The sequence below is a fragment of the Coccinella septempunctata genome, chromosome 3, assembly GCF_907165205.1.
Source record: "Coccinella septempunctata chromosome 3, icCocSept1.1, whole genome shotgun sequence".
NCBI lineage: Eukaryota > Metazoa > Arthropoda > Insecta > Coleoptera > Coccinellidae > Coccinella > Coccinella septempunctata.
In genome coordinates, this window is record NC_058191.1 from 15,945,385 (window position 1) to 16,089,563 (window position 144,179).

At 40.6% G+C, this 144,179-nt stretch overlaps 1 protein-coding gene and 2 long non-coding RNA genes across 4 annotated transcripts; 1 reads left to right on the plus strand and 2 right to left on the minus strand.

Annotated features, from left to right (window-relative positions):
* Positions 1-61,525: 61,525 nt before the first annotated feature.
* Positions 61,526-62,331, minus strand: LOC123309418. The gene is made up of 3 exons (XR_006537261.1): positions 62,214-62,331; positions 61,932-62,159; positions 61,526-61,694 (listed from the first exon to the last, which is right to left on the minus strand). It is a non-coding gene; the product is annotated as an uncharacterized LOC123309418 (long non-coding RNA).
* On the plus strand, positions 62,220-63,342 carry LOC123309417 (serine/threonine-protein kinase fused-like). Its single transcript, XM_044892532.1, has 2 exons — positions 62,220-63,090; positions 63,207-63,342. Exon 1 carries the CDS (start codon positions 62,220-62,222, stop codon positions 63,084-63,086), a length of 867 nt encoding a protein of 288 aa, XP_044748467.1. The 3' UTR covers positions 63,087-63,090; positions 63,207-63,342.
* On the minus strand, positions 62,964-64,608 carry LOC123309419. Of its 2 annotated transcripts, none has more exons than XR_006537262.1 (4): positions 64,572-64,608; positions 64,386-64,513; positions 63,197-63,481; positions 62,964-63,105 (listed from the first exon to the last, which is right to left on the minus strand). It is a non-coding gene; the product is annotated as an uncharacterized LOC123309419 (long non-coding RNA). The 2 variants fall into 2 exon arrangements; XR_006537263.1 differs by having other exon boundaries at positions 63,197-63,945.
* Between the last annotated feature and the right edge of the window lie 79,571 nt (positions 64,609-144,179).

Below are 144,179 nucleotides of genomic sequence, written 5' to 3' on the forward strand. Positions count from 1 at the left end.
CAGTTCGATAGTTCAGATAGGAATCGAGATTTCGGTGGTCTTTTCGGCAAAGTGTGATATCAATTCCTCAAAAACTGTTGGTTCAATTCGAACCAAATCTTGAAATTTCACACAGTTTTCGAATTGAGATGCACATGTTGAAATTCAGTTCGATAGTTCAGATAGGAATTGAGATTTCAGTGGTCAATTCGACAAAATATCATTTCAATTCCCAAGGAACTATTGGATCAATTCGACCCAAATCCCGAAACTGTACTCAGTTTTTGAATTGAGATGAACATGTTGAATTTCAGTTCGATAGTTCAGATAGGAATTGAGATTTCAGTGGTCAATTCGGCAAAGTGTGATATCAATTCCTAAAAACTGTTGGATCAATTCGAACCAAATCTTGAAACTGCACATAGCTTTCGAATTGAGATGCACATGTTGAATTTCAGTTCGATAGTTCTGATAGGAATTGAGATTTCAGAGGTCGATTCGACATATTTTCATTTCAATTCCTAAGGAACTATTGGATCAATTCGACCAAAATCTCGAAACTGTACACAGTTTTCGAAATGAGATGCACATGTTGAATTTCAGTTCGATAGTTCAGATAGGAATCGAGATTTCGGTGGTCTTTTCGGCAAAGTGTGATATCAATTCCTCAAAAACTGTTGGATCAATTCGAACCAAATCTCGAAACAGCACATGGTTTCCGAATTGAGATGCACATGTTGAATTTCAGTTCGATAGTTCTGATAGGAATTGAGATTTCAGTGGTCGACTCGACAAAATATCATTTCAATTCCCAAGGAACTATTGAATCAATTCGACCCAAATCCCGAAACTGTACTCAGTTTTCGAATTGAGATGCACATGTTGAATTTCAGTTCGATAGTTCAGATAGGAATTGAGATTTCAGTGGTCAATTCGGCAAAGTGTGATATCAATTCCTAAAAACTGTTGGATCAATTCGAACCAAATCTTGAAACTGCACATAGCTTTCGAATTGAGATGCACATGTTGAATTTCAGTTCGAAAGTTCTGATAGGAATTGAGATTTCAGTGGTCGATTCGACATATTATCATTTCAATTCCTAAGGAACTATTGGATCAATTCGACCAAAATCTCGAAACTGTACTCAGTTTTCGAATTGAGATGCACATGTTGAATTTCAGTTCGATAGTTCAGATAGGAATTGAGATTTCAGTGGTCAATTCGGCAAATTCAACATGTGCATCTCAATTCGAAAACTGAGTACAGTTTCGGGATTTGGGTCGAATTGATTCAATAGATCCTTGGGAATTGAAATGATATTTTGTCGACTCGACCACTGAAATCTCAATTCCTATCAGAACTATCGAACTGAAATTCAACATGTACATCTCAATTCGAAAACTATGTGCTGTTTCGAGATTTGGTTCGAATTGATCCAACAGTTTTTGAGGAATTGATATCACACTTTGCCGGAAAGGCAACTGAAATCTCAATTCCTATCAGAACTATCGAACTGAAATTCAACATGTGCATCTCATTTCGAAAACTGTGTACAGGTTCGAGATTTTGGTCGAATTGATCCAATAGTTCCTTAGGAATTGAAATGATAATATGTCGAATCGACATCTGAAATCTCAATTCCTATCAGAACTATCGAACTGAAATTCAACATGTGCATCTCAATTCGAAAACTATGTGCAGTTTCAAGATTTGGTTCGAATTAATCCAACAGTTTTTAGGAATTGATATCACACTTTGCCGAATTGACCACTGAAATCTCAATTCCTATCTGAACTATCGAACTGAAATTCAACATGTGCATCTCAATTCGAAAACCGAGTAAAGTTTCGGGATTTGGGTCGAATTGATCCAACAGTTCCTTGGGAATTGAAATGATATTTTGTCGAATCGATCACTGAAACCTCAATTCCTATCAGAACTATCGAACTGAAATTCAACATGTGCATCTCAATCTCTCAAACCATGTGCTGTTTCGAGATTTGGTTCGAATTGATCCAACAGTTTTTGTGGAATTGATATCACACTTTGCAGAAAAGACCACCGAAATCTCGATTCCTATCTGAACTATCGAACTGAAATTCAACATGTGCATCTCAATTCGAAAACTATCTGCAGTTTCAAGATTTGGGTCGAAATGGTCCAACAGTTTTTAGGAATTGATATCACACTTTGCCGAATTGAACACTGAAATCTCAATTCCTATCTGAACTATCGAACTGAAATTCAACATGTGCATCTCAATTCGAAAACTGAGTACAGTTTCGGGATTTGGGTCGAATTGATTCAATAGATCCTTGGGAATTGAAATGATATTTTGTCGAATCGACCACTGAAATCTCAATTCCTATCAGAACTATCGAACTGAAATTCAACATGTGCATCTCAATTCGAAAACCATGTGCTGTTTCGAGATTTGGTTCGAATTGATCCAACAGTTTTTGAGGAATTGATATCACACTTTGCCGGAAAGGCAACTGAAATCTCAATTCCTATCAGAACTATCGAACTGAAATTCAACATGTGCATCTCATTTCGAAACCTGTGTACAGGTTCGAGATTTTGGTCGAATTGATCCAATAGTTCCTTAGGAATTGAAATGATAATATGTCGAATCGACCACTGAAATCTCAATTCCTATCAGAACTATCGAACTGAAATTCAACATGTGCATCTCAATTCGAAAACTATGTGCAGTTTCAAGATTTGGTTCGAATTAATCCAACAGTAATATAATATTTTGATCGAATATCCAGCACTTCTCATCTTAAATATTAATCCTTCATGCCATACTCTGTCGAGAGCTCTGGTGACGTCAAGTAAAACAAGACCTGTGGCTTGTTTATTTTGGAATCCCTCTGTAATGTACTCTGTGAGCCTTAATAATCGTTGCTCTGTTGAATGCTCTCTTCTGAATCCGAACAGTTCTGGCGGTATCAGTTTCAGATTTTCGGTTTCCTTATTTAGCCTCGTGGCGATAATCCTTTCTACTACTTTTCCTAACGCCGACAGTAGACTTATCGGTCTGTAGATTTGTGGGAACTTCTTCTCATTAAATGGTTTATTGAATACTTTGACTTCCGCTGTTTTCCATTTTTCTGGGTAGTGTTCTGTCCTCATGATTCCATTCGTGATATTTGTTAGAGCGGCTATACATTTTCTAGGTAATTCCTTTAACATAACATTCGTTGTTTTATCGCTTCCGGGAGCTTTCCTCTTCTTCCAACTTCTAATTATCTCCCTGATTTCATTTGGCGATCTTGGCTTGTCTATTTCAGCAGCCGCTGGTAATTCATCATTTTCTTCCAAATCTTCATTATCGTCGTCTATCCTGTAATTTATTCTCGATTCTCTTTCGATCGAGTCCGCCAATGCATCTGCCTTATCAGTATTAGTCTTCTTCTAACCCTCCTGGGTTTATCGGTGTAGGAGTATTTGCGGTGGCAGCCTGTGAACAAACCAAAGTTGCGGGTTTATTGAACTCGGAATTATTTTCTGGTATTGTGATCTATTTGACGGTACTTTGACGGTGGAAACATTGAAATTCCGGTTAGCGCATCCACCATTTAGGTTGGTGCAATAAAAGATATTTTTCGGAACGGTATCATTTTATTAATCGGTAATTTTTTTTCGGTAATTCTAATCCATTTTCACCTTCTTCACGGTGTGGGCGGCGACGGTTCTGACGGTGTTAGCGGTACGGCGGGCCTCAGTCGGAGGTCCGGCAGTATGGCCTCTGTCCTGCTCCCTGGAGTTGCGGTCGGCCCTGAGGCAGTTCTGGCGGTCCCTGGTCCCCTATCTCTAACGCAACACACCCTGGAAAGGACCTCCACACGGCCGCACCTGGAACAGAACTTCGTCCTTGCCCCTCGGTAGTCCTTCCTGCGGTGGCCTTCATTGCCACACCGCCAGCAACTGTGGGGGCCTAACCCCAGGTAGACATGAAGTCCACAGGTTCCCACGGTCCTGGTGGCTGGCGGTTCCGTGTTGGTCCCGGCCTCTCTCCTTCTATCTGGCACCTCCCAGTCTGCCGACAGACTGAGAGTCGACCCAATATTCCTGCGGGAGAAGGCGGTCCGGACGGTAGGGTCGGCTCTCTGAACCCTGACGGTCGGCCCATTGAATAACGTTTCATCCTTAAAATGTCACACGTTGATCAAACAGTAAACAACGGTTTGTTAGTACCCTGTTAAATATTCATTCATATCATACTTTGCCGAATTGACCACTGAAATCTCAATTCCTATCTCAACTATCGAACTGAAATTCAACACTGCTGTATCCCGTTACCGGGAATAAATCTACAAAAAGAAGAAGACAAAAAAAAAGAAAAAAAAAATTCGAACAGACTTGTTACTTCTTAGTGCTAGTTGCGACTGTGTGCCCTCCTATGACTAAAGAGACCCAACCGTGACCTGCAGATCCTTCCACACTCAGGGCATGGATAGTCTCCAACCAGATCTGACCGCCGCTGTATCCTTCTCGATTCTCCATTATAACTGTGGACCAAAGACCTCCACTGTGACCTGTCTAACGCTAGTTGTTCCCAGTTATGATTAGCATTAACTGATTTTAGGGATTGATGTAGTGTATCCTTAAACCGCTTATACTGGCCTCCTGGTTTCCGAGCTCCCTCAGTGAGTTCGCCGTATAGAGCTATTTTGGGGAGTCTTGTGTCTTGCATCCTCAGAATGTGGCCGCTCCATCTGAGTCGGGCCCTCGTTACTTGAGTCTCAATTTTAGTACAACTCGCGCGCTGCAAGACTTCTGCATTCGAAACTTTGTGGAACCATCTGATGTGCATTATCTGTCTTAGATGACGTTGCTGCGTCTGTTCAAGCTGTTTAATATGTCGCCTGTAGGGAGTCCAGCTTTCGCTTCCGTAAAGAAGCGTTGGGAGGACCACAGCTCTGTAAACAGCTGTCTTGGTCTTCAGATTGAGGTCCTGATTTTGGAACACTCTGTCCTTCAGCTTCCAGAATGCCCGTGATGCCGAATTGATACGGTTGTGTATTTCCGTGTCAAGGTTAGCCCTAGTATTTATGAAGCTTCCCAAGTATTTGAACTGCTCGACCTGTTCTAGAGTTTCATTGTCCAGGCTGATAACCCGCAACTTTGGTTTGTTCACAGGCTGCCACCGCAAATAATCCTACACCGATAAACCCAGGAGGGTTAGAAGAATTTTTTTTTGTGTAGCAGGGGGAAAATCTGCAAATCAGACGAACCACCCTCTCCTGAGGGGGAACAAGTGTGGGGTTTCTCACTCTCCTGAACTTGTGACGCACTAAAAACCCTTAACTGCTTCTTGAATTTTGTTCCCGGGCATTTGCCTATAAACCGTTCATCTCTTAGTCGGTTTTCTTGTCGCACACTATCGTGCTGGGATTTATGTGTATATCCTCTATTGGATTAACACTTTATTGAATTTTTCAATAAGTTTCTGTTGTTATTTTAATCTCTTATTAATTGATCTCTTGGTCTCCTCGTATTTTCCTCTTGTCATCCTCTGGGTCGTAGTCCACTAGTCTCCTGAGTTCTTGATTCGGATGGTGTTTCGCTGTTTCGAATAATTTCTCTGCTTTTCTGTTCATCAATTCCGTTATGGTTTCCCATTTCAGGTCCCTATATATCTGTCCATTCCTGACAAACCAAGGTGCATCTATTGCACATCGTAGCAGCTTGTTTTCAGTATCCTGAATTCTTTTGATGTGTCTCTTTGCCGCGAAGCCCCAGGCAGCTGATCCATAAGTCAGTTGAGGCCTAGCAACAGCTTTGATTATCTTCAATTTTGTCTCTTTCGACATGTGGCTCTTCTTCCTATTAAAGGGTTTAGTCTATACATCGCTGCTTTCGTTTTTTCGATTGCTTGTTTGATATGACTTTTCCAAGTAAGTCCTTTGTCGAGCGTTAGTCCTAAATATTTGGCTTCATTTTTCCAGTCGATTTCTTCGCCGTCAACTTCTAGATTCGTTGTGGGTCGCAGTCTCCTCTTCTGTAATAATATTGCTTGGCTCTTTTGTCCATTGAGCTTGATTTCCCACTTTATGCACCAGTCATTTGTTTCGTCAATCGTTTCTTGTAGAACTCGTTCTATTATTTCTGGGTTTCGGTGTCGAGTCGCTATGCCTGTGTCGTCAGCATATAACGTTAGCATGGTTCTTGGATTCTTCGGAATATCGTGAATGTATATGTTGTACAGAAGTGGCCCAAGCACTGACCCTCGGGGTACTCCAGCCTCTAAAGCCGGGTCCAGACTATGTAACAAAACATTTTGTCAACAAAGTTATACAACAAATTTGTTATACAACTTTGTTAAATAACTTGTTATAAAATAGCAGAGACATCCAGACTTTGTAACAGAATAAAACTAAACAAAAGTGCTCATCTGGAAGCAGTGGCATCTGTAGCATTGAAAATGTCCTCAAACGTAGAGGATGTCATTTTGGCAGCAGCAGCTTGCGTGATTTTATGTAGACGAGTGAAATCTCATCGTTGAGAGCTAGAGGAACATTATAGTTTAACAACTCTTTTGAAGTATCTAGCAATGGATGACAAAGACCCATTGACAGGGGACATTAAATGTGATGGTAGTTTTAAATATTTCCTAAGTATGACAAGTTCTGATTTCGAATACGAATAAATCAAATCGGCCATAAAATAAGCAAAAAAAGCACGACATTTCGAGATGCAATACCAGTAAAAGAAAGATTGGCGCTGCAGTAAATGTTTAATAACACAAGTGTGGACAAGTTGCGGCGTGTTTTATAACAAAGTTATATTACTTTTTTGATCTTTACCGACACCCAACGGATAACATAAAATTTGCTATATAGCAAGAAAAATGTTGTATAACATTGTGTTATATAACTTTTTCACTTGAATTTCTCTAAAAAGTTATATAACTTTGCTATATATCCTGTTTTGTTACATAGTCTGGACCCGGCTTGAATCTCTTGTTGTGGAGCATTCTCCTTCCACTTTCACGTAAAATCTTCTATTTTGGGGATAATTCCGGATCAACTTGCATATTTTGATCGAATATCCAGCACTTCTCATCTTAAATATTAATCCTTCATGCCATACTCTGTCGAGAGCTCTGGCGACGTCAAGTAAAACAAGACCTGTGGCTTGTTTATTTTGGAATCCCTCTGTAATGTACTCTGTGAGCCTTAATAATTGTTGCTCTGTTGAATGCTCTCTTCTGAATCCGAACAGTTCTGGCGGTATCAGTTTCAGATTTTCGGTTTCCTCATTTAGCCTCGTGGCGATAATCCTTTCTACTACTTTTCCTAACGCCGACAGTAGACTTATCGGTCTGTAGATTTGTGGGAACTTCTTCTCATTAAATGGTTTATTGAATACTTTGACTTCCGCTGTTTTCCATTTTTCTGGGTAGTGTGCTGTCCTCATGATTCCATTCGTGATATTTGTTAGAGCGGCTATACATTTTCTAGGTAATTCCTTTAACATAACATTCATTGTTTTATCGCTTCCGGGAGCTTTCCTCTTCTTCAAACTACTAATTATCTCCCTGTTAACCCTGTTAAATATTCATTCATATCATACTTTGCCGAATGTTCGTCCATTTCGGATATCTCTTCTTAGTATAGTTTTGATAAGTTGTCGTACTCATTTTAATCTCTCCTCAATTGATCTCTCGGTCTCCTTTTGTAAAGGAAGAACATGAAAACCCTAGCAGGACAATGTGCAAGAAGAAATCAACCGATTAAGGGATAAATGGTTTATAGGCAAATGCTCGGAACCAACAAAAAGCAGGTTAGGTTTAGTGGGTCGCGAACTCAGGAGAGTGAGTAACCCCACAGTGTTCCCTAGAAATGGGTTCCTCTGGGCGAGAGATAGAGCCCCGTGTTTTCACGGTCGCAGATTCCCCCTGCTATAAAAAAAAAAAAAAAAAAAAAAAAAAATTGCCGAATTGACCACTGAAATCTCAATTCCTATCTCAACTATCGAAAAAATATCATTTCAATTCCTAAGGAACTATTGGATCCATTCGACCCAAATCCCGAAACTGTACACAGTTTTCGAATTGAGATGCACATGTTGAATTTCAGTTCGATGTTCGATAGTTCTGATAGGAATTGAGATTTCAGTGGTCAATTCGGCAAAGTGTGATATCAATTCCTCGAAAACTGTTGGTTCAATTCGAACCAAATCTTGAAATTTGACACAGTTTTCGAATTGAGATGCACATGTTGAATTTCAGTTCTATAGTTCAGATAGAAATTGAGATTCCAATGGTCAATTCGGCAAAGTGTGATATCAATTCCTCGAAAACTGTTGGTTCAATTCGAACCAAATCTTGAAATTTCACACAGTTTTCGAATTGAGATGCACATGTTGAATTTCAGTTCGATAGTTCAGATAGGAATTGAGATTTCAGTGGTCAATTCGGCAAAGTGTGATATCCATTGCTCGAAATCTGTTGGATCAATTCGAACCAAATCTTGAAACTGCACGTAGTTTTCGGATCAAGATGCACATGTTGAATTTCAGTTCGATAGTTCTGATAGGAATTGAGATTTCAGTGGTCAATTCGGCAAAGTGTGATATCAATTCCTCGAAAACTGTTGGTTCAATTCGAACCAAATCTTGTAATTTCACACAGTTTTCGAATTGAGATGCACATGTTGATTTTCAGTTCGACAGTTCAGATAGGAATTGAGATTTCAGTGGTCAATTCGGCTAAGTGTGATATCAATTCCTCGAAATCTGTTGGATCAATTCGAACCAAATTTTGAAACTGCACGTAGTTTTCGGATTAAGATGCACATGTTGAATTTCAGTTCGATAGTTCAGATAGGAATCGAGATTCCAGTGGTTTTTTCGGCAAAGTGTGAAATCAATTCCTCAAAAACTGTTGGTTCAATTCGGACAAAATCTTGAAATTTCACACAGTTTTCGAATTGAGATGCACATGTTGAATTTCAGTTCAATAGTTCAGATAGTAATTGAGATTTCAGTGGTCAATTCGGCAAAGTGTGATATCAATTCCTCGAAAACTGTTGGATCAATTCCAAACAAATCTTGAAACAGCACATAGTTTTCGAATTGAGATGCACATGTTGAATTTCAGTTCGATAGTTCTGATAGGAAGTAATTCTAATCCATTTTCACCTTCTACTTCGGTAGGGGCGGCAAAGATGTGGGCGGCGACGGTTCTGACGGTGTTGGCGGTACGGCGGGCCTCAGTCGGAGGTCCGGCCTCTGTCCTGCTCCCTGGAGTTGCGGTCGGTCCCTGGTCCCCTATCTCTAACGCAACACACCCTGGAAAGGACCCCCACACGGCCGCACCTGGAACAGAACTTCGTCCTTTCCCCTCGGCAGTCCTCCCTCTGGTGGCCTTCATTGCCACACCGCCAGCAACTGTGGGGGCCTAACCCCAGGTAGAACTGAAGTCCACAGGTCCCCACGGTCCTTTCGAACTGAAATTCAACATGTGCATCTCAATTCGAGAACTGTGTACATACACCAGTGGCGGGCGTGGTTGCCTGTCGCACTTGAGACTCGGAGGCTGAAAATGACATTGTTTGACCTTTTTTTTTTTTTTTTTTTTTTTTTTTGTGTAGCAGGGGGAAAATCTGCAAACAGACGAACACACCCTCTCCTGAGGGGGAACAGTGTGGGAATTCTCACTCTCCGAGCTCGAGACCCACTAAAAACCCTTAACTGCTTCTTCATAGGTTCCGGGCATTATGCCTATTAACCAGTTGACTCTTATGGTTTCTGGACTCTCACACGATCATAGTCGTGTTGATATTTGTATGCTGCCTATAGCTTTTATAGGTTAAGCTCTTCTTTGGTTACATTTAAATCCTTAACTGATCTCTGGGCCTTCGGTGGTAGGTTCTTGACCTTCTAGCTTCTTCTGTTGGATCGTAGTCGACTAATCTTCGTAGTTCCTCATTTGGATGTTGTTTGGCTTTGTCGAATATCCTTTCCGCCTTTCTCTTCATAAATTCGGTAACTGGTTCCCATTCCAAGTCCTTGTAGATTTGTTTGTTCCTAACAAACCAGGGTACGTCCATCGCCATTCTAAGGAGTTTATTCTCAGTGGCCTGTATTTTCTTGATGTGGGTCTTGGCTGCGAAGCCCCATGCCGCCGAACCATATGTGAGTTGTGGTCGCGCAATTGTTTTAATCATCGTCAACTTGATGTTCTTATTCATATGACTTCTTCTGCCTATGAGTGGATAAAGTTTACTCATTGCGGCTTTTGTTTTATCAACAGCACATTTGATGTGGTTTTTCCATGTAAGTCCTCTGTCAAGCGTCACTCCTAGGTATGTTGCTTCATTTTTCCATTCAACCTCTTGTCCATCAACTTCAAGGTTTTCTTCCATCCTCAATCTTCTCTTTTGCAGTAATATTGCTTGAGTCTTTCTTCCATTGATTTGGATTTTCCATTTGATGCACCATTTGAGTAATTCATCTATGGCTTCCTGCAGTCTCCGGTGTATGATCTCTGGGCGTCGATGTCTGAACGCTATTCCTGTGTCATCTACGTACAAGGTGAGCATATTCCTAGCATTCTTCGGGATATCATAAACGTATATTACGTAAAGCAGAGGTCCAAGTACCGATCCTTGAGGCACTCCCGCTTCCAATTGTCTGGTTTGAGAGGTTGCTCCATCTATCTTCACATAAAAGTTTCTATTCCTCAGATAATTCCTTATAATCTTGCATAGCTTGGTCGAATATCCTGCTCTTTTCATCTTGTAGATTAGGCCTTCGTGCCATACTCTATCAAAAGCTCTCTCGATATCCATCAGAACTAATCCTGTGGCCTGTTTGGTCTGCATTCCTTCGGTGACGTATTCTATGAGCCGTAGTAATTGGAGTTCAGTCGAGTGTTCTCGTCGAAATCCAAATTGTTCGGGTGGGATTATCTTCAACATTTCTGTTTCCTCATTCAGCCTTTTGGCGATAACCCTCTCGACGACTTTTCCTAGTGCTGATAGTAGGCTGATTGGTCTATAATTTTGAGGAAATTTCCGTTCCTTTCCAGGCTTGTTGAAAACTATCATTTCTGCAGTTTTCCATCTCTTTGGGTAGTATTCGGTCCTCATCACTCCGTTTGTTATATTCGTCAAGGCTGCTATTCCTTTTCTAGGCAATTTCTTCAACATATAATTCGTTATCCTATCTTCTCCCGGTGCTTTCCGGTTTTTCAGTTTCATTATGATCTCTTTGATTTCTGTTGGTGAAGCCGGTTTTGGAATGATTTCGGTTTCCGGTGGTTCCATCATCAGTTCTTCGTTTGCCTCCACTTCTTCTTCTAGATCTTCATTGTCATCATCATTTCTGTAATTTATTCTGGCTTCTCTCTCAATTGTGTCGGCAAGTGCTTCGGCTTTTTCAAGTCTCGTATATACCATTCCGTTTGCTCCATGCAGTGGAGGTATAACTGTCTGTTCTCGTCGTAAGCGTTTTTGCATTTTCCAAGCCGAGTGATCTATTGTATTCAGTTCCCTTAATCTCTGGTGCCATCTGTTATTACGCAGTTCTGTTAAAGCATTTTTCAATATCTGACTATGCTTATTCAGTTTCTTCTTGTCTTCTTCTCTTTTTGTTGTTCTGTAGATTTTCCTGAGTCTTCTGTTCTTTTTTATAAGTTCCTTTATATCCCTTGGCGTATCTCCATGTGAATGTTTCGGAATTGGTTTCCTTATTCTCTTGGTGCTTTCTTCATAGCCTTCTTTTATATGATTTTCCAATTTTTCAACTGCTTCATCTAATTCATCCGGTGTGTTTATTTGGGGAATTTCCCTGATTTTCTCCTGAAGTAAATTCTTATATTTCTCCCAGTCTGTGCGTTCCTTGGTTTGTGTCTCTTCTTCGTTTCTTGGGCCATGTCCCACTATGAATTCTATGGGATTGTGGTCTGAAGTTCCGTCTTCTATTGTATCAATGCTGATTTCTTCAGTGATGTCTTTCATTACGACAATGTCCAGTACATCGGGTAGTCCATTTACTCTTGGTATGTAGGTCGGTATATCAGGTCCTATCACAACTGCATTAAGTTTTTCAGCATAAATCTTCAGTCTTCTCCCGTTTGTATTTTCCACCCTACTGTTCCATTCCTGCGATTTGCAGTTAAGATCACCAATTATGATTTTCGGGTGTCTTCCTTCTAGTAGCATTTTTAGATCCTCTTCCAGCATGTCCTTATCCGGTGATTTATAAGTTGAAATAATCTTCACTTGCCCTCGATTAGTATTCACAATAATCGATATTGCTTCTACTTCTTGTCCATTGAATATTTGGTCGAAATGGTGATCCATATTCCTTCTAGCCAGTATAGCAACGCCACCTGTGCTGTTAGGTCTATCATTTCTGTAAATATCGTAATTGGGAAATGCTATCCGAACGTTGGGGTTAAGTCTCGTTTCTTGAAGAGCTATGACATCCGGTCTCTTCTCTTCAATAAGTTCTTCGAATTCTGATCTGCGGGCTCTCAATCCTTCGACGTTCCAAGAGACGATTATGAGATTGTTCTTTATCGTCGTGTCAGCCATTAAATATTCTTAATAATTTGCTGCATCTTCTTCTCAATCTCTTTCTCCAGATTCTGCATCATCGTGCTGATGAGGTTTTTCGTGAACTTATCCAGTTCCTCAGTGATTCCAGAAATTCCTTTTCTGGTTTCGGCTTTTTTGACGGTTTTTGCCTTTTCCGTCTTTTTCTCTGGTTTCTTCGTCTCTTTGACTGCTTCGGTTGCAGTTTCCTGGGGTTTCTTCACTTCCGAAGAGTTTGGGGATGGCCTCGGTGTATTTTGTGTTGGCCTCGAGCTGGTCTGGTTCGATCTTGGCGATCTCTTGGTCTTTTTAGTGACCAATTTCCATTCGCTACATCCCTTGTAGCTGGCTGGATGTCCTTGCTCTCCACAGAGAACACAAGAGGCATTTCGCTCCTCGTTCTCCCTGGTGAGCGTACACTCCTTGGAGCTGTGATTACCGGAGCATTTCACGCACCTCCATGGAAAAGTGCACTTACTTTGGGCATGTCCATATCGCTGACAGCGGTAACATTGTCCAGGCCCGGTCGTCCTTCTCTTAGGTTCAACAACACAGTTCATGTTGTAGAGCCTTCTCACCTCGAAGATACCCTTATTCTGGGTTTTAACCAGCAATAAGGGCATCGGCCTCTTAGTTATATTTGAGGTCATTCTTATGACCTCAGCATCGACGATCCCTTGATCCTTGAGGTCGTCAAGGATCGTCGGGATATCTGCATCCAGCGGTAGATATCTCACTACCGCATAGATTTTCTTTTCTTCCTCCCGTTGAAGAGTGTAAAACTCCCTATTTATTTTATGAAGGAAGTCCGTCATTCTTCTGTGGTCTTCCGCGGTTTGTGGAACGACCCTAATTCCGTCCTTCACAGTAGTCGCTCTGCTGTAATTTATTCCGTTTCGCATTAACGCGTTGGAAATTGACGTCCATTCGGACGTACCCCTCAGGGTAACTGGGGGGATTTTTTCTTTTCTCTCCACTGGAGTGGTTTTCTCTTGGGCTGGGGTTTCCAAGACTCTTTTCTTGTTTGCCTCTTCATTTGACGAGGAGCTATCCTTTCTCACTCTTTTGGCGGGTGGGGAAATTTTGGTTTGAGGGGTTTTGACCACCTCCATCTTCTGTTTTTGAACCGGTAAGTTCACTTCTTGGACATTTTTCAAAATAATGTTCTTCTTGAGTGCTTTGGAGTAAGGACTTTCCTTATTTCCCTCCTGCAACTCGAGCCTCTCCCTGAGATTTTTAATCTCAGCAACTAAGCTAGATACGCATCTATCTAACTCATTCACCCTCGCTTTCAAACTTGCGTTCTCCTCTCTCAACATATCGTGTTCGGACACGACATTAGCGATTTCTGGCGCGTCTTCTTCCATTACGGACTCGCAGTCCGAATGGTCAGACATTTTAGAATCTAATTAATAATTACTTCGCTACTCGAAGAAATTGGAAATAAAATTTTTCAAGACAAAAGAAAAATGTATCTCATGCATAAAAACAAAACGGCTCATCAAAAATTCTCTACGCTATGAGAAAAATCAGAAAGAAAGATACGAAAAATAAGCTCACCTGATGTTTTCTGCAGTACCAACGAGAAAATTCTCTGGACACTTAGGATGAACACCAACTTTGAAAATTTTAACGAATTAAAATTCCGATAACAAATATAGAACCTACACAACTTCACAGACGGAATCAAATATTCCGTAGCTTGGTTAGTGGGCACTTTCACCTCCGCTTTCACTTTTACGGCACTGTGACTTTCTCGTCCGCTTTCTCTTTTATAGCACTAGGAGCACTGTAGCACGTCTTCTCCTGTCAAGCGATTGACTCGGAATTGTTTGACCTTAACACTTTGGATTTCTTCAAATAGTGGGACCAATATTAGCCAAGTTGACGGAAATTTTACGGGCGAATGGTTGGTATATTGAGATGCATGCGAAAACTATGTGCAGTTTCAAGATTTGGTTCGAATTGATCCAATAGTTCCTTAGGAATTGAAATGATATTTTGACGAATCGACTACTACTCCGGTTAGCGCATCCACCATTTCGGTTGGTGCAATAAAAGATATTTTTCGGAACGGTATCATTTTAATAATCGGTAATTTTTTTTTTTTTCGCTAATTCTAATCCATTTTCACCTTCTACTTCGGTAGGGGCGGCAACGATGTGGGCGGCGACGGTTCTGACGGTGTTGGCGGTACGGCGGGCCTCAGTCGGAGGTCCGGCAGTATGGCTTCTGTCCTGCTCCCTGGAGTTGCGGTCGGTCCTGAGGCAGTTCTGGCGGTCATTGGTCCCCTATCTCTAACGCAACACACCCTGGAAAGGACCCCCACACGGCCGCACCTGGAACAGAACTTCGTCCTTTCCCCTCGGCAGTCCTCCCTGTGGTGGCCTTCATTGCCACACCGCCAGCAACTGACGGGGCCTAACCCCAGGTAGAACTGAAGTCCACAGGTCCCCACGGTCCTTTCGAACTGAAATTCAACATGTGCATCTCAATTCGAAAACTGTGTACTGTAACGGGTTTGGTCGGGAAAAGGATTTAATCTCGAGCGCCAGCTATTCTTTTAATAGGGAGAAATAGCAAACCCACCCAGGTACCTACTAGTCGGAGACAGGGTTGGGTTTATCTAAGGTGGTAGCGATAACAAGTACTTTAAAACCGAATTTATTACAACAATCTAAGTTACAGTGAACTATACAGTTATTTCCAAGTCAAGAAATATATTCAGCTGATGACCAAGTTCAAAAATAAGGAAAACAGAAATGTAATAACTTGTCACGGTGATCAGAAAGTGAAATCAATGAATCAAAGAATATTCAAATCAATTATATTCAGTCAAACTATCAGGTATTAAAGAAAGCAAATAATTAATAGCAGTTACTTTGATTCCTTCTGAGACAATAACGGATGTACGGGGTTTATACAAAATTTACAGCAACCGGGTGTCTCAGAAAGATCCAAGTCTCTGTAATCGGTTAATTTAGCAATGGGTTTGATCCCGAGCACTTCCAGTGATTTTCAGTGTACAGGCCAATCAGAATTTGAAACTATTCAATTAACGGGACGGGGTTGATACAGGTGAAACACAATGCAACAATTTACAGGATAACGGGGTAGTTTATCGTGGTCTCTCCGTGGCAACCTTGGGTGTACACGCCAAGCATTACCAGTAGAAAAACTTCGAGACTTCTGCCGATTGGTTTCTGTCACAAGATAGCCAGGCGAGAGAAGTCTGCGGTAAACGGGAAATCTACACGGAACACAACAGGGGTAGTACGGTATAAGTTACTGTGGTCTTTCTGTGGCAACCTTGGGTGTCACACGCCAAGCATTACCAGTAGAAAACTTCGAGACTTCTGCCGATTGGTTTCTGTCACCAGATAGCCAGGCGAGAGAAGTCTGCGTTAAACAGGAAGTCTAAACGGAACACAAATGGGGTAGGACGGGATAGGTTACTGTGGTCTTTCTGTGGCAACCTTGGGTGTCACACGCCAAGCATTACCAGTAGAAAAACTTCGAGACTTCCGTCGACTGGTCTTGGTTCACCAGAGAACCAGGCGACAGAAGTCTGCGTTAAACAGGAGGATTAACAACAAGGATTAACACAATTTAACAAATAAAAGAATGCAACTTTGAATCACGAAGTATGCGGTATCAAGAAAAGACTTACAGTTTGTTCCGGTACGGTCACACCACCACTTAGCAGAAAAAAATAAAGAAAAGCAAAGGAAAACTCTAATACGAAGACAGACTTAATTAAAGCGGAAAAATTAAAGAATCACGAAGGAATCAAGAAAAGAATCACTACCGAATCAAGACTAGAATACAGAATCGCAGAATGACTATCGAATGAATACGAATGAATTAATAACGAATGACTACCGAATGAATAATAATGAATTAATTCTCGTCTGGTGGTGCGGTCCTATTTATTAACTCTCCAACATGTGGACGGTCACGTGATCAAAATTGCACTCAAAATTCGGAATTCTCGAATATTCTCCCCAGAAGAAATATTCTCGGTGGCGGTTATCTCTTTATCGGTAAAAGAAACTGTCGTTATCTGCAATCCACGTTGTTTTATACTGAATTCGGTGTGTTTTTGTGGACGGAAAAACAACGCCGAATGCAGAAAGACACTTTTTCTTTATTTTGGATTCTTACGGCGGATTAAGGATGGAAATTTCAATTATACGGAATTTGAATTTATTAATCAGGATTCTGAAAAATATTTCCACAATGAAACGGAATAACTATATTGAAACTGAAATCTCCATCAGACGGTGTTGCATTGTTTCAACTGGAAAATACAGGGAAACGGATATATAAAACGAGGCTTGATTTTTATTAAAAACAATCAAGTATCGTTACATCCCCCTCCCCTGGGAAAAATTGAAGTTGCGTTGAAGACACAAGTTCAATTTAATAAGGGGTAACTGGCCCATCAAAAAAAAAAAAAAAAAATTAATCGGAAATTCAAATCGGCTAAGTGCTCGCTATCTCACCCTTACAGAGTTCTCATCCTAATCTAAACAGTACAATAGAAGTGATATCCGGATCTGCTCACAGGTGTAGTTCAGTAATCGTCCGGTAGGCGCTCCTTCCATGTATAGTGGTTCTCTCCGATCCATGATCCATGATCCATACTCTGCGCTCTGCGTTACGCTCCGTGATCGGTGTCGTCCCTAGCTATGGACCGAAGTGCGTGTGATCTTTGATCCGATTGTCGGTAGACGTTTGACATAACCTTTTTCGTGGCACTCTATGACTGTCGTTGGTTCTGTGGTATCTGTCAGAAACAACGTGCTTTTAGTGAAATGAAATTACTCCAGAATTGGGAAATGAAATCGATGGCAACATATAACGGTAAGTACTCCATATCGATTGTTCCATTTCCTATTAACGGTTGGATCTTAGGGAACTATCATTCACGATGAAATGGGCTGATGAGGCATCTTTGACGTTGACCACTTGTTGGCACTGTTTCCTTCTTGGATGTTGGTTCGGTGCATCATTTGACTACGAAGATGGGTCAGGCAGGTGAGTTTCGAATATCCCCTTCATCAAACCAAAGTCCTTTCGATTAGTACTTCAAGTGGGAAGAACCATTCACTAACTTGTGTTCTCGTTGTAGGTGGAAATGTACCCAAGCTTGAAATCACTCGTTGTTGGAGGTGAATTGGACCCTCTCACAACACTGGAGGTGGATGTGGACATTCACTGTGTGCCAGAATATTGTTCGGAGTTGGAACGTAATCCTTGACGGAGGAATGGTGGAGGCTCTCTGATCCGACAGTCCCCGCTAGGTAGGTTAACAGCTGAACTTTCAGTTAAATCTTCTTGGAGTAATTGATATCCTAGAACAGACTTAATTGCCACATAGGTTATGTTTTAACAGTAGAACCTTGACAGTATACAGAGCTTTTTCCAGTTTTCTTGGGTAGAATTAAATTGAACAGATCACGGATATGCACTTTCACCTGTATCGGTGTTACAATTTCATAGAAAAAGTTACACAGGAGAACAGTAGTAGAGAACTAGATACAATTCAGACTATCTATCCAGTTTTAGATGTAGTACGGTTAGTATTTGTTAATCGTTATTCATCTTAACTACTCTGAATACAATATTTAAAGCAACGGTTTGTCTCGGAACCTTGTGAATTCACAGAACAATTAATGTAACGGATTTCAAGCTGTGCTTTGCTCTTTCTACAGGATGTACCTTTCAGAAACACAGACAGTTGACAATTTTTATCGTTTTGACATGTCGGTGTTGCTGAACAGATTGGCTATATCCAAATGAATTCGACCATTTGATAATGTTTTCCAATTGTAATTGCAAAGCTTGAACGGTATCATGAATCCATTCAATCCACTGAACAAAATTTCATGGTAGATTCTGATTTGTTCGGTGAACTGAATAGGATATGAAATCTTATTCGGTAATGGTTGCTGGTTGCTGTCAGGATATTGACAAAGGGTTTGTCAAATCACCGGTGTGATGGTTAACGGAACGGTAATAAAACGAAATTCACATGACTGGGGATCATGTTTAATTAACGGGTGAACAGTAAAAATATCTCTATCCTGAGTGAAACGGTTTTAAATCTTTAATATGGATGTTGGTAACCTTCTTACCCTTTTCATCTTTCAGATCATACACTACAGGAGAGACTACCTTAATAACGGTATACGGTCCGGCGAATTTTGCAGCCAGTTTAGCTGCGAAACTGTCGACAGCGGATGATAACGGATTTGTGCGACGGAGAACTTTGTCACCTACATGGAAGCGAACTTCTCTACGGCGTAGGTTGTAATGATGAGCCTGCTGTTCAAAAGCCCTGTACAAGCGAGCTTGCACAAACTCATGTGCTTCCTGTAGGTGCCGGATTTGCTCTGTACGGTGAGTCATGTCTCTATTTACTTCGGTTGGGTTACTGTTTTCCTCATTTTGGGGTTTTGTCGAATAAATCGCCCTAGGGACATTTAGTTCCCTACCAAAATTCAGAAAAGCCGGAGTAAACCCGGTAGACTCTTGTTTAGCGGTGTTAATAGCAAAAACTAATTCCCCTAACTTTTCATCCCAGTTTCTCTGATCGGTTTCGCAAAATTGTGCAATCATTGTTTTTAGTGTTCGATTCGCTCTTTCTACCGGATTACACTGTGGCGAGTACGGTGGGGTAAATCTGTGAGCTATATTCAGTTCCTGAAGGCTGTTTTTAAATAACTTACTATCATACTGTACTCCATTATCGGAGATAACAACGGCCGGACATCCATATTTAAGGATGATTTGTTCGTATAACGCAGAATAAACGGTTTTGGCTGTAGCTTTTCGCAACGGGCGGCACTCGATCCACTTCGTGAAGCGATCTTGCATGACCACAATGTAAGAATTACCTTTTTTACTTCGGGGTAACGGTCCGACGATATCTGTAGATACTTCCCTGAATGGTGCATCTGCCATCCTGTGTGGTTGCATCTTCCCAGCAGTTTTCTGTTGCGAAACTTTGTAGCGTTGGCACGAAGTGCAGTTTCTAACATATTTCGCAATGTCTCGGAACATACCAGGCCAGTAGTAATTCCGGGCAATCCTGGAACTTGTCTTGGCGATCCCCATATGTCCGGCTAGTTCCGAATCATGATTCTCCTTCAGTACTTCGGAACGCTGTTCGGTGGGTACGCATAATTTCCAGGGTTGTCCAGTTCCAATTTCTTTGAAGTCTGATGCATCCCAAAAATGTCGGAACAGTTTCCCATCGATTATGGCATAATCTGGGAAATTTCCTGGGTCCTTCTGAACCTCCTGTAGTTTTCTGTTGTACCATCGGCAGTGAATTTCCACTTCGGCCAGGTATACGGAACCTACGGACGGTAAGGGATTCCGGGACAGACTGTCAGCAGGTGTATTCAGGGATTTTCTCCGGCCTTGTACCTCAACAGCTTTTCCAATTTCCGGTGTTGGTTTGGCAATCAGTCGACCTTCCAGGTAACAGTCGGCGGTACTGAGGTTAATGGAGAAATTGAACCTTCCTAGTACGTCCATTCCTAGTATGAGGTCTACTGGTAAATCAGGCACCAACAAAAATTTAATGTCGGTCAAGGAATAATCAGCCAGGTGGACGGCGGTAGTGTAGAGTTTGGGTGTTGTCGTGGGTTGACCATTTGCGACCACCACGAAACCATTCTCAACATGTTGTCCGGTGATTCCCTTGCTTTCACATTGTTTTGCCACTTTCCGACTTACGAAACTCTTCGTGGCTCCAGTGTCAACTAATGCTTTGTAGTGCTCTCCGGCTATCTTAACTTCGACAAGCGGTCGGTTATCATTCCAGGCAGTCGATGTCATGGGAGTCAGTGTGTTGGGAGATATGGTCGACTCCTTCTCCATACCTCCGTCTAGTTTTCCGGACGGCAGAGACAATCTCGTGAGAGAATGTTTTTCCTCTGGCAACGAGAACAGAACAACCTCGGTCGTCCTCGACATTCCCGTCGCATGTGGCCGTATTCACCACATCGGAAGCACTGTGTTTGGAAAGATACTTTCCTCGTCGGTGGATCAGTCCGGTTTCCCTGTGTTTCCTGTCGGTCTCCTTGTTGGTTTGATCGTCGTGTTGGTATAGGTGATGAAGCTCGGTTGGGTGAACCTGTATTTTGCTTGTCGACTCGTGCCGTTGGTCGATCCGGTCTTGGCTGGGTGTTTCTAGGCGGTGACGGCGGTATTTGTGGTCTGTTGTGACCTACTGGTACTGGTGGTTCTGAGTTTCCTGATATATTTTCGGTGTCCAAGGAGAAACTGGCCTGTTGCCGGTTTTGTTGGGACGGACGATACGTCAGGTGGGGCTCGTCAAGAAGACCTGGTTTCGACGGTGGCCTGGTGTACTGGCTCATCTGCCACTGTACTAACTCGAAAACCTTTCCTTTTCGCAGGAGCTCATCGTAGGTGTTAGTCTCCTGGAATGCTAAGGCCTGTTGTAGGGTCGGTAATAGCCTCTGCCTGATGATTCGGATTTGTTCCGTTTCGGTTGGTCTACTGTATGTTAACTTCTGGAACAAATTCTGCATTCGAGTGACGTACATCAGCAGCTTTTCATCAGGACCCTGCGTTCTCCTTTTTATTTCTTCCAACAGGTTCTCCTCATAGTTCACCGGTAAAAATGCTTCCTTAAGTTGCTCCTTGAAATCCTGCCAGTTCCTGAATGTACCCCTCCTGGGGATGAACCAATCCCTGGCATCCTTCCGCAGTAGTTCATAAACTGACTCGAATACTTGTTCTAGGGGCACCTTACGAGATTCGGCCAATCTCTCCACCTCCTCTATGAAGCTGCTCACACTACCTGTGCCACCAAATGAAATATTCCATTTGTGGACAGGAATGGTTGGCACCGGTGACGGTCGAGGTTCCGGCTCTAATGGTACTCTCTCTCTGGTCATGGTCCTGCCAGAGCTCACACAAGATGCAGGTAAGTGTGGAAAAGATACTCTACGGGTAGAATTAATCCATCTTCTTGGTGTCGGACCTTCAGGTGATGCTGTCCCACAGTCCTGTGACTGGGTGACAGGTAATGCCGGTATCTGCCGCAGTAATGCTGTACATGTCCGCCTTGTCTCGTTCATGACATGTTCTAATGTTTTATTCCTTACAGGTGTACCAGTATGTGAGACATCAGCAGCTGTCGGAAGATTGACCCCATCTCCTAGATCAATCAGGGATGTTTCAGCTCTTTCCGGTTGGATGGGGGACATCCCAGGTGAATTGGGAACCTCCATATCCAAGAGGGACCGTTCCTGCTGACTGGATGGCTGTCCACAGGTGTTGCTACTACTCAGTTGCTCCAGCGTCTCCAAGGCCTTAGTTGTAGTCGCCTTCAGTTGTTCGATCAGTTGTAACTGTGTTTCATCGGAAGTGATAATAAAATTCAGTCTTCCCTGAATGTGTGTTAATCTTGTGAATATTCGCGAAAATTCGTTAGTCGCATTAGCGTGATTGAAATTCTGAAGTGCCTCCACTAGATCGGTGAGTTTATTTTGGCAAATGTCGATGTCCAGTGTGGGGTTCATTGATGTGCAAGGCTGTAGCGGTATGTCTGACTGTAACACTTGTCGTAGTAGACTCCGCTTTGTCATCACAGTGCTTGGTATTGACTGTCCTCTCAGTTCTAGTTCATAAGTCAATTCATCACTGAGCAGCCTGTTCACATCCATGTTCGATGACATGTTCAACTATCTTGCCACCCGACTCACGATCCAGTAACTCACACTCAACAAGTTCGATGCCCGGTATGAAATAATGTAAAGTTAAAGTTCAAAGCTAACACACGGAATAATTCAACACTGGTTATAATGTTTCAGTATCACTAAGTCCGATTAAATATCACTGTCACTAAAGCCCGGATGAACAACTAACTCAATAAAATTCACTGAAGCTCGGATGAATAATCAATTCAAAAAAAAATTTACTAAAGTCCGGATGGATAATTAATTCAACAAAATTCACCAAGGCCTGGATGAACAATTAACTCAATAAAATTCACTGAAGTCCGGAAGAATAATCAATTCAAAAATTTACTGAAGTCCGGATGGATAATTAATTCAATAAAATTCACCAAGGCCTGGATGAACAATTAACTCAATAAAATTCACTGAAGTCCGGATGAATAATCAATTCAAAAATTTACTGAAGTCCGGATGAATAATCAATTCAAAAATTTACTGAAGTCCGGATGTATACTAAAGTCGGGATGGATAATTAATTCAATAAAATTCACTGAGGCCCGGATGAATGATTAAAAATTCACTGAAACCCGGATTAATAATCAATGTCCAATCGAGGAAGCACCTATTATTCTATCACTCACTATTTATCGGTCACTTGACAGCTCACTGTTAACCTAACACTTGTTCGAAGAAATAGGTTACCTGTCAACAAAATGTTTCAGACCAAGTCCACTATGGGTTTTAACAGCCAAGAAAATTATTTCGGTTCAAGTTCACTTACAGTTTTACCTTTCTGAAGTTATTTTCGGTTCAAGCTCACCTAATTCAGAGGGAATAATTCACCAACAGTGTATCAACGGTTTCAAATAAAATAAAGTAATCAGAGAAACAACAAGTCCAATGCGGTTATAATCACAATAAACTATCAGAGTTATAATGAACACTTGTCAACCAGCAAATAAATCAAATGGGGAAAGGGAAAAGAAAACACAGTCAGTTTTATTATTCAAGTGAAAATCATAAGCGGGTGAAAATCATAAGCGGTGAAAATCATACGTCAATTCCATATTGTGCGGTTATCAGAAATAGCTGGTTAACTGTTCGGTTCTGTTTAAGGTTACCAGTGATGTTCTATTATAACTCAAGATAGGTTAACTCAACGCAATCAGCAAACCGCTCACTCAACTGATCTAAATAAATTATATTTCAGAAATATAAGCCAGATAAAATATTTCCTGCAAGTCAACAGCTGAATAAATTGGTTTGTATGGTTCACCGTTCAAAACTATTCTCCTCGGTTAGATAAAAAAAAGAAGTTATTCCAAAACTGAACCCGGTTTTAAGAGTCCCAACGCTCGGGCGCCAATTTTGTAACGGGTTTGGTCGGGAAAAGGATTTAATCTCGAGCGCCAGTTATTCTTTTAATAGGGAGAAATAGCAAACCCACCCAGGTACCTACTAGTCGGAGACAGGGTTGGGTTTATCTAAGGTGGTAGCGATAACAAGTACTTTAAAACCGAATTTATTACAACAATCTAAGTTACAGTGAACTATACAGTTATTTCCAAGTCAAGAAATATATTCAGCTGATGACCAAGTTCAAAAATAAGGAAAACAGAAATGTAATAACTTGTCACGGTGATCAGAAAGTGAAATCAATGAATCAAAGAATATTCAAATCAATTATATTCAGTCAAACTATCAGGTATTAAAGAAAGCAAATAATTAATAGCAGTTACTTTGATTCCTTCTGAGACAATAACGGATGTACGGGGTTTATACAAAATTTACAGCAACCGGGTGTCTCAGAAAGATCCAAGTCTCTGTAATCGGTTAATTTAGCAATGGGTTTGATCCCGAGCACTTCCAGTGATTTTCAGTGTACAGGCCAATCAGAATTTGAAACTATTCAATTAACGGGACGGGGTTGATACAGGTGAAACACAATGCAACAATTTACAGGATAACGGGGTAGTTTATCGTGGTCTCTCCGTGGCAACCTTGGGTGTACACGCCAAGCATTACCAGTAGAAAAACTTCGAGACTTCTGCCGATTGGTTTCTGTCACAAGATAGCCAGGCGAGAGAAGTCTGCGGTAAACGGGAAATCTACACGGAACACAACAGGGGTAGTACGGTATAAGTTACTGTGGTCTTTCTGTGGCAACCTTGGGTGTCACACGCCAAGCATTACCAGTAGAAAACTTCGAGACTTCTGCCGATTGGTTTCTGTCACCAGATAGCCAGGCGAGAGAAGTCTGCGTTAAACAGGAAGTCTAAACGGAACACAAATGGGGTAGGACGGGATAGGTTACTGTGGTCTTTCTGTGGCAACCTTGGGTGTCACACGCCAAGCATTACCAGTAGAAAAACTTCGAGATTTCCGTCGACTGGTCTTGGTTCACCAGAGAACCAGGCGACAGAAGTCTGCGTTAAACAGGAAGATTAACAACAAGGATTAACACAATTTAACAAATAAAAGAATGCAACTTTGAATCACGAAGTATGCGGTATCAAGAAAAGACTTACAGTTTGTTCCGGTACGGTCACACCACCACTTAGCAGAAAAAAATAAAGAAAAGCAAAGGAAAACTCTAATACGAAGACAGACTTAATTAAAGCGGAAAAATTAAAGAATCACGAAGGAATCAAGAAAAGAATCACTACCGAATCAAGACTAGAATACAGAATCGCAGAATGACTATCGAATGAATACGAATGAATTAATAACGAATGACTACCGAATGAATAATAATGAATTAATTCTCGTCTGGTGGTGCGGTCCTATTTATTAACTCTCCAACATGTGGACGGTCACGTGATCAAAATTGCACTCAAAATTCGGAATTCTCGAATATTCTCCCCAGAAGAAATATTCTCGGTGGCGGTTATCTCTTTATCGGTAAAAGAAACTGTCGTTATCTGCAATCCACGTTGTTTTATACTGAATTCGGTGTGTTTTTGTGGACGGAAAAACAACGCCGAATGCAGAAAGACACTTTTTCTTTATTTTGGATTCTTACGGCGGATTAAGGATGGAAATTTCAATTATACGGAATTTGAATTTATTAATCAGGATTCTGAAAAATATTTCCACAATGAAACGGAATAACTATATTGAAACTGAAATCTCCATCAGACGGTGTTGCATTGTTTCAACTGGAAAATACAGGGAAACGGATATATAAAACGAGGCTTGATTTTTATTAAAAACAATCAAGTATCGTTACAGTACATACACCAGTGGCGGGCGTGGTTGCCTGTCGCATTTGAGACTCGGAGGCTGAAAATGACATTGTTTGACCTTAACACTTTGGATTTCTTCAAATAGTGGGACCGACATTAGCCAAGTTGACAGAAATTTTACGGGCGAATGGTTGGTAAATTATTGCTAAGGATTTGAAATTGAAAGTTTCCTGCGCAATCTCGAGTATTTTAAAGTTTTTTATTTGTACTAATTATTGGGTTCATCATTGCATCGTATTTCGGACGAATGCGATATGGAAAATAGGCCGATATGTCATTTTTGACGGACCGAAACGATTCTTCCCAGACTTGCCGAAGTCGCTCTTGTCAAGGTTCATGGATATTCTTGTCATAAGTTATTATTCCGAAAGTTGAGTCTCCTTGATCGAACAATTCATGATAAATAGAACTTAATCTTTTATTCAATGACCATCAAAATTCGATCCAAATCTCGAAACTCTACACAATTTTTGAACTGAGATATACGTATTGAGTTTCATTCAGTTCGATAATTCAGATAGGAATTAAGATTTCTGTGGTCAATTCGGCAAAGTGTGATATGAATTTCTCAAAAACCGTTTGATCATTTCGACCCAAATCTTGAAACTTCACATAGTTTTCGAATTGAGATGCACATGTTGAATTTCATATCGATAGTTCTGATAGGAATTGAGATTTCCTAGGTCAATTCGGCAAAGGGTGATATCAATTTCCCATAAACTGTTGGATCAATTCGAGCCAAATTTTGAAACTATACATAGTTTTCGAATTGAGTTGCATATTGAGATGCATGCGAAAACTATGTGCAGTTTCAAGATTTGGTTCGAATTGATCCAATAGTTCCTAAGGAATTGAAATGATATTTTGACGAATCGACTACTACTCCGCTTAGCGCATCCACCATTTCGGTTGGTGCAATAAAAGATATTTTTCGGAACGGTATCATTTTAATAATCGGTAATTTTTTTTTCGGTAATTCTAATCCATTTTCACCTTCTACTTCGGTAGGGGCGGCAACGATGTGGGCGGCGACGGTTCTGACGGTGTTGGCGGTACGGCGGGCCTCAGGCGGAGGTCCGGCAGTATGGCCTCTGTCCTGCTCCCTGGAGTTGCGGTCGGTCCTGAGGCAGTTCTGGCGGTCCCTGGTCCTCTATCTCTAACGCAACACACCCTGGAAAGGACCCCCACACGGCCGCACCTGGAACAGAACTTCGTCCTTTCCCCTCGGCAGTCCTCCCTGTGGTGGCCTTCATTGCCACACCGCCAGCAACTGTGGGGGCCTAACCCTAGGTAGAACTGAAGTCCACAGGTCCCCACGGTCCTTTCGAACTGAAATTCAACATGTGCATCTCAATTCGAAAACTGTCTACATACACCAGTGGCGGGCGTGGTTGCCTGTCGCACTTGAGACTCGGAGGCTGAAAATGACATTGTTTGACCTTTTTTTTTTTTTTGGTGTAGCAGGGGGAAAATCTGCAAACAGACACACCCTCTGCTGAGGGGGCACAGTATGGAAATTCTCACTCTCTGAGCTCGAGACCCACTAAAAACCCTTAACTGCTTCTTCATAGGTTCCGGGCATTTTGCCTATTAACCAGTTGACTCTTATGGTTTCTGGACTCTCACAAGATCATAGTCGTGTTGGTAGTTGTATGCTGCCTAAAGCTTTTATAGGTTAAGCTCTTCTTTGGTTACATTTAAATCCTTAACTGATCTCTAGGTCTTCGGTGGTAGGTTCTTGACCTTCTAGCTTCTTCCGTTGGATCGTAGTCGACTAATCTTCGTAGTTCCTCATTTGGATGTTGTTTGGCTTTGTCGAATATTCTTTCCGCCTTTCTCTTCATAAATTCTGTAACTGGTTCCCATTCCAAGTCCTTGTAGATTTGTTTGTTCCTAACAAACCAGGGTACGTCCATCGCCATTCTAAGGAGTTTATTCTCAGTGGCCTGTATTCTCTTGATGTGGGTCTTGGCTGCGAAGCCCCATGCCGCCGATCCATATGTGAGTTGTGGTTGCACAATAGTTTTAATCATCGTCAACTTGATGTTCTTGATGACTTCTTCTGCCTATGAGTGGATAAAGTTTACTCATTGCGGCTTTTGTTTTATCGACTGCACATTTGATGTGGTTTTTCCATGTAAGTCCTCTGTCAAGCGTCACTCCTAGGTATGTTGCTTCATTTTTCCATTCAACCTCTTCTCCATCAACTTCAAGGTTTCTTCCATCCTCAATCTTCTCTTTTGTAGTAATATTGCTTGAGTCTTTCTTCCATTGATTTGTATTTTCCATTTGATGCACCATTTGAGTAATTCATCTATGGCTTCCTGCAGTCTCCGGTGTATGATCTCTGGGCGTCGATGTCTGAACGCTATTCCTGTGTCATCTGCGTACAAGGTGAGCATATTTCTAGCATTCTTCGGGATATCATAGACGTATATTACGTAAAGCAGAGGTCCAAGTACCGATCCTTGAGGCACTCCCGCTTCCAATTGTCTGGTTTGAGAGGTTGCTCCATCTATTTTCACATAAAAGTTTCTATTCCTCAGATAGTTCCTTATAATCTTGCATAGCTTGGTCGAATATCCTGCTTTTTTCATCTTGTAGATTAGGCCTTCGTGCCATACTCTATCAAAAGCTCTCTCGATATCCATCAGAACCAATCCTGTGGCCTGTTTGGTCTGCATTCCTTCGGTGACGTATTCTATGAGCCGTAGTAATTGGAGTTCAGTCGAATGTTCTCGTCGAAATCCAAATTGTTCGGGTGGAATTATCTTCAACATTTCTGTTTCCTCATTCAGCCTTTCAGCGAAAACCCTCTCGACGATTTTTCCTAGTGCTGATAGTAGGCTGATTGGTCTATAATTTTGAGGAAATTTCTGTTCCTTTCCAGGCTTGTTGAAAACTATCATTTCTGCAGTTTTCCATCTCTTTGAGTAGTATTCGGTCCTCATCACTCCGTTTGTTATATTCGTCAAAGCTGCTATTTCTTTTCTAGGCAATTTCTTCAACATATAATTCGTTATCCTATCTTCTCCCGGAGCTTTCATGTTTTTCAATTTCATTATGATCTCTTTGATTTCTGTTGGTGAAGCCGGTTTTGGAATGATTTCGGTTTCCGGTGGTTCCATCATCAGTTCTTCGTTTGCCTCCACTTCTTCTTCTAGATCTTCATTGTCATCATCATTTCTGTAATTTATTCTGGCTTCTCTCTCAATTGAGTCGGCCAGTGCTTCGGCTTTCTCAAGTCTCGTATATACAATTCCGTTTGCTCCATGCAGTGGAGGTATAACCGTCTGTTCTCGTCGTAAGCGTTTTTGCATTTTCCAAGCCGAGTGATCTATTGTATTCAGTTCGCTTAATCTCTGGTGCCATCTGTTATTACGCAGTTCTGTTAAAGCATTTTTCAATATCTGGCTAAGCTTATTCAGTTTCTTCTTGTCTTCTTCTCTTTTTGTTGTTCTGTAGATTTTTCTGAGTCTTCTGTTCTTTTTTATAAGTTCCTTTATATCCCTTGGCGTATCTCCGTGTGAATGTTTCGGAATTGGTTTCCTTATTCTCTTGGTGCTTTCTTCATAGGCTTCTTTTATTTGATTTTCCAATTTTTCAACTGCTTCATCTAATTCATCCCGGGTGTTTATTTGGGGAATTTCCGTGATTTTCTCCTGAAGTAAATTCTTATATTTCTCCCAGTCTGTGCGATCCTTGGTTTGTGTCTCTTCTTCGTTTCTTGGGCCATGTCCCACTATGAATTCTATGGGATTGTGGTCTGAAGTTCCGTCTTCTATTGTATCAATGCTGATTTCTTCAGTGATGTCTTTCATCACGACAATGTCCAGTACATCGGGTAGTCCATTTACTCTTGGTATGTAGGTCGGTATATCAGGTCCTATTACAACTGCATTAAGTTTTTCAGCATAAATCTTCAGTCTTCTCCCGTTGGTATTTTCCACTCTACTATTCCATTCCTGCGATTTGCAGTTAAGATCACCAATTATGATTTTAGGGTGTCTTCCTTCTAGTAGCATTTTTAGATCCTCTTCCAGCATGTCCTTATCCGGTGAATTATAAGTTGAAATAATCTTCACCTGTCCTCGATTAGTATTCACAATAATCGATATTGCTTCTACTTCTTGTCCATTGAATATTTGGTCGAAATGGTGATCCATATTCCTTCTACCCAGTATAGCAACGCCACCTGTGCTGTTAGGTCTATCATTTCTGTAGATATCGTAATTGGGAAATGCTATTCGAACGTTGGGGTTAAGTCTCGTTTCTTGGAGAGCTATGACATCCGGTCTCTTCTCTTCAATCAGTTCTACGAATTCTGATCTGCGGGCTCTCAATCCTTCGACGTTCCAAGAGACGATTATGAGATTGTTCTTTATCGTCGTGTCAGCCATTAAATATTCTTAATAATTTGCTGCATCTTCTTCTCAATCTCTTTCTCCAGATTCTGCATCATCGTGCTGAGGAGGTTTTTCGTGAACTTATCCAGTTCCTCAGTGATTCCAGAAATTCCTTTTCTGGTTTCGGCTTTTTTGACGGTTTTTGCCTTTTCCGCCTTTTTCTCTGGTTTCTTCGTCTCTTTGACTGCTTTGGTTGCAGTTTCCTGGGGTTTCTTCACTTCCGAAGAGTTTTGGGATGGCCTCGGTGTATTTTGTGTTGGCCTCGAGCTGGTCTGGTTCGATCTTGGCGGTCTCTTGGTCTTTTTAGTGACCAATTTCCATTCGCTACATCCCTTGTAGCTGGCTGGATGTCCTTGCTCTCCACAGAGAACACAAGAGGCATTTCGCTCCTCGTTCTCCCTGGTAAGCGTACACTCCTTGGAGCTGTGATTACCAGAGCATTTCACGCACCTCCATGGAAAAGTGCACTTACTTTGGGCATGTCCATATCGCTGACAGCGGTAACATTGTCCAGGCCCAGTCGTCCTTCTCTTAGGTTCAACAACACAGTTCATGTTGTAGAGCCTTCTCACCTCGAAGATACCCTTATTCTGGGTTTTAACCAGCAAAAAGGGCATCCGCTTTTTTGTTTTATTTGAGGTCATCCTTATGACCTCAGCATCGACGATCCCTTGATCCTTGAGGTCGTCAAGGATCGTCGGGATATCTGCATCCAGCGGTAGGTATCTCACTACCGCGTAGATTTTCTTTTCTTCCTCCCGTTGAAGAGTGTAAAACTCCCTATTTATTTTATGAAGGAAGTCCGTCATCCTTCTATGATCATCGGCGGTTTGTGGGACGATTCTTATACCGTCCTTTACTGTCGTCTCTCTTTGGTATTTAATACCGTTTCGCATTAACGCGTTGGAAATTGACGTCCATTCGGACGTACCTCTCAGGGTGACAGGGGGGATTTTTTCTTTCCTCTCCTCCACTGGAGTGTTTTTCTGTTGAGCTGAGGCTGTACCCATCGTCGTGATGGGTGGAATTTTACCTTTTTTAGGTATCTCCGTTGCTTTTTTTGCGGTCTCTTCGTCTGAAGATGCACTTTCTTTACGCGCGCGTTTTGTGGGTGGCGCGTTCTGGGTTTTCGCAACTTGAGTTGCAAAATTTTTCTTCTTTTCCGGTTCTGGAGCTACTTCCTGTTTGGAGGAATTTTTGGGGACTGCTACCGGCTTTGCAATTTCTGCAAATGTGGGAGATTTCTGTGCCGAAATAAGTTTAGCAATTTCCGCAAAACTAGGGGATTGAGGCGCTTTATTCTTATTAATTTCCTCTCTCAAGAGGCGTATCTCCCCGACCAACTGAGCTACGGTTTCAGTTAATTTATTTATTTGAGCTTTCAATTGCTCATTCTCTTCTTTGAGCCTTACAAGCTCCTCTGCTTCTCTATCGCTGAATTCTTCGGTGTCCGTAGCTTCCATGTAGGAGCTCTCATTGTCTGAGACCTCCGACATGGCTTTTTGTCCGTATTGAACTATATAAGGTATTTCTGTGTAATAATGAATATTGGAAATACTCACTAATATGTTACTTCTAAGCTATGTGGCTAAGTTATATATTTTCTATGAGAAAAATGAATCGACTCACCAGTGATATCCGTGGAACCAGCGATCTTGAGGGTGATCTGGACTCGACACTGAACACACTGAATTTGAACGAATTTCCGCTCTATAACACACACACTTATAGAACTTACAAAAAACTTCGGAAGTTTCGTAGACGGAATCAAAAATTCCGTAGCTTCGCTAGTGTACACTTTCACTTCGACTTTCTCTTTTACAACACGAGAGATGACGTATCGCACTGCTTCGCTTGTGTACACTTTCACTTCGACTTTCTCTTTTACAACACGAGAGATGACGTATCGCACTGGTATCATTCAACACATCTACCTGCTTCAACGTCTCGAGGTGAACTGATCTTCATTATCGTCGTCTATCCTGTAATCTATTCTCGATTCTCGTTCGATCGAGTCCGCCAATGCATCTGCCTTATCAGTATTGGTATAAGCCATTCCCCTTTCACATGGACATGGTCACATGTCATGTTCATGAGTCATGTTCTCGAGATAGTTCAGATAGGAAATGGGATTTCAGTTAGGACTTGAAATTGAAAGTTTCCTGCGCAATCTCGAGGATTTTAAAGTTTTTTATTTGTACCAATTATTGGGTTCATCATTGCATCGTATTTCGGACGAATGCGATATGGAAAATAGGCCGATATGTCATTTTTGACGGACCGAAACGATTCTTCCCAGACTTGCCGAAGTCGCTCTTGTCAAGGTTCATGGATTTTCTTGTCATAAGTTATTATTCCGAAAGTTGAATCTCCTTGATCGAACAATTCATGATAAATAGAACTTATTCTTTTATTCATTGACCATCAAAATTCGATCCAAATCTCGAAACTCTACACAATTTTTGAACTGAGATATACGTATTGAGTTTCATTCAGTTCGATAATTCAGATAGGAATTAAGATTTCTGTGGTCAATTCTGCAAAGTGTGATATGAATTTCTCAAAAACCGTTTGATCATTTCGACCCAAATCTTGAAACTTCACATAGTTTTCGAATTGAGATGCACATGTTGAATTTCAGTTCGATAGTTCAGATAGGAAATGAGATTTCAGTGGTCGATTCGACAAAATATCATCTCAATTCCTAAGGAACTATTGGATCAATTCGACACAAATCCCGAAACTGTACACAGTTTTCAAATTGAGATGCACATGTTAAATTTCAGTTCGATAGTTCAGATAGGAATTGAGATTTCAGTGGTCAATTCGGCAAAGTGTGATATCAATTCCTCGAAAATTGTTGGATCAATTCGAACCAAATCTTGAAACTGCACATAGTTTTCGAATTGAGATGAACATGTTGAATTTCAGTTCGATAGTTCAGATAGGAATTGAGATTTCAGTGGTCAATTCGGCAAAGTGTAATATCAATTCCTAAAATCTGTTGGATCAATTCGAACCAAATCTTGAAACTGCACATAGTTTTAGAATTGAGATGCACATGTTGAATTTCAGTTCGATAGTTCTGATAGGAATTGAGATTTCAGTGGTCGATTCGACATTGTATCATTTCAATTCCTAAGGAAATATTGGATCAATTCGAACCAAATCACGAAACTGTACACAGTTTTCGAATTGAGATAAACATGTTGATTTTCAGTTGGATAGTTCATATAGGAATTGACATTTCAGTGGTCAATTCGGCAAAGTGTGATATCAATTCCTAGAAAACTGTTGGATCAATTCGAACCAAATCTTGAAACTGCACATACTTTTCAAATTGAGATACACATGTTGAATTTCAGTTCGATAGTTCTGATAGGAATTGAGATTTCAGTGGTCTATTCGTCAAAGTGTGAAATCAATTCCTCAAAAACTGTTGGATCAATTCGAACCAAATCTTGAAACTGCACATACTTTTCAAATTGAGATGCACATGTTGAAGTTCAGTTCGATATTTCACATAGGAATTGAGATTTCAGTGGTCAATTCGGCAAAGTGTGATATCAATTCCTAAGGAACTATTGGATCAATTCGAACCAAATCTTGAAACTGCACATAGTTTTCGAATTGAGATGCACATGTTGAATTTCAGTTCGATAGTTCTGATAGGAATTGAGATTTCAGTGGTCGATTCGACATATTATCATTTCAATTCCTAAGGAACTATTGGATCAATTCGACCAAAATCTCGAAACTGTACACAGTTTTCGAAATGAGATGCAAATGTTGAATTTCAGTTCGATAGTTCAGATAGGAATTGAGATTTCAGTGGTCAATTCGGCAAAGTGTGATATCAATTCCTAAAAACTGTTGGATCAATTCGAACCAAATCTTGAAACTGCACATAGTTTTCGAATTGAGATGCACATGTTGAATTTCAGTTCGATAGTTCTGATAGGAATTGAGATTTCAGTGGTCGATTCGACATATTATCATTTCAATTCCTAAGGAACTATTGGATCAATTCGACCAAAATCTCGAAACTGTACACAGTTTTCGAAATGAGATGCAAATGTTGAATTTCAGTTCGATAGTTCTGATAGGAATTGAGATTTCAGTGGTCTATTCGGCAAAGTGTGATATCAATTCCTCAAACACTGTTGGATCAATTCGACCCAAATCTTGAAACTGCACATCGTTTTCGGATTGAGATGCAACTGTTGAATTTCAGTTCGATAGTTCAGATAGGAATCGAGATTTCAGTGGCCTTTTCAACAAAGTGTGATATCAATTCCTCAAAAACTGTTGGATCAATTCGACCCAAATCCCGAAACTGTACTCAGTTTTCGAATTGAGATGCACATGTTGAATTTCAGTTCGTTAGTTCAGATAGGAATTGAGATTTCAGTGGTCGATTCGACATATTATCATTTCAATTCCTAAGGAACTATTGGATCAATTCGACCAAAATCTCGGAACTGTACACAGTTTTCGAAATGAGATGCACATGTTGAATTTCAGTTCGATAGTTCTGATAGGAATTGAGATTTCAGTGGTCGATTCGACAAAATATTATTTCAATTCCCAAGGAACTATTGGATCAATTCGACCAAAATCCCGAAACTGCACATAGTTTTCGGATTGAGATGCACCTGTTGAATTTCAGTTCGATAATTCAGATAGGAATTGAGATTTCAGTGGTCAATTCGGCAAAGTGTGATATCAATTCCTCGAAAACTGTTGGATCAATTCGAACCAAATCTCGAAACAGCACATGGTTTTCGAATTGAGATGCACATGTTGAATTTCAGTTCGATAGTTCTGATAGGAATTGAGATTTCAGTGGCCGATTCGACAAAATATCATTTCAATTCCCAAGGAACTATTGGATCAATTCGACCCAAATCCCGAAACTGTACTCAGTTTCTCCCTTTCTGTCAGAAGCAACGAACTGAAATTCAACATATGCATCTCAATTCTAAAACTATCTACAGTTACAGTTTCAAGATTTGGCTCGAATTGATCCAACAGTTTTTAGGAATTGATATCACACTTTGCCGAATTGACCACTGAAATCTCAATTCCTATCTGAACTATCGAACTGAAATTCAACATGTGCATCTTAATTCGAAAACTGTGTACAGTTTCGGGATTCGGTTCGAATTGATCCAATAGTTCCTTGGGAATTGAAATGATATTTTGTCGAATCGACCACTGAAATCTCAATAATTCCTATCAGAACTATCGATCTGAAATTCAACATGTGCATTTCTGAAATAGATTTAATAAAAAATGATCTAAAGGTCCAAGGAATCCATGACGCCGAGGTGTCCAGAATGACATCCAATAAAACCAAAAAGTTTATACCCTTATACCTGGTAAAAACTCAGAGAAAGGAGATTTTCGAAATAAGACGCCTCTACAATCTCTGCATTGTAGTGGAATCAAAAAGAAGGGCAGAAAATCCAAGCCAATGCTTCAGATGTCAGAGGTACGGACATGCCCAAAACAAGTGCTCTTTTCCATACAGATGCGTCAAATGTTTGGGCAATCATTGCACAAAAGATTGCGAACTTACCAGAAAAGGTGAGGAGAGAAATGCCACATGCGTTCTGTGCGGCGATGAAGGCCATCCAGCAAGCTACAAAGGATGTAGCGAATTCAAATTAGTTACAAGGAAGAGGGAAACAGGCCAGAAATCGGCTCAGCAGAGCACGATTCCTCTAAAAGTCCAGGAGAAAAAGAAGCCCACCCCCTCCAAAGTAGACGACAAGAAAAAAGAAGTACCCAAACCAGTACAGAAGAAGGAGACCTCGAAAATGCCCCAAGCTAAACCTACGATCAACAAAACAAAAGAAAACAGAAAAGTCTCTGAATCCGCCGACGATTTAGACACTTTTACTGAAAAAATTTTCAACAAAATCATGTTGAAAATTGAAAGAGAGATGGAGAAAAAACTCCAAGGAATGTTCAGTAAACTGAAATAATGGAACATACAACTAGGAAAAAATTCCCTTGAAATAGTCTCCTGGAACATAAACGGGGTCAGAACTCGAAAACCCGAGATAGAAGAAATAATATCAGAGAGAAAACCTGATATTATAGCCTTACAGGAAACAAGAATACAACCAAATACGCGATTGAATATCATGAATTATGAGATATATAGATGTGACAGAATCGCAAACACTGGGGGAGGTATTGCCTTACTGGTTAGACGAGATCTGAAACACTATTTTAAAGGAAGATCTGACGAGTCACAAATAGAAACAGTGACGATTGTAGCTGAAATAAATCGACAAAGAGTCGAAGTCACATCGGCATATAAAAGACCCCCAAATAACCTATTAGAAGAAGAAATCAACAACTTACTAGATGGAACAAACCCGAAAATCTGCATCGGAGATTTTAATTGCAAATCTCCAGAATGGAACAGCAGGATGGTAAACAGAAATGGCAGAAAACTGAAAGATCTCGCTGAAAAACATGAAGCTATCGTTATTGGACCTGAAGATCCAACGTACCTAGCATTCGGAAATGGATTACCAGATATAACTGATATCGCAATTATGAAAAATATCACTAGAGAATTCTCGATAGAGACCTTGTGGGACGGAACCTCTTACCACAACCCCATCGAATTAACAATAGGAGATGGGCCAAGAAGAGAACTAATGCAAACAAGAGAATACACCGATTGGACGAAATATAGCCATCTGATACAATCGGAGGTAACAGAAATACCGACAATCAACACACCGGAAGACCTAGAAAGAGCAGTTGATGAACTAGAAAAGAATATAATAGATGCCTACAAAAAGAGCACAAAGAAAATAACGAGACCAGCACCGATACATCCACACGGTGATACACCCAGAGAAATCAAAGATCTCATCAGGGAAAATCGGAGACTAAGAAAAACATACAGGCTCAACAAAACAGATATAAATAAGAGAAATCTAAACCGACACAGCCAAGTTCTAAAAAATGCCCTGAAGGACATGAGAACAAATAGATGGAACAAAAGAGTTCAAGAACTAAATACTATCGATCATTCTGCATGGAAAATGCAAAAATGTGTGAGAAGAGAAAAGACTAAAATACCACCTCTCCACGGAGAAAGAGGAATGGCATATACGAATATCGATAAAGCAGAAGCACTGGCGGACTCGATAGAAAGAGAATCGAGAATAAATTACAGACCTGATGACGATAATGACGAGCTGGAAGATCCTGTAGAGAACAACGAAGAAGAAATGGACGAACCACCAGTAGACGACAAAATAGAAAAACCAACTTCTCCATTTGAAATAAAAGAGATAATCAGAAGCTTGAAAAATAGAAAAGCTCCCGGAAGTGATAAAATAACGAATGCTATGTTGAAGAAATTACCTAGAAAAGGTATAGCTGCTCTCACAAATATTGCAAACGGTATAATGAGGACTGAACACTATCCGGAAAAGTGGAAAACTGCAGAAGTCATAGTGTTCAACAAACCAGGCAAAGATAAAAAATTCCCCCAAAACTACAGGCCGATAAGTTTATTGTCCGCCCTAGGAAAAGTAGTAGAAAGGGTAATCGCTAGGAGGCTTACAGAAGAAACTGAAAATCTGAATCTCATTCCAGCAGAGCAATTCGGATTCAGAAGAGACCACTCAACTGAACAGCAATTACTGAGACTCACAGAATACATAACAGAAGGATTCCAAAATAAACAAGCAACCGGTCTTGTACTACTAGATGTCGCCAGAGCATTCGACAGAGTATGGCATGAAGGATTGATTTACAAAATGAGATATGCTGGATATTCAATGAAACTGTGCAAGTTGATTAGGAATTATTTGAGGAACAGAAGATTCTACGTGAAAGTGGAAGGAGAAAACTCCACAACCAGATATATGGAAGCAGGGGTGCCTCAAGGGTCAGTACTTGGGCCATTACTGTATAACATATATATCCACGATATACCAAAATCTCCAAGGACTATGCTGACATTATATGCCGACGACACAGGAATCGCAATGCGACATCGCAAGCCAGAAATTATAGAAGGAATGTTACAAGAGGCTATAGATGAAATAAATGACTGGTGTATTAAATGGAAAATAAAACTCAATGGACAAAAGAGCCAAGCGATATTACTGCAGAAGAGGAGACTAAGAACTACAACAAATCTAGAGGTAGATGGAGAAGAAATCGAATGGAAAAACGAAGCAAAATATTTAGGTATCACCCTAGACAAAGGTCTAACATGGAGAAGCCATATCAAACAAGCCGTTGACAAAACCAAGGCAGCGATGAATATGCTCTAACCGCTGATAGGTAGAAAGAGCCACATGTCAAATGAGACAAAATTGAAAATAATCAAAGCCGTTGCTAGACCGCAACTGACTTATGGATCAGGTGCTTGGGGATTCGCGGCAAAGAGCCATATACAAAGAATTCAGGCAACAGAAAACAAGCTACTACGATGTGCCATAGATGCGCCTTGGTTTGTCAAGAACAAACAGATATATCGAGATTCGAAGTGGGAAACCATCACCGAATTTATGAAGAGGAAAGCTGAAAAGTTATTCGAAACAGCGAAGGAACATCCAAACGAAGAACTCAGGAGACTACTGGGCGAGAGATAGAGCCCCGTGTTTTCACGGTCGCAGATTCATCTGCTATAAAAAAAAAAAAAAAAAAAAAAAAGGTCAAACAATGTCATTTTCAGCCTCCGAGTGTCAAGTGCGACAGGCAACCACGCCCGCCACTGGTGTATGTACACAGTTTTCGAATTGAGATGCACATGTTGAATATCAGTTCGAAAGGACCGTGGGGACCTGTGGACTTCAGTTCTACCTGGGGTTAGGTCCCCACAGTTGCTGGCGGTGTGGCAATGAAGGCCACCAAAGGGAGGACTGCCGAGGGGAAAGGACGAAGTTCTGTTTCAGGTGCGGCCGTGTGGGGGTCCTTTCCAGGGTGTGTTGCGTTAGAGATAGGGGACCAGGGACCGCCAGAACTGCCTCAGGACCGACCGCAACTCCAGGGAGCAGGACAGAGGCCATACTGCCGGACCTCCGACTGAGGCCCGCCGTACCGTCAACACCGTCAGAACCGTCGCCGCCCACATCGTTGCCGCCCCCACCGAAGTAGAAGGTGAAAATGGATTAGAATTACCGAAACAAAAATTACCGATTATTAAAATGATACCGTTCCGAAAAATATCTTTTATTGCACCAACCGAAATGGTGGATGCGCTAACCGGAGTAGTAGTCGATTCGTCAAAATATCATTTCAATTCCTAAGGAACTATTGGATCAATTCGAACCAAATCTTGAAACTGCACATATGATGAATGAATGAATGAATGGTTTATTGGTGTATCTACAATTGTAAAAATTGTTTCCACAAGTCAGGTAAACATCAACATCGACACAGTTTTATATAAAATATACACACTTATTGTAAAAACGACAGGACGTGACAAATTGAAACTTAACAAATAAGATAAACAAAGTTTACAATCTCATGACTTCCAGAACGAATTGAACTCATCAATCGAATAAAAAACATTGTCCAACAATATTTCCTTAATTTGCTTTTTAAATTTGACATGTGAAAGGTTTCTCAGCTCAGCAGGCAGTCTATTATATAACGACGCTGCACAATACTCCGGGTTGCTTTGGGATTTTTTCAGTCTCAAGAAATTTTTTCTGATTAGGGATTTATTTCTTGTGTCATATTCGTGTACGTCGGATTGCAAAGGATAATGCTTGTCACTGCCGTGGATGTAAAGTAAGTTTTCTAGAATAAAGATTGATGGAAAAGTTAAAATTCTCAACTTTTCGAAAACTTGCTTGCAGTTCTCCCTATAACTCAATCCTCCCAAAATCCTTATCGCACGTCTCTGCAATCTGAAGACTGATTCGCGTCGAGCACAGTTGCCCCAAAGTATGACAGCATACCTCAGTTTACTCTCCACGAGAGCAAAGTAGACCAATCTAAGTGTTTTCTCGGACAGCGAACAGGAAAGAACCCTCAGGGCAAATATATTTCTACTCAGACTGGATGTCAGCTCATCAACATGGGTACTCCAGGTAAGTGAAGCGTCCAGATACACTCCCAGGAACCTAACCGTGCTGTCATTGTCTACATCACATCTCTTTCTCAAACTCAGGGTCAGAGATTGTGTCTTATCTTCATTCATACTGAGACCATTTGCTGTAAACCATTCCAGAGCTCCCGACAGAGCCACCCGCGCTTTCTCGGCCAAGTCTTCGAGGTCACGTGATCTAACCTCAAATGTTGTATCATCCACAAATTGGGTTGTCTTTACTTCAGGCACATATTCGGGCAGATCGTTAATGTATATTATGAAAAGTACAGGTCCCAAATTTGATCCCTGTGCCAGCCCAAGGGTCAAGTCTGTCGTATCCGAATACATGTTATCCACGTAAACCGCTTGCCTACGATCGCTCAAAAATGAATCGATCAAATTTAGGGCTGTGGAATTGAATCCGTATCTCTCCAGTTTAAAAAGCAGCTTATTCCGATCGACACAGTCGAAGGCTTTTGAGAAGTCAACGAATGATCCCAAGCAATGTTCACCTTGCTCAAAACAATCGACAGTAAAGTCAATGAAGTGAATAATAGCATCGACCGTACTTCTGCCTTTTCGGTATCCAAACTGATTTTCTGAGAACAAGTTATTCTGTTCAAAGTAGCTTACTATCTGGCCTGCGATTACTTTTTCAAGAATCTTGGAGAACACCGGTACAATTGAAATGGGACGATAGTTGTTTTTATCCTTACGATCTCCTTTTTTATGAACTGGGATCACTTTAGAGATTTTTAAGCAATTTGGGAATTTTCCTGTCAGTAGACATTTATTAATCAGTTTAGTTAACGGCATAATGATTGAGCTAATATTAGCTTTAATTATCTGCACCGAAAGGTCATAATAATCCGTGGATTTGCTATTCCTCAAGCTCTTCACTATTTCACGCACCTCAATGAATCCCACCTCGCGGAATACAAATTCTAAGTTGTGTGGAACCCTCTTCTTAAATGATTGACCGAACTCCATCTGCGATGAGGCAAGCCGTGTTCTAATTGTCTCCGGCACTGTGGAAAAATGTTTGTTGAATACGTCGGGAGCAATGTTTATAGGGGGTGATACTCTATTCTTTCCCAGATGGTCATTCACGAGTTGCCAGGTAGTTTTGCATTTATTGTTTGAAGACTCAATTTTTCCGTCATAATAAGAAACTTTAGCTTTCTTTATTGCCTTCCTGTATTTCCTGGTAAGGTCATTTCGCACTAAAAGCAGATTTTCGGTTTTATACTTAGAGTACAAATTTCGAACCAAAAGTAATGTCTCCCTCATTTCTCGAAGTTCTTCAGAGAACCATCCGCAATACCGTTGTATGAGTTTTGTCCTCTTCATCCTCCTGGGGAAAGATGATGAGAATATATCAACAAAAATGTTATGGAATTCTACAAAACATTCCGCACCATCCAGCCCAGCATTTATGAAGTCCCAACATGTATTCTCAAGTTTACAATGCATCTCGTTGAATCCTGCCTGTGTTAGTGGTCTAAATGCTCTGTGAACGTAATTCGAACTCTTATTCAAGGTTCCTACGCGAAGAAACTGTGCTTCGTGATCCGAGAACTCAGTGTCTATTATTCCAGCCAATTCCCCAGGTGCATCAAAGTTCGTGAATATATTATCTATACAATTCTGATTCCTGGTGGGCTCAAATATTTTTTGTTTGAAACCATAGGATTTCAAGAGATCGACTACCACTTTCGCCTCCCTGTCCGAAACAAAATCCACATCTTGGTTGACGCTAAATTTAACATTGAAGTCACCACATATCACAACCCTGTCCCTATTAATAGCGAGTTCATTGAGAATAAGCTCCAAGTTAGAAGTGAAAGCATCGAGATTTCTCGATGGTGATGAATAAATACATATGATGATTAAATTACTTTTGAGTAGTTTAATAGCTGACAATTCACAATGCACTTCCAAGGATTTACTTCGGATATTACTGATAACTGAACACTCTGAACAGTTCACTAGTTTTCGCATGCATCTCAATATGCAACTCAATTCGAAAACTATGTGAAGTTTCAAGATTTGGGTCGAAATGATCAAACGGTTTTTGAGAAATTCATATCACACTTTGCCGAATTGACCACAGAAATCTTAATTCCTATCTGAATTATCGAACTGAATGAAACTCAATACGTATATCTCAGTTCAAAAATTGTGTAGAGTTTCGAGATTTGGATCGAATTTTGATGGTCAATGAATAAAAGAATAAGTTCTATTTATCATGAATTGTTCGATCAAGGAGACTCAACTTTCGGAATAATAACTTATGACAAGAATATCCATGAACCTTGACAAGAGCGACTTCGGCAAGTCTGGGAAGAATCGTTTCGGTCCGTCAAAAATGACATATCGGCCTATTTTCCATATCGCATTCGTCCGAAATACGATGCAATGATGAACCCAATAATTGGTACAAATAAAAAACTTTAAAATCCTCGAGATTGCGCAGGAAACTTTAAATTTCAAGTCCGTAGCAATAATTTACCAACCATTCGCCCGTAAAATTTTCGTCAACTTGGCTAATATCGGTCCCACTATTTGAAGAAATCCAAAGTGTTAAGGTCGAACAATGTTATTTTCAGCCCCCGAGTCTCAATTGCGACAGGCAACCACGCCCGCCACTGGTGTATGTACACAGTTTGCGAATTGAGAAGCACATGTTGAATTTCAGTTCGAAAGGACCGTGGGGACCTGTGGACTTCAGTTCTACCTGGGGTTAGGCCCCCACAGTTGCTGGCGGTGTGGCAATGAAGGCCACCACAGGGTGGACTGCCGAGGGGAAAGGACGAAGTTCTGTTCCAGGTGCGGCCGTGTGGGGGTTCTTTCCAGGGTGTGTTGCGTTAGAGATAGGGGACCAGGGACCGCCAGAACTGCCTCAGGACCGACCGCAACTCCAGGGAGCAGGACAGAGGCCATACTGCCGGACCTCCGACTGAGGCCCGCCGTACCGCCAACACCGTCAGAACCGTCGCCGCCCACATCGTTGCCGCCCCTACCGAAGTAGAAGGTGAAAATGGATTAGAATTACCGAAAAAAAAATTACCAATTATTAAAATGATACCGTTCCGAAAAATATCTTTTATTGCACCAACCGAAATGGTGGATGCGCTAACCGGAGTAGTAGTCGATTCGTCAAAATCATTTCAATTCCTAAGGAACTATTGGATCAATTCTAACCAAATCTTGAAACTGCACATAGTTTTCGCATGCATCTCAATATGCAACTCAATTCGAAAACTATGTGAAGTTTCAAGATTTGGGTCGAAATGATCAAACGGTTTTTGAGAAATTCATATCACACTTTGCCGAATTGACCACAGAAATCTTAATTCCTATCTAAATTATCGAACTGAATGAAACTCAATACGTATATCTCAGTTCAAAAATTGTGTAGAGTTTCGAGATTTGGATCGAATTTTGATGGTCAATGAATAAAAGAATAAGTTCTATTTATCATGAATTGTTCGATCAAGGAGACTCAACTTTCGGAATACTAACTTATGACAAGAATATCCATGAACCTTGACAAGAGCGACTTCGGCAAGTCTGGGAAGAATCGTTTCGGTCCGTCAAAAATGACATATCGGCCTATTTTCCATATCGCATTCGTCCGAAATACGATGCAATGATGAACCCAATAATTGGTACAAATAAAAAACTTTAAAATCCTCGAGATTGCGCAGGAAACTTTAAATTTCAAGTCCGTAGCAATAATTTACCAACCATTCGCCCGTAAAATTTTCGTCAACTTGGCTAATATCGGTCCCACTATTTGAAGAAATCCAAAGTGTTAAGGTCGAACAATGTTATTTTCATTAAATTACTTTTGTTATTTTGTTACAACCGTGCAACTACAGTTATTATAGAAGGAATGTTACAAGAAGCTATAGATGAAATAAATGACTGGTGTATTAAATGGAAAATAAAACTCAACGGACAAAAGAGCCAAGCGATATTACTGCAGAAGAGGAGACTAAGAACTACAACAAATCTAGAGGTAGATGGAGAAGAAATCGAATGGAAAAACGAAGCAAAATATTTAGGTATCACCCTAGACAAAGGTCTAACATGGAGAAGCCATATCAAACAAGCCGTTGACAAAACCAAGGCAGCGATGAATATGCTCTACCCGCTGATAGGTAGAAAGAGCCACATGTCAAATGAGAGAAAATTGAAAATAATCAAAGCCGTTGCTAGACCGCAACTGACTTATGGATCAGGTGCTTGGGGATTCGCGGCAAAGAGCCATATACAATGAATGGGGTATTTTCCTAAATTTCAAAATATATGTCATAAAAATCCTTATAACTCAAATATCTCGAAATATATTTTTTTCGAATTTTAACATATTGCATTTTGTCTGTATTCGTTTACGAAAATTCTGATTTCAGAAGTGCTCTTGTGAACATTCTACGTCATTTTTACAATCCGGCAACGCCCATTTGTGTCAGTAATGGTCATGAAAGTTTTCTGATCACCATAGATGTAATAAATATCAAGTTTGATGATCACATTATTCACATTTGACAAGAAAAACACACAATGACACAAAATGTCATCGGTTTTAAGAAGGTAAAGACACAGATTACAGAAAAAAATTTTTGTAATCTGTGGATATCTTCTTGATCGATTCCAGTGTTGTCGAATTAACAAAAATTACTATATTTGAATAAAGGCATTCTACGTCACAAGCTTTCACATAGTCGAAGTTTCGAAGGGTGTATTTCTGAAATGTCTGAATTTTGAAGCGAATCTTTTACGTGTTGAATAACTAGTAGAAAAGGCTTTCCATAAATAATCTCAAATTCGGTTTTGGAGTTTTAGGAAACTTGCCCATTCAGGCAACAGAAAACAAGCTACTACGATGTGCCATAGATGCGCCTTGGTTTGTCAGGAACAAACAGATATATCGAGATTTGGAGTGGGAAACCATCACCGAATTTATGAAGCGGAAAGCTGAAAAGTTATTCGAAACAGCGAAGGAACATCCAAACGAAGAACTCAGGAGACTAGTGGACTACGATCCGGAGGAAGACAGAAGAAGAATGAGAATTTACAAAGAGACCGAGAGATCAATTGAGGAGAGATTAAAATGAGTACGACAACTTATTAAAACTATACTAAGAAGAGATATCCGAAATGGACGAACATGAAAACCCTAGCACGACAATGTGCAAGAAGAAATCAACCGATTAAGGGATAAATGGTTTATAGGCAAATGCCCGGAACCAACAAAAAGCAGGTTAGGTTTAGTGGGTCGCGAACTCAGGAGAGTGAGTAACCCCACAGTGTTCCCTAGAAATGGGTTCCTCTGGGCGAGAGATAGAGCCCCGTGTTTTCACGGTCGCAGATTCCCCCTGCTATAAAAAAAAAACTACAGTTAAAGACGGTATAAAAATCATCGCGTCAACCGTAGATGATTTTAGAAAAATCACTACATTCTTCGAGCAGCATGGTAAAGAATTTTTTACCTACCAAATGGAGGAGGAGAAGAAGATATATGCCGTTATTAGGCATTTACCAACCGACGCTGATATTGCGTTGATTAAGTACGACCTGATATTCCAGGGAATATCAGACGCTGAGGTGTCCAGAATGACATCGACAATGACAAAGAAGCCAATACCTCTCTACATGGTTAAAACCCAGAAAAAGGCTCTTGTCAAGGTTCATGGATATTCTTGTCCTAAGTTATTATTCCGAAAGTTGAGTCTCCTTGATCGAACAATTCATGATAAATAGAACTTATTCTTTTATTCATTGACCATCAAAATTCGATCCAAATCTCGAAACTCTACACAATTTTTGAACTGAGATATACGTATTGAGTTTCATTCAGTTCGATAATTCAGATAGGAATTAAGATTTCTGTGGTCAATTCTGCAAAGTGTGATATGAATTTCTCAAAAACCGTTTGATCATTTCGACCTAAATCTTGAAACTTCACATAGTTTTCGAATTGAGATGCACATGTTGAATTTCATATCGATAGTTCTGATAGGAATTGAGATTTCAGAGGTCAATTCGGCAAAGTGTGATATCAATTTCCCATAAACTGTTGGATCAATTCGAGCCAAATTTTGAAACTGTACATAGTTTTCGAATTGAGTTGCATATTGAGATGCATGCGAAAACTATGTGCAGTTTCAAAATTTGGTTCGAATTGATCCAATAGTTCCTTAGGAATTGAAATGATATTTTGACGAATCGACTACTACTCCGGTTAGCGCATCCACCATTTCGGTTGGTGCAATAAAAGATATTTTTCGGAATGGTATCATTTTAATAATCGGTAATTTTTTTTTGGGTAATTCTAATCCATTTTCACCTTCTACTTCGGTAGGGGCGGCAACGATGTGGGCGGCGACGGTTCTGACGGTGTTGGCGGTACGGCGGGCCTCAGTCGGAGGTCCGGCAGTATGGCCTCTGTCCTGCTTCCTGGAGTTGCGGTCGGTCCTGAGGCAGTTCTGGCGGTCCCTGGTCCCCTATCTCTAACGCAACACACCCTGGAAAGGACCCCCACACGGTCGCACCTGGAACAGAACTTCGTCCTTTCCCCTCGGCAGTCCTCCCTGTGGTGGCCTTCATTGCCACACCGCCAGCAACTGTGGGGGCCTAACCCCAGGTAGAACTGAAGTCCACAGGTCCCCACGGTCCTTTCGAACTGAAATTCAACATGTGCATCTCAATTCGAAAACTGTGTACATACATCAGTGGCGGGCGTGGTTGCCTGTCGCACTTGAGACTCGGAGGCTGAAAATGACATTGTTTGACCTTATTTTCACTAATAAGGTCAAACAATGTTTGACCTTAACACTTTGGATTTCTTCATATAGTGGGACCGATATTAGCCAAGTTGACGAAAGTTTTACGGGCGAATGGTTGGTAAATTATTGCTAAAGACTTGAAATTGAAAGTTTCCTGCGCAATCTCGAGGATTTTAAAGTTTTTTATTTGTACCAATTATTGGGTTCATCATTGCATCGTATTTCGGACGAATGCGATATGGAAAATAGGCCGATATGTCATTTTTGACGGACCGAAACGATTCTTCCCAGACTTGCCGAAGTCGCTCTTGTCAAGGTTCATGGATATTCTTGTCATAAGTTATTATTCCGAAAGTTGAGTCTCCTGGATCGAACAATTCATGATTAATAGAACTTATTCTTTTATTCATTGACCATCAAAATTCGATCCAAATCTCGAAACTCTACACAATTTTTGAACTGAGATATACGTATTGAGTTTCATTCAGTTCGATAATTTTGATAGGAATTAAGATTTCTGTGGTCAATTCGGCAAAGTGTGATATGAATTTCTCAAAAACCGTTTGATCATTTCGACCCAAATCTTGAAACTTCACATAGTTTTCGAATTGGGATGCACATGTTGAATTTCATATCGATAGTTCTGATAGGAATTGAGATTTCAGAGGTCAATTCGGCAAAGTGTGATATCAATTTCCCATAAACTGTTGGATCAATTCGAGCCAAATTTTGAAACTATACATAGTTTTCGAATTGAGGTGCATATTGAGATGCATGCGAAAACTATGTGCAGTTTCAAGATTTGGTTCGAATTGATCCAATAGTTCCTTAGGAATTGAAATGATATTTTGACGAATCGACTACTACTCCGGTTAGCGCATCCACCATTTCGGTTGGTGCAATAAAAGATATTTTTCGGAATGGTATCATTTTAATAATCGGTAATTTTTTTTTTCGGTAATTCTAATCCATTTTCACCTTCTACTTCGGTAGGGGCGGCAACGATGTGAGCGGCGACGGTTCTGACGGTGTTGGCGGTACGGCAGGCCTCAGTCGGAGGTCCGGCAGTATGGCCTCTTTCCTGCTCCCTGGAGTTGCGGTCGGTCCTGAGGCAGTTCTGGCGGTCATTGATCCCCTATCTCTAACGCAACACACCCTGGAAAAGACCCCCACACGGCCGCACCTGGAACAGAACTTCGTCCTTTCCCCTCGGCAGTCCTCCCTGTGGTGGCCTTCATTGCCACACCGCCAGCAACTGTGGGGGCCTAACCCCAGGTAGAACTGAAGTCCACAGGTCCCCACGGTCCTTTCGAACTGAAATTCAACATGTGCATCTCAATTCGAAAACTGTGTACATACACCAGTGGCGGGCGTGGTTGCCTGTCGCACTTGAGACTCGGAGGCTGAAAATGACAATGTTTGACCTTAACACTTTGGATTTCTTCATATAGTGGGACCGATATTAGCCAAGTTGACGAAAGTTTTACGGGCGAATGGTTGGTAAATTATTGCTAAAGACTTGAAATTGAAAGTTTCCTGCGCAATCTCGAGGATTTTAAAGTTTTTTATTTGTACCAATTATTGGGTTCATCATTGCATCGTATTTCGGACGAATGCGATATGGAAAATAGGCCGATATGTCATTTTTGACGGACCGAAACGATTCTTCCCAGACTTGCCGAAGTCGCTCTTGTCAAGGTTCATGGATATTCTTGTCATAAGTTATTATTCCGAAAGTTGAGTCTCCTGGATCGAACAATTCATGATTAATAGAACTTATTCTTTTATTCATTGACCATCAAAATTCGATCCAAATCTCGAAACTCTACACAATTTTTGAACTGAGATATACGTATTGAGTTTCATTCAGTTCGATAATTTTGATAGGAATTAAGATTTCTGTGGTCAATTCGGCAAAGTGTGATATGAATTTCTCAAAAACCGTTTGATCATTTCGACCCAAATCTTGAAACTTCACATAGTTTTCGAATTGGGATGCACATGTTGAATTTCATATCGATAGTTCTGATAGGAATTGAGATTTCAGAGGTCAATTCGGCAAAGTGTGATATCAATTTCCCATAAACTGTTGGATCAATTCGAGCCAAATTTTGAAACTATACATAGTTTTCGAATTGAGGTGCATATTGAGATGCATGCGAAAACTATGTGCAGTTTCAAGATTTGGTTCGAATTGATCCAATAGTTCCTTAGGAATTGAAATGATATTTTGACGAATCGACTACTACTCCGGTTAGCGCATCCACCATTTCGGTTGGTGCAATAAAAGATATTTTTCGGAATGGTATCATTTTAATAATCGGTAATTTTTTTTTTCGGTAATTCTAATCCATTTTCACCTTCTACTTCGGTAGGGGCGGCAACGATGTGAGCGGCGACGGTTCTGACGGTGTTGGCGGTACGGCGGGCCTCAGTCGGAGGTCCGGCAGTATGGCCTCTTTCCTGCTCCCTGGAGTTGCGGTCGGTCCTGAGGCAGTTCTGGCGGTCATTGATCCCCTATCTCTAACGCAACACACCCTGGAAAAGACCCCCACACGGCCGCAACTGGAACAGAACTTCGTCCTTTCCCCTCGGCAGTCCTCCCTGTGGTGGCCTTCATTGCCACACCGCCAGCAACTGTGGGGGCCTAACCCCAGGTAGAACTGAAGTCCACAGGTCCCCACGGTCCTTTCGAACTGAAATTCAACATGTGCATCTCAATTCGAAAACTGTGTACATACACCAGTGGCGGGCGTGGTTGCCTGTCGCACTTGAGACTCGGAGGCTGAAAATGACATTGTTTGACCTTAACACTTTGGATTTCTTCAAATAGTGGGACCGATATTAGCCAAGTTGACGGAAATTTTACGGGCGAATGGTTGGTAAATTATTGCTAAGGACTTGAAATTGAAAGTTTCCTGCGCAATCTCGAGGATTTCGAAGTTTTTTATTTGTACCAATTATTGGGTTCATCATTGCATCGTATTTCGGACGAATGCGATATGGAAAATAGGCCGATATGTCATTTTTGACGGACCGAAACAATTCTTCCCAGACTTGCCGAAGTCGCTCTTGTCAAGGTATCCATATACAGGGTGTGGCGTAATGAATGGATAATATTGAGCCTGGGGGTAGAGGACTCTATGGCGTTTCAGAAAAATATATTTTACGTTCAGTAAAAGGGCCTTGGTTTTCGAGATATTGGAGATTTTCGAAAATTCAAGAGAATTACACCCGTTTATGTTCCAGGAGACTATTTTAAGGGAATTTTTCCTAGTTGTATGTTCCATTATTTCAGTTTACTGAACATTCCTTGGAGTTTTTTCTCCATCTCTCTTTCAATTTTCAACATGATTTTGTTGAAAATTTTTTCAGTAAAAGTGTCTAAATCGTCGGCGGATTCAGAGACTTTTCTGTTTTCTTTTGTTTTGTTGATCGTAGGTTTAGCTTGGGGCATTTTCGAGGTCTGCTTCTTCTGTACTGGTTTGGGTACTTCTTTTTTCTTGTCGTCTACTTTGGAGGGGGTGGGCTTCTTTTTCTCCTGGACTTTTAGAGGAAGTCCATTGAAGCATTGGCTTGGATTTTCTGCCCTTCTTTTTGATTCCACTACAATGCAGAGATTGTAGAGGCGTCTTATTTCGAAAATCTCCTTTCTCTGAGTTTTTACCAGGTATAAGGGTATAAACTTTTTGGTTTTATTGGATGTCATTCTGGACACCTCGGCGTCATGGATTCCTTGGATCTTTAGATCATTTTTTATTAAATCCATTCTTCCAACGGAAGAAGCTAGAAGGTCAAGAACCTACCACAGAAGACCTAGAGATCAGTTAAGGATTTAAATGTAACAAAAGAAGAGCTTAACCTATAAAAGCTTTAGGCAGCATACAACTACCAACACGACTATGATCTTGTGAGAGTCCAGAAACCATAAGAGTCAACTGGTTAATAGGCAAAATGCCCGGAACCTATGAAGAAGCAGTTAAGGGTTTTTAGTGGGTCTCGAGCTCAGAGAGTGAGAATCCCCATACTGTGCCCCCTCAGCAGAGGGTGTGTCTGTTTGCAGATTTTCCCCCTGCTACACCAAAAAAAAAAAAAAAAAAAGGTCAAACAATGTCATTTTCAGCCTCCGAGTCTCAAGTGCGACAGGCAACCACGCCCGCCACTGGTGTATGTAGACAGTTTTCGAATTGAGATGCACATGTTGAATTTCAGTTCGAAAGGACCGTGGGGACCTGTGGACTTCAGTTCTACCTAGGGTTAGGCCCCCACAGTTGCTGGCGGTGTGGCAATGAAGGCCACCACAGGGAGGACTGCCGAGGGGAAAGGACGAAGTTCTGTTCCAGGTGCGGCCGTGTGGGGGTCCTTTCCAGGGTGTGTTGCGTTAGAGATAGAGGACCAGGGACCGCCAGAACTGCCTCAGGACCGACCGCAACTCCAGGGAGCAGGACAGAGGCCATACTGCCGGACCTCCGCCTGAGGCCCGCCGTACCGCCAACACCGTCAGAACCGTCGCCGCCCACATCGTTGCCGCCCCTACCGAAGTAGAAGGTGAAAATGGATTAGAATTACCGAAAAAAAAATTACCGATTTTTAAAATGATACCGTTCCGAAAAATATCTTTTATTGCACCAACCGAAATGGTGGATGCGCTAAGCGGAGTAGTAGTCGATTCGTCAAAATATCATTTCAATTCCTTAGGAACTATTGGATCAATTCGAACCAAATCTTGAAACTGCACATAGTTTTCGCATGCATCTCAATATGCAACTCAATTCGAAAACTATGTATAGTTTCAAAATTTGGCTCGAATTGATCCAACAGTTTATGGGAAATTGATATCACCCTTTGCCGAATTGACCTAGGAAATCTCAATTCCTATCAGAACTATCGATATGAAATTCAACATGTGCATCTCAATTCGAAAACTATGTGAAGTTTCAAGATTTGGGTCGAAATGATCAAACGGTTTTTGAGAAATTCATATCACACTTTGCCGAATTGACCACAGAAATCTTAATTCCTATCTGAATTATCGAACTGAATGAAACTCAATACGTATATCTCAGTTCAAAAATTGTGTAGAGTTTCGAGATTTGGATCGAATTTTGATGGTCAATAATAAAAGATTAAGTTCTATTTATCATGAATTGTTCGATCAAGGAGACTCAACTTTCGGAATAATAACTTATGACAAGAATATCCATGAACCTTGACAAGAGCGACTTCGGCAAGTCTGGGAAGAATCGTTTCGGTCCGTCAAAAATGACATATCGGCCTATTTTCCATATCGCATTCGTCCGAAATACGATGCAATGATGAACCCAATAATTAGTACAAATAAAAAACTTTAAAATACTCGAGATTGCGCAGGAAACTTTCAATTTCAAATCCTCAGCAATAATTTACCAACCATTCGCCCGTAAAATTTCTGTCAACTTGGCTAATGTCGGTCCCACTATTTGAAGAAATCCAAAGTGTTAAGGTCAAACAATGTCATTTTCAGCCTCCGAGTCTCAAATGCGACAGGCAACCACGCCCGCCACTGGTGTATGTACACAGTTTTCGAATTGAGATGCACATGTTGAATTTCAGTTCGAAAGGACCGTGGGGACCTGTGGACTTCAGTTCTACCTGGGGTTAGGCCCCGTCAGTTGCTGGCGGTGTGGCAATGAAGGCCACCACAGGGAGGACTGCCGAGGGGAAAGGACGAAGTTCTGTTCCAGGCGCGGCCGTGTGGGGGTCCTTTCCAGGGTGTGTTGCGTCAGAGATAGGGGACCAATGACCGCCAGAACTGCCTCAGGACCGACCGCAACTCCAGGGAGCAGGACAGAAGCCATACTGCCGGACCTCCGACTGAGGCCCGCCGTACCGCCAACACCGTCAGAACCGTCGCCGCCCACATCGTTGCCGCCCCTACCGAAGTAGAAGGTGAAAATGGATTAGAATTACCGAAAAAAAAATTACCGATTATTAAAATGATACCGTTCCGAAAAATATCTTTTATTGCACCAACCGAAATGGTGGATGCGCTAACCGGAGTAGTAGTCGATTCGTCAAAATATCATTTCAATTCCTAAGGAACTATTGGATCAATTCGAACCAAATCTTGAAACTGCACATAGTTTTCGCATGCATCTCAATATACCAACCATTAGCCCGTAAAATTTCCGTCAACTTGGCTAATATTGGTCCCACTATTTGAAGAAATCCAAAGTGTTAAGGTCAAACAATGTCATTTTCAGCCTCCGAGTCTCAAGTGCGACAGGCAACCACGCCCGCCACTGGTGTATGTACACAGTTTTCGAATTGAGATGCACATGTTGAATTTCAGTTCGAAAGGACCGTGGGGACCTGTGGACTTCAGTTCTACCTGGGGTTAGGCCCCCACAGTTGCTGGCGGTGTGGCAATGAAGGCCACCAGAGGGAGGACTGCCGAGGGGAAAGGACGAAGTTCTGTTCCAGGTGCGGCCGTGTGGGGGTCCTTTCCAGGGTGTGTTGCGTTAGAGATAGGGGACCAGGGACCGACCGCAACTCCAGGGAGCAGGACAGAGGCCATACTGCCGGACCTCCGACAGAGGCCCGCCGTACCGCCAACACCGTCAGAACCGTCGCCGCCCACATCTTTGCCGCCCCTACCGAAGTAGAAGGTGAAAATGGATTAGAATTACTTCCTATCAGAACTATCGAACTGAAATTCAACATGTGCATCTCAATTCGAAAACTATGTGCTGTTTCAAGATTTGTTTGGAATTGATCCAACAGTTTTCGAGGAATTGATATCACACTTTGCCGAATTGACCACTGAAATCTCAATTACTATCTGAACTATTGAACTGAAATTCAACATGTGCATCTCAATTCGAAAACTGTGTGAAATTTCAAAATTTGGTTCGAATTGATCCAACAGATTTCGAGGAATTGATATCACACTTAGCCGAATTGACCACTGAAATCTCAATTCCTATCTGAACTGTCGAACTGAAAATCAACATGTGCATCTCAATTCGAAAACTACGTGCAGTTTCAAGATTTGGTTCGAATTGATCCAACAGATTTCGAGCAATGGATATCACACTTTGCCGAATTGACCACTGAAATCTCAATTCCTATCTGAACTATCGAACTGAAATTCAACATGTGCATCTCAATTCGAAAACTCTGTGAAATTTCAAGATTTGGTTCGAATCTAACCAACAGTTTTCGAGGAATTGATATCACACTTTGCCGAATTGACCACTGGAATCTCAATTTCTATCTGAACTATCGAACTGAAATTCAACATGTGCATCTCAATTCGAAAACTGTGTGAAATTTCAAGATTTGGTTCGAATTGAACCAACAGTTTTCGAGGAATTGATATCACACTTTGCCGAATTGACCACTGAAATCTCAATTCCTATCAGAACTATCGAACTGAAATTCAACATGTGCATCTCAATTCGAAAACTGTGTACAGTTTCGGGATTTGGGTCGAATTGATCCAATAGTTCCTTAGGAATTGAAATGATATTGTAATGAACCCCAGTTTTCTGAGGAAAATTGGAGTTCATCTTAGTGCATTTTTTCGTTTTAAATTTCCGTCTTTGAAAATATTTTAATTCTCGAATATTCCGTACGTTCATTCCGACAGGCAGATTAAATGTAAAAAACCGCTTATCTGTATTTCACGTTGTTTTTCTTACATGCCGCTGAAGATTTCGACGTTTTTCATCTGTTGATATGCGATAAACCGGAGCTGACGACGTTTTTCAGTCTTGTCGCATTCTGGAATTTTCAGATTTTACCGTGGGAGGGGATATGCCTATAAAGGCGAATTTTCCCCCGCGACGGTCACTTTTGACTTCAGTTCTTCGAGTTGCACTTTTCGACTTTTCGACTGTTACTTCAGTTCGTCGGCTGACTTTTGAATTTTACTTCAGTGCTTTCCTTTCGCTTGAGTATTATTTCGCTTTCTAACGTGGTTTCTAACTTCTAGTATAAATTCAGTTGATTTTCCGTAGTACTTTCGCCGTTGAGAATAATCATTTTGTGTTATTTGCATCAGTGCTTAGAATTAATTTTTTTAGTTTTTCTTTTTTAAATCCTTTGAGTTTCGAGTGCTTGAAACAAAGGAGGTAGGTCCCCGTCTGTACCGTTCAGTTTCTTTGTTAGACCTACGCCGTTACTTCTTTAACTTTGACACTGCTGTACTGTATCGTTTCCTGTTGTATTTTATCGTTCTTTACCCTGTTTCGCGAGTCTAACTTTTCCCTTCGCTATCAGTCATGGCGTGTTAACCCTTGGGGTACTGAAGGGAAAGTTCCGTCAACCCCCCTGTCCGCGTCATAAGTGTTAAATCCGAAATCTCTTCTTTTCTGTCAGTCATGGCGTGTTAACCCTTGGGGCAGAGAATAAGAGATACCGCAAGTAGTCAGTGAAATCCCGTAGTTGCGCTAAAAATAGACATTTTCTTCGCTGTCAGTCATGGCGTGTTAACCCTTGGGGCAGCGAATAAAGGTCTCGAACAGATCCGCCCTTATTGTGTTTCATTCCCGGAGAAATACAACTACACACCGATACCGTATAGCAAGTCCTTAGCATTCGTCAGTTCTGGTTGGCGCATTTTTGTTGACCCGTTGATTTTTCACTACACCCGGTACAAATTTCATAAGGTGCTCGTGACCGGATAAGATTTCCCGAATGTATTTTCACTGATAGAATCACTCATATTTTATATCACACATATCTCCCTTGTACATACAATTAGTTTCCGAAGTTGTGAATAAACTTTTACATAGTTCGATTTTGACTTCTTCGTTGTCGCTACTACCCTAGACAACACCGAGCTCTGTCTCTGGCTAGCAGCTACTCTGGTAGGTTTGCTATTCTCCCTATTGAAAAGAATAGCTGGCGCTCGAGATTAAGGATTCTCCGAGAAACGCGCGTTACAAAATGGCGCCCGAGCAGGGACAGTGCAAAATCCAGTAGGAAACAACAGAGGTGAGAAACATTAACCGGACAGTGAGTGAATTCCCGAAACAGTGAGTAAAACCTAAGAACAGTGAGTAACTATTTCTTGAACCGAGAACTGTGAAAAATAAACTTGAACTGTGTTTTATTACCTGCCACTCTGTATTGAACTGTTATACTGTGAATTGAATTTGACTATATTCTGAAAATTTTCCTATTGTTGAAACCTATTGGAAATAATTTAATTAATTTGTGATTATTCCTTTTGCCGATTACTTTATTGAGTTGTTGAAAACTGAACTATTGTTGCGCCTTAATATCAGTGAAAATTATTTCCGATCTCTTATTATTCCTGATTTATTGAATTGAACTGTTTTTATTTCGTATTGAAGGTGAGTGAATTTCCGAACATTGAAAATTTATTGTCACAATTGGTAAAATTTAATAGGTTTGTTAATAGTGAATCACCTACTACCCTATTGATAACTTGTCTACCGGCTTTCATTTTCTTTTGACCTGTACTGTTGAAACTTACCAATTATTGCTGATTTTTTCTGAAACCTATTGCGATTTATTTTCTGGATATTGAACTTGAAAAACTGTTTGGAAATTTGACCTGTGCGTTCTGGTGCGATTCGAATTTCGGGAAATTTTCCGGACTATACGAGGCGACTTGCGAGTGTGTGCGGTATTTCGCGAATATTTTCGGACTTTAGTGGGACTGATTGACATTTTTTTTTTCGAGTAACGTCGGACTTGTAAAATTTTTAGTGTGATACATTGGGACTTAGATTATTTTAGTGCGCCGGGACTTGAACTTAATTTTTTTTTTCTGATACGCCGGGGCTTAGACTTTGATTTTTTTTTGGGGTTACACCGATACCCACTTCGAACTTAAGTGAATAGGTTAGCTGACGATTAACTCACCGGGTTGGACTTAGAACTTAAACAGATTGTGAAAGACATACCGAGTGTGAAAGATTGGTGCGTTCTGAATCGGACTTAGTTGAAAATAATATGTCGAACATGGATGTAAACCGGTTACTCAGTGATGAACTTACATACGAATTACAACTGAGAGGACAATCGATACCGGGTACTGTGATGACTAAACGGAGTCTACTACGACAAGTACTTCAGTCTAATGAACCTCTATTACCCCCAACATCATTGAACCCCGCCTCGGAGATTGAGATTTGCCAAAATAAACTCACCGATTTGGTGGAATCCCTTCAGAACTTCAATCATGAGAATGCAGCTAACGAATTTTCGCGAATTTACACCCGATTAATGCACATACAAGGAAGGCTGGACTTTATTGTTACTGCAGACACAACACAGTTACAACTAGTTGGACAAATGAAGACAACTACAGCTAAGGCGTTGGAAACACTAGAGGAGCTACGTAAAAAGAGCAATCGTGAACAGCTGCAGACATCTAACCGACATCAGAAGTCTCTCTTAGATGTGGAGGTGCCCAGTTCGCCTGGTGTGTCACCAATCCAACCGGAACGGATTTCAGGGCTCCGAGAGCCATCGCTTATCGACTTGGGAGATGGTGTCGACCCTCCTGTAGCGGTCGATGTCTCACATACTGGAACACCTGTAAGGAACCCAACATTAGAAGAAGTCATGAATGAGACAAGGCAGACATGTACAGCATTACTGCGACAGTTACCAGCGATACCTCTCACGCAGTCACAGGACTGTAGAACAACAACACCTGAGGGTCTGACACAGGGTAGATGGATTAATTCTACACGAAGGGTGTCTTTTCCACACTTACCTGCACCGTGGATAAGTCCTAACCGACCAATTGTCACTACACCTGCCAGATCAGAACCGGAGTCCCGATCAACAATACCGACTGTCCCTGTACACAAGTGGAACATTTCCTTTGATGGCACTGGAAGTGTGACCGGATTCCTTGAAGAAGTGGAGAGGCTGGCTGAATCCCGTAAAGTGTCCCTGGAACAAGTTTTTGAATCAGTTTATGAATTACTACGAAAGGATGCGAGGGATTGGTTTATTCCCAGGAGAGGTACTTTCGAGGACTGGGAGGATTTCAGCAACCAACTGAAAGAAGCGTTTCTGCCTGTAAACTATGAGGAGAATCTGTTGGAGGAAATAAAAAGACGAACACAAGGACCTGAAGAAAAGCTGCTTCTATATGTTACCCGGATGCAGAACTTATTCCAGAAGCTCACCTATACAAAACCATCCGAGGTGGAGCAGATCCGACTTATCCGACAAAGGTTGATTCCGCCCTTACAACAGGCCTTGGCCTTTCAGGAGACCAAGACATATGATGAACTTCTCCGTAAGGGAAAAGTTTTTGAACTGGTCCAGTGGCAGATGAGCCAGTACACCCGGCCGCCCTCAAAACCAGGTTTCGTGGAGGAACCTCACCTGACGTACACTCCCCGCCAGCTGAACCGATATCAGGCGAGTTTTTCTGTGGATACCGGAGAACAGGTACAAACAACTGATCACAGGGAATCAGCCCCGCCGACGCAAGCCAACCAGACACGACTTTCTCCGCAAGGGGAAAGCCGTCCAAAGTCACACCGATCCAGAGAATCAATAGTCCGGCAACAGGAATCACACCGTCCAACTTCTGGAGACAGGTCCGAAGGTAGATCCGGAAATTCAACACCGCCACCCCGTCGTCGAGCCGAAAATAGCCGCGCTGACCGGACCCAATCATCATCAGGGAGGAGAGTGTCCTTCCAGACACAGTGTTTCCGATGTGGTGGATATGGCCACATGCGTCGAGAATGTCGCAGGCCACCGAAAATATTCTGTTCGCGATGTCAGAGGGAAAACATTCTCTCACGAGACTGCCCGTGTTCGGAAAACTAAAGGGGAGATTGGAGACGGAGTCGACCACATCTCCCGGAATCTTGACTCCACTGACACCGACCACCTGTAATGATAACCGACCGTTAATAGAGGTCAAAATAGCCGGCGAACACTTCCGAGCACTGATAGATACAGGAGCGACCAGGAGTTTTTGTAGTCAGGCCGTATCCGATCATTGTGAAAGTAAAGGAATCACAGGACAAACAATGCACAACAGTTTTGCAGTAATAGCGAACGGAAAAACCACCGTCACGCCGAAACTGTACACCACCACCGTGCAAATTTCCGACTACACACTGCCTGATTTGAAATTCTTACTGGTGCCAAGCTTACCGGTGGACATTATTCTGGGGATGGATGTTCTGTCGACTTTCAAGTTTTCCGTGAATCTTAGTACCGCCGAGTGCTTCCTGGAGGGCCGACTGATCTCGAAACCGATGACTCCCGTCGAAACCACCGCAGAAGTTCACACCGCCGAAGAACACCTATTGGAACTGACAGAATATCAGAAACAAGAACTGGAGGCATTTCTGACCGAGGAATTAAAGAAGTTCGAAGACCTGTATGGTACAACCGACCTGATTGAACACAAGATCAAACTGAAACCGGGCACCGAACCGATCAAACAACGGTACCGACCCCTAAATCCGAAAATGCAGGAGATCTTCAATCAGGAAGTGGACCGTATGTTGGCTGAGGGAGTGATTGAACCCTCCAAGTCACCGTGGAGTTCACCTGTTGTATTGGTCAAGAAGAAAGACGGAAAGTACCGTTTCTGCATCGACTTCCGTGCTGTTAACCAAGTGTCTGTGAAAGATGCATACCCGTTGCCGTACATTTCTGGGATTCTGGACAAACTCCGAAAAGCGAAGTACATCTCCACACTGGACCTGAAACAAGGATACTGGCAGATACCATTAGCAAAGGAGAGCCGTCCGATTACTGCATTTACCGTCCCCGGAAGAGGTCTGTTCCAATTCACCGTGATGCCGTTCGGTTTACATGCAAGCCCAGCCACCTTCCAGAGGTTCCTAGACACCGTCATTGGCCCAGAAATGGAACCGGAAGCGTTCGCTTACCTGGACGATATAGTTGTCCTGGGGGAAACTTTCGAGGAGCACCTGGAGAACTTGAGAGAAGTATTCCGACGGTTGAGAGAAGCTAATCTTCGTCTCAACCCCGACAAGTGTGACTTTGTGCGAAAATCCCTAAAATACCTTGGACATGTCGTCACCTCCGATGGCATCTGTACCGATCCCGACAAAGTGTCTTCGATAGTGTCTTTACCAATACCGAAAACCGTCCGAGAACTTCGTCGATTCCTTGGAGTTGCCAGCTGGTACCGTCGTTTCATAGAGAACTTCTCCGATTTAGTTTCTCCGTTGACTCGATTACTGCAGAAGAAACACCGTTGGAAATGGGGAGAAGACCAGCAGAAGGCCTTCGAGCTTCTGAAACAAAAACTCACAGAATCTCCGATACTGGCTTGTCCAGACTTCACCCAACCGTTCGTTCTGCAAACTGACGCCAGTGACATGGGCCTTGGAGGTGCCCTAACACAAGTGATCGATGGAGAAGAGAGAGTAATCGCCTATGTGAGCCGAACACTAAACCCCGCAGAGAAAAATTACTCAGTGTCAGAAAAGGAATGTCTCGCCATAGTATTTTCCATAGAGAAACTGCGACCGTACCTAGAAGGATTCCATTTCACAGTAATTTCCGATCACATGAGTCTGAAATGGCTAAACTCCATCAAGTCACCGTCCGGAAGAATTGCTCGATGGGCCGTTTTCCTTCAGCAATTCGACTTCGAAGTCCAGTACCGTAAAGGATCGATGAACAAAGTAGCCGACAGCCTGTCCCGAAACCCGTTGCCGTCCCTAGATTCCGTATGTTTATCCGAGATGGAAACAACCCAGTGCAAATGGTACAAAAAGAAGTTACAGGAGGTGGGAAAAGACCCAGCAAATTTTCCTGACTACGCCGTTGAAAATGGAAAACTGTTACGACATTTCTGGGACTCATCCGACTTCACAGAAGATGGAAACTGGAAACTCTGTGTACCATCCGAACAGCGAACAGAAGTACTGCAGGAAAACCACGACTCAGAACTAGCAGGTCACATGGGGATTGCTAAGACGATTGCACGGATAGCCAGAAATTATTACTGGCCAGGGATGTTTAGAGACATTGCGAAATACGTGAGGAACTGCACATCGTGCCAAAAGTACAAAGTTTCGCAACAGAAAACCCCTGGTAAGATGCAACCACACCGAATGGCGGATGCGCCGTTCAAAGAGGTATCCACGGACATAGTTGGACCATTGCCACGGTCAAAAAAGGGAAACTCCTACATCGTGGTAATGCAAGACCGGTTCACAAAGTGGGTAGAGTGTCGTCCGTTGCGGAAAGCTACCGCCAAAACTGTTTATTCGGCCCTCTACGAACAAGTCATACTGAAATACGGTTGCCCAAAACTAGTAATATCCGACAATGGAGTACAATTCGACAGCAGGCTATTCAAGAACAGTCTCCGAGAGCTGAACATTGCTCACCGTTTCACACCACCGTATACTCCTCAGTGTAACCCTGTAGAAAGAGCTAACCGTACCCTGAAGACCATGATAGCACAGTTTTGTGAAGCCGATCAACGAACCTGGGATGAAAAGATAGGAGAGTTAACGTTTGCCATCAACACCGCTAAACAGGAGTCTACTGGATTTACACCGGCATTTTTAAATTATGGAAGGGAACTAGAAATCCCGAGGGCGATTTATTCGACAAACCCCCACAATAATGAAATGAACGGAGAATCCAACCGTACAGGAGAAGAAAATAGAGACATGACTTACCGTACTCAACAGATCAAACATCTCCAGGAGGCTTATGAGTTCGTCCGTACTAAATTATACCGTGCGTTCCAACAACAGGCTCACCACTACAATCTTCGACGAAGAGAAATCCGATACCATGTGGGAGATAAAGTTCTACGCCGGGACCGTCCTTTATCCTCTGCCGTTGACAGTTTCGCCGCCAAGTTGGCTCCGAAGTTTTCCGGTCCGTTCACCGTTGTTAAGGTCGTTTCACCTGTCGTCTATGACCTGAAAGATACAGAGGGTAGAAAAATCACTAACATACACATTAAAGATTTAAAACCATTTCATGCATAATAATATTATTGACATGATCCGTTAACCGTTCTATAAAGATAACCTCTGAAAGGAGGAAATCCGTTATTTTTTTTTATCCGTTACCGAATATATATTATTTTTCCGTTACCGAATATACATATGTATATAATTTTTCCGTTACCGATTATATTATTATTTCCCGTTTACCTGTTGATCTGAATAACTGTAGTTGCTCGGCCAACCAGAACCAGTGTTCCGTAAGACAAAAGGTGTCTAGTTAACATGTTTCAGATGGAACATTTACACCTGGGGGAGATCTTGGGAGAAGGCAGCTTTGGGCGTGTCTATAGAGGCCAACGACACGGCCAAGCAGTGGCGGTGAAAAGGACTATGTTGACTCACCACGCCATCCAGGAAGTCGACATACTCAGGTCCCTAGAACATACAAATATAATACCCCTGCAAGAGGCCATCATAGAGGGAGACTACCTTTTTATGGTAATGCCTCTGTGCGACGAGGACCTAAATGCCTTCCTGCGTCGAGAAGGGCCGAGGAACCAGCCGTCTCGGTTCTTCCGCGTGATGCGGCAGTTAGCAGCGGCCGTGACGGAGTGTCATCGTCGGCAAATAGTACACCGAGACATCAAGCCAGCCAACATCTTACGCCGCCGGTGCCGATTCCTGCTGGCAGATTTCGGGTTGGCCGAAACACTTACCACCACCCAACCCCTGCTCACCGAGCCAGCAGGAACCATGGTGTACTGGGCACCGGAACAGCGCAGGCTAGAGCCGTATGACACAACCGTCGACCTGTGGGCGTTGGGGTTAGTGGCCGTAGAGGTGGCGACCGGCCTACCGTGCCGTCAGGGTGAGGAGGAACAGCATTGGGCCTCATCCCTGGACGACAAATACCGTGCGGAGATGGAGCGGTTGAGATTTCCCGTCCGATGGTATATCGAAGGTTTGCTCCAGGATAACCCGTCCCACCGGAGACCTGCTGCACAGTGGGAGTGGCCTGGAACCGATACCGTCCTGTTAGTTGAAACCGTAGCTCAGCCACCCCCACTGATACCGGTGTCCACACTGAGACCAGCACCGCTTCCACCAATTGCTCCGTTAACGCCACCACCCCAACTGTCTTCCGTCCCACAGGAACCGCCAGCACCAAAGAAGACACTGATTTTGCCGTCAAGAATAGCATCCAAAATCCAGGCTCAACCGAACCCCCGTCTGTGGTCACCCAGTCTTCGGACTGAGGTCATCGCCCTGATACCGACCACCGTCAAGGGCAAACGCCGGCTCCGGCTGAAGCTCAGGTTTCCCTCCGGCACTGCCCACCGTCTCTGGGTGCCAGTGGATTGAAACCGTAAGAACTATCTTCCTAAAAAAAAAAAAAAAAAAGAGAAATTTGCGCCAGTCAAACCGTGTGTTCACCGTATAGAAATGAAAATACCAGGTAATAATGATTTTACCTCTTTTCAGAATACCGTCTGACGGCAGCAACATGAGCGACTCAGACTTTCTGGAACGACTGGACGAGGAGCTGGGTCTTGTCGAGCCACTAAAAGACCAGGAACCGGAATCTCCTCCCCGTCCTGTGCCGTTGCCGTTGGGGGCACTCAAAGCATTTGGTCGCCCCAAACCAAACACCTCTTCCGCTGTCACCGACCGTTCCACATCATCACCCAGGAAGCAGGAACTACAACAGGCGGCTGTTCCGGCTCAGAGGCGGAATGCAATGGAAGTAGACTTTCCAACTGAAAAGAGAAATAAGCAAGATAAACGTTATTTCATAAACAAGGGGAAGATTTCCAAACAACCGGATAATCGTCAACATGATATCCACCGACACAACAACCGTCCAGATAACCGTCAAATAACAACCAAGATTCCAGCCCGAGTACGTACAGTTGGCACAATGGGGCCCAATGTCTACTTAGAACTTCGCCCTAATATGTGTTGGAGATGTGGCCAAGGGGAACACAGTCGAGCACACTGCACCGGTACCCCGATTCTCTTCTGCAGCAGTTGCGGCCTGCTAGGTACATTAACCAGAAATTGTACTTGTCAGTCTCATCACCGTCAACGCGAGGCTGCCGTCCAATGCGATATCCCCAGCGCATCCACCCAATCCGAACCGCCCCGGAAGAAATCGAACAAGTTCCGCATGCAAACCAGTAGGGAGTTAGCCCTCTGTGCCTGTCCAAGAAACCAAGGCCACCTGCAAGAAGAAATCTCGTTAATAGGATGCCCATTATCAAACATAATTATAACCGATTACACCGTAACAATTCCGTTCAAATTCCGTACAGGCACCACCGTTGACCGAAATACCGTATCTACAGATTTTCATCCGTTCAGCATGCAATTATAAATCAAACCTGTTAAAACTGTCCGAAAAATCTGTTATTTATGTAAGGAATACCAATAAAGGATACTGTTTCACCTTGCAACTGAGTATATCCGTCTATTAATCCAATAGATCTAACCAATTTCTGTCCTGAACCGAATCGAAATTATTGTACCGTCAATTTAACACTGTTTACCTGAAGAAAACACCGTCTACCTGAAAGCAGAGTACAGAGGAAAACCGTTCCAAGAAGAAAAGTTGACCACGAGGAACGATGAAGATGGGAGAGTTTATTGTTAGAAATTACCCACCTGCAAGTCTCATACCGGATCCGAAAGTCTCAACGTCCGTACAGCCGGGTCACACCAGCCCATTGAGCCCCCACGTCGAGCTGTTGGAGGCTTTCCACCTGTTGCAGCTCCCACGATTCCTGGGTAACCTACAAAACCACGATGGAATTCAAACACCCGCCAAACACAGTTAAATTAGGTACTCACCGGAGGGATGAAGCATGGCACGCTTCCGACCAGCGATGAAGATGAATTTCCACATTGAGAGGGAGGATTTTCCACTGTTATACACCATTTATCCACGGAACGCTGAACAAAGTTCTTTGACAAGATGGCGGAGACCTGCGCCGAAATGACTGACGCTGACGTTTCTGCGTGCGCATTGGAACTACCATTCCAACCATAGAGTAGAGAGGATAAGTACTTGAGTTGTAAACTGGTCACGAGTACAGGTGGCGCGCGCGAAAGTAAGGTACTAGGGGTAGATAGAGTCGTGAAATTAAGCTCACTATTTCATCGTAAGTTAATTTCTTCCGAGGTGGAGGTGGTGTAATGAACCCCAGTTTTCTGAGGAAAATTGGAGTTCATCTTAGTGCATTTTTTCGTTTTAAATTTCCGTCTTTGAAAATATTTTAATTCTCGAATATTCCGTACGTTCATTCCGACAGGCAGATTAAATGTAAAAAACCGCTTATCTGTATTTCACGTTGTTTTTCTTACATGCCGCTGAAGATTTCGACGTTTTTCATCTGTTGATATGCGATAAACCGGAGCTGACGACGTTTTTCAGTCTTGTCGCATTCTGGAATTTTCAGATTTTACCGTGGGAGGGGATATGCCTATAAAAGCAAATTTTCCCCCCGCGACGGTCACTTTTCGACTTTTCGACTGTTACTTCAGTTCGTCGGCTGACTTTTGAATTTTACTTCAGTGCTTTCCTTTCGCTTGAGTATTATTTCGCTTTCTAACGTGGTTTCTAACTTCTAGTATAAATTCAGTTGATTTTCCGTAGTACTTTCGCCGTTGAGAATAATCATTTTGTGTTATTTGCATCAGTGCTTAGAATTAATTTTTTTTAGTTTTTCTTTTTTAAATCCTTTGAGTTTCGAGTGCTTGAAACAAAGGAGGTAGGTCCCCGTCTGTACCGTTCAGTTTCTTTGTTAGACCTACGCCGTTACTTCTTTAACTTTGACACTGCTGTACTGTATCGTTTCCTGTTGTATTTTATCGTTCTTTACCCTGTTTCGCGAGTCTGACTTTTCCCTTCGCTATCAGTCATGGCGTGTTAACCCTTGGGGTACTGAAGGGAAAGTTCCGTCAACCCCCCTGTCCGCGTCATAAGTGTTAAGTCCGAAATCTCTTCTTTTCTGTCAATCATGGCGTGTTAACCCTTGGGGCAGAGAATAAGAGATACCGCAAGTAGTCAGTGAAATCCCGTAGTTACGCTAAAAATAGACATTTTCTTCGCTGTCAGTCATGGCGTGTTAACCCTTGGGGCAGCGAATAAAAGTCTCGAACAGATCCGCCCTTATTGTGTTTCATTCCCGGAGAAATACAACTACACACCGATACCGTATAGCAAGTCCTTAGCATTCGTCAGTTCTGGTTGGCGCATTTTTGTTGACCCGTTGATTTTTCACTACACCCGGTACAAATTTCATAAGGTGCTCGTGACCGGATAAGATTTCCCGAATGTATTTTCACTGATAGAATCACTCATATTTTATATCACACATATCTCCCTTGTACATACAATTAGTTTCCGAAGTTGTGAATAAACTTTTACATAGTTCGATTTTGACTTCTTCGTTGTCGCTACTACCCTAGACAACACCGAGCTCTGTCTCTGGCTAGCAGCTACTCTGGTAGGTTTGCTATTCTCCCTATTGAAAAGAATAGCTGGCGCTCGAGATTAAGGATTCTCCGAGAAACGCGCGTTACAATATTTTTTCGATAGTTGAGATAGGAATTGAGATTTCAGTGGTCAATTCGGCAATTTTTTTTTTTTTTTTTTTTATAGCAGGGGGAATCTGCGACCGTGAAAACACGGGGCTCTATCTCTCGCCCAGAGGAACCCATTTCTAGGGAACACTGTGGGGTTACTCACTCTCCTGAGTTCGCGACCCACTAAACCTAACCTGCTTTTTGTTGGTTCCGGGCATTTGCCTATAAACCATTTATCCCTTAATCGGTTGATTTCTTCTTGCACATTGTCCTGCTAGGGTTTTCATGTTCTTCCTTTACAAAAGGAGACCGAGAGATCAATTGAGGAGAGATTAAAATGAGTACGACAACTTATCAAAACTATACTAAGAAGAGATATCCGAAATGGACGAACATTCGGCAAAGTATGATATGAATGAATATTTAACAGGGTTAACAGGGAGATAATTAGAAGTTTGAAGAAGAGGAAAGCTCCCGGAAGCGATAAAACAATGAATGTTATGTTAAAGGAATTACCTAGAAAATGTATAGCCGCTCTAACAAATATCACGAATGGAATCATGAGGACAGAACACTACCCAGAAAAATGGAAAACAGCGGAAGTCAAAGTATTCAATAAACCATTTAATGAGAAGAAGTTCCCACAAATCTACAGACCGATAAGTCTACTGTCGGCGTTAGGAAAAGTAGTAGAAAGGATTATCGCCACGAGGCTAAATGAGGAAACCGAAAATCTGAAACTGATACCGCCAGAACTGTTCGGATTCAGAAGAGAGCATTCAACAGAGCAACAATTATTAAGGCTCACAGAGTACATTACAGAGGGATTCCAAAATAAACAAGCCACAGGTCTTGTTTTACTTGACGTCGCCAGAGCTCTCGACAGAGTATGGCATGAAGGATTAATATTTAAGATGAGAAGTGCTGGATATTCGATCAAAATATGCAAGTTGATCCGGAATTATCCCCAAAATAGAAGATTTTACGTGAAAGTGGAAGGAGAATGCTCCACAACAAGAGATTCAAGCCGGGTCCAGACTATGTAACAAAACAGGATATATAGCAAAGTTATATAACTTTTTAGAGAAATTCTAAATTGTTCGGGTGGAATTATCTTCAACATTTCTGTTTCCTCATTCAGCCTTTCAGCGAAAACCCTCTCGACGATTTTTCCTAGTGCTGATAGTAGGCTGATTGGTCTATAATTTTGAGGAAATTTCTGTTCCTTTCCAGGCTTGTTGAAAACTATCATTTCTGCAGTTTTCCATCTCTTTGAGTAGTAGTCCGAGAGCTGGCAGCAAAAACAACTACCTCATAAGTTACCAAAGGTTTGGTTTGGCACTTTGGTTCAACTTTATTACCAAAACTTGAAACCGCCCGTCTGCCGGGCAAGAGTGGTCGCCTTATGGGATAAAAAAAATTGAAAAGATGAGAAAAAATCGATAGCAACTTCCTAATAGTTACCAAGATGAATGTTGGGTCAAAATGGTCTAGGATCTTAACTGAATTGAAATCGTAAGCGTCTGCCAACAGGGGTGGTCGCTATTTCGAAACAGACGCTGTCAAATACAGGGTGGTTCAGATCATAACCAAGAAATTTTAACCACGTATTCTACATCAAAAATAAGCCCTAGTTTGTCATATAAACATACGTCGAGAAATGTTTCCTCTCCGAGATACGGGGTGTTAAAATTATAGAAAAAAAAATGTTTTTTATTAATAACTTTCACACTGCTTGAAATATTTTTATGAAATTTGAGACATAGGTTTTGAGCGTCAAGGAGCACTTTTTGCATAATATCATTTCTTTTCTATTCTACCAGTGGCGTCCGTACTGCAACGAGACTGAATATTTTCAGATAAAAAAATGATACGCCACTGGTTTTTCCGACAATAAAAATTACTTTTCAAATCCTTATTTAATTTGGAGCAAATTCGGTCTCTTGACTTTTTGCTGTACGAGGCACCGTTTCCGGTTAAAAAAATAAAACACACTCTCATGCATGAAGAAATCGCCAAACTTAAAGATGTTCGAAGTATGACCCATTTTGCTGAACACATAATTCACATCGACGTCTAATAGATCCGACAGCAGAAGCTAAATTTCGATTTCTTAGTTCGTCGCAAGCATTTTAAATACGGCCAATAAGTTTTTCCTTTGAATTCACAGAAGTCATATATACGATTTCTTTCAAAAACCCCCATACGAAGTAGTCCAAAGGGGTAATATCGGGGCTCCGTGGATGCCAACTGACTGGCCCATTACGTCCTATCCATCTTTCTGGAAAATTATTATCCAACCAGTTCCTCACATTTCTATGAAAGTGGGCTGGACAACCGTCAAGCCGCTAACCTTGATTCTACTGGAATATTTTCCCACATATTTGCAAGCTCTGCCATTAGAAATTGTAAAAAATTTTCACCACTAACTCTTTCTGGTAAGAAATAGGGTCCAAATAGGTGATTATAATAAACTCCAAGCCAAACATTTACACTAAATTCTATTTGGAAATTTCTTGATCGAATGGGATGTGGATTTTCGTGGGCTCATACATGCTGGTTATGAAAGTTTACCACGCCCCGACGACTGAAACACGATTCATCAGTCCATTATATGGTATTTAAAAAGTCTCTATTCTGCTCAATTGAACAAAGAATCCATTGGCAAAAAAAATAACCTTCGCTGTTCATCACCTTCTCGTAAACCTTGGACGGGTTGCAAGAATTTTTGACATAGAAAATCGAAGTGTGCGAGCTGCTATTCGACTGCTTGTTGTTGGATTCTTATCAAATTCACGAAGTATCCTCCATGGCACACTTTGCTTTCCACAATAAAGAAATTACAGTCTTTTATGGTTATGCTTGTATTGAAACGAGTAATTGGAAACCAAAACTGTCATTTAAGTTTTTTAATCAAATTAATCTACCCTAAAAATAGGAGTTGGGTGTGTGTTGAATTTATCTGATCTTAGAAAATTGCTACAAAACCGTAATAACCTTTTTATTGCTATATCAAATTTTTGCGATTTCTTCATGCATGAGAATGTGCCTCGCTCAGCAAAAAGTCAAGAAACCGAATTTGCTCCAAATTAAATAAGGATTTGAAAAGTAATTTTTATTGTCGGAAAAACCAGTGGCGTATCATTTTTTTATCTGAAAATATACAGTCTCGCTGCAGTACGGAGGCCACTGGTAGAATAGAAAAGAAATGATATTATGCAAAAAGTGCTCCTTGACGCTCAAAACCTATGTCTCAAATTTCATAAAAATATTTCAAGCAGTGTGAAAGTTATTAAGAAAAAACATTTTTTTTTCTATAATTTTAACACCCCGTATCTCGGAGAGGAAACATTTCTCGACATATGTTTATATGACAAACTAGGGCTTATTTTTGATGTAGAATACGTGGTTAAAATTTCTTGGTTATGATCTGAACCACCCTGTATTTGACAGCGTCTGTTTCGAAATAGCGACCACCCCTGTTGGCAGACGCTTACGATTTCAAATCAGTCAAGATCCTAGACCATTTTGACCCAACATTCATCTTGGTAAGTATTAGGAAGTTGCTGTCGATTTTTTCTCATCTTTTCAATTTTTTTTATCCCATAAGGCGACCACTCACGCCCGGCAGACGGGCGGTTTCAAGTTTGGGTAATAAAGTTGAACCAAAGTGCAAAACCAAACCTTTGGTAACTTATGAGGTAGTTGTTTTTGCTGCCAGCTCTCGGACTATAGTATTCGGTCCTCATCACTCCGTTTGTTATATTCGTCAAGGCTGCTATTTCTTTTCTAGGCAATTTCTTCAACATATAATTCGTTATCCTATCTTCTCCCGGCGCTTTCCTGTTTTTCAATTTCATTATGATCTCTTTGATTTCTGTTGGTGAAGCCGGTTTTGGAATGATTTCGGTTTCCGGTGGTTCCATCATCAGTTCTTCGTTTGCCTCCACTTCTTCTTCTAGATCTTCATTGTCATCATCATTTCTGTAATTTATTCTGGCTTCTCTCTCAATTGAGTCGGCCAGTGCTTCGGCTTTCTCAAGTCTCGTATATACAATTCCGTTTGCTCCATGCAGTGGAGGTATAACTGTCTGTTCTCGTCGTAAGCGTTTTTGCATTTTCCAAGCCGAGTGATCTATTGTATTCAGTTCCCTTAATCTCTGGTGCCATCTGTTATTACGCAGTTCTGTTAAAGCATTTTTCAATATCTGGCTAAGCTTATTCAGTTTCTTCTTGTCTTTTTCTCTTTTTGTTGTTCTGTAGATTTTTCTGAGTCTTCTGTTCTTTTTTATAAGTTCCTTTATATCCCTTGGCGTATCTCCGTGTGAATGTTTCGGAATTGGTTTCCTTATTCTCTTGGTGCTTTCTTCATAGGCTTCTTTTATTTGATTTTCCAATTTTTCAACTGCTTCATCTAATTCATTCCGGGTGTTTATTTGGGGAATTTCCGTGATTTTCTCCTGAAGTAAATTCTTATATTTCTCCCAGTCTGTGCGATCCTTGGTTTGTGTCTCTTCTTCGTTTCTTGGGCCATGTCCCACTATGAATTCTATGGGATTGTGGTCTGAAGTTCCGTCTTCTATTGTATCAATGCTGATTTCTTCAGTGATGTCTTTCATCACGACAATGTCCAGTACATCGGGTAGTCCATTTACTCTTGGTATGTAGGTCGGTATATCAGGTCCTATTACAACTGCATTAAGTTTTTCAGCATAAATCTTCAGTCTTCTCCCGTTGGTATTTTCCACTCTACTATTCCATTCCTGCGATTTGCAGTTAAGATCACCAATTATGATTTTAGGGTGTCTTCCTTCTAGTAGCATTTTTAGATCCTCTTCCAGCATGTCCTTATCCGGTGATTTATAAGTTGAAATAATCTTCACTTGTCCTCGATTAGTATTCACAATAATCGATATTGCTTCTACTTCTTGTCCATTGAATATTTGGTCGAAATGGTGATCCATATTCCTTCTAGCCAGTATAGCAACGCCACCTGTGCTGTTAGGTCTATCATTTCTGTAGATATCGTAATTGGGAAATGCTATTCGAACGTTGGGGTTAAGTCTCGTTTCTTGAAGAGCTATGACATCCGGTCTCTTCTCTTCAATCAGTTCTACGAATTCTGATCTGCGGGCTCTCAATCCTTCGACGTTCCAAGAGACGATTATGAGATTGTTCTTTATCGTCGTGTCAGCCATTAAATATTCTTAATAATTTGCTGCATCTTCTTCTCAATCTCTTTCTCCAGATTCTGCATCATCGTGCTGAGGAGGTTTTTCGTGAACTTATCCAGTTCCTCAGTGATTCCAGAAATTCCTTTTCTGGTTTCGGCTTTTTTGACGGTTTTTGCCCTTTCCGCCTTTTTCTCTGGTTTCTTCGTCTCTTTGACTGCTTTGGTTGCAGTTTCCTGGGGTTTCTTCACTTCCGAAGAGTTTTGGGATGGCCTCGGTGTATTTTGTGTTGGCCTCGAGCAGGTCTGGTTCGATCTTGGCGGTCTCTTGGTCTTTTTAGTGACCAATTTCCATTCGCTACATCCCTTGTAGCTGGCTGGATGTCCTTGCTCTCCACAGAGAACACAAGAGGCATTTCGCTCCTCGTTCTCCCTGGTAAGCGTACAGTCCTTGGAGCTGTGATTACCAGAGCATTTCACGCACCTCCATGGAAAAGTGCACTTACTTTGGGCATGTCCATATCGCTGACAGCGGTAACATTGTCCAGGCCCAGTCGTCCTTCTCTTAGGTTCAACAACACAGTTCATGTTGTAGAGCCTTCTCACCTCGAAGATACCCTTATTCTGGGTTTTAACCAGCAATAAGGGCATCGGCTTTTTTGTTTTATTTGAGGTCATCCTTATGACCTCAGCATCGACGATCCCTTGATGCTTGAGGTCGTCAAGGATCGTCGGGATATCTGCATCCAGCGGTAGGTATCTCACTACCTCGTAGATTTTCTTTTCTTCCTCCCGTTGAAGAGTGTAAAACTCCCTATTTATTTTATGAAGGAAGTCCGTCATCCTTCTATGATCATCGGCGGTTTGTGGGACGATTCTTATACCGTCCTTTACTGTCGTCTCTCTTTGGTATTTAATACCGTTTCGCATTAACGCGTTGGAAATTGACGTCCATTCGGACGTACCTCTCAGGGTGACAGGGGGGATTTTTTCTTTCCTCTCCTCCACTGGAGTGTTTTTCTGTTGAGCTGAGGCTGTACCCATCGTCGTGATGGGTGGAATTTTACCTTTTTTAGGTATCTCCGTTGCTTTTTTTGCGGTCTCTTCGTCTGAACATGCACTTTCTTTACGCGCGCGTTTTGTGGGTGGCGCGTTCTGGGTTTTCGCAACTTGAGTTGCAAAATTTTTCTTCTTTTCCGGTTCTGGAGCTACTTCCTGTTTGGAGGAATTTTTGGGGACTGCTACCGGCTTTGCAATTTCTGCAAATGTGGGAGATTTCTGTGCCGAAATAAGTTAAGCAATTTCCGCAAAACTAGGGGATTGAGGCGCTTTATTCTTATTAATTTCCTCTCTCAAGAGGCGTATCTCCCCGACCAACTGAGCTACAGTTTCTGTTAATTTATTTATTTGACCTTTCAATTGCTCATTCTCTTCTTTGAGCCTTACAAGCTCCTCTGCTTCTCTATCGCTGAATTCTTCGGTGTCCGTAGCTTCCATGTAGGAGCTCTCATTGTCTGAGACCTCCGACATGGCTTTTTGTCCGTATTGAACTATATAAGGTATTTCTGTGTAATAATGAATATTGGAAATACTCACTAATATGTTACTTCTAAGCTATGTGGCTAAGTTATATATTTTCTATGAGAAAAATGAATCGACTCACCAGTGATATCCGTGGAACCAGCGATCTTGGGGGTGATCTGGACTCGACACTGAACACACTGAATTTGAACGAATTTCCGCTCTATAACTCACACACTTATAGAACTTACAAAAAACTTCGGAAGTTTCGTAGACGGAATCAAAAATTCCGTTGCTTCGCTAGTGTACACTTTCACTTCGACTTTCTCTTTTACAACACGAGAGATGACGTATCGCACTGCTTCGCTTGTGTACACTTTCACTTCGACTTTCTCTTTTACAACACGAGAGATGACGTATCGCACTGGTATCATTCAACACATCTACCTGCTTCAACGTCTCGAGGTGAACTGATCTTCATTATCGTCGTCTATCCTGTAATCTATTCTCGATTCTCGTTCGATCGAGTCCGCCAATGCATCTGCCTTATCAGTATTGGTATAAGCCATTCCCCTTTCACATGGACATGGTCACATGTCATGTTCATGAGTCATGTTCTCGAGATAGTTCAGATAGGAAATGAGATTTCAGTTAGGACTTGAAATTGAAAGTTTCCTGCGCAATCTCGAGGATTTTAAAGTTTTTTATTTGTACCAATTATTGGGTTCATCATTGCATCGTATTTCGGACGAATGCGATATGGAAAATAGGCCGATATGTCATTTTTGACGGACCGAAACGATTCTTCCCAGACTTGCCGAAGTCGCTCTTGTCAAGGTTCATGGATATTCTTGTCATAAGTTATTATTCCGAAAGTTGAATCTCCTTGATCGAACAATTCATGATAAATAGAACTTATTCTTTTATTCATTGACCATCAAAATTCGATCCAAATCTCGAAACTCTACACTATTTTTGAACTGAGATATACGTATTGAGTTTCATTCAGTTCGATAATTCAGATAGGAATTAAGATTTCTGTGGTCAATTCTGCAAAGTGTGATATGAATTTCTCAAAAACCGTTTGATCATTTCGACCCAAATCTTGAAACTTCACATAGTTTTCGAATTGAGATGCACATGTTGAATTTCAGTTCGATAGTTCAGATAGGAAATGAGATTTCAGTGGTCGATTCGACAAAATATCATCTCAATTCCTAAGGAACTATTGGATCAATTCGACACAAATCCCGAAACTGTACACAGTTTTCAAATTGAGATGCACATGTTAAATTTCAGTTCGATAGTTCAGATAGGAATTGAGATTTCAGTGGTCAATTCGGCAAAGTGTGATATCAATTCCTCGAAAATTGTTGGATCAATTCGAACCAAATCTTGAAACTGCACATAGTTTTCGAATTGAGATGAACATGTTGAATTTCAGTTCGATAGTTCAGATAGGAATTGAGATTTCAGTGGTCAATTCGGCAAAGTGTAATATCAATTCCTAAAAACTGTTGGATCAATTCGAACCAAATCTTGAAACTGCACATAGTTTTAGAATTGAGATGCACATGTTGAATTTCAGTTCGATAGTTCTGATAGGAATTGAGATTTCAGTGGTCGATTCGACATTGTATCATTTCAATTCCTAAGGAAATATTGGATCAATTCGAACCAAATCACGAAACTGTACACAGTTTTCGAATTGAGATAAACATGTTGATTTTCAGTTGGATAGTTCATATAGGAATTGAGATTTCAGTGGTCAATTCGGCAAAGTGTGATATCAATTCCTAGAAAACTGTTGGATCAATTCGAACCAAATCTTGAAACTGCACATACTTTTCAAATTGAGATACACATGTTGAATTTCAGTTCGATAGTTCTGATAGGAATTGAGATTTCAGTGGTCTATTCGTCAAAGTGTGAAATCAATTCCTCAAAAACTGTTGGATCAATTCGAACCAAATCTTGAAACTGCACATACTTTTCAAATTGAGATGCACATGTTGAAGTTCAGTTCGATATTTCACATAGGAATTGAGATTTCAGTGGTCAATTCGGCAAAGTGTGATATCAATTCCTAAGGAACTATTGGATCAATTCGAACCAAATCTTGAAACTGCACATAGTGTTCGAATTGAGACGCACATGTTGAATTTCAGTTCGATAGTTCAGATAGGAAATGAGATTTCAGTGGTCGATTCGATAAAGTATGATGTAAATTCCTAAGGAACTATTTGATCAATTCGACCCAAATCTCGAAACTGTACACAGTTTTCGAATTGAGATGCACATGTTGAATTTCAGTTCGATAGTTCTGATAGGAATTGAGCTTTCAGTGGTCTATTCGTCAAAGTGAGATATCAATTCCTCAAAAACTTTTTGATCAATTCGAACCAAATCTTGAAACTGCACCTACTTTTCGAATTGAGATGCACATGTTGAATTTCAGTTCGATAATTCTGATAGGAATTGAGGATTCAGTGGTCTATTCGACAAAGTATCATTTCAATTCCTAAGGAACTATTGGATCAATTCGAACCAAATCTTGAAACTGTACACAGTTTTCGAATTGAGATGCACATTTTGAATTTCAGTTCGATAGTTCAGATAGGAATTGAGATTTCAGTATTCAATTCGGCAAAGTGTGATATCGATTCTTCGAAAACTGTTAGATCAATTCGAACCAAATCTTGAAACTGCACATACTTTTCAAATTGTGATGCACATGTTGAATTTAAGTTCGATAGTTCAGATAGGAATTGAGATTTCAGTATTCAATTCGGCAAAGTGTGATATCAATTCTCCGAAAACTGTTGGATCAATTCGATCCAAATCTTGAAACTGCACATACTTTTCGAATTGAGATGCACATGTTGAATTTCAGTTCGATAGTTTAGATAGGAATTGAGATTTCAGTGGTCTATACGGCAAAGTGTGATATCAATTCCTAAAAACTGTTAGATCAATTCGAACCAAATCTTGAAACTGCACATAAATTTCGGATTGAGATGCAAATGTTGAATTTCAGTTCGATAGTTCAGATAGGAATCGAGATTTCGGTGGTCTTTTCGGCAGAGTGTGAGATCAATTCCTCAAAAACTGTTGGTTCAATTCGAACCAAATCTTGAAATTTCACACAGTTTTCGAATTGAGATGCACATGTTGAAATTCAGTTCGATAGTTCAGATAGGAATTGAGATTTCAGTGGTCAATTCGGCAAAGTCTGATATCAATTCCTCGAAAACTGTTGGATCAATTCGAACCAAATCTTGAAACTGCACATAGTTTTCGGATTGAGATGCACATGTTGAATTTCAGTTCGATAGTTCTGATAGGAATTGAGATTTCAGTGGTCGATTCGACAAAATATCATTTCAATTCCCAAGGAACTATTGGATCAATTCGACCCAAATCCCGAAACTGTACTCAGTTTTCGAATTGAGATGCACATGTTGAATTTCAGTTCGATAGTTCAGATAGGAATTGAGATTTCAGTGGTCAATTGGGCAAAGTGTGATATCAATTCCTAAAAACTGTTGGAACAATTCGAACCAAATCTTGAAACTGCACATAGTTTTCGTATTGAGATGCACCTGTTGAATTTCAGTTCGATAGTTCAGATAGGAATTGAGATTTCAGTGGTCAATTCGGCAAACTGTGATATCAATTCCTCGAAAACTGTTGGATCAATTCGAACCAAATCTTGAAACTGCATATAGTTTTCGGATTGAGATGCACATGTTGAATTTCAGTTCGATAGTTCAGATAGGAATCGAGATTTCGGTGGTTTTTTCGGCAAAGTGTTATATCAATTCCTCGAAAACTGTTGGATCAATTCGAACCAAATCTTGAAATTTCACACAGTTTTCGAATTTAGATGCACATGTTGAAATTCAGTTCGATAGTTCAGATAGGAATTGAGATTTCAGTGGTCGATTCGACAAAATATCATTTCAACTCCCAAGGAACTATTGGATCAATTCGACCCAAATCCCGAAACTGTACTCAGTTTTCGAATTGAGATGCACATGTTGAATTTCAGTTCGATAGTTCAGATAGGAATTGAGATTTCAGTGGTCAATTCGGCAAAGTGTGATATCAATTCCTAGAAACTGTTGGATCAATTCGAACCAAATCTTGAAACTGCACATAGTTTTCGAATTGAGATGCACATGTTGAATTTCAGTTCGATAGTTCTGATAGGAATTGAGATTTCAGTGGTCGATTCGACATATTATCATTTCAATTCCTAAGGAACTATTGGATCAATTCGACCAAAATCTCGAAACTGTACACAGTTTTCGAAATGAGATGCAAATGTTGAATTTCAGTTCGATAGTTCTGATAGGAATTGAGATTTCAGTGGTCTATTCGGCAAAGTGTGATATCAATTCCTCAAACACTGTTGGATCAATTCGACCCAAATCTTGAAACTGCACATCGTTTTCGGATTGAGATGCACCTGTTGAATTTCAGTTCGATAGTTCAGATAGGAATCGAGATTTCAGTGGCCTTTTCAACAAAGTGTGATATCAATTCCTCAAAAACTGTTGGATCAATTCGACCCAAATCCCGAAACTGTACTCAGTTTTCGAATTGAGATGCACATGTTGAATTTCAGTTCGTTAGTTCAGATAGGAATTGAGATTTCAGTGGTCGATTCGACATATTATCATTTCAATTCCTAAGGAACTATTGGATCAATTCGACCAAAATCTCGGAACTGTACACAGTTTTCGAAATGAGATGCACATGTTGAATTTCAGTTCGATAGTTCTGATAGGAATTGAGATTTCAGTGGTCGATTCGACAAAATATTATTTCAATTCCCAAGGAACTATTGGATCAATTCGACCCAAATCCCGAAACTGCACATAGTTTTCGGATTGAGATGCACCTGTTGAATTTCAGTTCGATAATTCAGATAGGAATTGAGATTTCAGTGGTCAATTCGGCAAAGTGTGATATCAATTCCTAGAAAACTGTTGGATCAATTCGAACCAAATCTTGAAACTGCACATACTTTTCAAATTGAGATACACATGTTGAATTTCAGTTCGATAGTTCTGATAGGAATTGAGATTTCAGTTGTCTATTCGTCAAAGTGTGAAATCAATTCCTCAAAAACTGTTGGATCAATTCGAACCAAATCTTGAAACTGCACATACTTTTCAAATTGAGATGCACATGTTGAAGTTCAGTTCGATATTTCACATAGGAATTGAGATTTCAGTGGTCAATTCGGCAAAGTGTGATATCAATCCCTAAGGAACTATTGGATCAATTCGAACCAAATCTTGAAAGTGCACATAGTTTTCGAATTGAGACGCACATGTTGAATTTCAGTTCGATAGTTCAGATAGGAATTGAGATTTCAGTGGTCAATTCGGCAAAGTGTGATATCAATTCCTAAGGAACTATTGGATCAATTCGACCCAAATCTCGAAACTGTACACAGTTTTCGAATTGAGATGCACATGTTGAATTTCAGTTCGATAGTTCTGATAGGAATTGAGCTTTCAGTGGTCTATTCGTCAAAGTGAGATATCAATTCCTCAAAAACTTTTTGATCAATTCGAACCAAATCTTGAAACTGCACCTACTTTTCGAATTGAGATGCACATGTTGAATTTCAGTTCGATAGTTCAGATAGGAATTGAGATTTCAGTGGTCAATTCGGCAAAGTGTGATATCAATTCCTAAGGAACTATTGGATCAATTCGACCCAAATCCCGAAACTGTACTCAGTTTTCGAATTGAGATGCACATGTTGAATTTCAGTTCGATAGTTCTGATAGGAATTGAGCTTTCAGTGGTCTATTCGTCAAAGTGAGATATCAATTCCTCAAAAACTTTTTGATCAATTCGAACCAAATCTTGAAACTGCACCTACTTTTCGAATTGAGACGCACATGTTGAATTTCAGTTCGATAGTTCAGATAGGAATTGAGATTTCAGTGGTCAATTCGGCAAAGTGTGATATCAATTCCTAAGGAACTATTGGATCAATTCGACCCAAATCCCGAAACTGTACTCAGTTTTCGAATTGAGATGCACATGTTGAATTTCAGTTCGATAGTTCAGATAGGAATTGAGATTTCAGTGGTCAATTGGGCAAAGTGTGATATCAATTCCTAAAAACTGTTGGAACAATTCGAACCAAATCTTGAAACTGCACATAGTTTTCGTATTGAGATGCACCTGTTGAATTTCAGTTCGATAGTTCAGATAGGAATTGAGATTTCAGTGGTCAATTCGGCAAACTGTGATATCAATTCCTCGAAAACTGTTGGATCAATTCGAACCAAATCTTGAAACTGCATATAGTTTTCGGATTGAGATGCACATGTTGAATTTCAGTTCGATAGTTCAGATAGGAATCGAGATTTCGGTGGTTTTTTCGGCAAAGTGTTATATCAATTCCTCGAAAACTGTTGGATCAATTCGAACCAAATCTTGAAATTTCACACAGTTTTCGAATTTAGATGCACATGTTGAAATTCAGTTCGATAGTTCAGATAGGAATTGAGATTTCAGTGGTCGATTCGACAAAATATCATTTCAACTCCCAAGGAACTATTGGATCAATTCGACCCAAATCCCGAAACTGTACTCAGTTTTCGAATTGAGATGCACATGTTGAATTTCAGTTCGATAGTTCAGATAGGAATTGAGATTTCAGTGGTCAATTCGGCAAAGTGTGATATCAATTCCTAGAAACTGTTGGATCAATTCGAACCAAATCTTGAAACTGCACATAGTTTTCGAATTGAGATGCACATGTTGAATTTCAGTTCGATAGTTCTGATAGGAATTGAGATTTCAGTGGTCGATTCGACATATTATCATTTCAATTCCTAAGGAACTATTGGATCAATTCGACCAAAATCTCGAAACTGTACACAGTTTTCGAAATGAGATGCAAATGTTGAATTTCAGTTCGATAGTTCTGATAGGAATTGAGATTTCAGTGGTCTATTCGGCAAAGTGTGATATCAATTCCTCAAACACTGTTGGATCAATTCGACCCAAATCTTGAAACTGCACATCGTTTTCGGATTGAGATGCACCTGTTGAATTTCAGTTCGATAGTTCAGATAGGAATCGAGATTTCAGTGGCCTTTTCAACAAAGTGTGATATCAATTCCTCAAAAACTGTTGGATCAATTCGACCCAAATCCCGAAACTGTACTCAGTTTTCGAATTGAGATGCACATGTTGAATTTCAGTTCGTTAGTTCAGATAGGAATTGAGATTTCAGTGGTCGATTCGACATATTATCATTTCAATTCCTAAGGAACTATTGGATCAATTCGACCAAAATCTCGGAACTGTACACAGTTTTCGAAATGAGATGCACATGTTGAATTTCAGTTCGATAGTTCTGATAGGAATTGAGATTTCAGTGGTCGATTCGACAAAATATTATTTCAATTCCCAAGGAACTATTGGATCAATTCGACCCAAATCCCGAAACTGCACATAGTTTTCGGATTGAGATGCACCTGTTGAATTTCAGTTCGATAATTCAGATAGGAATTGAGATTTCAGTGGTCAATTCGGCAAAGTGTGATATCAATTCCTAGAAAACTGTTGGATCAATTCGAACCAAATCTTGAAACTGCACATACTTTTCAAATTGAGATACACATGTTGAATTTCAGTTCGATAGTTCTGATAGGAATTGAGATTTCAGTTGTCTATTCGTCAAAGTGTGAAATCAATTCCTCAAAAACTGTTGGATCAATTCGAACCAAATCTTGAAACTGCACATACTTTTCAAATTGAGATGCACATGTTGAAGTTCAGTTCGATATTTCACATAGGAATTGAGATTTCAGTGGTCAATTCGGCAAAGTGTGATATCAATCCCTAAGGAACTATTGGATCAATTCGAACCAAATCTTGAAAGTGCACATAGTTTTCGAATTGAGACGCACATGTTGAATTTCAGTTCGATAGTTCAGATAGGAATTGAGATTTCAGTGGTCAATTCGGCAAAGTGTGATATCAATTCCTAAGGAACTATTGGATCAATTCGACCCAAATCTCGAAACTGTACACAGTTTTCGAATTGAGATGCACATGTTGAATTTCAGTTCGATAGTTCTGATAGGAATTGAGCTTTCAGTGGTCTATTCGTCAAAGTGAGATATCAATTCCTCAAAAACTTTTTGATCAATTCGAACCAAATCTTGAAACTGCACCTACTTTTCGAATTGAGATGCACATGTTGAATTTCAGTTCGATAATTCTGATAGGAATTGAGGATTCAGTGGTCTATTCGACAAAGTATCATTTCAATTCCTAAGGAACTATTGGATCAATTCGAACCAAATCTTGAAACTGTACACAGTTTTCGAATTGAGATGCACATTTTGAATTTCAGTTCGATAGTTCAGATAGGAATTGAGATTTCAGTATTCAATTCGGCAAAGTGTGATATCGATTCTTCGAAAACTGTTAGATCAATTCGAACCAAATCTTGAAACTGCACATACTTTTCAAATTGTGATGCACATGTTGAATTTAAGTTCGATAGTTCAGATAGGAATTGAGATTTCAGTATTCAATTCGGCAAAGTGTGATATCAATTCTTCGAAAACTGTTGGATCAATTCGATCCAAATCTTGAAACTGCACATACTTTTCGAATTGAGATGCACATGTTGAATTTCAGTTCGATAGTTTAGATAGGAATCGAGATTTCGGTGGTCTTTTCGGCAGAGTGTGAGATCAATTCCTCAAAAACTGTTGGTTCAATTCGAACCAAATCTTGAAATTTCACACAGTTTTCGAATTGAGATGCACATGTTGAAATTCAGTTCGATAGTTCAGATAGGAATTGAGATTTCAGTGGTCAATTCGGCAAAGTCTGATATCAATTCCTCGAAAACTGTTGGATCAATTCGAACCAAATCTTGAAACTGCACATAGTTTTCGGATTGAGATGCACATGTTGAATTTCAGTTCGATAGTTCTGATAGGAATTGAGATTTCAGTGGTCGATTCGAAAAAAAATATCATTTCAATTCCCAAGGAACTATTGGATCAATTCGACCCAAATCCCGAAACTGTACTCAGTTTTCGAATTGAGATGCAGTTGAATTTCAGTTCGATAGTTCAGATAGGAATTGAGATTTCAGTGGTCAATTGGGCAAAGTGTGATATCAATTCCTAAAAACTGTTGGAACAATTCGAACCAAATCTTGAAACTGCACATAGTTTTCGTATTGAGATGCACCTGTTGAATTTCAGTTCGATAGTTCAGATAGGAATTGAGATTTCAGTGGTCAATTCGGCAAACTGTGATATCAATTCCTCGAAAACTGTTGGATCAATTCGAACCAAATCTTGAAACTGCATATAGTTTTCGGATTGAGATGCACATGTTGAATTTCAGTTCGATAGTTCAGATAGGAATCGAGATTTCGGTGGTTTTTTCGGCAAAGTGTGATATCAATTCCTCAAAAACTGTTGATTCAATTCGAACCAAATCTTGAAATTTCACACAGTTTTCGGATTGAGATGCACATGTTGAAATTCAGTTCGATAGTTCAGATAGGAATTGAGATTTCACTGGTCGATTCGACATATTATCATTTCAATTCCTAAGGAACTATTGGATCAATTCGACCAAAATCTCGAAACTGTACACAGTTTTCGAAATGAGATGCAAATGTTGAATTTCAGTTCGATAGTTCTGATAGGAATTGAGATTTCAGTGGTCTATTCGGCAAAGTGTGATATCAATTCCTCAAACACTGTTGGATCAATTCGACCCAAATCCCGAAACTGTACTCAGTTTTCGAATTGAGATGCACATGTTGAATTTCAGTTCGATAGTTCATATAGGAATTGAGATTTCAGTGGTCAATTCGGCAAAGTGTGATATCAATTCCTAAAAACTGTTGGATCAATTCGAACCAAATCTTGAAACTGCACATAGTTTTCGAATTGAGATGCACATGTTGAATTTCAGTTCGATAGTTCTGATAGGAATTGAGATTTCACTGGTCGATTCGACATATTATCATTTCAATTCCTAAGGAACTATTGGATCAATTCGACCAAAATCTCGAAACTGTACACAGTTTTCGAAATGAGATGCAAATGTTGAATTTCAGTTCGATAGTTCTGATAGGAATTGAGATTTCAGTGGTCTATTCGGCAAAGTGTGATATCAATTCCTCAAACACTGTTGGATCAATTCGACCCAAATCTTGAAACTGCACATCGTTTTCGGATTGAGATGCACCTGTTGAATTTCAGTTCGATAGTTCAGATAGGAATCGAGATTTCAGTGGCCTTTTCAACAAAGTGTGATATCAATTCCTCAAAAACTGTTGGATCAATTCGACCCAAATCCCGAAACTGTACTCAGTTTTCGAATTGAGATGCACATGTTGAATTTCAGTTCGTTAGTTCAGATAGGAATTGAGATTTCAGTGGTCGATTCGACATATTATCATTTCAATTCCTAAGGAACTATTGGATCAATTCGACCACAATCTCGGAACTGTACACAGTTTTCGAAATGAGATGCACATGTTGAATTTCAGTTCGATAGTTCTGATAGGAATTGAGATTTCAGTGGTCGATTCGACAAAATATTATTTCAATTCCCAAGGAACTATTGGATCAATTCGACCCAAATCCCGAAACTGCACATAGTTTTCGGATTGAGATGCACCTGTTGAATTTCAGTTCGATAATTCAGATAGGAATTGAGATTTCAGTGGTCAATTCGGCAAAGTGTGATATCAATTCCTCGAAAACTGTTGGATCAATTCGAACCAAATCTCGAAACAGCACATGGTTTTCGAATTGAGATGCACATGTTGAATTTCAGTTCGATAGTTCTGATAGGAATTGAGATTTCAGTGGCCGATTCGACAAAATATCATTTCAATTCCCAAGGAACTATTGGATCAATTCGACCCAAATCCCGAAACTGTACTCAGTTTCTCCCTTTCTGTCAGAAGCAACGAACTGAAATTCAACATATGCATCTCAATTCGAAAACTATCTACAGTTTCAAGATTTGGCTCGAATTGATCCAACAATTTTTGTGAAATTGATTTCACACTTTGCCGAATTGACCACAGAAATCTCAATTCCTATCTGAATTATCGAATTGAATGAAACTCAATACGTATATCCCAGTTCAAAAATTGTGTACAGTTTCGAGATTTGGATCGAATTTTGATGGTCAATCAATAAAAGAAAAACTTGTATTCATCATGAATTGTTCGACCAAGGAGACTCAAATTTCGAAATAATAACTAATGATAAGAATATCCGGGAACCTTGACAAGAGCGACTTTCGCAAGTCTGGGAAGAATAGTTTCGGTCCGTCAAAAATGACATATCGTCTTTTTTTCCATATCGCATTCGTCCGAAATACGATGCAATGATGAACCCAATAATTGGTACAAATAAAAAATTCTAAATTCCTCGAGATTGCGCAGGAAACTTGCAATTTCAAGTCCTTAGCAATAATTTACCAACCAATCGCCCGTCAAATTTCCGTCAACTTCGCTAATATCGGTACCACTATCAGAAGAAATCTAAGGTGTAAAGGTTAAACAATGTCATTTTCAACTTCCGAGTCTGAAATGCGACAGGCAACTACGCCCGCCACTGCTGTTGGTAAGACGCTGAAAAAAGCTGAGAAAAAAACCTCAGCAAGGTCAAAACATGTCAAACCCAGCCATCCCCCAACTTCCGATATGGTTAATCGTGCCATCAAAGGATTGAAAGAAAGGAGCGGATCCTCGTTGCATGCTTTCAAGAAATAGATCGGTTCGAATTACAAGGTCGATTCTGAAAAACTTGCACCGTTCATAAGAAAAGACCGCTATACAGTCCGGTTCCTTGATTCAGACCAAAGGAAAAGAAGCGTCTGGCTCTTTCAAATTGGCCGCTGGCGGTTCTACAACAAACGCGTCGAAGAAATTTGCGAAAAAATTGGTCAAGTCGGCCGATGGAGCAAATAATAATGCATCACCTACAATGGCAGCCGACAAGAAGAACACATCACCTGCCAGGTCTACATCTATCTAGTGAGTAGGTCGGAAAAGAGAGCGGCAATTGCAACAGAAAAGAAGCCAAAATTAACGAAATCTCCCTCGAAAGCTAAGAAGGCAAACAAAAAGCCGACGAAGAAGTCCAAAGCACCGAAACCAAAAACGGTCAAATCAGTAACGGCTCCGAAGAAAGTAACGTCTCCCAAAAAGCAAAAGTAAAACGTATATAATTTTGGAAGGAAAAAAATTTAAATCCGGTCCTTTTCAGGGCCTCTAGAATTTTCTATCAAATATTACTTTTATAGATTTTCGCTCGCTAGAGATACGATGTCAGACAAGATGTTTTCATCGAACACGACATAGCATCATTTCAATTCCTAAGGAACTATTGGATCAATTCGACAAAAATCTCGAAACTGTACACAGTTTTCGAATTGAGATGCACATGGTGAATTTCAGTTCGATAGTTCTGATAGGAATTGAGATTTCAGTGGTCAATTCGGCAAAGTGTGATATCAATTCCTCGAAAACTGTTTTATCAATTCGAACCAAATCTTGAAACTGAACATAGTTTTCGGATTGAGATGCACATGTTGAATTTCAGTTCGAAAGGACCGTGGGGACCTGTGGACTTCAGTTCTACCTGGGGTTAGGCCCCCACAGTTGCTGGCGGTGTGGCAATGAAGGCCACCACAGGGAGGAATGCCGAGGGGAAAGGACGAAGTTCTGTTCCAGGTGCGGCCGTGTGGGGGTCCTTTCCAGGGTGTGTTGCGTTAGAGATAGGGGACCAGGGACCGCCAGAACTGCCTCAGGACCGACCGCAACTCCAGGGAGCAGGACAGAGGCCATACTGCCGGACTCCCGACTGAGGCCCGCCGTACCGCCAACACCGTCAGAACCGTCGCCGCCCACATCGTTGCCGCCCCTACCGAAGTAGAAGGTGAAAATGGATTAGAATTACCGAAAAAAAATTACCGATTATTAAAATGATACCGTTCCGAAAAATATCTTTTATTGCACCAACCGAAATGGTGGATGCGCTAACCGGAGTAGTAGTGGATTCGTCAAAATATCATTTCAATTCCTAAGGAACTATTGGATCAATTCGAACCAAATCTTGAAACTGCACATAGTTTTCGCATGCATCTCAATACGCAACTCAATTCGAAAACTATGTACAGTTTCAAAATTTGGCTCGAATTGATCCAACAGTTTATGGGAAATTGATATCACACTTTGCCGAATTGACCTCTGAAATCTCAATTCTTATCAGAACTATCGATATGAAATTCAACATGTGCATCACAATTCGAAAACTATGTGATGTTTTAAGATTTGGGTCGAAATGATCAAACGGTTTTTGAGAAATTCATATCACACTTTGCCGAATTGACCACAGAAATCTTAATTCCTATCTGAATTATCGAACTGAATGAAACTCAATACGTATATCTCAGTTCAAAAATTGTGTAGAGTTTCGAGATTTGGATCGAATTTTGATGGTCAATGAATAAAAGAATAAGTTTTTATTTATCATGAATTGTTCGATCAAGGAGACTCAACTTTCGGAATAATAACTTATGACGAGAATATCCATGAACCTTGACAAGAGCGACTTCGGCAAGTCTGGGAAGAATCGTTTCGGTCCGTCAAAAATGACATATCGGCCTATTTTCCATATCGCATTCGTCCGAAATACGATGCAATGATGAACCCAATAATTGGTACAAATAAAAAACTTTAAAATCCTCGAAATTGCGCAGGAAACTTTCAATTTCAAATCCATAGCAATAATTTACCAACCATTCGCCCGTAAAATTTCCGTCAACTTGGCTAATATCGGTCCCACTATTTGAAGAAATCCAAAGTGTTAAAGTCAAACAATGTCATTTTCAGCCTCCGAGTCTCAAGTGCGACAGGCAACCACGCCCGCCACTGGTGTATGTACACAGTTTTCGAATTGAGATGCACATGTTGAATTTCAGTTCGAAAGGACCGTGGGGACCTGTGGACTTCAGTTCTACCTGGGGCTAGGCCCCCACAGTTGCTGGCGGTGTGGCAATGAAGGCCACCACAGGGTGGACTGCCGAGGGGAAAGGACGAAGTTCTGTTCCAGGTGCGGAAGTGTGGGGGTCCTTTCCAGGGTGTGTTGCGTTAGAGATAGGGGACCAGGGACCGCCAGAACTGCCTCAGGACCGACCGCAACTCCAGTTAGCAGGACAGAGGCCATACTGCCGGACCTCCGACTGAGGCCCGCCGTACCGCCAACACCGTCAGAACCGTCGCCGCCCACATCGTTGCCGCCCCTACCGAAGTAGAAGGTGAAAATGGATTAGAATTACCGAAAAAAAAATTACCGATTATTAAAATGATACCGTTCCGAAAAATATCTTTTATTGCACCAACCGAAATGGTGGATGCGCTAACCGGAGTAGTAGTCGATTCGTCAAAATATCATTTCAATTCCTAAGGAACTATTGGATCAATTCGAACCAAATCTTGAAACTGCACATAGTTTTGGCATGCATCTCAATACGCAACTCAATTCGAAAACTATGTACAGTTTCAAAATTTGGCTCGAATTGATCCAACAGTTTATGGGAAATTGATATCACACTTTGCCGAATTGACCTCTGAAATCTCAATTCTTATCAGAACTATCGATATGAAATTCAACATGTGCATCTCAATTCGAAAACTATGTGAAGTTTCAAGATTTGGGTCGAAATGATCAAACGGTTTTTGAGAAATTCATATCACACTTTGCAGAATTGTCCACAGAAATCTTAATTCCTATCTGATGTGATGAAGTCCAGTTTTCTGAGGAAAATTGGAGTTCATCTTAGTGCATTTCTTTCGTTTCAAATTTCCGTCTTTGCAAATATTTTGATTCTCGAATATTCCGTACGTTCATTCCGATAGGCAGAGTGAATGTAAAAAACCGCTCATCTGTATTTCACGTTGTTTTTCTTACATGCCGCTGAAGATTTCGACGTTTTTCATCTGTTGATATGCGATAAACCGGAGCTGACGACGTTTTTCATTCTTGTCGCATTCTGGAATTTTCAGATTTTTACCGTGAGAGGGGATATGCCTATAAAAGCAAATTTTCCCCCGCGACGGTCACTTTTCGACTTTTGACTTTTACTTCAGTTCTTTCACTTCGCTTCAGTATTTTCGATTTTTCGCTTTCTAATGTGGTGACTTCTGTTATAGATTCAGTTAACTTTTAGTTTCAAGATTTGGTTCGAATTGATCCAACAGATTTCGAGCAATAGATATCACACTTTGCCGAATTGACCACTGAAATCTCAATTCCTATCTGAACTATCGAACTGAAATTCAGCATGTGCATCTCAATTCGAAAACTGTGTGAAATTTCAAGATTTGGTTCGAATTGAACCAACAGTTTTCGAGGAATTGATATCACACTTTGCCGAATTGACCACTGGAATCTCAATTCCTATCTGAACTATCGAACTGAAATTCAACATGTGCATCTCAATTCGAAAACCGTGTGAAATTTCAAGATTTGGTTCGAATTGAACCAACAGTTTTCGAGGAATTGATATCACACTTTGCCGAATTGACCACTGAAATCTCAATTCCTATCTGAACTATCGAACTGAAATTCAACATGTGCATCTCAATTCGAAAACTGTGTACAGTTTCGAGATCTGGGTCGAATTGATCCAATAGTTCGTATAGAATTCGAATGATACTATGTCGAATCGTCCACTGAAATCTCAATTCCTATCAGAACTATCGAACTGAAATTCAACATGTGCATCTCAATTCGAAAACTATGTGCAGTTTCAAGATTTGGTTCGAATTGATCCAACAGTTTTTAGGAATTGATATCACACTTTGCCGAATTGACCACTGAAATCTCAATTCCTATCTGAACTATCGAACTGAAATTCAACATGTGCATCTTAATTCGAAAACTGTGTACAGTTTCGGGATTTGGTTCGAATTGATCCAATAGTTCCTTGGGAATTGAAATGATATTTTGTCGAATCGACCACTGAAATCTCAATTCCTATCAGAACTATCGATCTGAAATTCAACATGTGCATCTCTGAAATAGATTTAATAAAAAATGATCTAAAGGTCCAAGGAATCCATGACGCCGAGGTGTCCAGAATGACATCCAATAAAACCAAAAAGTTTATACCCTTATACCTGGTAAAAACTCAGAGAAAGGAGATTTTCGAAATAAGACGCCTCTACAATCTCTGCATTGTAGTGGAATCAAAAAGAAGGGCAGAAAATCCAAGCCAATGCTTCAGATGTCAGAGGTACGGACACGCCCAAAACAAGTGCTCTTTTCCATACAGATGCGTCAAATGTTTGGGCAATCATTGCACAAAAGATTGCGAACTTACCAGAAAAGGTGAGGAGAGAAATGCCACATGCGTTCTGTGCGGCGAAGAAGGCCATCCAGCAAGCTACAAAGGATGTAGCGAATTCAAATTAGTTACAAGGAAGAGGGAAACAGGCCAGAAATCGGCTCAGCAGAGCACGATTCCTCTAAAAGTCCAGGAGAAAAAGAAGCCCACCCCCTCCAAAGTAGACGACAAGAAAAAAGAAGTACCCAAACCAGTACAGAAGAAGGAGACCTCGAAAATGCCCCAAGCTAAACCTACGATCAACAAAACAAAAGAAAACAGAAAAGTCTCTGAATCCGCCGACGATTTAGACACTTTTACTGAAAAAATTTTCAACAAAATCATGTAGAAAATTGAAAGAGAGATGGAGAAAAAACTCCTAGGAATGTTCAGTAAACTGAAATAATGGAACATACAACTAGGAAAAATTCCCTTAAAATAGTCTCCTGGAAGATAAACGGGGTCAGAACTCGAAAACCCGAGATAGAAGAAATAATATCAGAGAGAAAACCTGATATTATAGCCTTACAGGAAACAAGAATACAACCAAATACGCGATTGAATATCATGAATTATGAGATATATAGATGTGACAGAATCGCAAACACTGGGGGAGGTGTTGCCTTACTGGTTAGACGAGATCTGAAACACTATTTTAAAGGAAGATCTGACGAGTCACAAATAGAAACAGTGACGATTGTAGCTGAAATAAATCTACAAAGAGTCGAAGTCACATCGGCATATAAAAGACCCCCAAATAACTTATTAGAAGAAGAAATCAACAACTTACTAGATGGAACAAACCCGAAAATCTGCATCGGAGATTTTAATTGCAAATCTGATACAATCGGAGGTAACAGAAATACCGACAATCAACACACCGGAAGACCTAGAAAGAGCAGTTGATGAACTAGAAAAGAATATAATAGATGCCTACAAAAAGAGCACAAAGAAAATAACGAGACCAGCACCGATACATCCACACGGTGATACACCCAGAGAAATCAAAGATCTCATCAGGGAAAATCGGAGACTAAGAAAAACATACAGGCTCAACAAAACAGATATAAATAAGAGAAATCTAAACCGACACAGCCAAGTTCTAAAAAATGCCCTGAAGGACATGAGAACAAATAGATGGAACAAAAGAGTTCAAGAACTAAATACTATCGATCATTCTGCATGGAAAATGCAAAAATGTGTGAGAAGAGAAAAGACTAAAATACCACCTCTCCACGAAGAAAGAGGAATGGCATATACGAATATCGATAAAGCAGAAGCACTGGCGGACTCGATAGAAAGAGAATCGAGAATAAATTACAGACCTGATGACGATAATGACGAGCTGGAAGATCCTGTAGAGAACAACGAAGAAGAAATGGGCGAACCACCAGTAGACGACAAAATAGAAAAACCAACTTCTCCATTTGAAATAAAAGAGATAATCAGAAGCTTGAAAAATAGAAAAGCTCCCGGAAGTGATAAAATAACGAATGCTATGTTGAAGAAATTACCTAGAAAAGGTATAGCTGCTCTCACAAATATTGCAAACGGTATAATGAGGACTGAACACTATCCGGAAAAGTGGAAAACTGCAGAAGTCATAGTGTTCAACAAACCAGGCAAAGATGAAAAATTCCCCCAAAACTACAGGCCGATAAGTTTATTGTCCGCCCTAGGAAAAGTAGTAGAAAGGGTAATCGTTAGGAGGCTTACAGAAGAAACTGAAAATCTGAATCTCATTCCAGCAGAGCAATTCGGATTCAGAAGAGACCACTCAACTGAACAGCAATTACTGAGACTCACAGAATACATAACAGAAGGATTCCAAAATAAACAAGCAACCGGTCTTGTACTACTAGATGTCGCCAGAGCATTCGACAGAGTATGGCAGGAAGGATTGATTTACAAAATGAGATATGCTGGATATTCAATGAAACTGTGCAAGTTGATTAGGAATTATTTGAGGAACAGAAGATTCTACGTGAAAGTGGAAGGAGAAAACTCCACAACCAGATATATGGAAGCAGGGGTGCCTCAAGGGTCAGTACTTGGGCCATTACTGTATAACATATATATCCACGATATACCAAAATCTCCAAGGACTATGCTGACATTATATGCCGACGACACAGGAATCGCAATGCGACATCGCAAGCCAGAAATTATAGAAGGAATGTTACAAGAAGCTATAGATGAAATAAATGACTGGTGTATTAAATGGAAAATAAAACTCAATGGACAAAAGAGCCAAGCGATATTACTGCAGAAGAGGAGACTAAGAACTACAACAAATCTAGAGGTAGATGGAGAAGAAATCGAATGGAAAAACGAAGCAAAATATTTAGGTATCACCCTAGACAAAGGTCTAACATGGAGAAGCCATATCAAACAAGCCGTTGACAAAACCAAGGCAGCGATGAATATGCTCTAACCGCTGATAGGTAGAAAGAGCCACATGTCAAATGAGACAAAATTGAAAATAATCAAAGCCGTTGCTAGACCGCAACTGACTTATGGATCAGGTGCTTGGGGATTCGCGGCAAAGAGCCATATACAAAGAATTCAGGCAACAGAAAACAAGCTACTACGATGTGCCATAGATGCGCCTTGGTTTGTCAAGAACAAACAGATATATCGAGATTCGAAGTGGGAAACCATCACCGAATTTATGAAGAGGAAAGCTGAAAAGTTATTCGAAACAGCGAAGGAACATCCAAACGAAGAACTCAGGAGACTAGTGGACTACGATCCGGAGGAAGACAGAAGAAGAATGAGAATTTACAAAAGGAGACCGAGAGATCAATTGAGGAGAGATTAAAATGAGTACGACAACTTATTAAAACTATACTAAGAAGAGATATCCGAAATGGACGAACATGAAAACCTTAGCACGACAATGTGCAAGAAGAAATCAACCGATTAAGGGATAAATGGTTTATAGGCAAATGCCCGGAACCAACAAAAAGCAGGTTAGGTTTAGTGGGTCGCGAACTCAGGAGAGTGAGTAACCCCACAGTGTTCCCTAGAAATGGGTTCCTCTGGGCGAGAGATAGAGCCCCGTGTTTTCACGGTCGCAGATTCATCTGCTATAAAAAAAAAAAAAAAAAAGGTCAAACCATGTCATTTTCAGCCTCCGAGTCTCAAGTGCGACAGGCAACCACGCCCGCCACTGGTGTATGTACACAGTTTTCGAATTGAGATGCACATGTTGAATTTCAGTTCGAAAGGACCGTGGGGACCTGTGGACTTCAGTTCTACCTGGGGTTAGGCCCCCACAGTTGCTGGCGGTGTGGCAATGATGGCCACCAAAGGGAGGACTGCCGAGGGGAAAGGACGAAGTTCTGTTTCAGGTGCGGCCGTGTGGGGGTCCTTTCCAGGGTGTGTTGCGTTAGAGATAGGGGACCAGGGACCGCCAGAACTCCCTCAGGACCGACCGCAACTCCAGGGAGCAGGACAGAGGCCATACTGCCGGACCTCCGACTGAGGCCCGCCGTACTGTCAACACCGTCAGAACCGTCGCCGCCCACATCGTTGCCGCCCCTACCGAAGTAGAAGGTGAAAATGGATTAGAATTACCGAAACAAAAATTACCGATTATTAAAATGATACCGTTCCGAAAAATATCTTTTATTGCACCAACCGAAATGGTGGATGCGCTAACCGGAGTAGTAGTCGATTCGTCAAAATATCATTTCAATTCCTAAGGAACTATTGGATCAATTCGAACCAAATCTTGAAACTGCACATAGTTTTCGCATGCATCTCAATATGCAACTCAATTCGAAAACTATGTGAAGTTTCAAGATTTGGGTCGAAATGATCAAACGGTTTTTGAGAAATTCATATCACACTTTGCCGAATTGACCACAGAAATCTTAATTCCTATCTGAATTATCGAACTGAATGAAACTCAATACGTATATCTCAGTTCAAAAATTGTGTAGAGTTTCGAGATTTGGATCGAATTTTGATGGTCAATGAATAAAAGAATAAGTTCTATTTATCATGAATTGTTCGATCAAGGAGACTCAACTTTCGGAATAATAACTTATGACAAGAATATCAATGAACCTTGACAAGAGCGACTTCGGCAAGTCTGGGAAGAATCGTTTCGGTCCGTCAAAAATGACATATCGGCCTATTTTCCATATCGCATTCGTCCGAAATACGATGCAATGATGAACCCAATAATTGGTACAAATAAAAAACTTTAAAATCCTCGAGATTGCGCAGGAAACTTTAAATTTCAAGTCCGTAGCAATAATTTACCAACCATTCGCCCGTGAAATTTTCGTCAACTTGGCTAATATCGGTCCCACTATTTGAAGAAATCCAAAGTGTTAAGGTCGAACAATGTTATTTTCAGCCCCCGAGTCTCAAGTGCGACAGGCAACCACGCCCGCCACTGGTGTATGTACACAGTTTGCTAATTGAGATGCACATGTTGAATTTCAGTTCGAAAGGACCGTGGGGACCTGTGGACTTCAGTTCTACCTGGGGTTAGGCCCCCACAGTTGCTGGCGGTGTGGCAATGAAGGCTACCACAGGGAGGACTGCCGAGGGGAAAGGACGAAGTTCTGTTCCAGGTGCGGCCGTGTGGGGGTCTTTTCCAGGGTGTGTTGCGTTAGAGATAGGGGACCAGGGACCGCCAAAACTGCCTCAGGACCGACCGCAACTCCAGGGAGCAGGACAGAGGCCATACTGCCGGACCTCCGACTGAGGCCCTCCGTACCGCCAACACCGTCAGAACCGTCGCCGCCCACATCGTTGCCACCCCTACCGAAGTAGAAGGTGAAAATGGATTAGAATTACCGAAAAAAAAATTACCGATTATTAAAATGATACCGTTCCGAAAAATATCTTTTATTGCACCAACCGAAATGGTGGTTGCGCTAACCGGAGTAGTAGTCGATTCGTCCAAATATCATTTCAATTTCTAAGGAACTATTGGATCAATTCGAACCAAATCTTGAAACTGCACATAGTTTTCGCATGCATCTCAATATGCAACTCAATTCGAAAACTATGTACAGTTTCAAAATTTGGCTCGAATTGATCCAACAGCTTATGGGAAATTGATATCACACTTTGCCGAATTGACGTCTGAAATCTCAATTCCTACCGATATTAAAATGATACCGTTCCGAAAAATATCTTTTATTGCACAAACTGAAATGGTGGATGAGCTAACCGGAGTAGTAGTCGATTCGTCAAAATATCATTTCAATTCCTAAGGAACTATTGGATCAATTCGAACCAAATCTTGAAACTGCACATAGTTTTCGCATGCATCTCAATATGCACCTCAATTCGAAAACTATGTACAGTTTCAAAATTTGGCTCGAATTGATCCAACAGTTTATGAGAAATTGATATCACACTTTGCCGAATTGACCTCTGAAATCTCAATTCCTATCAGAACTATCGATATGAAATTCAACATGTGCATCTCAATTCGAAAACTATGTGAAGTTTCAAGATTTGGCTCGAAATGATCAAACGGTTTTTGAGAAATTCATATCACACTTTGCCGAATTGACCACAGATAATCTGAATTATCGAACTGAATGAAACTCAATACGTATATCTCAGTTCAAAAATTGTGCAGAGTTTCGAGATTTGGATCGAATTTTGATGGTCAATGAATAAAAGAATAAGTTCTATTTATCATGAATTGTTCGATAAAATTCCACCCATCACGATGATGGGCACCTCAGATTGGGTAGAGTTATCTAAAGCTCTCTACACAAAAATGATAAATTACAACCGTGCAACTACAGTTATTATAGAAGGAATGTTACAAGAAGCTATAGATGAAATAAATGACTGGTGTATTAAATGGAAAATAAAACTCAACGGACAAAAGAGCCAAGCGACATTACTGCAGAAGAGGAGACTAAGAACTACAACAAATCTAGAGGTAGATGGAGAAGAAATCGAATGGAAAAACGAAGCAAAATATTTAGGTATCACCCTAGACAAAGGTCTAACATGGAGAAGCCATATCAAACAAGCCGTTGACAAAACCAAGGCAGCGATGAATATGCTCTACCCGCTGATAGGTAGAAAGAGCCACATGTCAAATGAGAGAAAATTGAAAATAATCAAAGCCGTTGCTAGACCGCAACTGACTTATGGATCAGGTGCTTGGGGATTCGCGGCAAAGAGCCATATACAATGAATTCAGGCAACAGAAAACAAGCTACTACGATATGGTATAGATGCGCCTTGGTTTGTCAGGAACAAACAGATATATCGAGATTTGGAGTGGGAAACCATCACCGAATTTATGAAGAGGAAAGCTGAAAAGTTATTCGAAACAGCGAAGGAACATCCAAACGAAGAACTCAGGAGACTAGTGGACTACGATCCGGAGGAAGACAGAAGAAGAATGAGAATTTACAAAAGAGACCGAGAGATCAATTGAGGAGAGATTAAAATGAGTACGACAACTTATTAAAACTATACTAAGAAGAGATATCCGAAATGGACGAACATGAAAACCCTAGCACGACAATGTGCAAGAAGAAATCAACCGATTAAGGGATAAATGGTTTATAGGCAAATGCCCGGAACCAACAAAAAGCAGGTTAGGTTTAGTGGGTCGCGAACTCAGGAGAGTGAGTAACCCCACAGTGTTCCCTAGAAATGGGTTCCTCTGGGCGAGAGATAGAGCCCCGTGTTTTCACGGTCGCAGATTCCCCCTGCTATAAAAAAAAAAAAAACTACAGTTAAAGACGGTATAAAAATCATCGCGTCAACCGTAGATGATTTTAGAAAAATCACTACATTCTTCGAGCAGCATGGTAAAGAATTTTTTACCTACCAAATGGAGGAGGAGAAGAAGATATATGCCGTTATAAGGCATTTACCAACCGACGCTGATATTGCGTTGATTAAGTACGACCTGATATTCCAGGGAATATCAGACGCTGAGGTGTCCAGAATGACATCGACAATGACAAAGAAGCCAATACCTCTCTACATGGTTAAAACCCAGAAAAAGGCTCTTGTCAAGGTTCATGGATATTCTTGTCATAAGTTATTATTCCGAAAGTTGAGTCTCCTTGATCGAACAATTCATGATAAATAGAACTTATTCTTTTATTCATTGACCATCAAAATTCGATCCAAATCTCGAAACTCTACACAATTTTTGAACTGAGATATACGTATTGAGTTTCATTCAGTTCGATAATTCAGATAGGAATTAAGATTTCTGTGGTCAATTCTGCAAAGTGTGATATGAATTTCTCAAAAACCGTTTGATCATTTCGACCCAAATCTTGAAACTTTACATAGTTTTCGAATTGAGATGCACATGTTGAATTTCATATCGATAGTTCTGATAGGAATTGAGATTTCAGAGGTCAATTCGGCAAAGTGTGATATCAATTTCCCATAAACTGTTGGATCAATTCGAGCCAAATTTTGAAACTGTACATAGTTTTCGAATTGAGTTGCATATTGAGATGCATGCGAAAACTATGTGCAGTTTCAAGATTTGGTTCGAATTGATCCAATAGTTCCTTAGGAATTGAAATGATATTTTGACGAATCGACTACTACTCCGGTTAGCGCATCCACCATTTCGGTTGGTGCAATAAAAGATATTTTTCGGAATGGTATAATTTTAATAATCGGTAATTTTTTTTTTCGGTAATTCTAATCCATTTTCACCTTCTACTTCGGTAGGGGCGGCAACGATGTGGGCGGCGACGGTTCTGACGGTGTTGGCGGTACGGCGGGCCTCAGTCGGAGGTCCGGCAGTATGGCCTCTTTCCTGCTCCCTGGAGTTGCGGTCGGTCCTGAGTCAGTTCTGGCGGTCATTGATCCCCTATCTCTAACGCAACACACCCTGGAAAAGACCCCCACACGGCCGCACCTGGAACAGAACTTCGTCCTTTCCCCTCGGCAGTCCTCCCTGTGGTGGCCTTCATTGCCACACCGCCAGCAACTGTGGGGGCCTAACCCCAGGTAGAACTGAAGTCCACAGGTCCCCACGGTCCTTTCGAACTGAAATTCAACATGTGCATCTCAATTCGAAAACTGTGTACATACACCAGTGGCGGGCGTGGTTGCCTGTCGCACTTGAGACTCGGAGGCTGAAAATGACATTGTTTGACCTTAACACTTTGGATTTCTTCAAATAGTGGGACCGATATTAGCCAAGTTGACGGAAATTTTACGGGCGAATGGTTGGTAAATTATTGCTAAGGACTTGAAATTGAAAGTTTCCTGCGCAATCTCGAGGATTTCAAAGTTTTTTATTTGTACCAATTATTGGGTTCATCATTGCATCGTATTTCGGACGAATGCGATATGGAAAATAGGCCGATATGTCATTTTTGACGGACCGAAACAATTCTTCCAAGACTTGCCGAAGTCGCTCTTGTCAAGGTATCCATATACAGGGTGTGGCGTAATGAATGGATAATATTGAGCCTGGGGGTAGAGGACTCTATGGCGGTTCAGAAAAATATATTTTACGTTCAGTAAAAGGGCCTTGGTTTTCGAGATATTGGAGATTTTCGAAAATTCAAGAGAATTACACCCTACGCCACTCGTTTTGCAGGCAAGACTCCAAATGAAGGAACTTTTTCAAACTGTTTTTTGGATAGTATTCCTGGATAGATGATCTATCGAATGCAATTCATTATTTTTGAGGGGCATGAATAGTTCTTTATGAAAAAAAGAAGTTATTATTCCGAAAGTTGAGTCTCCTTGATCGAACAATTCATGATAAATAGAACTTATTCTTTTATTCATTGACCATCAAAATTCGATCCAAATCTCGAAACTCTACACAATTTTTGAACTGAGATATACGTATTGAGTTTCATTCAGTTCGATAATTCAGATAGGAATTCAGATTTCTCTGGTCAATTTGGCAAAGTGTGATATGAATTTCTCAAAAACCGTTTGATCAATTCGACCCAAATCTTGAAACTTCACATAGTTTTCGAATTGAGATGAACATGTTGAATTTCATATCGATAGCTCTGATAGGAATTGAGATTTCAGTGGTCAATTCGGCAAAGTGTGATATCAATTTCCCATAAACTGTTGGATCAATTCGAGCCAAATTTTGAAACTGTACATAGGTTTCGAATTGAGTTGCATATTGAGATGCACATGTTGAATTTCAGTTCTATAGTTCAGATAGGCATTGAGATTTCTGTGGTCAATTTGGCAAAGTGTGATATGAATTTCTCAAAAACCGTTTGATCAATTCGACCCAAATCTTGAAACTTCACATAGTTTTCGAATTGAGATGCACATGTTGAATTTCATATCGATAGTTCTGATAGGAATTGAGATTTCAGTGGTCAATTCGGCAAAGTGTGATATCAATTTTCCATAAACTGTTGGATAAATTCGGGCAAAATCTTGAAACTGTAACTGGTTTTCAAATTGAGATGCATATGTTGAATTTCAGTTCGTTGATCTGGAATTATTCATTGACCATCAAAATGCGATCCAAATCTCGAAACTCTACACAATTTTTGAACTGAGATATACGTATTGAGTTTCATTCAGTTCGATAATTCAGATAGGAATTAAGATTTCTGTGGTCAATTCGGCAAAGTGTGATATGAATTCCTCAAAAACCGTTTGATCATTTCGACCCAAATCTTCAAACTTCACATAGTGTGATATCAATTTCCCATAAACTATTGGATCAATTCGAGCCAAATTTTGAAACTGTACATAGTTTTCGAATTGAGTTGCATATTGAGATGCATGCGAAAACTATGTGCAGTTTCAAGATTTGGTTCGAATTGATCCAATAGTTCCTTAGGAATTGAAATGATATTTTGACGAATCGACTACTACTCCGGTTAGCGCATCCACCATTTCGGTTGGTGCAATAAAAGATATTTTTCGGAACGATATCATTTTATTAATCGGTAATTTTTTTTTCGGTAATTCTAATCCATTTTCACCTTCTTCTTCGGTGGGGGCGGCACCGATGTGGGCGGCGACGGTTCTGACGGTGTTGGCGGTACGGCGGGCCTCAGTCGGAGGTCCGGCAGTATGGCCTCTGTCCTGCTCCCTGGAGTTGCGGTCGGTCCTGAGGCAGTTCTGGCGGTCCCTGGTCCCCTATCTCTAACGCAACACACCCTGGAAAGGACCCCCACACGGCCGCACCTGGAACAGAACTTCGTCCTTTCCCCTCGGCAGTCCTCCCTGTGGTGGCCTTCATTGCCACACCGCCAGCAACTGTGGGGGCCTAACCCCAGGTAGACCTGAAGTCCACAGTACCCCGCGATAAAACAACGAATGTTATGTTAGAGAAATTACCTAGAAAAGGTATAGCCGCTCTAACAAATATCACGAATGGAATCATTGGGACAGAATACTACCCAGAAAAATGGAAAAAAGCGGAAGTAATAGTATTCAATAAAACATGTAAAGAGAAGAAGTTCCCACAAAACTACAGACCGATAAGTCTACTGTCGGCGTTAGGAAAAGTAGTAGAAAGGATTATCGCCACGAGGCTAAATGAGGAATTCGAAAATCTGAAACTGATACCGCCAGTACAGTTCGGATTCAGAAGAGAGCATTCAACAGAGCAACAATTATTAAGGCTCACAGAGTACATTTCAGAGGGATTCCAAAATAAACAAGCCACAGGTCTTGGTTTACTAGACGTCGCCAGAGCTTTTGACAGTGTATGGCATGAAGGATTAATATTTAAGATGAGAAGTGCAGGATATTCAATCAAAATATGCAAGTTGATCCGGAATTATCACAAAAATAGAAGATTTTACGTGAAAGTGGAAGGAGAATGCTCCACAACAAGAGATTTAGAGGCTGGTGTACCCCAAGGGTCAGTGCTTGGGCCATACATTCACGATATTCCGAAGAATGCAAGAACCATGCTAACGTTATATGCTGATGACACAGGCATAGCGACTCGACACCGAAACCCAGAAATGATAGAACGAGTTCTATCGATCGATTGACGAAACAAATGACTGGTGCATAAAGTGGAAAATCAAGCTCAATGGAAAAAAGAGCCAAGCAATATTATTACAGAAGTGGAGACTGCGACCCACAACGAATCTAGAAGTTGACGGCGAAGAAATCGACTGGAAAAATGAAGCCAAATATTTAGGACTAACGCTTGACAAAGGACTTACTTGGAAGAGTCATATCAAACAAGCAATCGACAAAACGAAACCAGCGTTGTATAGACTCTACCCTTTAATAGGAAGAAGAAGCCACATGTCGAAAGAGACAAAATTGAAGATAATTAAAGCCGTTGCTAGGCCTCAACTGACTTATGGATCAGCTGCCTGGGGCTTCGCGGCAAAGAGCCACATCAAAAGAATTCAGGCCACTGAAAACAAGCTGCTACGATGTGCAATAGATGCACCTTGGTTTGTCAGAAATGGACAATATATAGGGACCTAAAGTGGGAAACCATAACGGAATTCATGAACAGAAAAGCAGAGAAATGATTCGAAACAGCGAAACACCATCCGAATCAAGAACTCAGGAGACTAGTGGACTACGACCCAGAGGAAGACAAGAGGAGAATGCGAATTTACCGAAGGAGACCAAGAGATCAATTAATAAGAGATTAAAATAACAACAGAAACTTATTGAAAAATTCAATAAAGTGTTAATCAATTTGAAAACTATATACAGTTTCAAGATTTGGCTCGAATTGATCCAACAGTTTTTGAGAAATCGATATCACACTTTGCCGAATTGACCGCTGAAATCTCTATTCCTATCTGACCTATCGAACTGAAATTCAACATGTGAATCTCAATTCGAAAACTATGTGCAGTTTCAAGATTTGGGTCGAATTGATCAAACGGTTTTTGAGAAATTTATATTCAAAAAAAATTACCTATTAATAAAATCATACCGTTCCGAAAAATATCTTTTAATGCACCAACCGAAATGGTGGATGCGCTAACCGGAATTTCAATGTTTCCACCGTCAAAGTACCGTTAAATAGATCACGATACCAGAAAATAATTCCGAGTTCAATAAATTCGCAACTTTGGTTTGTTCACAGGCTGCCACCGCAAATAATCCTACACCGATAAACCCAGGAGGGTTAGAAGAATTTTTTTTTGTGTAGCAGGGGGAAAATCTGCAAATCAGACGAACCACCCTCTCCTGAGGGGGAACAAGTGTGGGGTTTCTCACTCTCCTGAACTTGTGACGCACTAAAAACCCCTAACTGCTTCTTGAATTTTGTTCCCGGGCATTTGCCTATAAACCGTTCATCTCTTAGTCGGTTTTCTTGTCGCACACTATCGTGCTGGGATTTATGTGTATATCCTCTATTGGATTAACACTTTATTGAATTTTTCAATAAGTTTCTGTTGTTATTTTAATCTCTTATTAATTGATCTCTTGGTCTCCTCGTATTTTCCTCTTGTCATCCTCTGGGTCGTAGTCCACTAGTCTCCTGAGTTCTTGATTCGGATGGTGTTTCGCTGTTTCGAATAATTTCTCTGCTTTTCTGTTCATCAATTCCGTTATGGTTTCCCTTTTCAGGTCCCTATATATCTGTCCATTCCTGACAAACCAAGGTGCATCTATTGCACATCGTAGCAGCTTGTTTTCAGCGGCCTGAATTCTTTTGATGTGTCTCTTTGCCGCGAAGCCCCAGGCAGCTGATCCATAAGTCAGTTGAGGCCTAGCAACAGCTTTGATTATCTTCAATTTTGTCTCTTTCGACATGTGGCTCTTCTTCCTATTAAAGGGTATAGTCTATACATCGCTGCTTTCGTTTTTTCGATTGCTTGTTTGATATGACTTTTCCAAGTAAGTCCTTTGTCGAACGTTAGTCCTAAATATTTGGCTTCATTTTTCCAGTCGATTTCTTCGCCGTCAACTTCTAGATTCGTTGTGGGTCGCAGTCTCCTCTTCTGTAATAATATTGCTTGGCTCTTTTGTCCATTGAGCTTGATTTCCCACTTTATGCACCAGTCATTTGTTTCGTCAATCGTTTCTTGTAGAACTCGTTCTATTATTTCTGGGTTTCGGTGTCGAGTCGCTATGCCTGTGTCGTCAGCATATAACGTTAGCATGGTTCTTGGATTCTTTGGCATATCGTGAATGTATATGTAGTACAGAAGTGGCCCAAGCACTGACCCTCGGGGTACTCCAGCCTCTAAAGCCGGGTCCAGACTATGTAACAAAACATTTTGTCAACAAAGTTATACAAGAAATTTGTTATACAACTTTGTTAAATAACTTGTTATAAAATAGCAGAGACATCCAGACTTTGTAACAGAATAAAACTAAACAAAAGTGCTCATCTGGAAGCAGTGGCATCTGTAGCATTGAAAATGTCCTCAAACGTAGAGGATGTCATTTTTGCAGCAGCAGCTTGCGTGATTTTATGTAGACGAGTGAAATCTCATCGTTGAGAGCTAGAGGAACATTATAGTTTAACAACTCTTTTGAAGTATCTAGCAATGGATGACAAAGACCCATTGACAGGGGACATTAAATGTGATGGTAGTTTCAAATATTTCCTAAGTATGACAAGTTCTGATTTCGAATACGAATAAATCAAATCGGCCATAAAATAGGCAAAAAAAGCACGACATTTCGAGATGCAATACCAGTAAAAGAAAGATTGGCGCTGCAGTAAATGTTTAATAACACAAGTGTGGACAAGTTGCGGCGTGTTTTATAACAAAGTTATATTACTTTTTTGATCTTTACCGACACCCAACGGATAACATAAAATTTGCTATATAGCAAGAAAAATGTTGTATAACATTGTGTTATATAACTTTTTCACTTGAATTTCTCTAACAAGTTATATAACTTTGCTATATAGGTATCCTGTTTTGTTACATAGTCTGGACCCGGCTTGAATCTCTTGTTGTGGAGCATTCTCCTTCCACTTTCACGTAAAATCTTCTATTTTGGGGATAATTCCGGATCAACTTGCATATTTTGATCGAATATCCAGCACTTCTCATCTTAAATATTAATCCTTCATGCCATACTCTGTCGAGAGCTCTGGTGACGTCAAGTAAAACAAGACCTGTGGCTTGTTTATTTTGGAATCCCTCTGTAATGTACTCTGTGAGCCTTAATAATTGTTGCTCTGTTGAATGCTCTCTTCTGAATCCGAACAGTTCTGGCGGTATCAGTTTCAGATTTTCGGTTTCCTTATTTAGCCTCGTGGCGATAATCCTTTCTACTACTTTTCCTAACGCCGACAGTAGACTTATCGGTCTGTAGATTTGTGGGAACTTCTTCTCATTAAATGGTTTATTGAATACTTTGACTTCCGCTGTTTTCCATTTTTCTGGGTAGTGTTCTGTCCTCATGATTCCATTCGTGATATTTGTTAGAGCGGCTATACATTTTCTAGGTAATTCCTTTAACATAACATTCGTTGTTTTATCGCTTCCGGGAGCTTTCCTCTTCTTCAAACTTCTAATTATCTCCCTGATTTCATTTGGCGATCTTGGCTTGTCTATTTCAGCAGCCGCTGGTAATTCATCATTTTCTTCCAAATCTTCATTATCGTCGTCTATCCTGTAATTTACTGCCTTATCAGTATTAGTCTTCTTCTAACCCTCCTGGGTTTATCGGTGTAGGAGTATTTGCGGTGGCAGCCTGTGAACAAACCAAAGTTGCGGGTTTATTGAACTCGGAATTATTTTCTGGTATTGTGATCTATTTGACGGTACTTTGACGGTGGAAACATTGAAATTCCGGTTAGCGCATCCACCATTTAGGTTGGTGCAATAAAAGATATTTTTCGGAACGGTATCATTTTATTAATCGGTAATTTTTTTTCGGTAATTCTAATCCATTTTCACCTTCTTCACGGTGTGGGCGGCGACGGTTCTGACGGTGTTAGCGGTACGGCGGGCCTCAGTCGGAGGTCCGGCAGTATGGCCTCTGTCCTGCTCCCTGGAGTTGCGGTCGGCCCTGAGGCAGTTCTGGCGGTCCCTGGTCCCTTATCTCTAACGCAACACACCCTGGAAAGGACCTCCACACGGCCGCACCTGGAACAGAACTTCGTCCTTGCCCCTCGGTAGTCCTTCCTGCGGTGGCCTTCATTGCCACACCGCCAGCAACTGTGGGGGCCTAACCCCAGGTAGACATGAAGTCCACAGGTTCCCACGGTCCTGGTGGCTGGCGGTTCCGTGTTGGTCCCGGCCTCTCTCCTTCTATCTGGCACCTCCCAGTCTGCCGACAGACTGAGAGTCGACCCAATATTCCTGCGGGAGAAGGCGGTCCGGACGGTAGGGTCGGCTCTCTGAACCCTGACGGTCGGCCCATTGAATAACGTTTCATCCTTAAAATGTCACACGTTGATCAAACAGTAAACAACGGTTTGTTAGTACCCTGTTAAATATTCATTCATATCATACTTTGCCGAATTGACCACTGAAATCTCAATTCCTATCTCAACTATCGAACTGAAATTCAACACTGCTGTATCCCGTTACCGGGAATAAATCTACAAAAAGAAGAAGACAAAAAAAAAGAAAAAAAAAAAAATTCGAACAGACTTGTTACTTCTTAGTGCTAGTTGCGACTGTGTGCCCTCCTATGACTAAAGAGACCCAACCGTGACCTGCAGATCCTTCCACACTCAGGGCATGGATAGTCTCCAACCAGATCTGGCCGCCGCTGTATCCTTTTCGATTCTCCATTATAACTGTGGACCAAAGACCTCCACTGTGACCTGTCTAACGCTAGTTGTTCCCAGTTATGATTAGCATTAACTGATTTTAGGGATTGATGTAGTGTATCCTTAAACCGCTTCTACTGGCCTCCTGGTTTCCGAGCTCCCTCAGTGAGTTCGCCGTATAGAGCTATTTTGGGGAGTCTTGTGTCTTGCATCCTCAGAATGTGGCCGCTCCATCTGAGTCGGGCCCTCGTTACTTGAGTCTCAATTGTAGTACAACTCGCGCGCTGCAAGACTTCTGCATTCGAAACTTTGTGGAACCATCTGATGTGCATTATCTGTCTTAGATGACGTTGCTGCGTCTGTTCAAGCTGTTTAATATGTCGCCTGTAGGGAGTCCAGCTTTCGCTTCCGTAAAGAAGCGTTGGGAGGACCACAGCTCTGTAAACAGCTGTCTTGGTCTTCAGATTGAGGTCCTGATTTTGGAACACTCTGTCCTTCAGCTTCCAGAATGCCCGTGATGCCGAATTGATACGGTTGTGTATTTCCGTGTCAAGGTTAGCCCTAGTATTTATGAAGCTTCCCAAGTATTTGAACTGCTCGACCTGTTCTAGAGTTTCATTGTCCAGGCTGATAACCCGCAACTTTGGTTTGTTCACAGGCTGCCACCGCAAATAATCCTACACCGATAAACCCAGGAGGGTTAGAAGAATTTTTTTTTGTGTAGCAGGGGGAAAATCTGCAAATCAGACGAACCACCCTCTCCTGAGGGGGAACAAGTGTGGGGTTTCTCACTCTCCTGAACTTGTGACGCACTAAAAACCCCTAACTGCTTCTTGAATTTTGTTCCCGGGCATTTGCCTATAAACCGTTCATCTCTTAGTCGGTTTTCTTGTCGCACACTATCGTGCTGGGATTTATGTGTATATCCTCTATTGGATTAACACTTTATTGAATTTTTCAATAAGTTTCTGTTGTTATTTTAATCTCTTATTAATTGATCTCTTGGTCTCCTCGTATTTTCCTCTTGTCATCCTCTGGGTCGTAGTCCACTAGTCTCCTGAGTTCTTGATTCGGATGGTGTTTCGCTGTTTCGAATAATTTCTCTGCTTTTCTGTTCATCAATTCCGTTATGGTTTCCCATTTCAGGTCCCTATATATCTGTCCATTCCTGACAAACCAAGGTGCATCTATTGCACATCGTAGCAGCTTGTTTTCAGTATCCTGAATTCTTTTGATGTGTCTCTTTGCCGCGAAGCCCCAGGCAGCTGATCCATAAGTCAGTTGAGGCCTAGCAACAGCTTTGATTATCTTCAATTTTGTCTCTTTCGACATGTGGCTCTTCTTCCTATTAAAGGGTTTAGTCTATACATCGCTGCTTTCGTTTTTTCGATTGCTTGTTTGATATGACTTTTCCAAGTAAGTCCTTTGTCGAGCGTTAGTCCTAAATATTTGGCTTCATTTTTCCAGTCGATTTCTTCGCCGTCAACTTCTAGATTCGTTGTGGGTCGCAGTCTCCTCTTCTGTAATAATATTGCTTGGCTCTTTTGTCCATTGAGCTTGATTTCCCACTTTATGCACCAGTCATTTGTTTCGTCAATCGTTTCTTGTAGAACTCGTTCTATTATTTCTGGGTTTCGGTGTCGAGTCGCTATGCCTGTGTCGTCAGCATATAACGTTAGCATGGTTCTTGGATTCTTCGGAATATCGTGAATGTATATGTTGTACAGAAGTGGCCCAAGCACTGACCCTCGGGGTACTCCAGCCTCTAAAGCCGGGTCCAGACTATGTAACAAAACATTTTGTCAACAAAGTTATACAACAAATTTGTTATACAACTTTGTTAAATAACTTGTTATAAAATAGCAGAGACATCCAGACTTTGTAACAGAATAAAACTAAACAAAAGTGCTCATCTGGAAGCAGTGGCATCTGTAGCATTGAAAATGTCCTCAAACGTAGAGGATGTCATTTTGGCAGCAGCAGCTTGCGTGATTTTATGTAGACGAGTGAAATCTCATCGTTGAGAGCTAGAGGAACATTATAGTTTAACAACTCTTTTGAAGTATCTAGCAATGGATGACAAAGACCCATTGACAGGGGACATTAAATGTGATGGTAGTTTTAAATATTTCCTAAGTATGACAAGTTCTGATTTCGAATACGAATAAATCAAATCGGCCATAAAATAAGCAAAAAAAGCACGACATTTCGAGATGCAATACCAGTAAAAGAAAGATTGGCGCTGCAGTAAATGTTTAATAACACAAGTGTGGACAAGTTGCGGCGTGTTTTATAACAAAGTTATATTACTTTTTTGATCTTTACCGACACCCAACGGATAACATAAAATTTGCTATATAGCAAGAAAAATGTTGTATAACATTGTGTTATATAACTTTTTCACTTGAATTTCTCTAAAAAGTTATATAACTTTGCTATATATCCTGTTTTGTTACATAGTCTGGACCCGGCTTGAATCTCTTGTTGTGGAGCATTCTCCTTCCACTTTCACGTAAAATCTTCTATTTTGGGGATAATTCCGGATCAACTTGCATATTTTGATCGAATATCCAGCACTTCTCATCTTAAATATTAATCCTTCATGCCATACTCTGTCGAGAGCTCTGGCGACGTCAAGTAAAACAAGACCTGTGGCTTGTTTATTTTGGAATCCCTCTGTAATGTACTCTGTGAGCCTTAATAATTGTTGCTCTGTTGAATGCTCTCTTCTGAATCCGAACAGTTCTGGCGGTATCAGTTTCAGATTTTCGGTTTCCTCATTTAGCCTCGTGGCGATAATCCTTTCTACTACTTTTCCTAACGCCGACAGTAGACTTATCGGTCTGTAGATTTGTGGGAACTTCTTCTCATTAAATGGTTTATTGAATACTTTGACTTCCGCTGTTTTCCATTTTTCTGGGTAGTGTGCTGTCCTCATGATTCCATTCGTGATATTTGTTAGAGCGGCTATACATTTTCTAGGTAATTCCTTTAACATAACATTCATTGTTTTATCGCTTCCGGGAGCTTTCCTCTTCTTCAAACTACTAATTATCTCCCTGTTAACCCTGTTAAATATTCATTCATATCATACTTTGCCGAATGTTCGTCCATTTCGGATATCTCTTCTTAGTATAGTTTTGATAAGTTGTCGTACTCATTTTAATCTCTCCTCAATTGATCTCTCGGTCTCCTTTTGTAAAGGAAGAACATGAAAACCCTAGCAGGACAATGTGCAAGAAGAAATCAACCGATTAAGGGATAAATGGTTTATAGGCAAATGCCCGGAACCAACAAAAAGCAGGTTAGGTTTAGTGGGTCGCGAACTCAGGAGAGTGAGTACCCCACAGTGTTCCCTAGAAATGGGTTCCTCTGGGCGAGAGATAGAGCCCCGTGTTTTCACGGTCGCAGATTCCCCCTGCTATAAAAAAAAAAAAAAAAAAAAAAAATTGCCGAATTGACCACTGAAATCTCAATTCCTATCTCAACTATCGAAAAAATATCATTTCAATTCCTAAGGAACTATTGGATCCATTCGACCCAAATCCCGAAACTGTACACAGTTTTCGAATTGAGATGCACATGTTGAATTTCAGTTCGATAGTTCTGATAGGAATTGAGATTTCAGTGGTCAATTCGGCAAAGTGTGATATCAATTCCTCGAAAACTGTTGGTTCAATTCGAACCAAATCTTGAAATTTCACACAGTTTTCGAATTGAGATGCACATGTTGAATTTCAGTTCGATAGTTCAGATAGAAATTGAGATTCCAGTGGTCAATTCGGCAAAGTGTGATATCAATTCCTCGAAAACTGTTGGTTCAATTCGAACCAAATCTTGAAATTTCACACAGTTTTCGAATTGAGATGCACATGTTGAATTTCAGTTCGATAGTTCAGATAGGAATTGAGATTTCAGTGGTCAATTCGGCAAAGTGTGATATCCATTGCTCGAAATCTGTTGGATCAATTCGAATCAAATCTTGAAACTGCACGTAGTTTTCGGATCAAGATGCACATGTTGAATTTCAGTTCGATAGATCAGATAGGAATCGAGATTTCAGTGGTCTTTTCGGCAAAGTATGAAATCAATTCCTCAAAAACTGTTGGTTCAATTCGAACCAAATCTCGAAATTTCACACAGTTTTCGAATTGAGATGCACATGTTGAATTTCAGTTCGATAGTTCTGATAGGAATTGAGATTTCAGTGGTCAATTCGGCAAAGTGTGATATCAATTCCTCGAAAACTGTTGGTTCAATTCGAACCAAATCTTGAAATTTCACACAGTTTTCGAATTGAGATGCACATGTTGATTTTCAGTTCGACAGTTCAGATAGGAATTGAGATTTCAGTGGTCAATTCGGCTAAGTGTGATATCAATTCCTCGAAATCTGTTGGATCAATTCGAACCAAATTTTGAAACTGCACGTAGTTTTCGGATTAAGATGCACATGTTGAATTTCAGTTCGATAGTTCAGATAGGAATCGAGATTTCAGTGGTTTTTTCGGCAAAGTGTGAAATCAATTCCTCAAAAACTGTTGGTTCAATTCGGACAAAATCTTGAAATTTCACACAGTTTTCGAATTGAGATGCACATGTTGAATTTCAGTTCAATAGTTCAGATAGTAATTGAGATTTCAGTGGTCAATTCGGCAAAGTGTGATATCAATTCCTCGAAAACTGTTGGATCAATTCCAAACAAATCTTTAAACAGCACATAGTTTTCGAATTGAGATGCACATGTTGAATTTCAGTTCGATAGTTCTGATAGGAAGTAATTCTAATCCATTTTCACCTTCTACTTCGGTAGAGGCGGCAAAGATGTGGGCGGCGACGGTTCTGACGGTGTTGGCGGTACGGCGGGCCTCAGTCGGAGGTCCGGCAGTATGGCCTCTGTCCTGCTCCCTGGAGTTGCGGTCGGTCCCTGGTCCCCTATCTCTAACGCAACACACCCTGGAAAGGACCCCCACACGGCCGCACCTGGAACAGAACTTCGTCCTTTCCCCTCGGCAGTCCTCCCTCTGGTGGCCTTCATTGCCACACCGCCAGCAACTGTGGGGGCCTAACCCCAGGTAGAACTGAAGTCCACAGGTCCCCACGGTCCTTTCGAACTGAAATTCAACATTTGCATCTCAATTCGAAAACTGTGTACATACACCAGTGGCGGGCGTGGTTGCCTGTCGCACTTGAGACTCGGAGGCTGAAAATGACATTGTTTGACCTTAACACTTTGGATTTCTTCAAATAGTGGGACCAATATTAGCCAAGTTGACGGAAATTTTACGGGCGAATGGTTGGTATATTGAGATGCATGCGAAAACTATGTGCAGTTTCAAGATTTGGTTCGAATTGATCCAATAGTTCCTTAGGAATTGAAATGATATTTTGACGAATCGACTACTACTCCGGTTAGCGCATCCACCATTTCGGTTGGTGCAATAAAAGATATTTTTCGGAACGGTATCATTTTAATAATCGGTAATTTTTTTTTCGGTAATTCTAATCCATTTTCACCTTCTACTTCGGTAGGGGCGGCAACGATGTGGGCGGCGACGGTTCTGACGGTGTTGGCGGTACGGCGGGCCTTAGTCGGAGTTCCGGCAGTATGGCTTCTGTCCTGCTCCCTGGAGTTGCGGTCGGTCCTGAGGCAGTTCTGGCGGTCATTGGTCCCCTATCTCTAACGCAACACACCCTGGAAAGGACCCCCACACGGCCGCACCTGGAACAGAACTTCGTCCTTTCCCCTCGGCAGTCCTCCCTGTGGTGGCCTTCATTGCCACACCGCCAGCAACTGACGGGGCCTAACCCCAGGTAGAACTGAAGTCCACAGGTCCCCACGGTCCTTTCGAACTGAAATTCAACATGTGCATCTCAATTCGAAAACTGTGTACATACACCAGTGGCGGGCGTGGTTGCCTGTCGCATTTGAGACTCGGAGGCTGAAAATGACATTGTTTGACCTTAACACTTTGGATTTCTTCAAATAGTGGGACCGACATTAGCCAAGTTGACAGAAATTTTACGGGCGAATGGTTGGTAAATTATTGCTAAGGATTTGAAATTGAAAGTTTCCTGCGCAATCTCGAGTATTTTAAAGTTTTTTATTTGTACTAATTATTGGGTTCATCATTGCATCGTATTTCGGACGAATGCGATATGGAAAATAGGCCGATATGTCATTTTTGACGGACCGAAACGATTCTTCCCAGACTTGCCGAAGTCGCTCTTGTCAAGGTTCATGGATATTCTTGTCATAAGTTATTATTCCGAAAGTTGAGTCTCCTTGATCGAACAATTCATGATAAATAGAACTTAATCTTTTATTCATTGACCATCAAAATTCGATCCAAATCTCGAAACTCTACACAATTTTTGAACTGAGATATACGTATTGAGTTTCATTCAGTTCGATAATTCAGATAGGAATTAAGATTTCTGTGGTCAATTCGGCAAAGTGTGATATGAATTTCTCAAAAACCGTTTGATCATTTCGACCCAAATCTTGAAACTTCACATAGTTTTCGAATTGAGATGCACATGTTGAATTTCATATCGATAGTTCTGATAGGAATTGAGATTTCCTAGGTCAATTCGGCAAAGGGTGATATCAATTTCCCATAAACTGTTGGATCAATTCGAGCCAAATTTTGAAACTATACAGTTTTCGAATTGAGTTGCATATTGAGATGCATGCGAAAACTATGTGCAGTTTCAAGATTTGGTTCGAATTGATCCAATAGTTCCTAAGGAATTGTAATGATATTTTGACGAATCGACTACTACTCCGCTTAGCGCATCCACCATTTCGGTTGGTGCAATAAAAGATATTTTTCGGAACGGTATCATTTTAATAATCGGTAATTTTTTTTTCGGTAATTCTAATCCATTTTCACCTTCTACTTCGGTAGGGGCGGCAACGATGTGGGCGGCGACGGTTCTGACGGTGTTGGCGGTACGGCGGGCCTCAGGCGGAGGTCCGGCAGTATGGCCTCTGTCCTGCTCCCTGGAGTTGCGGTCGGTCCTGAGGCAGTTCTGGCGGTCCCTGGTCCTCTATCTCTAACGCAACACACCCTGGAAAGGACCCCCACACGGCCGCACCTGGAACAGAACTTCGTCCTTTCCCCTCGGCAGTCCTCCCTGTGGTGGCCTTCATTGCCACACCGCCAGCAACTGTGGGGGCCTAACCCTAGGTAGAACTGAAGTCCACAGGTCCCCACGGTCCTTTCGAACTGAAATTCAACATGTGCATCTCAATTCGAAAACTGTCTACATACATCAGTGGCGGGCGTGGTTGCCTGTCGCACTCGAACCAAATCTTGAAATTTCACACAGTTTTCGAATTGAGATGCACATGTTGATTTTCAGTTCGACAGTTCAGATAGGAATTGAGATTTCAGTGGTCAATTCGGCTAAGTGTGATATCAATTCCTCGAAATCTGTTGGATCAATTCGAACCAAATTTTGAAACTGCACGTAGTTTTCGGATTAAGATGCACATGTTGAATTTCAGTTCGATAGTTCAGATAGGAATCGAGATTTCAGTGGTTTTTTCGGCAAAGTGTGAAATCAATTCCTCAAAAACTGTTGGTTCAATTCGGACAAAATCTTGAAATTTCACACAGTTTTCGAATTGAGATGCACATGTTGAATTTCAGTTCAATAGTTCAGATAGTAATTGAGATTTCAGTGGTCAATTCGGCAAAGTGTGATATCAATTCCTCGAAAACTGTTGGATCAATTCCAAACAAATCTTGAAACAGCACATAGTTTTCGAATTGAGATGCACATGTTGAATTTCAGTTCGATAGTTCTGATAGGAAGTAATTCTAATCCATTTTCACCTTCTACTTCGGTAGGGGCGGCAAAGATGTGGGGGGCGACGGTTCTGACGGTGTTGGCGGTACGGCGGGCCTCAGTCGGAGGTCCGGCAGTATGGCCTCTGTCCTGCTCCCTGGAGTTGCGGTCGGTCCCTGGTCCCCTATCTCTAACGCAACACACCCTGGAAAGGACCCCCACACGGCCGCACCTGGAACAGAACTTCGTCCTTTCCCCTCGGCAGTCCTCCCTCTGGTGGCCTTCATTGCCACACCGCCAGCAACTGTGGGGGCCTAACCCCAGGTAGAACTGAAGTCCACAGGTCCCCACGGTCCTTTCGAACTGAAATTCAACATTTGCATCTCAATTCGAAAACTGTGTACATACACCAGTGGCGGGCGTGGTTGCCTGTCGCACTTGAGACTCGGAGGCTGAAAATGACATTGTTTGACCTTAACACTTTGGATTTCTTCAAATAGTGGGACCAATATTAGCCAAGTTGACGGAAATTTTACGGGCGAATGGTTGGTATATTGAGATGCATGCGAAAACTATGTGCAGTTTCAAGATTTGGTTCGAATTGATCCAATAGTTCCTTAGGAATTGAAATGATATTTTGACGAATCGACTACTACTCCGGTTAGCGCATCCACCATTTCGGTTGGTGCAATAAAAGATATTTTTCGGAACGGTATCATTTTAATAATCGGTAATTTTTTTTTCGGTAATTCTAATCCATTTTCACCTTCTACTTCGGTAGGGGCGGCAACGATGTGGGCGGCGACGGTTCTGACGGTGTTGGCGGTACGGCGGGCCTCAGTCGGAGGTCCGGCAGTATGGCTTCTGTCCTGCTCCCTGGAGTTGCGGTCGGTCCTGAGGCAGTTCTGGCGGTCATTGGTCCCCTATCTCTAACGCAACACACCCTGGAAAGGACCCCCACACGGCCGCACCTGGAACAGAACTTCGTCCTTTCCCCTCGGCAGTCCTCCCTGTGGTGGCCTTCATTGCCACACCGCCAGCAACTGACGGGGCCTAACCCCAGGTAGAACTGAAGTCCACAGGTCCCCACGGTCCTTTCGAACTGAAATTCAACATGTGCATCTCAATTCGAAAACTGTGTACATACACCAGTGGCGGGCGTGGTTGCCTGTCGCATTTGAGACTCGGAGGCTGAAAATGACATTGTTTGACCTTAACACTTTGGATTTCTTCAAATAGTGGGACCGACATTAGCCAAGTTGACAGAAATTTTACGGGCGAATGGTTGGTAAATTATTGCTAAGGATTTGAAATTGAAAGTTTCCTGCGCAATCTCGAGTATTTTAAAGTTTTTTATTTGTACTAATTATTGGGTTCATCATTGCATCGTATTTCGGACGAATGCGATATGGAAAATAGGCCGATATGTCATTTTTGACGGACCGAAACGATTCTTCCCAGACTTGCCGAAGTCGCTCTTGTCAAGGTTCATGGATATTCTTGTCATAAGTTATTATTCCGAAAGTTGAGTCTCCTTGATCGAACAATTCATGATAAATAGAACTTAATCTTTTATTCATTGACCATCAAAATTCGATCCAAATCTCGAAACTCTACACAATTTTTGAACTGAGATATACGTATTGAGTTTCATTCAGTTCGATAATTCAGATAGGAATTAAGATTTCTGTGGTCAATTCGGCAAAGTGTGATATGAATTTCTCAAAAACCGTTTGATCATTTCGACCCAAATCTTGAAACTTCACATAGTTTTCGAATTGAGATGCACATGTTGAATTTCATATCGATAGTTCTGATAGGAATTGAGATTTCCTAGGTCAATTCGGCAAAGGGTGATATCAATTTCCCATAAACTGTTGGATCAATTCGAGCCAAATTTTGAAACTATACAGTTTTCGAATTGAGTTGCATATTGAGATGCATGCGAAAACTATGTGCAGTTTCAAGATTTGGTTCGAATTGATCCAATAGTTCCTAAGGAATTGTAATGATATTTTGACGAATCGACTACTACTCCGCTTAGCGCATCCACCATTTCGGTTGGTGCAATAAAAGATATTTTTCGGAACGGTATCATTTTAATAATCGGTAATTTTTTTTTCGGTAATTCTAATCCATTTTCACCTTCTACTTCGGTAGGGGCGGCAACGATGTGGGCGGCGACGGTTCTGACGGTGTTGGCGGTACGGCGGGCCTCAGGCGGAGGTCCGGCAGTATGGCCTCTGTCCTGCTCCCTGGAGTTGCGGTCGGTCCTGAGGCAGTTCTGGCGGTCCCTGGTCCTCTATCTCTAACGCAACACACCCTGGAAAGGACCCCCACACGGCCGCACCTGGAACAGAACTTCGTCCTTTCCCCTCGGCAGTCCTCCCTGTGGTGGCCTTCATTGCCACACCGCCAGCAACTGTGGGGGCCTAACCCTAGGTAGAACTGAAGTCCACAGGTCCCCACGGTCCTTTCGAACTGAAATTCAACATGTGCATCTCAATTCGAAAACTGTCTACATACACCAGTGGCGGGCGTGGTTGCCTGTCGCACTCGAACCAAATCTTGAAATTTCACACAGTTTTCGAATTGAGATGCACATGTTGATTTTCAGTTCGACAGTTCAGATAGGAATTGAGATTTCAGTGGTCAATTCGGCTAAGTGTGATATCAATTCCTCAAAAACTGTTGGATCAATTCGAACCAAATTTTGAAACTGCACGTAGTTTTCGGATTAAGATGCACATGTTGAATTTCAGTTCGATAGTTCAGATAGGAATCGAGATTTCAGTGGTTTTTTCGGCAAAGTGTGAAATCAATTCCTCAAAAACTGTTGGTTCAATTCGGACAAAATCTTGAAATTTCACACAGTTTTCGAATTGAGATGCACATGTTGAATTTCAGTTCAATAGTTCAGATAGTAATTGAGATTTCAGTGGTCAATTCGGCAAAGTGTGATATCAATTCCTCGAAAACTGTTGGATCAATTCCAAACAAATCTTGAAACAGCACATAGTTTTCGAATTGAGATGCACATGTTGAATTTCAGTTCGATAGTTCTGATAGGAAGTAATTCTAATCCATTTTCACCTTCTACTTCGGTAGGGGCGGCAAAGATGTGGGCGGCGACGGTTCTGACGGTGTTGGCGGTACGGCGGGCCTCAGTCGGAGGTCCGGCAGTATGGCCTCTGTCCTGCTCCCTGGAGTTGCGGTCGGTCCCTGGTCCCCTATCTCTAACGCAACACACCCTGGAAAGGACCCCCACACGGCCGCACCTGGAACAGAACTTCGTCCTTTCCCCTCGGCAGTCCTCCCTCTGGTGGCCTTCATTGCCACACCGCCAGCAACTGTGGGGGCCTAACCCCAGGTAGAACTGAAGTCCACAGGTCCCCACGGTCCTTTCGAACTGAAATTCAACATGTGCATCTCAATTCGAAAACTGTGTACATACACCAGTGGCGGGCGTGGTTGCCTGTCGCACTTGAGACTCGGAGGCTGAAAATGACATTGTTTGACCTTAACACTTTGGATTTCTTCAAATAGTGGGACCAATATTAGCCAAGTTGACGGAAATTTTACGGGCGAATGGTTGGTATATTGAGATGCATGCGAAAACTATGTGCAGTTTCAAGATTTGGTTCGAATTGATCCAATAGTTCCTTAGGAATTGAAATGATATTTTGACGAATCGACTACTACTCCGGTTAGCGCATCCACCATTTCGGTTGGTGCAATAAAAGATATTTTTCGGAACGGTATCATTTTAATAATCGGTAATTTTTTTTTCGCTAATTCTAATCCATTTTCACCTTCTACTTCGGTAGGGGCGGCAACGATGTGGGCGGCGACGGTTCTGACGGTGTTGGCGGTACGGCGGGCCTCAGTCGGAGGTCCGGCAGTATGGCTTCTGTCCTGCTCCCTGGAGTTGCGGTCGGTCCTGAGGCAGTTCTGGCGGTCATTGGTCCCCTATCTCTAACGCAACACACCCTGGAAAGGACCCCCACACGGCCGCACCTGGAACAGAACTTCGTCCTTTCCCTTCGGCAGTCCTCCCTGTGGTGGCCTTCATTGCCACACCGCCAGCAACTGACGGGGCCTAACCCCAGGTAGAACTGAAGTCCACAGGTCCCCACGGTCCTTTCGAACTGAAATTCAACATGTGCATCTCAATTCGAAAACTGTGTACATACACCAGTGGCGGGCGTGGTTGCCTGTCGCATTTGAGACTCGGAGGCTGAAAATGACATTGTTTGACCTTAACACTTTGGATTTCTTCAAATAGTGGGAGCGACATTAGCCAAGTTGACAGAAATTTTACGGGCGAATGGTTGGTAAATTATTGCTAAGGATTTGAAATTGAAAGTTTCCTGCGCAATCTCGAGTATTTTAAAGTTTTTTATTTGTACTAATTATTGGGTTCATCATTGCATCGTATTTCGGACGAATGCGATATGGAAAATAGGCCGATATGTCATTTTTGACGGACCGAAACGATTCTTCCCAGACTTGCCGAAGTCGCTCTTGTCAAGGTTCATGGATATTCTTGTCATAAGTTATTATTCCGAAAGTTGAGTCTCCTTGATCGAACAATTCATGATAAATAGAACTTAATCTTTTATTCATTGACCATCAAAATTCGATCCAAATCTCGAAACTCTACACAATTTTTGAACTGAGATATACGTATTGAGTTTCATTCAGTTCGATAATTCAGATAGGAATTAAGATTTCTGTGGTCAATTCGGCAAAGTGTGATATGAATTTCTCAAAAACCGTTTGATCATTTCGACCCAAATCTTGAAACTTCACATAGTTTTCGAATTGAGATGCACATGTTGAATTTCATATCGATAGTTCTGATAGGAATTGAGATTTCCTAGGTCAATTCGGCAAAGGGTGATATCAATTTCCCATAAACTGTTGGATCAATTCGAGCCAAATTTTGAAACTATACATAGTTTTCGAATTGAGTTGCATATTGAGATGCATGCGAAAACTATGTGCAGTTTCAAGATTTGGTTCGAATTGATCCAATAGTTCCTAAGGAATTGAAATGATATTTTGACGAATCGACTACTACTCCGCTTAGCGCATCCACCATTTCGGTTGGTGCAATAAAAGATATTTTTCGGAACGGTATCATTTTAATAATCGGTAATTTTTTTTTCGGTAATTCTAATCCATTTTCACCTTCTACTTCGGTAGGGGCGGCAACGATGTGGGCGGCGACGGTTCTGACGGTGTTGGCGGTACGGCGGGCCTCAGGCGGAGGTCCGGCAGTATGGCCTCTGTCCTGCTCCCTGGAGTTGCGGTCGGTCCTGAGGCAGTTCTGGCGGTCCCTGGTCCTCTATCTCTAACGCAACACACCCTGGAAAGGACCCCCACACGGCCGCACCTGGAACAGAACTTCGTCCTTTCCCCTCGGCAGTCCTCCCTGTGGTGGCCTTCATTGCCACACCGCCAGCAACTGTGGGGGCCTAACCCTAGGTAGAACTGAAGTCCACAGGTCCCCACGGTCCTTTCGAACTGAAATTCAACATGTGCATCTCAATTCGAAAACTGTCTACATACACCAGTGGCGGGCGTGGTTGCCTGTCGCACTTGAGACTCGGAGGCTGAAAATGACATTGTTTGACCTTTTTTTTTTTTTGGTGTAGCAGGGGGAAAATCTGCAAACAGACACACCCTCTGCTGAGGGGGCACAGTATGGGGATTCTCACTCTCTGAGCTCGAGACCCACTAAAAACCCTTAACTGCTTCTTCATAGGTTCCGGGCATTTTGCCTATTAACCAGTTGACTCTTATGGTTTCTGGACTCTCACAAGATCATAGTCGTGTTGGTAGTTGTATGCTGCCTAAAGCTTTTATAAGTTAAGCTCTTCTTTGGTTACATTTAAATCCTTAACTGATCTCTAGGTCTTCGGTGGTAGGTTCTTGACCTTCTAGCTTCTTCCGTTGGATCGTAGTCGACTAATCTTCGTAGTTCCTCATTTGGATGTTGTTTGGCTTTGTCGAATATCCTTTCCGCCTTTCTCTTCATAAATTCTGTAACTGGTTCCCATTCCAAGTCCTTGTAGATTTGTTTGTTCCTAACAAACCAGGGTACGTCCATCGCCATTCTAAGGAGTTTATTCTCAGTGGCCTGTATTCTCTTGATGTGGGTCTTGGCTGCGAAGCCCCATGCCGCCGATCCATATGTGAGTTGTGGTCGCGCAATAGTTTTAATCATCGTCAACTTGATGTTCTTGATGACTTCTTCTGCCTATGAGTGGATAAAGTTTACTCATTGCGGCTTTTGTTTTATCGACTGCACATTTGATGTGGTTTTTCCATGTAAGTCCTCTGTCAAGCGTCACTCCTAGGTATGTTGCTTCATTTTTCCATTCAACCTCTTCTCCATCAACTTCAAGGTTTCTTCCATCCTCAATCTTCTCTTTTGTAGTAATATTGCTTGAGTCTTTCTTCCATTGATTTGTATTTTCCATTTGATGCACCATTTGAGTAATTCATCTATGGCTTCCTGCAGTCTCCGGTGTATGATCTCTGGGCGTCGATGTCTGAACGCTATTCCTGTGTCATCTGCGTACAAGGTGAGCATATTTCTAGCATTCTTCGGGATATCATAGACGTATATTACGTAAAGCAGAGGTCCAAGTACCGATCCTTGAGGCACTTCCGCTTCCAATTGTCTGGTTTGAGAGGTTGCTCCATCTATTTTCACATAAAAGTTTCTATTCCTCAGATAGTTCCTTATAATCTTGCATAGCTTGGTCGAATATCCTGCTTTTTTCATCTTGTAGATTAGGCCTTCGTGCCATACTCTATCAAAAGCTCTCTCGATATCCATCAGAACCAATCCTGTGGCCTGTTTGGTCTGCATTCCTTCGGTGACGTATTCTATGAGCCGTAGTAATTGGAGTTCAGTCGAATGTTCTCGTCGAAATCCAAATTGTTCGGGTGGAATTATCTTCAACATTTCTGTTTCCTCATTCAGCCTTTCAGCGAAAACCCTCTCGACGATTTTTCCTAGTGCTGATAGTAGGCTGATTGGTCTATAATTTTGAGGAAATTTCTGTTCCTTTCCAGGCTTGTTGAAAACTATCATTTCTGCAGTTTTCCATCTCTTTGAGTAGTATTCGGTCCTCATCACTCCGTTTGTTATATTCGTCAAAGCTGCTATTTCTTTTCTAGGCAATTTCTTCAACATATAATTCGTTATCCTATCTTCTCCCGGAGCTTTCCTGTTTTTCAATTTCATTATGATCTCTTTGATTTCTGTTGGTGAAGCCGGTTTTGGAATGATTTCGGTTTCCGGTGGTTCCATCATCAGTTCTTCGTTTGCCTCCACTTCTTCTTCTAGATCTTCATTGTCATCATCATTTCTGTAATTTATTCTGGCTTCTCTCTCAATTGAGTCGGCCAGTGCTTCGGCTTTCTCAAGTCTCGTATATACAATTCCGTTTGCTCCATGCAGTGGAGGTATAACCGTCTGTTCTCGTCGTAAGCGTTTTTGCATTTTCCAAGCCGAGTGATCTATTGTATTCAGTTCCCTTAATCTCTGGTGCCATCTGTTATTACGCAGTTCTGTTAAAGCATTTTTCAATATCTGGCTAAGCTTATTCAGTTTCTTCTTGTCTTCTTCTCTTTTTGTTGTTCTGTAGATTTTTCTGAGTCTTCTGTTCTTTTTTATAAGTTCCTTTATATCCCTTGGCGTATCTCCGTGTGAATGTTTCGGAATTGGTTTCCTTATTCTCTTGGTGCTTTCTTCATAGGCTTCTTTTATTTGATTTTCCAATTTTTCAACTGCTTCATCTAATTCATCCCGGGTGTTTATTTGGGGAATTTCCGTGATTTTCTCCTGAAGTAAATTCTTATATTTCTCCCAGTCTGTGCGATCCTTGGTTTGTGTCTCTTCTTCGCTTCTTGGGCCATGTCCCACTATGAATTCTATGGGATTGTGGTCTGAAGTTCCGTCTTCTATTGTATCAATGCTGATTTCTTCAGTGATGTCTTTCATCACGACAATGTCCAGTACATCGGGTAGTCCATTTACTCTTGGTATGTAGGTCGGTATATCAGGTCCTATTACAACTGCATTAAGTTTTTCAGCATAAATCTTCAGTCTTCTCCCGTTGGTATTTTCCACTCTACTATTCCATTCCTGCGATTTGCAGTTAAGATCACCAATTATGATTTTAGGGTGTCTTCCTTCTAGTAGCATTTTTAGATCCTCTTCCAGCATGTCCTTATCCGGTGATTTATAAGTTGAAATAATCTTCACCTGTCCTCGATTAGTATTCACAATAATCGATATTGCTTCTACTTCTTGTCCATTGAATATTTGGTCGAAATGGTGATCCATATTCCTTCTAGCCAGTATAGCAACGCCACCTGTGCTGTTAGGTCTATCATTTCTGTAAATATCGTAATTGGGAAATGCTATCCGAACGTTGGGGTTAAGTCTCGTTTCTTGGAGAGCTATGACATCCGGTCTCTTCTCTTCAATCAGTTCTACGAATTCTGATCTGCGGGCTCTCAATCTTTCGACGTTCCAAGAGACGATTATGAGATTGTTCTTTATCGTCGTGTCAGCCATTAAATATTCTTAATAATTTGCTGCATCTTCTTCTCAATCTCTTTCTCCAGATTCTGCATCATCGTGCTGAGGAGGTTTTTCGTGAACTTATCCAGTTCCTCAGTGATTCCAGAAATTCCTTTTCTGGTTTCGGCTTTTTTGACGGTTTTTGCCTTTTCCGCCTTTTTCTCTGGTTTCTTCGTCTCTTTGACTGCTTTGGTTGCAGTTTCCTGGGGTTTCTTCACTTCCGAAGAGTTTTGGGATGGCCTCGGTGTATTTTGTGTTGGCCTCGAGCAGGTCTGGTTCGATCTTGGCGGTCTCTTGGTCTTTTTAGTGACCAATTTCCATTCGCTACATCCCTTGTAGCTGGCTGGATGTCCTTGCTCTCCACAGAGAACACAAGAGGCATTTCGCTCCTCGTTCTCCCTGGTAAGCGTACAGTCCTTGGAGCTGTGATTACCAGAGCATTTCACGCACCTCCATGGAAAAGTGCACTTACTTTGGGCATGTCCATATCGCTGACAGCGGTAACATTGTCCAGGCCCAGTCGTCCTTCTCTTAGGTTCAACAACACAGTTCATGTTGTAGAGCCTTCTCACCTCGAAGATACCCTTATTCTGGGTTTTAACCAGCAATAAGGGCATCGGCTTTTTTGTTTTATTTGAGGTCATCCTTATGACCTCAGCATCGACGATCCCTTGATGCTTGAGGTCGTCAAGGATCGTCGGGATATCTGCATCCAGCGGTAGGTATCTCACTACCTCGTAGATTTTCTTTTCTTCCTCCCGTTGAAGAGTGTAAAACTCCCTATTTATTTTATGAAGGAAGTCCGTCATCCTTCTATGATCATCGGCGGTTTGTGGGACGATTCTTATACCGTCCTTTACTGTCGTCTCTCTTTGGTATTTAATACCGTTTCGCATTAACGCGTTGAAAATTGACGTCCATTCGGACGTACCTCTCAGGGTGACAGGGGGGATTTTTTCTTTCCTCTCCTCCACTGGAGTGTTTTTCTGTTGAGCTGAGGCTGTACCTATCGTCGTGATGGGTGGAATTTTACCTTTTTTAGGTATCTCCGTTGCTTTTTTTGCGGTCTCTTCGTCTGAAGATGCACTTTCTTTACGCGTGCGTTTTGTGGGTGGCGCGTTCTGGGTTTTTGCAACTTGAGTTGCAAAATTTTTCTTCATTTCCGGTTCTGGAGCTACTTCCTGTTTGGAGGAATTTTTGGGGACTGCTACCGGCTTTGCAATTTCTGCAAATGTGGGAGATTTCTGTGCCGAAATAAGTTTAGCAATTTCCGCAAAACTAGGGGATTGAGGCGCTTTATTCTTATTAATTTCCTCTCTCAAGAGGCGTATCTCCCCGACCAACTGAGCTACGGTTTCAGTTAATTTATTTATTTGAGCTTTCAATTGCTCATTCTCTTCTTTGAGCCTTACAAGCTCCTCTGCTTCTCTATCGCTGAATTCTTCGGTGTCCGTAGCTTCCATGTAGGAGCTCTCATTGTCTGAGACCTCCGACATGGCTTTTTGTCCGTATTGAACTATATAAGGTATTTCTGTGTAATAATGAATATTGGAAATACTCACTAATATGTTACTTCTAAGCTATGTGGCTAAGTTATATATTTTCTATGAGAAAAATGAATCGATTCACCAGTGATATCCGTGGAACCAGCGATCTTGGGGGTGATCTGGACTCGACACTGAACACACTGAATTTGAACGAATTTCCGCTCTATAACACACACACTTATAGAACTTACAAAAAACTTCGGAAGTTTCGTAGACGGAATCAAAAATTCCGTAGCTTCGCTAGTGTACACTTTCACTTCGACTTTCTCTTTTACAACACGAGAGATGACGTATCGCACTGCTTCGCTTGTGTACACTTTCACTTCGACTTTCTCTTTTACAACACGAGAGATGACGTATCGCACTGGTATCATTCAACACATCTACCTGCTTCAACGTCTCGAGGTGAACTGATCTTCATTATCGTCGTCTATCCTGTAATCTATTCTCGATTCTCGTTCGATCGAGTCCGCCAATGCATCTGCCTTATCAGTATTGGTATAAGCCATTCCCCTTTCACATGGACATGGTCACATGTCATGTTCATGAGTCATGTTCTCGAGATAGTTCAGATAGGAAATGGGATTTCAGTTAGGACTTGAAATTGAAAGTTTCTTGCGCAATCTCGAGGATTTTAAAGTTTTTTATTTGTACCAATTATTGGGTTCATCATTGCATCGTATTTCGGACGAATGCGATATGGAAAATAGGCCGATATGTCATTTTTGACGGACCGAAACGATTCTTCCCAGACTTGCCGAAGTCGCTCTTGTCAAGGTTCATGGATATTCTTGTCATAAGTTATTATTCCGAAAGTTGAATCTCCTTGATCGAACAATTCATGATAAATAGAACTTATTCTTTTATTCATTGACCATCAAAATTCGATCCAAATCTCGAAACTCTACACAATTTTTGAACTGAGATATACGTATTGAGTTTCATTCAGTTCGATAATTCAGATAGGAATTAAGATTTCTGTGGTCAATTCTGCAAAGTGTGATATGAATTTCTCAAAAACCGTTTGATCATTTCGACCCAAATCTTGAAACTTCACATAGTTTTCGAATTGAGATGCACATGTTGAATTTCAGTTCGATAGTTCAGATAGGAAATGAGATTTCAGTGGTCGATTCGACAAAATATCATCTCAATTCCTAAGGAACTATTGGATCAATTCGACACAAATCCCGAAACTGTACACAGTTTTCAAACTGAGATGCACATGTTAAATTTCAGTTCGATAGTTCTGATATCTGTATCTGTATCATTTCAATTCCTAAGGAAATATTGGATCAATTCGAACCAAATCACGAAACTGTACACAGTTTTCGAATTGAGATAAACATGTTGATTTTCAGTTGGATAGTTCATATAGGAATTGAGATTTCAGTGGTCAATTCGGCAAAGTGTGATATCAATTCCTAGAAAATTGTTGGATCAATTCGAACCAAATCTTGAAACTGCACATACTTTTCAAATTGAGATACACATGTTGAATTTCAGTTCGATAGTTCTGATAGGAATTGAGATTTCAGTGGTCTATTCGTCAAAGTGTGAAATCAATTCCTCAAAAACTGTTGGATCAATTCGAACCAAATCTTGAAACTGCACATACTTTTCAAATTGAGATGGCATGTTGAAGTTCAGTTCGATATTTCACATAGGAATTGAGATTTCAGTGGTCAATTCGGCAAAGTGTGATATCAATTCCTAAAAACTGTTGGATCAATTCGAACCAAATCTTGAAACTGCACATAGTTTTCGAATTGAGATGCACATGTTGAATTTCAGTTCGATAGTTCTGATAGGAATTGAGATTTCAGTGGTCGATTCGACATATTATCATTTCAATTCCTAAGGAACTATTGGATCAATTCGACCAAAATCTCGAAACTGTACACAGTTTTCGAAATGAGATGCAAATGTTGAATTTCAGTTCGATAGTTCTGATAGGAATTGAGATTTCAGTGGTCTATTCGGCAAAGTGTGATATCAATTCCTCAAACACTGTTGGATCAATTCGACCCAAATCTTGAAACTGCACATCGTTTTCGGATTGAGATGCACCTGTTGAATTTCAGTTCGATAGTTCAGATAGGAATCGAGATTTCAGTGGCCTTTTCAACAAAGTGTGATATCAATTCCTCAAAAACTGTTGGATCAATTGGACCCAAATCCCGAAACTGTACTCAGTTTTCGAATTGAGATGCACATGTTGAATTTCAGTTCGTTAGTTCAGATAGGAATTGAGATTTCAGTGGTCGATTCGACAAAATATTATTTCAATTCCCAAGGAACTATTGGATCAATTCGACCCAAATCCCGAAACTGCACATAGTTTTCTAATTGAGATGCACCTGTTGAATTTCAGTTCGATAATTCAGATAGGAATTGAGATTTCAGTGGTCAATTCGGCAAAGTGTGATATCAATTCCTCGAAAACTGTTGGATCAATTCGAACCAAATCTCGAAACAGCACATGGTTTTCGAATTGAGATGCACATGTTGAAGTTCAGTTCGATAGTTCTGATAGAAATTGAGATTTCAGTGGCCGATTCGACAAAATATCATTTCAATTCCCAAGGAACTATTGGATCAATTCGACCCAAATCTTGAAACTGCACACATAGTTTTAGAATTGAGATGCACATGTTGAATTTCAGTTCGATAGTTCAGATAGGAATTGAGATTTCAATGGTCAATTCGGCAAAGTGTGATATCAATTCCTCGAAAACTGTTGGTTCAATTCAAACCAAATCTTGACATTTCACATAGTTTTCGAATTGAGATGCACATGTTGAATTTCAGTATGATAGTTCTGACAGGAATTCAGATTTCAGTGGTCGATTCGACAAAATATCATTTCAATTCCCAAGGAACTATTGGATAAATTCGACCCAAATCCCGAAACTGTATTCAGTTTTCGAATTGAGATGCACATGTTGAATTTCAGTTCGATAGTTCAGAGAGGAATTGAGATTTCAGTGGTCAATTCGGCAAAGTGTGATACCAATTCCTCGAAAACTGTTGGATCAATTCGAACCAAATTTTGAAACTGCACGTAGTTTTCGGATTGAGATGCACATGGTGAATTTCAGTTCGATAGTTCTGATAGGAATTGAGATTTCAGTGGTCGATTCAACAAAATATCATTTCAATTCCCAAGGAACTATTGGATCAATTTGACCCAAATCCCGAAACTGTACTCAGTTTTCGAATTGAGATGCACATGTTGAATTTCAAATCGATAGTTCAGATAGGAATTGAGATTTCAGTGGTCAATTCGGCAAAGTGTGATATCAATTCCTAAAAACTGTTGGATCAATTCGACCCAAATCTCGAAACTGTACACAGTTTTCGAATTGAGATGCACATGTTGAATTTCAGTTCGATAGTTCAGATAGGAATCGAGATTTCAGTGGTCTTTTCGGCAAAGTGTGAAATCAATTCCTCAAAAACTGTTGGATCAATTCCAACCAAATCTCGAAACAGCACATAGTTTTCGAATTGAGATGCACATGTTGAATTTCAGTTCGATAGTTCAGATAGGAATTGAGATTTCAGTGGTCAATTCGGTAAAGTGTGATATCAATTCCTCGAAAACTGTTGGTTCAATTCGAACCAAATCTTGAAATTTCACACAGTTTTTGAATTGAGATGCACATGTTGAAATTCAGTTCGATAGTTCAGATAGGAATTGAGATTTCAGTGGTCAATTCAGCAAAGTGTGATATCAATTCCTCGAAAACTGTTAGTTCAATTCGACCCAAATCTCGAAACTGTACACAGTTTTCGAATTGAGATGCACATGTTGAATTTCAGTTCGATAGTTCAGATAGGAATCGAGATTTCAGTGGTCTTTTCGGCAAAGTGTGAAATCAATTCCTCAAAAACTGTTGGATCAATTCCAACCAAATCTCGAAACAGCACATAGTTTTCGAATTGAGATGCACATGTTGAATTTCAGTTCGATAGTTCAGATAGGAATTGAGATTTCAGTGGTCAATTCGGTAAAGTGTGATATCAATTCCTCGAAAACTGTTGGTTCAATTCGAACCAAATCTTGAAATTTCACACAGTTTTCGAATTGAGATGCACATGTTGAAATTCAGTTCGATAGTTCAGATAGGAATTGAGATTTCAGTGGTCAATTCGGCAAAGTGTGATATCAATTCCTCGAAAACTGTTAGTTCAATTCGAACCAAATCTTGAAACTGCACATAGTTTTCGGATTGAGATGCACATGTTGAATTTCAGTTCGATAGTTCAGATAAGAATTGAGATTTCAGTGGTCAATTCGGCAAAGTGTGATATCAATTCCTCATAAACTGTTGGATAATTTCGAACCAAATCTCGAAACAGCACATGGTTTGAGAGATTGAGATGCACATGTTGAATTTCAGTTCGATAGTTCTGATAGGAATTGAGATTTCAGTGGTCGATTCGACAAAATATCATTTCAATTCCCAAGGAACTATTGGATCAATTCGACCCAAATCCCGAAACTGTACTCGGTTTTCGAATTGAGATGCACATGTTGAATTTCAGTTCGATAGTTCAGATAGGAATTGAGATTTCAGTGGTCTATTCGGCAAAGTGTGATATCAATTCCTCAAAAACTGTTGGATCAATTCGAACCAAATCTTGAAACTGCACATAGTTTTCGGATTGAGATGCACATGTTGAATTTCAGTTCGATAGTTCAGATAGGAATTGAGATTTCAATGGTCAATTCGGCAAAGTGTTATATCAATTCCTCGAAAACTGTTGGTTCAATTCGACCCAAATCTTGAAACTGCACACATAGTTTTAGAATTGAGATGCACATGTTGAATTTCAGTTCGATAGTTCTGATAGGAATTGAGATTTCAGTGGTCGATTCGACATATTATCATTTCAATTCCTAAGGAACTATTGAATCAATTCGACCAAAATCTCGAAACTGTACACAGTTTTCGAAATGAGATGCACATGTTGAATTTCAGTTCGATAGTTCTGATAGGAATTGAGATTTCAGTGGTCGATTCGACATAGTATCATTTCAATTCCTGAGGAACTATTGGATCAATTCGAACCAAATCTTGAAACTGCACATTGTTTTCGAATTGAGATGCACATGTTGAATTTCAGATCGATAGTTCTGATAGGAATTGAGATTTCAGTGGTCGATTCGACATAGTATCATTTCAATTCCTAAGGAACTATTGAATCAATTCAACCAAAATCTCGAAACTGTACACAGTCTTCGAATTGAGATGCACATGTTGAATTTCAGTTCGATAGTTTTGATAGGAATTGAGATTTCAGTGGTCCATTCGGCAAACTGTGATATCAATTCCTCGAAAACTGTTGGATCAATTCGAACCAAATCTTGAAACTGCACATAGTTTTCGGATTTAGAAGCACATGTTGAATTTCAGTTCGATAGTTCAGATAGGAATTGTGATTTCAATGGTCAATTCGGCAAAGTGTGATATCAATTCCTCGAAAACTGTTGGTTCAATTCGAACCAAATCTTGAAATTTCACATAGTTTTCGAATTGAGATGCACATGTTGAATTTCAGTATGATAGTTCTGATAGGAATTCAGATTTCAGTGGTCGATTCGACAAAATATCATTTCAATTCCCAAGGAACTATTGGATCAATTCGACCCAAATCCCGAAACTGTATTCAGTTTTCGAATTGAGATGCACATGTTGAATTTCAGTTCGATAGTTCAGAGAGGAATTGAGATTTCAGTGGTCAATTCGGCAAAGTGTGATATCAATTCCTCGAAAACTGTTGGATCTATTCGAACCAAATCTTGAATCTGCACGTAGTTTTCGGATTGAGATGCACATGGTGAATTTCAGTTCGATAGTTCAGATAGGAATCGAGATTTCAGTGGTCTTTACGGCAAAGTGTGAAATCAATTCCTCAAAAACTGTTGGTTCAATTCGAACCAAATCTTGAAACAGCACATAGTTTTCGAATTGAGATGCACATGTTGAATTTCAAATCGATAGTTCAGATAGGAATTGAGATTTCATTGGTCAATTCGGCAAAGTGTGATATCAATTCCTCGAAAACTGTTGGATCTATTCGAACCAAATCTTGAAACTGCACGTAGTTTTCGGATTGAGATGCACATGGTGAATTTCAGTTCGATAGTTCAGATAGGAATTGAGATTTCAATGGTCAATTCGGCAAAGTGTGATATCAATTCCTCGAAAACTGTTGGTTCAATTCGAACCAAATCTTGAAACAGCACATAGTTTTCGAATTGAGATGCACATGTTGAATTTCAAATCGATAGTTCAGATAGGAATTGAGATTTCATTGGTCAATTCGGCAAAGTGTGATATCAATTCCTAAAAACTGTTGGATCAATTCGACCCAAATCTCGAAACTGTACACAGTTTTCGAATTGAGATGCACATGTTGAATTTCAGTTCGATAGTTCAGATAGGAATCGAGATTTCAGTGGTCTTTACGGCAAAGTGTGAAATCAATTCCTCAAAAACTGTTGGATCAATTCCAACCAAATCTTGAAACAGCACATAGTTTTCGAATTGAGATGCACATGTTGAATTTCAGTTCGATAGTTCCGATAGGAATTGAGATTTCAGTGGTCGATTCAACAAAATATCATTTCAATTCCCAAGGAACTATTGGATCAATTCGACCCAAATCCCGAAACTGTTCTCAGTTTTCGAATTGAGATGCACATGTTGAATTTCAGTTCGATAGTTCAGATAGGAATTGAGATTTCATTGGTCGATTCGACAAAATATCATTTCAATTCCCAAGGAACTATTGGATCCATTCGACCCAAATCCCGAAACTGTACTCAGTTTTCGAATTGAGATGCACATGTTGAATTTCAGTTCGATAGTTCAGATAGGAATTGAGATTTCAGTGGTCAATTCGGCAAAGTGTGATATCAATTCCTCGAAAACTGTTGGTTCAATTCGAACCAAATCTTGAAATTTCACACAGGTTTCGAATTGAGATGCACATGTTGAATTTCAGATCGATAGTTCTGATAGGAATTGAGATTTCAGTGGTCGATTCGACATAGTATCATTTCAATTCCTAAGGAACTATTGAATCAATTCAACCAAAATCTCGAAACTGTACACAGTCTTCGAATTGAGATGCACATGTTGAATTTCAGTTCGATAGTTATGATAGGAATTGAGATTTCAGTGGTCCATTCGGCAAACTGTGATATCAATTCCTCGAAAACTGTTGGATCAATTCGAACCAAATCTTGAAACTGCACATAGTTTTCGGATTGAGATGCACATGTTGAATTTCAGTTCGATAGTTCAGATAGGAATTGAGATTTCAATGGTCAATTCGGCAAAGTGTGATATCAATTCCTCGAAAACTGTTGGTTCAATTCGAACCAAATCTTGAAATTTCACATAGTTTTCGAATTGAGATGCACATGTTGAATTTCAGTATGATAGTTCTGATAGGAATTCAGATTTCAGTGGTCGATTCGACAAAATATCATTTCAATTCCCAAGGAACTATTGGATCAATTCGACCCAAATCCCGAAACTGTATTCAGTTTTCGAATTGAGATGCACATGTTGAATTTCAGTTCGATAGTTCAGAGAGGAATTGAGATTTCAGTGGTCAAGTCGGCAAAGTGTGATATCAATTCCTCGAAAACTGTTGGATCAATTCGAACCAAATCTTGAAACAGCACATAGTTTTCGAATTGAGATGCACATGTTGAATTTCAGTTCGATAGTTCTGATAGGAATTGAGATTTCAGTGGTCGATTCAACAAAATATCATTTCAATTCCCAAGGAACTATTGGATCAATTTGACCCAAATCCCGAAACTGTACTCAGTTTTCGAATTGAGATGCACATGTTGAATTTCAGTTCGATAGTTCAGATAGGAATTGAGATTTCAGTGGTCAATTCGGCAAAGTGTGATTTCAATTCCTCGAAAACTGTTGGTTCAATTCGAACCAAATCTTGAAATTTCACACAGGTTTCGAATTGAGATGCACATGTTGAAATTCAGTTCGATAGTTCAGATAGGAATTGAGATTTCAGTGGTCAATTCGGCAAAGTGTGATATCAATTCCTCGAAAACTGTTAGATCAATTCGAACCAAATCTTGAAACTGCACATAGTTTTCGGATTGAGATGCACATGTTGAATTTTAGTTCGATAGTTCAGATAGGAATCGAGATTTCGGTGGCCTTTTCGGCAAAGTGTGATATCAATTCCTCAAAAACTGTTGGATCAATTCGAACCAAATCTCGAAACAGCACATGGTTTGAGAGATTGAGATGCACATGTTGAATTTCAGTTCGATAGTTCTGATAGGAATTGAGATTTCAGTGGTCGATTCGACAAAATATCATTTCAATTCCCAAGGAACTATTGGATCAATTCGCCCAAATCCCGAAACTGTACTCGGTTTTCGAATTGAGATGCACATGTTGAATTTCAGTTCGATAGTTCAGATAGGAATTGAGATTTCAGTGGTCGATTCGGCAAAGTGTGATATCAATTCCTAAAAACTGTTGGATCAATTCGAACCAAATCTTGAAACTGCACATAGTTTTCGAATTGAGATGCACATGTTGAATTTCAGTTCGATAGTTCTGATAGGAATTGAGATTTCAGTGGTCGATTCGACATATTATCATTCCAATTCCTAAGGAACTATTGGATCCATTCGACCCAAATCCCGAAACTGTACTCAGTTTTCGAATTGAGATGCACATGTTGAATTTCAGTTCGATAGTTCAGATAGGAATTGAGATTTCAGTGGTCAATTCGGCAAAGTGTGATATCAATTCCTCGAAAACTGTTGGTTCAATTCGAACCAAATCTTGAAATTTCACACAGGTTTCGAATTGAGATGCACATGTTGAATTTCAGATCGATAGTTCTGATAGGAATTGAGATTTCAGTGGTCGATTCGACATAGCATCATTTCAATTCCTAAGGAACTATTGAATCAATTCAACCAAAATCTCGAAACTGTACACAGTCTTCGAATTGAGATGCACATGTTGAATTTCAGTTCGATAGTTCAGATAGGAATTGAGATTTCAGTGGTCTATTCGGCAAAGTGTGATATCGATTCCTCAAAAACTGTTGGATCAATTCGAACCAAATCTTGAAACTGCACATAGTTTTAGAATTGAGATGCACATGTTGAATTTCAGTTCGATAGTTCTGATAGGAATTGAGATTTCAGTGGTCGATTCGACATATTATCATTTCAATTCCTAAGGAACTATTGAATCAATTCGACCAAAATCTCGAAACTGTACACAGTTTTCGAAATGAGATGCACATGTTGAATTTCAGTTCGTTAGTTCTGATAGGAATTGAGATTTCAGTGGTCGATTCGACATAGTATCATTTCAATTCCTAAGGAACTATTGGATCAATTCGAACCAAATCTTGAAACTGTACATTGTTTTCGAATTGAGATGCACATGTTGAATTTCAGATCGATAGTTGTGATAGGAATTGAGATTTCAGTGGTCGATTCGACATAGTATCATTTCAATTCCTAAGGAACTATTGAATCAATTCAACCAAAATCTCGAAACTGTACACAGTCTTCGAATTGAGATGCACATGTTGAATTTCAGTTCGATAGTTCTGATAGGAATTGAGATTTCAGTGGTCCATTCGGCAAACTGTGATATCAATTCCTCGAAAACTGTTGGATCAATTCGAACCAAATCTTGAAACTGCACATAGTTTTCGGATTGAGATGCACATGTTGAATTTCAGTTCGATAGTTCAGATAGGAATTGAGATTTCAATGGTCAATTCGGCAAAGTGTTATATCAATTCCTCGAAAACTGTTGGTTCAATTCGACCCAAATCTTGAAACTGCACACATAGTTTTAGAATTGAGATGCACATGTTGAATTTCAGTTCGATAGTTCTGATAGGAATTGAGATTTCAGTGGTCGATTCGACATATTATCATTTCAATTCCTAAGGAACTATTGAATCAATTCGACCAAAATCTCGAAACTCTACACAGTTGTCGAAATGATGCACATGTTGAATTTCAGTTCGATAGTTCTGATAGGAATTGAGATTTCAGTGGTCGATTCGACATAGTATCATTTCAATTCCTAAGGAACTATTGGATCAATTCGAACCAAATCTTGAAACTGCACATTGTTTTCGAATTGAGATGCACATGTTGAATTTCAGATCGATAGTTCTGATAGGAATTCAGATTTCAGTGGTCGATTCGACATAGTATCATTTCAATTCCTAAGGAACTATTGAATCAATTCAACCAAAATCTCGAAACTGTACACAGTCTTCGAATTGAGATGCACATGTTGAATTTCAGTTCGATAGTTATGATAGGAATTGAGATTTCAGTGGTCCATTCGGCAAACTGTGATATCAATTCCTCGAAAACTGTTGGATCAATTCGAACCAAATCTTGAAACTGCACATAGTTTTCGGATTGAGATGCACATGTTGAATTTCAGTTCGATAGTTCAGATAGGAATTGAGATTTCAATGGTCAATTCGGCAAAGTGTGATATCAATTCCTCGAAAACTGTTGGTTCAATTCGAACCAAATCTTGAAATTTCACATAGTTTTCGAATTGAGATGCACATGTTGAATTTCAGTATGATAGTTCTGATAGGAATTCAGATTTCAGTGGTCGATTCGACAAAATATCATTTCAATTCCCAAGGAACTATTGGATCAATTCGACCCAAATCCCGAAACTGTATTCAGTTTTCGAATTGAGATGCACATGTTGAATTTCAGTTCGATAGTTCAGAGAGGAATTGAGATTTCAGTGGTCAATTCGGCAAAGTGTGATATCAATTCCTCGAAAACTGTTGAATCAATTCGAACCAAATCTTGAAACTGCACGTAGTTTTCGGATTGAGATGCACATGGTGAATTTCAGTTCGATAGTTCAGATAGGAATCGAGATTTCAGTGGTTTTTTCGGCAAAGTGTGAAATGAATTCCTCAAAAACTGTTGGATCAATTCCAACCAAATCTTGAAACAGCACATAGTTTTCGAATTGAGATGCACATGTTGAATTTCAGTTCGATAGTTCTGATAGGAATTGAGATTTCAGTGGTCGATTCAACAAAATATCATTTCAATTCCCAAGGAACTATTGAATCAATTTGACCCAAATCCCGAAACTGTACTCAGTTTTCGAATTGAGATGCACATGTTGAATTTCAAATCGATAGTTCAGATAGGAATTGAGATTTCATTGGTCAATTCGGCAAAGTGTGATATCAATTCCTAAAAACTGTTGGATCAATTCGACCCAAATCTCGAAGCTGTACACAGTTTTCGAATTGAGATGCACATGTTGAATTTCAGTTCGATAGTTCAGATAGGAATCGAGATTTCAGTGGTCTTTACGGCAAAGTGTGAAATCAATTCCTCAAAAACTGTTGGATCAATTCCAACCAAATCTTGAAACAGCACATAGTTTTCGAATTGAGATGCACATGTTGAATTTCAGTTCGATAGTTCCGATAGGAATTGAGATTGCAGTGGTCGATTCAACAAAATATCATTTCAATTCCCAAGGAACTATTGGATCAATTCGACCCAAATCCCGAAACTGTTCTCAGTTTTCGAATTGAGATGCACATGTTGAATTTCAGTTCGATAGTTCAGATAGGAATTGAGATTTCATTGGTCGATTCGACAAAATATCATTTCAATTCCCAAGGAACTATTGGATCCATTCGACCCAAATCCCGAAACTGTACTCAGTTTTCGAATTGAGATGCACATGTTGAATTTCAGTTCGATAGTTCAGATAGGAATTGAGATTTCAGTGGTCAATTCGGCAAAGTGTGATATCAATTCCTCGAAAACTGTTGGTTCAATTCGAACCAAATCTTGAAATTTCACACAGGTTTCGAATTGAGATGCACATGTTGAAATTCAGTTCGATAGTTCAGATAGGAATTGAGATTTCAGTGGTCAATTCGGCAAAGTGTGATATCAATTCCTCGAAAACTGTTGGTTCAATTCGAACCAAATCTTGAAATTTCACACAGGTTTCGAATTGAGATGCACATGTTGAATTTCAGATCGATAGTTCTGATAGGAATTGAGATTTCAGTGGTCGATTCGACATAGTATCATTTCAATTCCTAAGGAACTATTGAATCAATTCAACCAAAATCTCGAAACTGTACACAGTCTTCGAATTGAGATGCACATGTTGAATTTCAGTTCGATAGTTATGATAGGAATTGAGATTTCAGTGGTCCATTCGGCAAACTGTGATATCAATTCCTCGAAAACTGTTAGATCAATTCGAACCAAATCTTGAAACTGCACATAGTTTTCGGATTGAGATGCACATGTTGAATTTCAGTTCGATAGTTCAGATAGGAATTGAGATTTCAATGGTCAATTCGGCAAAGTGTGATATCCATTCCTCGAAAACTGTTGGTTCAATTCGAACCAAATCTTGAAATTACACATAGTTTTCGAATTGAGATGCACATGTTGAATTTCAGTATGATAGTTCTGATAGGAATTCAGATTTCAGTGGTCGATTCGACAAAATATCATTTCAATTCCCAAGGAACTATTGGATCAATTCGACCCAAATCCCGAAACTGTATTCAGTTTTCGAATTGAGATGCACATGTTGAATTTCAGTTCGATAGTTCAGAGAGGAATTGAGATTTCAGTGGTCAATTCGGCAAAGTGTGATATCAATTCCTCGAAAACTGTTGGATCAATTCGAACCAAATCTTGAAACAGCACATAGTTTTCGAATTGAGATGCACATGTTGAATTTCAGTTCGATAGTTCTGATAGGAATTGAGATTTCAGTGGTCGATTCAACAAAATATCATTTCAATTCCCAAGGAACTATTAGATCAATTTGACCCAAATCCCGAAACTGTACTCAGTTTTCGAATTGAGATGCACATGTTGAATTTCAGTTCGATAGTTCAGATAGGAATTGAGATTTCATTGGTCAATTCGGCAAAGTGTGATATCAATTCCTAAAAACTGTTGGATCAATTCGACCCAAATCTCGAAACTGTACACAGTTTTCGAATTGAGATGCACATGTTGAATTTCAGTTCGATAGTTCAGATAGGAATCGAGATTTCAGTGGTCTTTTCGGCAAAGTGTGAAATCAATTCCTCAAAAACTGTTGGATCAATTCCAACCAAATCTTGAAACAGCACATAGTTTTCGAATTGAAATGCACATGTTGAATTTCAGTTCGATAGTTCCGATAGGAATTGAGATTTCAGTGGTCGATTCAACAAAATATCATTTCAATTCCCAAGGAACTATTGGATCAATTCGACCCAAATCCCGAAACTGTTCTCAGTTTTCGAATTGAGATGCACATGTTGAATTTCAGTTCGATAGTTCAGATAGGAATTGAGATTTCATTGGTCGATTCGACAAAATATCTTTTCAATTCCCAAGGAACCATTGGATCCATTCGACCCAAATCCCGAAACTGTACTCAGTTTTCGAATTGAGATGCACATGTTGAATTTCAGTTCGATAGTTCAGATAGGAATTGAGATTTCAGTGGTCAATTCGGCAAAGTGTGATTTCAATTCCTCGAAAACTGTTGGTTCAATTCGAACCAAATCTTGAAATTTCACACAGGTTTCGAATTGAGATGCACATGTTGAAATTCAGTTCGATAGTTCAGATAGGAATTGAGATTTCAGTGGTCAATTCGGCAAAGTGTGATATCAATTCCTCGAAAACTGTTAGATCAATTCGAACCAAATCTTGAAACTGCACATAGTTTTCGGATTGAGATGCACATGTTGAATTTTAGTTCGATAGTTCAGATAGGAATCGAGATTTCGGTGGCCTTTTCGGCAAAGTGTGATATCAATTCCTCAAAAACTGTTGGATCAATTCGAACCAAATCTCGAAACAGCACATGGTTTGAGAGATTGAGATGCACATGTTGAATTTCAGTTCGATAGTTCTGATAGGAATTGAGATTTCAGTGTTCGATTCGACAAAATATCATTTCAATTCCCAAGGAACTATTGGATCAATTCGCCCAAATCCCGAAACTGTACTCGGTTTTCGAATTGAGATGCACATGTTGAATTTCAGTTCGATAGTTCAGATAGGAATTGAGATTTCAGTGGTCGATTCGGCAAAGTGTGATATCAATTCCTAAAAACTGTTGGATCAATTCGAACCAAATCTTGAAACTGCACATAGTTTTCGAATTGAGATGCACATGTTGAATTTCAGTTCGATAGTTCTGATAGGAATTGAGATTTCAGTGTTCGATTCGACAAAATATCATTTCAATTCCCAAGGAACTATTGGATCAATTCGCCCAAATCCCGAAACTGTACTCGGTTTTCGAATTGAGATGCACATGTTGAATTTCAGTTCGATAGTTCAGATAGGAATTGAGATTTCAGTGGTCGATTCGGCAAAGTGTGATATCAATTCCTAAAAACTGTTGGATCAATTCGAACCAAATCTTGAAACTGCACATAGTTTTCGGATTGAGATGCACATGTTGAATTTCAGTTCGATAGTTCAGATAGGAATTGAGATTTCAATGGTCAATTCGGCAAAGTGTGATATCAATTCCTCGAAAACTGTTAGATCAATTCGAACCAAATCTTGAAACTGCACATAGTTTTCGGATTGAGATGCACATGTTGAATTTTAGTTCGATAGTTCAGATAGGAATCGAGATTTCGGTGGCCTTTTCGGCAAAGTGTGATATCAATTCCTCAAAAACTGTTGGATCAATTCGAACCAAATCTCGAAACAGCACATGGTTTGAGAGATTGAGATGCACATGTTGAATTTCAGTTCGATAGTTCTGATAGGAATTGAGATTTCAGTGTTCGATTCGACAAAATATCATTTCAATTCCCAAGGAACTATTGGATCAATTCGCCCAAATCCCGAAACTGTACTCGGTTTTCGAATTGAGATGCACATGTTGAATTTCAGTTCGATAGTTCAGATAGGAATTGAGATTTCAGTGGTCGATTCGGCAAAGTGTGATATCAATTCCTAAAAACTGTTGGATCAATTCGAACCAAATCTTGAAACTGCACATAGTTTTCGAATTGAGATGCACATGTTGAATTTCAGTTCGATAGTTCTGATAGGAATTGAGATTTCAGTGGTCGATTCGACATATTATCATTCCAATTCCTAAGGAACTATTGGATCCATTCGACCCAAATCCCGAAACTGTACTCAGTTTTCGAATTGAGATGCACATGTTGAATTTCAGTTCGATAGTTCAGATAGGAATTGAGATTTCAGTGGTCAATTCGGCAAAGTGTGATATCAATTCCTCGAAAACTGTTGGTTCAATTCGAACCAAATCTTGAAAATTCACACAGGTTTCGAATTGAGATGCACATGTTGAATTTCAGATCGATAGTTCTGATAGGAATTGAGATTTCAGTGGTCGATTCGACATAGTATCATTTCAATTCCTAAGGAACTATTGAATCAATTCAACCAAAATCTCGAAACTGTACACAGTCTTCGAATTGAGATGCACATGTTGAATTTCAGTTCGATAGTTATGATAGGAATTGAGATTTCAGTGGTCCATTCGGCAAACTGTGATATCAATTCCTCGAAAACTGTTGGATCAATTCGAACCAAATCTTGAAACTGCACATAGTTTTCGGATTGAGATGCACATGTTGAATTTCAGTTCGATAGTTCAGATAGGAATTGAGATTTCAATGGTCAATTCGGCAAAGTGTGATATCAATTCCTCGAAAACTGTTGGTTCAATTCGAACCAAATCTTGAAATTTCACATAGTTTTCGAATTGAGATGCACATGTTGAATTTCAGTATGATAGTTCTGATAGGAATTCAGATTTCAGTGGTCGATTCGACAAAATATCATTTCAATTCCCAAGGAACTATTGGATCAATTCGACCCAAATCCCGAAACTGTATTCAGTTTTCGAATTGAGATGCACATGTTGAATTTCAGTTCGATAGTTCAGAGAGGAATTGAGATTTCAGTGGTCAATTCGGCAAAGTGTGATATCAATTCCTCGAAAACTGTTGGATCAATTCGAACCAAATCTTGAAACTGCACGTAGTTTTCGGATTGAGATGCACATGGTGAATTTCAGTTCGATAGTTCAGATAGGAATCGAGATTTCAGTGGTCTTTTCGGCAAAGTGTGAAATGAATTCCTCAAAAACTGTTGGATCAATTCCAACCAAATCTTGAAACAGCACATAGTTTTCGAATTGAGATGAACATGTTGAATTTCAGTTCGATAGTTCTGATAGGAATTGAGATTTCAGTGGTCGATTCAGCAAAATATCATTTCAATTCCCAAGGAACTATTGGATCAATTTGACCCAAATCCCGAAACTGTACTCAGTTTTCGAATTGAGATGCACATGTTGAATTTCAAATCGATAGTTCAGATAGGAATTGAGATTTCATTGGTCAATTCGGCAAAGTGTGATATCAATTCCTAAAAACTGTTGGATCAATTCCAACCAAATCTTGAAACAGTACATAGTTTTCGAATTGAGATGAACATGTTGAATTTCAGTTCGATAGTTCCGATAGGAATTGAGATTTCAGTGGTCGATTCAACAAAATATCATTTCAATTCCCAAGGAACTATTGGATCAATTCGACCCAAATCCCGAAACTGTTCTCAGTTTTCGAATTGAGATGCACATGTTGAATTTCAGTTCGATAGTTCAGATAGGAATTGAGATTTCATTGGTCGATTCGACAAAATATCATTTCAATTCCCAAGGAACCATTGGATCCATTCGACCCAAATCCCGAAACTGTACTCAGTTTTCGAATTGAGATGCACATGTTGAATTTCAGTTCGATAGTTCAGATAGGAATTGAGATTTCAGTGGTCAATTCGGCAAAGTGTGATTTCAATTCCTCGAAAACTGTTGGTTCAATTCGAACCAAATCTTGAAATTTCACACAGGTATCGAATTGAGATGCACATGTTGAAATTCAGTTCGATAGTTCAGATATGAATTGAGATTTCAGTGGTCAATTCGGCAAAGTGTGATATCAATTCCTCGAAAACTGTTAGATCAATTCGAACCAAATCTTGAAACTGCACATAGTTTTCGGATTGAGATGCACATGTTGAATTTCAGTTCGATAGTTCAGATAGGAATTGAGATTTCAGTGGTCAATTCGGCAAAGTGTGATATCAATTCCTCGAAAACTGTTGGTTCAATTCGAACCAAATCTTGAAATTTCACACAGGTTTCGAATTGAGATGCACATGTTGAATTTCAGATCGATAGTTCTGATAGGAATTGAGATTTCAGTGGTCGATTCGACATAGTATCATTTCAATTCCTAAGGAACTATTGAATCAATTCAACCAAAATCTCGAAACTGTACACAGTCTTCGAATTGAGATGCACATGTTGAATTTCAGTTCGATAGTTATGATAGGAATTGAGATTTCAGTGGTCCATTCGGCAAACTGTGATATCAATTCCTCGAAAACTGTTGGATCAATTCGAACCAAATCTTGAAACTGCACATAGTTTTCGGATTGAGATGCACATGTTGAATTTCAGTTCGATAGTTCAGATAGGAATTGAGATTTCAATGGTCAATTCGGCAAAGTGTGATATCAATTCCTCGAAAACTGTTGGTTCAATTCGAACCAAATCTTGAAATTTCACATAGTTTTCGAATTGAGATGCACATGTTGAATTTCAGTATGATAGTTCTGATAGGAATTCAGATTTCAGTGGTCGATTCGACAAAATATCATTTCAATTCCCAAGGAACTATTGGATCAATTCGACCCAAATCCCGAAACTGTATTCAGTTTTCGAATTGAGATGCACATGTTGAATTTCAGTTCTATAGTTCAGAGAGGAATTGAGATTTCAGTGGTCAATTCGGCAAAGTGTGATATCAATTCCTCGAAAACTGTTGGATCAATTCGAACCAAATCTTGAAACTGCACGTAGTTTTCGGATTGAGATGCACATGGTGAATTTCAGTTCGATAGTTCAGATAGGAATCGAGATTTCAGTGGTCTTTTCGGCAAAGTGTGAAATGAATTCCTCAAAAACTGTTGGATCAATTCCAACCAAATCTTGAAACAGCACATAGTTTTCGAATTGAGATGCACATGTTGAATTTCAGTTCGATAGTTCTGATAGGAATTGAGATTTCAGTGGTCGATTCAACAAAATATCATTTCAATTCCCAAGGAACTATTGGATCAATTTGACCCAAATCCCGAAACTGTACTCAGTTTTCGAATTGAGATGCACATGTTGAATTTCAAATCGATAGTTCAGATAGGAATTGAGATTTCATTGGTCAATTCGGCAAAGTGTGATATCAATTCCTAAAAACTGTTGGATCAATTCCAACCAAATCTTGAAACAGCACATAGTTTTCGAATTGAGATGAACATGTTGAATTTCAGTTCGATAGTTCCGATAGGAATTGAGATTTCAGTGGTCGATTCAACAAAATATCATTTCAATTCCCAAGGAACTATTGGATCAATTCGACCCAAATCCCGAAACTGTTCTCAGTTTTCGAATTGAGATGCACATGTTGAATTTCAGTTCGATAGTTCAGATAGGAATTGAGATTTCATTGGTCGATTCGACAAAATATCATTTCAATTCCCAAGGAACCATTGGATCCATATTCCGAGTCAATCGCTTGACAGGAGAAGACGTGCTACAGTGCTCCTAGTGCTATAAAAGAGAAAGCGGACGAGAAAGTCACAGTGCCGTAAAAGTGAAAGCGGAGGTGAAAGTGCCCACTAACCAAGCTACGGAATATTTGATTCCGTCTGTGAAGTTGTGTAGGTTCTATATTTGTTATCGGAATTTTAATTCGTTAAAATTTTCAAAGTTGGTGTTCATCCTAAGTGTCCAGAGAATTTTCTCGTTGGTACTGCAGAAAACATCAGGTGAGCTTATTTTTCGTATCTTTCTTTCTGATTTTTCTCATAGCGTAGAGAATTTTTGATGAGCCGTTTTGTTTTTATGCATGAGATACATTTTTCTTTTGTCTTGAAAAATTTTATTTCCAATTTCTTTGAGTAGCGAAGTAATTATTAATTAGATTCTAAAATGTCTGACCATTCGGACTGCGAGTCCGTAATGGAAGAAGACGCGCCAGAAATCGCTAATGTCGTGTCCGAACACGATATTTTGAGAGAGGAGAACGCAAGTTTGAAAGCGAGGGTGAATGAGTTAGATAGATGCGTATCTAGCTTAGTTGCTGAGATTAAAAATCTCAGGGAGAGGCTCGAGTTGCAGGAGGGAAATAAGGAAAGTCCTTACTCCAAAGCACTCAAGAAGAACATTATTTTGAAAAATGTCCAAGAAGTGAACTTACCGGTTCAAAAACAGAAGATGGAGGTGGTCAAAACCCCTCAAACCAAAATTTCCCCACCCGCCAAAAGAGTGAGAAAGGATAGCTCCTCGTCAAATGAAGAGGCAAACAAGAAAAGAGTCTTGGAAACCCCAGCCCAAGAGAAAACCACTCCAGTGGAGAGAAAAGAAAAAATCCCCCCAGTTACCCTGAGGGGTACGTCCGAATGGACGTCAATTTCCAACGCGTTAATGCGAAACGGAATAAATTACAGCAGAGCGACTACTGTGAAGGACGGAATTAGGGTCGTTCCACAAACCGCAGAAGACCACAGAAGAATGACGGACTTCCTTCATAAAATAAATAGGGAGTTTTACACTCTTCAACGGGAGGAAGAAAAGAAAATCTATGCGGTAGTGAGATATCTACCGCTGGATGCAGATATCCCGACGATCCTTGACGACCTCAAGGATCAAGGGATCGTCGATGCTGAGGTCATAAGAATGACCTCAAATATAACTAAGAGGCCGATGCCCTTATTGCTGGTTAAAACCCAGAATAAGGGTATCTTCGAGGTGAGAAGGCTCTACAACATGAACTGTGTTGTTGAACCTAAGAGAAGGACGACCGGGCCTGGACAATGTTACCGCTGTCAGCGATATGGACATGCCCAAAGTAAGTGCACTTTTCCATGGAGGTGCGTGAAATGCTCCGGTAATCACAGCTCCAAGGAGTGTACGCTCACCAGGGAGAACGAGGAGCGAAATGCCTCTTGTGTTCTCTGTGGAGAGCAAGGACATCCAGCCAGCTACAAGGGATGTAGCGAATGGAAATTGGTCACTAAGAAGACCAAGAGATCGCCAAGATCGAACCAGACCAGCTCGAGGCCAACACAAAATACACCGAGGCCATCCCCAAACTCTTCGGAAGTGAAGAAACCCCAGGAAACTGCAACCGAAGCAGTCAAAGAGACGAAGAAACCAGAGAAAAAGACGGAAAAGGCAAAAACCGTCAAAAAAGCCGAAACCAGAAAAGGAATTTCTGGAATCACTGAGGAACTGGATAAGTTCACGAAAAACCTCCTCAGCACGATGATGCAGAATCTGGAGAAAGAGATTGAGAAGAAGATGCAGCAAATTATTAAGACTATTTAATGGCTGACACGACGATAAAGAACAATCTCATAATCGTCTCTTGGAACGTCGAAGGATTGAGAGCCCGCAGATCAGAATTCGAAGAACTGATTGAAGAGAAGAGACCGGATGTCATAGCTCTTCAAGAAACGAGACTTAACCCCAACGTTCGGATAGCATTTCCCAATTACGATATTTACAGAAATGATAGACCTAACAGCACAGGTGGCGTTGCTATACTGGCTAGAAGGAATATGGATCACCATTTCGACCAAATATTCAATGGACAAGAAGTAGAAGCAATATCGATTATTGTGAATACTAATCGAGGGCAAGTGAAGATTATTTCAACTTATAAATCACCGGATAAGGACATGCTGGAAGAGGATCTAAAAATGCTACTAGAAGGAAGACACCCGAAAATCATAATTGGTGATCTTAACTGCAAATCGCAGGAATGGAACAGTAGGGTGGAAAATACAAACGGGAGAAGACTGAAGATTTATGCTGAAAAACTTAATGCAGTTGTGATAGGACCTGATATACCGACCTACATACCAAGAGTAAATGGACTACCCGATGTACTGGACATTGTCGTAATGAAAGACATCACTGAAGAAATCAGCATTGATACAATAGAAGACGGAACTTCAGATCACA

Bases quoted from the DNA above. Each gene is read 5' to 3' on its own strand.
- LOC123309417 (XM_044892532.1), top strand. From the start codon at position 62,220: ATGGTAATGCCTCTGTGCGACGAGGACCTAAATGCCTTCCTGCGTCGA.